The 114208-nt window shown below is 37.6% G+C and overlaps 4 protein-coding genes and 1 long non-coding RNA gene across 5 annotated transcripts; 3 read left to right on the plus strand and 2 right to left on the minus strand.

Moving 5' to 3' along the window:
• The first annotated feature begins 29493 nt into the window (after positions 1-29493).
• LOC113360286 lies at positions 29494-31060 on the plus strand. Its single transcript, XM_026603809.1, has 3 exons — positions 29494-29779; positions 29833-30272; positions 30485-31060. The coding sequence occupies exons 1-3, from the start codon at positions 29494-29496 to the stop codon at positions 31058-31060; spliced, it is 1302 nt and encodes a 433-aa protein (XP_026459594.1).
• Positions 31061-33333: 2273 nt separating this feature from the next.
• LOC113360287 lies at positions 33334-33987 on the plus strand. Its single transcript, XM_026603810.1, has one exon. The coding sequence runs from the start codon at positions 33334-33336 to the stop codon at positions 33985-33987; it is 654 nt and encodes a 217-aa protein (XP_026459595.1).
• A 17993-nt stretch (positions 33988-51980) lies between these two features.
• On the plus strand, positions 51981-52658 carry LOC113360288 (actin-depolymerizing factor 1-like). The gene is made up of 4 exons (XM_026603812.1): positions 51981-52130; positions 52215-52413; positions 52507-52526; positions 52572-52658. Exons 1-4 carry the CDS (start codon positions 51981-51983, stop codon positions 52656-52658), a joined length of 456 nt encoding a protein of 151 aa, XP_026459597.1.
• Positions 52659-75047: 22389 nt separating this feature from the next.
• On the minus strand, positions 75048-77083 carry LOC113361854 (tax1-binding protein 1 homolog A-like). Its single transcript, XM_026604948.1, has 3 exons — positions 76820-77083; positions 76528-76744; positions 75048-75855 (listed from the first exon to the last, which is right to left on the minus strand). The coding sequence occupies exons 1-3, from the start codon at positions 77069-77071 to the stop codon at positions 75206-75208; spliced, it is 1119 nt and encodes a 372-aa protein (XP_026460733.1). The 5' UTR covers positions 77072-77083; the 3' UTR covers positions 75048-75205.
• Positions 77084-101542: 24459 nt separating this feature from the next.
• LOC113361855 lies at positions 101543-102613 on the minus strand. The gene is made up of 2 exons (XR_003365381.1): positions 102321-102613; positions 101543-102195 (listed from the first exon to the last, which is right to left on the minus strand). It is a non-coding gene; the product is annotated as an uncharacterized LOC113361855 (long non-coding RNA).
• Between the last annotated feature and the right edge of the window lie 11595 nt (positions 102614-114208).

A 114208-nucleotide genomic window follows, 5' to 3' on the forward strand; every position in this document is an offset into this window, starting at 1 on the left:
AACCCTATTTCTTCATATTGTTTGCAAACAGGCTCCGAGATCGAAACCTGGCCGCGAGTTGACTACTCTAAGTCAGAACTTTGTAAGAACGACGAATCCATCCATATTTACATGTAAGCTTCCTTCGGAATATTCTACGAAACCTTAAACAAACCATATTTCTGCATATTGTATCCATACAAGGCTCCGAGATCGAAACCTGGCCGCGAGTGTACTACTATAAGTCAGAAAATTGGTTTGAACCATGAATCCATCCATTACAGGTTCTACGAACCTTAAACAAATCATATTTCTGCATATTGTATGCGTACCAGGCTCCGAGATCGAAACCTGGCCGCGAGTTGACTACTCTAAGTCAAACACTTGGTAAGAACGACAAATCCATCCATTTACAGGTAAGATTTCTTCGGAATATTCTACGAAACCTTAAACAAACCCTATTTATGCATATTGTACGCATACAAGGTTCTGAGATCGAAACCTGGCCGGGAGTGGACTACTCTCAGAAAATTTGTAAGAACGACGAATCTATCCATTTACATGTAAGATTCCTTCGGAATATTCTACGAAACCTTAAACAAACCATATTTCTGCATATTGTATCCATACCAGGCTCCGAGATCGAAACCTGGCCGCGAGTGGACTACTATAAGTCAGAAGCTTGGTTTGAACGATGAATCCATCCATTTACAGGTTCTACGAAACCTTAAACAAACGATATTTCTGCATATTGTATGCATACCAGGCTCCGAGATCGAAACCTGGCCGCGAGTTGACTACTCTCAGAAAATTTGTAAGAACGACGAATCTATCCATTTACATGTAAGCTTCCTTCGGAATATTCTACGAACCCTTAAACAAACCATATTTCTGCATATTGTATCCATACAAGGCTCCGAGATCGAAACCTGGCCGCGAGTGTACTACTATAAGTCAGAAAATTGGTTTGAACCATGAATCCATCCATTTACAGGTTCTACGAAACCTTAAACAAATCATATTTCTGCATATTGTATGCGTACCAGGCTCCGAGATCGAAACCTGGCCGCGAGTTGACTACTCTAAGTCAAACACTTGGTAAGAACGACAAATCCATCCATTTACAGGTAAGATTTCTTCGGAATATTCTACGAAACCTTAAACAAACCCTATTTATGCATATTGTATCCATACCAGGCTCCGAGATCGAAACCTGGCCGGGAGTGGACTACTCTCAGAAAATTTGTAAGAACGACGAATCTATCCATTTACATGTAAGATTCCTTCGGAATATTCTACGAAACCTTAAACAAACCATATTTCTGCATATTGTATCCATACCAGGCTCCGAGATCGAAACCTGGCCGCGAGTGGACTACTATAAGTCAGAAGCTTGGTTTGAACGATGAATCCATCCATTTACAGGTTCTACGAAACCTTAAACAACGATATTTCTGCATATTGTATGCATACCAGGCTCCGAGATCGAAACCTGGCCGCGAGTTGACTACTCTCAGAAAATTTGTAAGAACGACGAATCTATCCATTTACATGTAAGCTTCCTTCGGAATATTCTACGAACCCTTAAACAAACCATATTTCTGCATATTGTATCCATACAAGGCTCCGAGATCGAAACCTGGCCGCGAGTGTACTACTATAAGTCAGAAAATTGGTTTGAACCATGAATCCATCCATTTACAGGTTCTACGAAACCTTAAACAAATCATATTTCTGCATATTGTATGCGTACCGGGCTCCGAGATCGAAACCTGGCCGCGAGTTGACTACTCTAAGTCAAACACTTGGTAAGAACGACAAATCCATCCATTTACAGGTAAGATTTCTTCGGAATATTCTACGAAACCTTAAACAAACCCTATTTATGCATATTGTACGCATACAAGGTTCTGAGATCGAAACCTGGCCGGGAGTGGACTACTCTCAGAAAATTTGTAAGAACGACGAATCTATCCATTTACATGTAAGATTCCTTCGGAATATTCTACGAAACCTTAAACAAACCATATTTCTGCATATTGTATCCATACCAGGCTCCGAGATCGAAACCTGGCCGCGAGTGGACTACTATAAGTCAGAAGCTTGGTTTGAACGATGAATCCATCCATTTACAGGTTCTACGAAACCTTAAACAAACGATATTTCTGCATATTGTATGCATACCAGGCTCCGAGATCGAAACCTGGCCGCGAGTTGACTACTCTCAGAAAATTTGTAAGAACGACGAATCTATCCATTTACATGTAAGCTTCCTTCGGAATATTCTACGAACCTTAAACAAACCATATTTCTGCATATTGTATCCATACAAGGCTCCGAGATCGAAACCTGGCCGCGAGTGTACTACTATAAGTCAGAAAATTGGTTTGAACCATGAATCCATCCATTTACAGGTTCTACGAAACCTTAAACAAATCATATTTTGCATATTGTATGCGTACCAGGCTCCGAGATCGAAACCTGGCCGCGAGTTGACTACTCTAAGTCAACACTTGGTAAGAACGACAAATCCATCCATTTAAGGTAAGATTCTTCGGAATATTCTACGAAACCTTAAACAAACCCTATTTATGCATATGTACGCATACAAGGTTCTGAGATCGAAAACCTGGCGGGAGTGGACTACTCTCAGAAAATTGTAAGAACGACGAATCTATCCATTTACATGTAAGATTCCTTCGGAATATTCTACGCTTAAACAAACCATATTTTTCTGCATATTGTATCCATACCAGGCTCCGAGATCGAAACCTGGCCGCGATGGACTACTATAAGTCAGAAGCTTGGTTTGAACGATGAATCCATCCATTTACAGGTTCTACGAAACCTTAAACAAACGATATTCTGCATATTGTATCCATACCAGGCTCCGAGATCGAAACCTGGCCGCGAGTTGACTACTCTCAGAAATTTGTAAGAACGACGAATCTATCCATTTACATGTAAGATTCCTTCGGAATATCTTCTACGAAACCTTAAACAAACCATATTTCTGCATATTGTATCCATACCAGGCTCCGAGATCGAAACCTGGCGCGAGTGGACTATATAAGTCAGAAGCTTGGTTTGAACGATGAATCCATCCATTTACAGGTTCTACGAAACCTTAAACAAACGATATTTCTGCATATTGTATGCATACCAGGCTCCGAGATCGAAACTTGCTCACGAGTTGACTACTCTAAGTCAGAAACCTGGTAAGAACGACGAATCCATCCATTTACAGGTAATATTTCTTCGGAATATTCTACGAAACCTTAAACAAACCCTATTTATGCATATTGTATGCATACCAGGCTCCGAGATCGAAACATGGACGGGAGGGGACTACTCTAAGTCAGAAACTTAGAAATAACGACGAATCCATCCATTTACAGGTAAGATTCCTTAGGAATATTCTACGAAACCTTAAAGAAACCCTATTTCTTCATATTGTTTGCAAACCAGGCTCCGAGATCGAAACCTGGCCGCGAGTTGACTACTCTAAGTCAGAAACTTTGTAAGAACGACGAATCCATCCATTTACATGTAAGATTCCTTCGGAATATTCTACGAAACCTTAAACAAACCATATTTCTGCATATTGTATCCATACCAGGCTCCGAGATCGAAACCTGGCCGCGAGTGGACTACTATAAGTCAGAAGCTTGGTTTGAACAATGAATCCATCCATTTACAGGTTCTACGAAACCTTAAACAAATCATATTTCTGCATATTGTATGCATACCAGGCTCCGAGATCGAAACCTGTCCGCGAGTTGAATACTCTAAGTCAAACACTTGGTAAGAACGACAAATCCATCCATTTACAGGTAAGATTTCTTCGGAATATTCTACGAAACCTTAAACAAGCCCTATTTATGCATATTGTACGCATACAAGGTTCTGAGATCGAAACCTGACCGGTAGTGGACTACTCTAAGTCAAAAACTTGGTAAGAACGACGAATCCATCCATTTACAGGTAAGATTCCTTCGGAATATTTTACGAAACCTTAAACAAACCTTATTTCTTCATATTGTATGCATACAGGGCTCCGAGATCGAATCCTGGTCGCGAGTGGACTACTCTAAGTCAGAAACTTGGTAAGAACGACGAATCCATCCATTTACAGGTAAGATTCCTTCGGAATATTCTACGAAACCATAAACAAACCCTATTTATGCATATTGTATGGATACTAGGATCCGAGATCGAAACCTCGCCGGGAGTGGACTACTCTACGTCAGAAACTTAGTAAGAACGACGAATCCCTCAATTTACAGGTAAGATTCTTTCGGAATATTCTACGAAACCTTAAAGAAACCTTATTTCTTCATATTGCATGCAAACCACGCTCCGAGATGGAAACCTAGCCGCGAGTTGACTACTTCTAGTCAGAAACTTGGTAAGAACGACGAATCCATCCATTTACAAACAAAATTCCTTCGGAATATTCTGCGAAACCTTAAACAAACCATATTTCTGCATATTGTATGCATACCAGGCTCCGAGATCGAAACTTGGCCACGAGTTGACTACTCTAAGTCAGAAACCTGGTAAGAACGACAAATCCATCCATTTACAGGTAAGATTTCTTCGGAATATTCTACGAAACCTTAAACAAACCCTATTTATGCATATTGTATGCATACCAGGCTCCGAGATCGAAACCTGGCCGGGAGGGGACTACTCTAAGTCAGAAACTTAGAAAGAACGACGAATCCATCCATTTACAGGTAAGATTCCTTAGGAATATTCTACGAAACCTTAAAGAAACCCTATTTCTTCATATTGTTTGCAAACCAGGCTCCGAGATCGAAACCTGGCCGCGAGTTGACTACTCTCAGAAACTTTGTAAGAACGACGAATCTATCCATTTACATGTAAGATTCCTTCGGAATATTCTACGAAACCTTAAACAAACCATATTTCTGCATATTGTATCCATACCAGGCTCCGAGATCGAAACCTGGCCGCGAGTGGACTACTATAAGTCAGAAGCTTGGTTTGAACGATGAATCCATCCATTTACAGGTTCTACAAAACCTTAAACAAATCATATTTCTGCATATTGTATGCATAACAGGCTCCGAGATCGAAACCTGTCCGCGAGTTGACTACTCTAAGTCAAACACTTGGTAAGAACGACAAATCCATCCATTTACAGGTAAGATTTCTTCGGAATATTCTACGAAACCTTAAACAAACCCTATTTATGCATATTGTACGCATACAAGGTTCTGAGTTCGAAACCTGGCCGGGAGTGGACTACTCTAAGTCAGAAACTTAGTAAGAACGACGAATCCATCCATTTACAGGTAAGATTCCTTCGGAATATTTTACGAAACCTTAAACAAACCTTATTTCTTCATATTGTATGCATACAGGGCTCCGAAATCGAATCCTGGTCGTGAGTGGACTACTTCTAGTCAGAAACTTGGTAAGAACGACGAATCCATCCATTTACAAACAAAATTCCTTCGGAATATTCTGCGAAACCTTAAACAAACCATATTTCTGCATATTGTATCCATACCAGGCTCCGAGATCGAAACTTGGCCACGAGTTGACTACTCTAAGTCAGAAACCTGGTAAGAACGACGAATCCATCCATTTACAGGTAATATTTCTTCGGAATATTCTATGAAACCTTAAACAAACCCTATTTATGCATATTGTATGCATACCAGGCTCCGAGATCGAAACCTGGCCGGGAGGGGACTACTCTAAGTCAGACACTTAGAAAGAACGAAGAATCCATCCATTTACAGGTAAGATTCCTTAGGAATATTCTACGAAACCTTAAAGAAACCCTATTTCTTCATATTGTTTGCAAACCAGGCTCCGAGATCGAAACCTGGCCGCGAGTTGACTACTCTAAGTCAGAAACTTTGTAAGAACGACGAATCCATCCATTTACATGTAAGCTTCCTTCGGAATATTCTACGAACCCTTAAACAAACCATATTTATGCATATTGTATCCATACAAGGCTCCGAGATCGAAACCTGGCCGCGAGTGTACTACTATAAGTCAGAAAATTGGTTTGAACCATGAATCCATCCATTTACAGGTTCTACGAAACCTTAAACAAATCATATTTCTGCATATTGTATGCGTACCAGGCTCCGAGATCGAAACCTGGCCGCGAGTTGACTACTCTAAGTCAAACACTTGGTAAGAACGACAAATCCATCCATTTACAGGTAAGATTTCTTCGGAATATTCTACGAAACCTTAAACAAACCCTATTTATGCATATTGTACGCATACAAGGTTCTGAGATCGAAACCTGGCCGGGAGTGGACTACTCTAAGTCAAAAACTTGGTAAGAACGACGAATCCATCCATTTACAGGTAAGATTCCTTCGGAATATTCTACGAAACCTTAAACAAACCTTATTTCTTCATATTGTATGCATACAGGGCTCCGAGATCGAATCCTGGTCGCGAGTGGACTACTCTAAGTCAGAAACTTGGTAAGAACGACGAATCCACCCATTTACAGGTAAGATTCCTTAGGAATATTCTACGAAACCTTAAACAAACCCTAGTTTTGCATACTGTGTGCATATCAGGCTCCGAGATCGAAACCTGGTCGCGAGTGGACTACTCTAAGTCAGAAACTTGGTAAGAACGACGATCCGTCCATTTACAGGTAAGATTTATTCGGAATATTCTACGAAATCTTAAACAAACCCTATTTATGCATATTGTATGCATACCGGGCTCCGAGATCGAAACCTGGCCGTGAGTTGACTACTCTAAGTCAGAAACTTGGTAAGGACGATGAATCCATCCATTTACAGGTAAGATTCTTTCGGAACATTCTATGAAACCCTAAACAAACCCTATTTCTGCATATTGTATGCATACCAGGCTCCGAGATTGAAACCTAGCCGCGAGTTGACTACTCAAAGTCAGAAACTTGGTAAGAACGACGAATCCATCCATTTCATATACAATCGTCCATTCATTTTTTTCCCCTTAACATCATTCCTTCCATATCCATTCCTTCCTTATCCTTTTTTCCCCTTAACTTCATCGTCTTCAACAGAGCAGCGTCTTCATCTCTCCCTACATCGATCTTGGCTTCATCATATCAGGAGATTTCTTCACTAACTTCATCATCACCTACAAGTAATCATCCAAAAAGTTGAAGACTTACCACCTCCACCAATTTATCAAAGGTTTGTTACCCAAATCGATTTGTAACCCAGATCTATAATCTACTGAAGATATGTATTGGCTTTGGAACTTATTGTTTTGAAATTTGAGTTATGGTTTTGAAAGGGAAGTTACATATTTGAACTTAACCCTCTTTGGTGAAGTTGTTGTGACTGCAGAATACGCAAGATTTTGCCAAGCAATAGGAGAGCAGTTTGAGAAGTACTTGGCTTATGCGGTGCCAATTTTAGCCCATGCTTAAATCAACTAATAGATATAAAATGATATGCATTGTCATTGTAGAATGTATGTGATTGTTTACAGAAAAGAATTTATTTCATTGTTTATAGAGAAGGATTCGCGTTGTTTGTGGCTCAGTCACCTGAGCATTATTTTTGAACATTATATTTTTTTTTACAACTCATATAAAGGGTTGTCATAAAGTTAGTATACTAAAGAACCACAAACTAGAGAGAACTTGTGATAGTGTAGGTATGGTTAGTGGTGTAGACTTCCATGCAGGAGGCTGAGGATCAAATCCCGCAACCTCATTTTCCAACATTCTATATTTTTACTTCGACAACTCTTATAAGTGTTGTTATACGTTTTTACTAAAAAAAACACAAAAAACTAAAACTTGTGAACTGTAAGGATGGTTGATGAGCTAGACTTCCATGCAGTAGGTTCATGTTCGAATCTCCCCTTTAACCTCATATTTTTCCAACATTATATATTTTTACTTCAACTTATAAGTGTCGTTATACGTTTAAATAAAAATAACAAAAAAACTTGCGAACTGTAAGGATGGTTGATGAGCTAGACTTCCATGCAGTAGGTTCATGTTCGAATCTCCCGTCTAACCTCCTTTTTTCCAACATTATATGTTTTTACTTCAACAACACTTATAAGTGTTGTTATACATTTTAAAAAAAAAAAAAAAAACAAAACTTGTGAACTGTAAGGATGGTTGATGAGCTAGACTTCCATGCAGTAGGTTCATGTTCGAATCTCCCCTCTAACATATTTTTCATTATCATATTTTGGTATTCTTCAACAACTCTTGTGAGAATTGTGATGGGCTAAGTCACTACCTTTATGGAACAAAGTTGTTATTGCTAAATGTCGTCACAACTGTTTTGCTTAAGGAGTTGTCATTTGTTTTCTTAGCGCACCCCTTGTTCCTAAGGGTTGGTAGTGATGATATACGACAACTCTTCCTTTGAAACCAGTTGTAAAACATAGGACTTTCTACGATGTTTAGCAAAGAGTTATAAAACTCCAGTTATAGATGTATATTTTTCCCATAGTGTAATGATGATACAAAGAAAAGAAAAACAACTGGCCAGGGCTCAAAGACTTTATCTTTTACTCAAGAAGGCATTCTATGTGCAGATGAGATCATTCAGACTTCAAACAACTAATGATATGCTTCCAATCCATAGAACGTGGATTTTTTGATAACTAATGTTCATATGCAATGGGTTAGTTGTTGGTTATGATTTTGATTTTTTTTTTTTTGATGCTAAATCATAAAGATATGCAAATTTTTAGGGTTTAGGGTTGTCTAATTGATGTTTTTTTTTCTGGGTACGATACCAGAATGGTATGGAACATAAGGAGCAGAACTGGATGAAGAACCTCTACCATTGTTAGAGGTAGCTCCGCATCTCTTCTCTCTTGATTATGTTTTTTGCTTTTTTTTACCATATTGTTTCAACATTACTCGAAGGTTCAAAGAATAAAGAAGCTCTGTATAATGTTGTGAGGTAAGTTAGGGTTTTTTCATGTTCCTCGACTACTAAAAACCGGCTGCCATACTTTCCACCATCTATTGATATACCTCTCCCTGTTTAACTCTCATTTTTTCTTTCTCTCAATTTTGTATTCGAGTTAATACTTCATTAAGATTATTGATTTGTTTTGTTTTAATTTGCAGGGACGATTTTCACTGAAAAAGGTACCTTCAAGTAAAAAAAACCCTAACCATATTTTCCATTTCTCTATATTCTTTTATTCCATGTTAAAACTAAAAGAACACCTAAAAAGTGAACCTAAAACCGCTTCCAGCTCCGATTTCCTTTTATTCTCTTCTTATCTCAGTTCACTTTCATATATGTTTTTTCTTCTTAGCACTTTGGTCCTTGGTTTTATTTTGGGTTTCTAACTCTTTTAAAAACCTAAGCCATATGAGACCTCACGTCGCACGGTGGGAATACCTCCCTCCTCCTTCAATGGTGACCCTCACCCACTCATAGAATTGCTCTGTTTCACTTTTCCTCAAATGAGAGAAAAAAGGGAATTCCCTCACAAAATTTGGGATAATTTCGTGAAACATAAAAAAAAAAACGAAGAACAAAACCTAAGAACAAACCTAGATTTTACTCATGAGATAATGATGATACAAACAAAAGAAAAACAACTGGCCAGGGGTTAAAATCTTTATCTTTTACTCAAGAAGGCGTTCTATGTGCAGATGAGATTGTCCAGACTTCAAACAACTAATGATATGCTTCCAATCCAGAGAACGTGGATTTTTTGATAACTAATGTTCATATGCAATGGGTTAGTTGTTTGTCATGATTTTTTTTTTTTTTTGATGCTAGATCAGAAAGATGTGCAGATTTTTAGGGTTTAGGGTTGTCGAATTGATGCTTTTTTATGGGTAGGATACAAGAATGGTATGAAAAAAAAGGAGCAGAACTGGATGAAGAAACTCTACCATTGTTAGAGGTAGCTCCGCCTCTCTTCTCTCTTGATTCTGTTTTTTTGCTTTTTCTTACCATATCATTTCGACATTACTCAAAGGTTCAAAGAATAGAGATGCTTTGTATAATGCTGTGAGGTGAGTTAGGGTTTTTTCATGTTCCTCGACTACTAAAAACCGGCTGCCATACTTTCCACCATCTATTGATATACCTCTCCCTGTTTTACTCTCATTTTTTCTTTCCCTCAATTTCTTATTGAAGTTGATACTTCATTAAGATTATTGATTTGTTTTGTTTAAATTTGTAGGGACGATTTTCACTAAAGAAAGGAACCTTCATGTATAAAACCCTAACCATATTTTCCATTTCTCTAATTTCTTTTATTCCATGCTAAAACTAAAAGAACACCTAAAAAGTGAACCTAAAACCGCTTCCAGCTCCGATTTCCTTTTATTCTCTTCTTCTCTCAGTTCACTTTCATATATGTTTTTTCTTCTTAGCACTTTGGTCCTTGGTTTTATTTTGGGTTTGTAACTCTTTTAAAAACCTAAGCCATATGAAACCTCACGTCGCACGGTGGGAATACCTCCCTCCCCCTTCAATGGTGACCCTCACGCACTCATAGAATTGCTCCGTTTCACTTTTCCTCAAAGGAGGGAAAAAAAGGAATTCCCTCACAAAAAATAACCAATTTGGGATAATTTCGGGAAACATAAAAACAAAACAACGAAGAACAAACCCTAAGAACAAACCCTAAGAAAACAAAAACAACTGGCCAGGGCTCAAAGGCTTTATCTTTTACTCAAGAAGGCATTCTATGTGCAGATGAGATCTTCCATACTTCAAACAACTAATGATATGCTTCCAATCCAGAGAACGTGGATTTTTTGATAACTAATGTTCATATGCAATGGGTTAGTTGTTTGTTATGATTTTGATTTTTTTTTTGATGCTAGATCAGAAAGATGTGCAAATTTTTAGGGTTTAGGGTTGTCTAATTGATGCTTTTTTCTGGGTAGGATACCAGAATGGTATGAAACAGAAGGAGCAGAACTGGATGAAGAACCTCTACCATTTTTATAGGTAGCTCCGCCTCTCTTCTCTCTTGATTATGTTTTTTTGCTTTTTTTTTTTACCATATCGTTTCGACATTACTCGAAGGTTCAAAGAATAGAGAAGCTCTGTATAATGCTGTGAGGTAAGTTAGGGTTTTTTCATGTTCCTCGACTACTAAAAACCGGCTTCCATACTTTCCACCATCTATTGATATACCTCTCCCTGTTTTACTCTCATTTTTTCTTTCTCTCAATTTCTTATTCGAGTTAATACTTCATTAAGATTATTGATTTGTTTTGTTTTAATTTGCAGGGACGACTTTCACTAAAAAAGGTACCTTCAAGTAAAAAACCCTAACCATATTTTCCATTTCTTTATATTCTTTTATTCCATGCTAAAACTAAAAGAACACCTAAAAAGTGAACCTAGAACCGCTTCCAGCTCCGATTTCCTTTTATTCTCTTCTTCCCTCAGTTCACTTTCATATATGTTTTTTCTTCTTAACACTTTGGTCCTTGGTTTTATTTGGGTTTCTAACTCCTTTAAACACCTAAGCCATATGAGGCCTCACGTCGCACGGTGGGAATATCGCCCTCCTCCTTCATTGGTGACCCTCACCCACTCATAGAATTGCTCCATTTCACTTTTCCTCAAAGGAGAGAAAAAAAGGAATTCCCTCACAAAATTTGGGATAATTTCGCGAAGCATAACAACAAAACAACAAAGAACAAACCCTAAGAACAAACCTAGATTTTACTCATGAGATAATGATGATACAAAGAAAAGAAAAACAACTGGCCAGGGGTCAAAGTCTTTATCTTTTACTCAAGAAGGCGTTTTATGTGCAGATGAGATCTTCCAGACTTCAAACAACTAATGATATGCTTCCAATCCAGAGAACGTGGATTTTTTGATAACTAATGTTCATATGCAATGGGTTAGTTGTTTGTCATGATTTTTTTTTTTTTTTGATGCTAGAACAGAAAGATGTGCAGATTTTTAAGGTTTAGGGTTGTCGAATTGATGCTTTTTTCTGGGTAGGATTCAAGAATGGTATGAAACAAAAGGAGCAGAACTGGATGAAGAACCTATACAATTGTTAGAGGTAGCTCCGCTTCTCTTCTCTCTTGATTCTGTTTTTTTGCTTTTTTTTACCATAAAAACAAAAATACGAAGAACAAACCTAGATTTTACTCATGAGATAATGATGATACAAAGAAAAGAAAAACAACTGGCTAGGGGTCAAAGGCTTTATCTTTTACTCAAGAAGGCTTTCTAGGTGCAGATGAGATCTTCCAGACTTCAAACAACTAATGATAAGCTTGCAATCCAGAGAACGTGGATTTTTTTATAACTAATGTTCATATGCAGTGGGTTAGTTGTTTGTTATGATTTTGATTTTTTTTTTGATGCTAGATCAGAAAGATGTGCAGATTTTTAGGGTTTAGGGTTGTCGAATTGATGCCTATTTCTGGGTAGGATATACGAATGGTATGAAACAGAAGGAGCAGAACTGGATTAAGAACCTCTACCATTGTTAGAGGTAGCTCCGCCTCTCTTCTCTCTTGATTCTGTTTTTTTGCTTTTTGTTGCCATATCGTTTCGACATTACTCGAAGGTTCAGAGAATAGAGAAGCTCTATATAATGCTCTGAGGTAAGTTAGGGTTTTTTCATGTTCCTCGACTACTAAAACCGGTTGCCATACTTTCCACCATCTATTGATATACCTCTCCCTGTTTTACTCTAATTTTTCTTTCACTCAATTTCTTATTCCAGTTAATACTTCATTAAGATTATTGATTTATTTTGTTTTAATTTGCAGGGAAGATTTTTCACTGAAAAAGGTACCTTCAGGTATAAAACCCTAACCCTAACCCTATTTTCCATTTCTCTAATTTCTTTTATTCCATGCTAAAACTAAAACAACACCTAAAAAGTGAACCTAAAACCGCTTCCAGCTCCGATTTCCCTTTATTTTCTTCTTCTCTCAGTTCACTTACATATATGTTTTTTCCTCTTAGCACTTTCGTCCTTGGTTTTATTTTGGGTTTCTATATAATTAGTCCTGCAATTTTATTTTGGGTTTTGGCTTACAAGAGCTTTATTAAAACATTGATTCGAGGAGATCCCAAGTAATTGCTGTGGAGCTCACTATAAAAAACCCGAGCATTGGCAACAAGACTAGTTTAGTTGCATAAGACCAGTTTTGAGTTGCTAAACAGAAAGGCAACTAATGGTAGTTGCGGGGCTTTAGTTGCCGTATGGGTTGTTTCCAAATGCAAAGGCAACTACTTGGAATGTCTAGTTGCCATGCGAACTTTTGGCAACTTAACTCTTAGTAGCGAAATACAATATTTACTAAATGTGATTGATTAGGCCCACTAGTTTCTGCAGTAGTTAGTTAATTTCCAAATATTCTAACAATAGAATCTTTGTAGTTGTCAGGTTCCTGCCAAACAATATGGCAACTAAACTTATAACTTGTGAATTTATTTAGCAATTAATTTGGTTGTAGCCAAACATACTGATTTCATAGGTGCGATAAGATAGAACAACTAATTTGTAGTGGGCATCTTGTTGCCAAATCATTCAAAAACTTAGATTTGTAGTTGCCATACGGTTGCCGAATCATTTAACAAGTAAGATGAGCAACAGTATATTTGGGAGTTGCCATATCATTAGCTGCCAATAGTGATTTTTTTTTCTTTTTAAATATAATAATGTGGTCATTATTTCATTCATCGAATATATCCATTGGAGCAACAAATTAAGAAAATCTGAATTCGATTAGTAAAACCAAGAATTCTGAATTTTTAAAAACTCGTTGTATTACCAAAAGATCAAACAAAAAGTACAATTCAATTACATTCATAATTTTACAACCTACTTCCAACTTTGAATCTCAAATCAAAGGATCTACGAATCTCATTGGAAATCTTAAAAATTCTAGCAGATTGATACTACTGCAACCTGTTTAACAAAGTGAGAAATTACTGGAAACCTTAAAAATTCTAATACTACTGCAACCTGTTTAACAAAGTAAGAAATTACTGGAAACCTTAAAAATTCTAATACTACTGCAACCTGTTTAACAAAGTAAGAAATTACTGGTTAACATGATTGGAGCAAAGTGAGATAGCATCCTTCAAGAATGGATCATTTGGCGTTGCTTGATCTAGTTCGTCTATAACTTCAGAACAACTGCTAGCTTTCACCTTCTTGGATTCTCTTCACATATAGATTCCCTTTATGTAACAATAACAAATTTACACAATGAGCATCCTGTGACCAATATAGTTTCCCTTGCACTTGAACCTAAAGGCTTCTGTCACGGTAAAACTTTGTTTATCACCAAAAGAAACAATTGATAGCTCCTTTGGGTTCAAGAAAACATCACTACCACTATGCATTGCTACAGCTACAATGCGTCTCCAAAGTCCAATCCAACAATACTCATACCAAAATTCATATAACCCGTATCTTATCTCAATATCCAACAGTACCCTAAGACTTCATTTTGTCATCCAAAAAATCAAAAAATTACAGCCATAAAATGTTACTACCTCAGTATCACACACATGTACCATTTGATAACAACTACGATGAATACGAACAGGCGATATCTCTTTGGATTTCCCAATAATTTTATCAGTTTGATTCTGAATTTTTTTTCTGCACCACAGATTAAACTGCATCTTGAATCTTCACCTGTACCGAAGTTTACCCTTGCAGCTCATCCAAAACAACAAAATGAAAACAATATACTGAATCGCTGATTATGATACATACCAAATACGGTGAATCTCCTCCTCGGTATATGATGAAACTTATGCATACCCAGTTCGTCAATTTGGTATAGCCGTAAAACTAACAGCTTCCTATTAAGGATCCCTGCAAAACCAGAAAACCTAAGATATATCTGCTACTTCTGAAGAAGATTTTATAGGATTTGTTCGACTAAAGCAGAAATGGAGAGAGTGAGAATTGTCTCAAAGAGAGTTGGGAGGAGCGGCGCGGAAGAGGGACTTAGAGATATTATGGTAAGGTAAGTTTGATTATATTGTTAAGGCATGATATGCTATAGCGCAGGCTAGATGACTATACTAAAGCCGACGACTGGTATTTGGTAGAAGAAGATTTAATGGCTGTTACTACCACGTGTAACACCACTAAGATCGGTGGCACACTATTGGTTTATAGACGTGTTTTTGCCACGTCTCTCACCTTCTAGGGAAGATAAGACGGTGCAATTTTTATTTTTATTTTTTATGATATGCACCATATTCTCCACCATAAAAATAGATAATCAGAAAACATAGATGGTGCATTTTTGTATTTTCTATGATATGCCACTATTTTGCACTATATAAAACGAGTGAAAAGTATGCTTAGCTAAAAAAAAAAAAGTGATGAGTCAAATTCCATAATAATTCAATCAATGATATTATAAGAAGTATTAAATATACAAATGAAAAATCTATAGGACACATTGTTGACTTTGATCATAAATGCAATGTATACGAATAATGAATCTGAGAGAGCTGTACGGGAAATTATTGGATTTCTTTCCTACCAAAATTATCCAATGTCGGACTTTTTACATTTTTTTTTGCTTTTTTTCTTTCTTTGAGAATTGAATTGTCATCATAGCCGGCATGAGTGCGAAATTGTGCACACTCCTTGACGAGCGTATATTTCACATTTTAATTTCTATCCTTGATTTAATTTAGGGAGTTATGTAACGAGGGTCGTGATTCTTAACATGGAGGGTAATGGGGCCATCAGTTAAATAATCAACCAATCTGAAGAATATGTGAAATATACACTCGTTAGAGGAGTGTGAACAGATTTGGACTCTAGCCGGCATCGTAGGATCAAGGTAGTCAATCTCGGTTGGACATGCCGATATTACAGGTTTTTATCGGGTATCGGAAAATACTTATACGATATCAAAAATATCGGTGATACAAAGACGAAACGATATTATCGGTTGTATAGGATGGTACAGACCGATATATCGTTTTACTTGTATACCGATAATATCGGTTTCAATGAATAATTTTTCCATCAACATGCATCTAGTCTTTACAAACAAGTACAAAATCAATTGGAAAAGGTAAAAATCCCAAATATATTTATAATATAAAACCAATGACTATATGGTAGGATATAAGATGGAAATCATAATTCGATCGCAAGCCAGAAAAATATAAACGATAAAAGTGAAAGATAATAACAAAGATTTACTGGCATGATGGAACAACAATCGCAACGTTGGATAAACCACCTTAGATTTTGGAGATTTGAGATATGTGTATGATTCTTATTGTTTTTTATTATGGTTCTAGAAATATTTGAAATCCTAGTTCTAATGTGTATCTCCGATAAAAACTGATATAATCTTTTGTATAGGTGTATCGGACTCGTCTGATATGAGACCAATATGCGATATTGTGGAGATGTACATGTGAATTTATTTTGGGATCAAATTCAGTAAATCCCTAAACAAATCCAGTGAGATTTAAAGAATATCTTAAAGTTGGGCAAACTTTTCGAGTGAATTTGAGAGTCGATGATGTGTCTTAAAACTGAATTATATAAATTTTCAAAAAATCAATCAATAAGATTGTTTGAATTACAAAGATGGATGGATCTGCCTTTGACTTAGGTAGATGTTTAAGCATGTGTAATGAGATAAAACAAATTCAGAAATTGGATTAACTGACAGTACTTAAATATATATAATCTCGGTTTGCTATCTACACCAGATCCAACCAATAATACCCAATTTTACTTGAATATTTCTTCAATCGCATACAGAAAAAATGTCTAACTATTGTAAATAATCACATAAAATTTACATAAATTTGTTACTTAATAGACACATCAAAATTTACAATTCTTTGGTAACTTTATAAAATTGGTCAGGGACTCGGGAGTTGGAATTCAAGATCAGTCAAGATGATCATCAGTCAATTCACACACCAGAATCCCTATGTTATTTATTCTGCCAATAGAAAACATAGCCTATGTATCACATGGATCGCCATCTCGTCCGTTCATTATCACACGAACATCTCAACCATTTAACATAACCTTGGCGCTACAATTTTCTTTGGCGCCCTAAAGTTCGGGTGATTGAAATATGGCGGCAATATTCGCGGGCGAATTCAATTTTTCGCGCCCTAAATTGTGTGTCCCGCCCAAACAATTTGGGGCACAAACAAATATCGGTACCCATACCCAAAACTGAAACCTGAAATCTCTAAACACCTTTCTTTTTTCTTTGGTATAGTCTTGTCTGCTCTCTCTGTACTTTTACTTCACTTATGCGAACGACTTCAAATCTCTCTTCCTGCTGGAGAAACTTGAGAAAGTTGCAGTTAATGATATGTTTAGAAAAAGGTGTAGAATTTCCACTTGATGGGGACGAAACTAAACACGAGAAAGTTTGATGGAGAAGTTATCAGAGAATTTGCCTTCTCTACTAACAGCTGGGTTTGACCTCAAGTTAAGTTTCTTACATTTCATATGCTATTTATATATGCTTACGTGCTGTTTGAAAAAATTACTCTAAGAATTTTCTCTCAGATTTGGTTAAGATGATTTTTGATGAACTCGAGGTTGGATTTTTAATGAATTTGTTTGAAATAGGTTAGCTTCAAAAAAAAAATACAAGGTTAGAAACGAGATTGATTGCTTTTTTTCATGATTTGGGGGTTTTCAATTGATTGGGTGTTTTCAACTGATTTGAGATTTTCAACCAAAGGGAGTTGTTTGTCTAATTTATTTGTTACTTGATTGATGGAAGCTGATTTTTCATTGACCCATTTTTTCTAATTTCTATACGATTTTTTTATTATTTGGTGCAGGTATGTCTTTGGGTATAAGGGCGTTCATATCTATCCAATGGATTTTGGTAATCCCCATCTCAGTTGCATTTGCCGGACAAGGTATATGAATATATGACGATTGCTTGATCTTTATCACTTATTGATCTATGGTGTCATATTCTGCTTTAAGGGAATTGTTTATCCTCTTTTTAAGTGGTAAATCGAATGGTTGAATTTAAGATTCCATTTTTTAGGTTCAAATTTTACTTGATTTAGATGATTATGCAACAAATTTTGGCCGAACATTGACAGCTTAAGTGACAAATTTTACTAACTTATGTGAATTGAATTGAGACGTACATTGTGACGAAAAATAGATTTAATCATAGAAAAATGAACCTGGTATCAATTTTTCTGTAGAATCTACTTATTAAGTGATTATTTAAGTAGAGGTAGATTTTTTTTGTTGAAAAAAGCAAGGTTAGGTTGTTAAAGAGTGAACACTTCGTGTATTTGGTGCGACAAAGATAGTCCATTTCTGTGATTAGCTAAAGCAACAATCTACTCATTAAGCCATTACTAACTATAGTACATGGGTTTCCCTTTGTTTTTTTTATCTTGGAAAAGGTAAAGCAAGTGATAAGCTAATTGAAGGCAAAACCCAGCTGAGAAGCGATGTTTGCTGTAGTGAGGGATATATTGAAAGAAATGGATGTCAATACTGTGAGCAGTTCTTGCACTGGCTATTTTTTCTTCTGTCTTTTTGTTGGTACTTGTAGGTCTAAAATCTTTAAATTGTCAGATCTCTAAACATATGGAAGCATCAATGAGGACTATTCTGTGATCTGAATTATGCTGAGATGCTTTAGTGCAGTATCTTGTTGTTAGCCTTTCACTTATTTCATCTCCGTGAAATTTGTAAACAGATCATCAGTGTGGGTACTCGTAGTTCTTATGGTACAATTGAACTAAAAGATACATCATCCTTCGTAGCATAGATGGAAAACCTTTAATTTGCTGAAAAACTTCATTGAGCAGTTGAGCCTTTATTCCATTAGAATACACAAGTAGCCCATTCAGGTGACTTTTCTTTAAGTTTCTGTTTTATTTTTGATGTGCGATTACGTCGAGTGAAATTGTTGAAATATATCAACAAAGAATATAGTTTTGCTAAGATCGAGAGTTTTGTTGAAATTGTAGAGTTAGATTTAAAGTTCTCCCAGCAAATTAAGATTGAGTTATGTTTTTTTTTTTTTTTTTTTTTTTTTATGATTGGATATGTTTATTGTTTATCATGTTAATCTTAGGTTGACTTTCCAATATGCCAAAAAATACTCGTAGATATAAGTGATAGGATGATAGTCTAAAAGTCACGTATTTGATGATGAAGGTTAGTTGTACATTCAATTAATGACTTGTGTGACCTAGAACTTCGTTAGGTTACTTCGCATTGTGGTTTGCTTCATGAGTCTGAGTTGAGAATTTAAAGGAGTTGAAATTTGAAAGACGAAGCTATATTGCTTCATGAGTCTGAGCTAGATTTTCTTTCCATACTTGAGCGTATATATTTGCTTTCTACTTTGAATGGATTTTAAGATTTACGCAGAGATGGAGGTGGAGATTATATGGTTTTCCAACACATATATAATGTTTGAGAGTTTTATTGGATTCCTTGATACATCTTATTTTTTGTCCTAGATTTCATCTGGTTTAGTGAAATATCGAACAATTTGTTAATCTGTGGTTGCATATATTTGTTAAGATGTGGTTACTTACATAAATCTTGCATTTTGGTTGCAGATTGTAATAGCTGGTCGCGTCCTTGACTGTCTGTCAACTCCAACTAATCCAGAGTTATTCTCTGCATTTGTGGGGTTTCGCCAACAACTATGCCTTGCTCACCTTCTTTACTCTAAAACTAAAATTTTGTTGAGCCGATGAATTACTGCTCCAGCGCATATTGTGTTTCTTCAAATGCACCAGCACTCACACCTTCATCCACTCAATCCAATATCATGTGTTCCCATTGGTGTGTGGTGAAAGTTTGTACTTGAGGTTCCTTTTGGAGCAAAAGATAAGTGAATGAATTTCAGAGAGATTGGAAGAGGGATGTATGAAAGGCACCCGTATTTTTCACGGTTTAGGAGTGATCCATATGCTGGCCATCTTGGGTTACAGGTGGCTCATTCGGATGTACTGTGAACTGGGAAGAGGAAAGCTGTCGCTGGATTTTGCAGATGTAACAGGCTGGACAGCTCTTCACTGGGCTGCATTCTTCAACAGGTATTAAAGTTGCTAAATAAATGGTAATGATCACTTGGTTATGGTGGAATTGTTGATTGGGCGCATTGGTTTATAAGTGCTAAGCCCTAAACCCAGCTTAAGTTTTGGCCAAACTTCTATCTAAGAACATTTTGAGTTTAAGACTGTAAGCTAACATCATCCTTTAGCAGTCAACAGAGTACCTTTATCTTAATTATACATTGTCACATAATAAATTTTTGGCACATGAATCTATTGATGAGGTTGCTGAGATTTTACTTCATTGGGTTTGGTCAAAAGTGTTAGATTAAATTGTTAATTTACTTAGATTTAACATTTTATCGATCAGGAAACATAAAGTTCATACCTTTACGCTGTTCTATATTTCGATTTCTTGTGTATTTTCATTAGTTATTGTTTTGTTGATTTCAATTTTTTCTTAATTCCAGCTGAATTCGGAGAAAGTTGCTTCCAGCAGACATTTAGCTACTTGGGTATATATCTTTTATTTTTCCTAGTTCAGTGTTTATATTTTTTTTCTTTTGTTAGCATCCAGGGGAAAGGTTTCAGGGTTGAGTTGAAGATAAACATGACTAAGAACAGTCTAACTCTTCGTTTTATGTTGCAGGTTCAAGTTTTATCCTGTCATCAACTTGGGTAGATTGAAGTCGTTTCAATGATGAATAAAGATTAGGTTCTTTGGCCAAGGTTAATATATTGTTCCCCGTGGGTTTTACATTCTTCACTTAGGCTTGCTATCATGTTTAAATTTCACGAATTTCATAGATATGGTCAATGGGAAACTTGGAAATCCTGAAATCATAAGTTGTCCTTGTGTTGATGGTAAGAATCTTGCTGTGCGAATTTCTGAGAACCAAGGGATTCATTAAGAAAAGCATTTGATGAGCAAATTGTTGGATGTTAACTTTGTCTTAGGTCTGACATTTGTTAATTTGAAGTCCTGTTATTTGTAACACCCTTTTTACATCTGTACATAAACTCATTGTTAAGGTACTTTATATTATCAAGTTAGCACTAGTTGAGCTTCTTATCTATTTGATTTTAATTGTGCATTCGTGATAGCAATCTGCACAACTTCCATAATCCTTAAGTTAAGGTCAGTGGAAAAATTATCTGATAGTTAAAACGACTGCACAAAGCTTATAAATCTGGAACATTTTTGACTTGGATTTTCACCCACAATGCCGGAGTTCAAGTCCGCCACATAATCTACTTGGTTGTGTTTAGAAAAGAATAATGGGAACAGTAGTTGCGATTAAACTGTTGCTGAAGTATTTAGGAACTAGCAGTTCTGAAAGCATTAGGCTACAAGCCTATGTTATGTAGTTGGTCAACATTTGTTGCTAAAGATTTTGGAAACAAACGAAAATTGGAGTTTCCATGTACATGTTGCCGAAGTATACAGGAACTAGCAGTTGCCTTTGGCTAGTTCCGGAAGCGTTAGGCTACTAGGGTATCTCATGTTGTTGACATATGATTGTTGCTAAAGACTTCAGAAACTAATAAAAGCAGTAGTTGCGATCAACTTGTTGCCGAAAGTATATAGGAACTACTAGTTGCCCTTGACTAGTTCCGAAATCCTTTGGCAACTAATTTTTTGGGGCAGTTGCCAGATTTTAGTGGCATTCTCTCAGGTTTTTTGTAGTGGACCAAATCCTAGAGAACTAAAAGGTCTATCGGTAAGCTTAACATCAGAGGTAAAATTCTAATCATCAAATAATGAAATTCATATCTACATATCTGGCAATGCTTAGGATCATATGTCATCGAAAAATTTCCTCCTGTCCAGGAAGTTTGCGAGAACCAATTCAAGGGTGACTCAAAATTTGTCCATGAATCCTTTGAATTTTAATAGTTTGGGTTGGTCTAAAATTTTAATATTGTGGCTTAAATTCATTTACTATCTGATTTGTTCTGATAATTGAGAATGTCAGCCTCTTTTCGTCTCTCTATTCTCTTTTAATCTTTGTCTCTCACGATCATGTTTTTCTTATAAATTTTCCTTGAAATTTTTTCGATTGTTTTCCAGGTAGTTATTTTTACTGATTTGAGTTGATTCTCTCAAATTATTTCGAGACTGGATGGCCTTGATTGAGTGGTAAGTAAGCAACTTCTGCTTCTTACGCCATCGTTGCTGAACATAGAATATAGATGGTCGTCGAAATACATGCGATTAGTGAAATTTTCTCAACTCTTGATTAGTTTTGCAGGTACGAATTTTGATTTGTTGGATTCAGTAGCATGAGAGATAAATGGTGCAGGGAACTGATTTTTTATTAGATATTTTCAATATTGTTTGCCGCTATCCGGGGGGTCCTGGGGGGCGTAGCCCCTCCCGGCTGTGTTCGACCTGACAAGTCAGGTCGTGGGGGTCTAGGAATTATGGACTAATCTTGAGAACAAATACAAGATTTCTGAAGAAAGCAACAAGAGATTCTTGATTTCCAACTTCATGGACTTCAAAATGATTGACAGTAAGTAAATATTTTCCCAGGTCAGTGAATTTTTACTCATTGTTAATCATCTTATGGATGCTGGATTTGAACTTCTGCCTGCCTTTATTGTCGGAGTCATTATTGCTCGTCTTCCTCCATCTTGGAATAGTTATAAGAAGAAACTTATGCATGTCGAAATTGACTATGATTTAAAAGGTCTACAACGTCGTCTTCGTATTGAAGAAGACTCTCGTAGACGAGAAATTAAGGATAGTTAGCAAACTGAAAACCATTCTAAGGTTAATTCTGTAGACGCTTTGAAACCTAAGAATGATACTCAGTTTAAGAAGCAACATCCCAACAAGAAGAAGAAGCGCGATTGCTACTTCTGTAAGAAACTTTGCTCGTGACTGTCGTCTCAAAAAGAAACAACAAGGACAGAAAAATGAGGCAAATATAGTCGAAGAAAAACTTGTTATTGTAGTGCAAGCCGCCAATGCCGTTTCTAATAATGAGAGTTGATGGTGGTATGACAATGGTTCAACTGTCCACATCTGTAAAGATAGACATCTTTATAAGACATATGAACCAGTTACTGGTGAAGGAAACGAAGTTGTCTCAGCAAAAAACTTACACAGCAAAGTGATTGGCAAAGGCATTGTTGAACTCTCGTTTACTTCGGGAAAGACTATTAATCTTACTAATGTGTTACATGTCCCTGACATTGTGAAAAACCTTGTCTTTGGAGACCTTGTTATGAAGGCCGAATTCAAGACGACTTATAAGTCTAGTAAGTTTGTATTGTCCAAAAATGGTGTAGTTGTTGGCCAAGGATATGCTTGTAATGGGATGATTAAGCTTAATTTAATATATAATGGTTTTGCTTATACTGTTGACTCTGTTGATTTATGGCATGGTAGATTAGGACATCTGAATTATGGTTCTCTTAGAAACATGAAAAGATTAGGATTAATTTCTGATTGCAACTTTGATAATGTTTCTAAATATGAAATCTGTGTGCAAGCAAAGATACATAGAATATCTTTTAAATCTGTAGTTAGAAACTCTACCTTGCTTGAAGTAGTGCATACTGATGTTGGTGATTTTAAATCTCACATGACTCGTGGTGGAAACAAATACTATGTCACTTTCATTGATGATTATACTAGGTATTCTTATACTTACTTGATGAAATCTAAGGATGATGTCTTTAACATGTTTAAAATATACAAAGCAGAAGTAGAGACACAATTAGGACAGAAAATTAAGATTTTACGTTCTGATCGTGGCGGTGAGTATTTTCCTAACGAATTTAAATTCTTTTGTCAAGAGCATGGTTTAATTCATCAATTTACTGCACCATATGCACCTCAACAAAATGGTCTTGCTGAAAGGAAAAATAGAACTTTGGTAGAGATGGTTAATGCTATGCTTATTAGTTCTGATTTGCCTAATTTTTTGTGGGGTGAAGCAATGTTATCTGCATGTTATATTTTGAATAAAATTCCTTTGGAAAAGAATAATGTTTATCCTTATGAATTGTGGTTTAATAGGAAACCAAACTTGAGAAGACTTAGTTTGGGGTTGTTTAGCATATGTTAGGAAGCCTGATCCTAAAAGACCTACGTTAGGAAATATGGTGTATAAATGTGCTTTTGTGGGTTATTCACTTAACATTATTACTTACAGATTTTTAATCCTTGACACTTTTGAGATTATAGAATCTGTAAATGTTGAATTTTTTGAGAACTTGAATAGGAATAGTTCTCAAATGCAACCCATAGAAAACCTATTGTTACCTACTCTAGAATCTGTAAAGACTAATGACAATGATGAACATACTTCTCCTACTCGAAACATAGAAGATTCTTCTGAAATTGTAGAAGATGTCAAACCTAGAAGAAGTAAGAGAGCAAGAAAAGCAACAAGCTTTGGTCCAGAATGGGTACAATATCTTGTAGAAGGTAGTAAGAATGAAATTATTAGTGTTACTAAATATGTTATGCATGTTGATGATGACCCTAAAACCTATGCTGAGGCTATGAGTTCCAGATATGATAGTTTCTGGAAAGAGTCTATCAATGATGAAAAGAATTCACTTTTGACTAACGTTACTTGGATATATTGTGATTTACCTCCAGGCATAAATCCTATTGAATGTAAATGGATATTCAAAATAAAGATGATTGCCGTTGGTTCCATCGATAATTTTAAAGCCAAATTAGTTGCTAAGGGTTATAAGCAAAAACATGGAATTGATTACTTTGATACATATGCTCATGTTGCTCGCATCTCATCTATTTGTTGTTTAATTGCACTTGCTTCTATTCACAAGTTAATTATTCATCAAATGGATGTCAAAATTGCTTTTCTAAATGCTGATTTAGAAGAAGAGATATATATATGGAGCAACCTGAAGGTTTCATATTGGCAGGCCAAGAAAAGAAGGTTCGCAAGTTGGTCACATCTGTTTATGTCTTGAAACAAGCTCCCATGCAAAGGCATGAGAAGTTTGATAAAGTATCTTTGTCATACGGTTTTGTTGTGAATGATGCTGATAAATGTATCTATAATAAGCATGATAGTTCTTGATGTGTAATTCTCTGCTTGTATGTTGATGATATTCTTATTTTTGGATCTGACATATCTCGTATTGAAGAAACAAAAATGTTTCTTAGGTCTAACTTTGACATGAAGGATTTAGGATAGGCTGATGTGATCTTAGGAATTAAAATTCTAAGAAAGGGGAATGCATTGGTTTTAACCCAATCTCATTATATTAAGAAATTTCTCAAGAAGTATGGTCATTTTGATGACATCCCAGCCGTCACTCCTATGGATCCTAATGTAAAGTTAATGAAGAACATTGGACGTGCTCATAAACAACTTGAGTATTCCAGTGTTATTGGAAATCTTATGTATGTTATGCATTGCACAAGACCGGACATATTCCAAGCCGTGGGAGTGCTATGTCGTTTCTCAAGTAACCCAGGAATTGAACACTGGAGAGCAGTTTCAAGAGTGTTGGCTTACTTGAAGGGAACCATTGATTATGGTTTGCATTTTCAAGGCTATGCCTCTGTATTAGAAGGATACATTGATGCTAATTGGAATAATGTAGAATCCAAATCTAAGTCGACTAGTGGATTTATATTTACATTAGGAGGTGTTGCTGTGTCTTGGAGTTCCAAGAAGCAAACCTGTATTTCTGATTCAACAATGTTGTCAGAATTGATAACACTTACAGATGCATGTAAGGAGGCATAATGGCTTAGAAATTACTTAAGGAGATCCCATTTTGGAAGAAGCCAACTCCAGCAGTCTTGATTAATTATGATAATCAGGCTACGATTTTTAATGTCACTAACAAGACATATAATGGGAAGTCAAGACATGAAAGTCTTAGACATCAAATTGTGAGATAACTACTCAAGAGAGGAGTAGTTTCGGTTATCTTTATTGAATAAAAGAAGAACTTGGTAGACCCATTCACAAAGAGTCTACCAAATGCAATGTTTTCAATAAAATGTGAGGAGATGGGACTAAGGTCTGTGAAGGAAAGTTGATCACCTATAAAAGAAACCCAACCTATGTTTTGAAAAAGATAAACAAGGTTCAATGTGGTACCAACAAGTTATGGAAGTGGTCATGGTGCACTAATAATAAACTTCCCATTTCAAATTAGTGTTATGGTTATGCAAGAAAAAAGGATGGATGAAAATCCTTAATGAGTCTATAATTGTTTACAGGTGTATCGCAGAAGCACCTTAGAGACTTACCTATATGAGTATGGAAATCAGGCCGTTTCATAAGAGAAAAAGACCGCTCTCTGAGTTATTCATGAATTCAGGATAAGCACAAGGCCATTAATGTGCTGGATACATAACACACTACCATAAAAATCAGTATGTGTGGAGATTCTGATATTATCACATGGGGTACTTGGTTCAAGACTGGTTTCACCACTGAACCTCGATAAGGCTTTGAATTTCTTACACTAAGTGAAGGTTCAAATCCAAAAGATACATATCATTTATGTATTGATTTAGACGAAGATGCTTATTTGCCAACTAAGTGTGAACTACGTTGGCTTGATCCCACTCGGGTACTAGGCAGTCACTTTGGTGATGCAGCCACTCTGATTTAAAAGTTTTTATTTTGTTTTTGTGTTTTTTCAATTTTGAAAATAGGGGGAGAATGTTAGATATTTTCAATATTGTTTGCCGCTATCCGGGGGGGGGGGTATCCCCTCCCGGCTATGTTCAAGAGACACCATTAATGGATTTTTTTCGGTTAATGAATTTGAAAACCTATTCGGTTTTCCAGAAATTTCCACAAAACCTATCTGTTCCCATAGGGTTTCTTCAAGAGACACCATTAATGGATGACCGTTGAAAGCGTCTGTTCGTGATGGAAAGACATCATGAAAAGGAATGAATCCCTCTTTAAATAGTGAAGGCTTTCTCCTATTTCTATCATCAAAAACTCTTTCTCTCTAAGCATCTTCAGAAACAAATACAGTGTGTTTTTGGTTGGGTCAAGGAGTACAACCTTTGAATCCAACAACGTTGTTAGGGCTTTATTGTATCCTGACAACAATATTTCGCTGATCGATTGTACTCGCCAATTTCTTGGGAAGGGTCAAAATAATTGTTGAAAAGAATCGCAAGGCGTTGAAGCTCCAGCTATAAAACATTCTTTTCGTCATTTGTTTTCATCCTCTATTACCCTGAATTTTCTAACATTTTTATGGACGCAGAAGTGCTACAGATATTTAACACAAGTCACCCTACGGGTGGAAGTGCTCGCTGATTCTGAAGATCTAAGCGAGTATTCCTTCTGTTCATAAGGGTATTGGATTGGCTTGACTTCCAGCCACGATGGACAGAGAATATCGGGGATCCATGGAAGTTTATTGGTCTTCTATTACTCTTTGAACAGCATAGACATAGGTAGGTTTCTGTATTTCCCAGCTACTAATCTGTTGGTATCTTTTCTCATGATTTATTTAACTTCCCATGTATAGATTGAGCAGAGCTATCTTCCTTAATTTTAATTATTTTATCTTTCAATTATTATTAAATGATCAACAAAAAATTGGCAAAGAAACGGGACACCGAGGAATCGAAATCGAAAACGACGTCCCCCAAATCCATCATTACCATGACTTAGTACGCCAAAGGCGGTTCCCTTTGATGCAAATGGATGGGTGTGAATACCAAAAATTCTTCTTATACTGTTTTTTTCTTCTTATTTTTTCGGTCAGCCTATTTATACTGTTATTTGATTGTCTTACTTAGTCCCATGCTTTACATGAGACTGAATCTTTGACTTAGAAAAGAGAAACCTACAAGAAAATTTCTCTGAGGTATAAATGCAAACCTACAAGAAAATTTCCCATGCATGTAAACTTTGAGTTACTATAAATGCAAACTCTGGCTACACTAAATATTTGAAACTTTTGATATTAGTTCCAAGCCAGAAAACGTCAAGCACCGATGGAGCAGATGTCTCAAGTAGTTATTTCATATATTTTTTGTCAGTGTAAAAAATAAAATGTTGCACCGTATATTATAACATTTAGCGTTTGAAAACTTGCTAAAATTGCAAAAAAAAAAATTTAGCTTCTTGGGATGGTGCGTGTCATAGTCTCTTTTGTGCTCTAACTCTCTTAATGGCACCCTGTCTGTCCATATAACTCTTTTGTGTGCTGTAATAACTAGGATAGGGATAGGTTAGTGTGTGTCCGATCAGATAGTGACATGTGTATACTATCTGACCGTTAGAGTTAGGTTAATGATTTCCATTAAAAGTTGTAAGAACCTTCTCTTCTTCCTTAATGAAAGTTTATTGTTAGCTAAAATAGAAAAGGCTGTGTTCGTTAGGAACCGGAGTTACAATTCCTGGTAATTGGTGTCCGATTTGTACTGAGTACAGTACATTTGGTATCAGAGCCATCCTAAAATTCCACCATGGGAGCTTCCGATCCAAAAACAGTGAAAGATCTATTTGAAATCATTCAACGAGACCGTCAAATTATCGATGAAAAATTCAGTACCTTATCTACTGAATCTAAAGCAACAACGGAAACCTGCAAGGAGACAGCCGAATCTGTCAAAACTCTTACTACTCAGCTTGCAGTGTTACTCAGATCATCTCCACCACCATCTGGATCGGGTGTTCAAGATCCAATCAATCATGGCGGCGACTATTTTCACAAGAATAATCCAGTCTTTGGTACCTTCCTTCCTAACGCTTCAACCCAACACCTAAATCGAGCACCAAAGCTTGATTTCCCTAGATTTGACGGCGACAATCCGAGGGGTTGGATTCAAAAATGTGATCATTATTTTTTTCTGCACAACATCGAAGAACAACGTAAAGTGGATATTGCAGCCATACATCTTGACGGAAAGGCAGATAAGTGGTTCTTAAATTTCCAAATGGGTCATCATCGCATTCTCTGGTATGATTTTTCTCACAGTATTTGATATAGATTCGAAAATCCGGTTGATGAGAATTTTGTTGGGTCTTTTAATAAACTGATGTAATTGAATTCTGTGGAGGAATATTTTGACCAATTTGAAGCACTTAAGGCCTTAATGCTTGCCCATAATCCATCCTTGGATGAACGTTATTTAATTTGAGCTTTATCAGTGGCCTTAAGGAAGAGATTCACAACTCAGTTTTATATGTTTAACCCTCAATCTTTGAGTTAGGCTTTTTCATTAGCCGGAATGGAGGAACACAAACACCAATCACTCCCTTAATTCAACAAACCCACTTCTACGTCGTTTTCTTCACCAAATTTTCCTCCCAAACCCATCATCACTAATGCCAATTTGTCTAAATCGGCACACACCACCCCAAAATCTTACTCTCCTACTAACACAAAACCTTCTTCATCTTCACCAATCCTGCGAAGGTTAACACCAGAACAAATGCATTGGAGGAGAGACAAAGGTATGTGTTACAATTGCGATGAAGTTTACAAGTTTGGACACATTTGAAAAGGAAGACCACAACTATTTATGGTCCAAGCTGAACATTCTGATACTCAAGACACTGAGACGGATGAGGAAGTATTTGAGGAAGCCGTCGAATCTCCAATGGAATCTGATATGGAGATTTCACTCCATGCTCTTACTGGTAATACTAATGGTGATACTATACGTATTCCTGTTTTTCTTAAACGCCAATCTATATCTATCCTTGTCGATACGGGTAGCACTACTAGCTTTATTGATTGTGCCTTAGCTGCTAAGCTCAATTGTAAGGTGGAGCATACTGCACACATGTTGGTGACAGTTGCAAATGGTGAGAAAACAGTCAGCACAAGCACTTGTCCACAACTTTGTTGGACTATGCAGGGTCTCGTTTCACAGAAGACTTTAGACTGCTACCACTTGGAGGGTGTGATATGGTCTTAAGGGCTGACTGGTTGCGCAAGCTAGGTGATGTGGTATTTAATCTTTCTAAACTCAACATTTCTTTTCTTCATGATGGGAAACAGATCACCTTAACTGGTACTCCCTCCCCTCCCTCCTTATTATCAATGAGTAGTGCAGCTGTTAAGAATTTTTTCACCAAAACTGCACATGGGCTTATTGGTCAGCTGTTTTATGTATCTACTTCCACTCCTACACCTTCAGCCCCTCCACCTTTGTTACCACTTCTTAATGAATTTCAAGACATTTTTGCTGAACCCACCTCATTGCCTCCTCATAGAGCTTTGGATCATTATATTCCCTTGAAACCTGATTCTCAACCACCTAATCTCAGACCCTATAGGTGCCCTTATATCCAAAAGGTAGTAGTTGAGCAACTTGTCGAGTAAATGCTTTCTTTTGGCATTATTCAGCACAGTCATAGCCCTTTTGCTTCTCCCATTCTCCTAGTTAAAAAGAAAGATAACTCTTGGAGATTCCGTACTGATTACAGAAAGCTCAATAACATCACAATCAAAGACAAGTTCCCTATGAATTACTAGATGAATTAAAAGCGTTCATGTTCTTATCAAAGATTGATTTACGTGATGGCTATCATCAGATCTTGGTGCACCCTGCCGACATCCACAAAACTGCCTTTAGAACTCACCATGGACGCTATGAGTTCAAGGTCATGCCATTTGGTCTTACAAATGCACCAGCTACCTTCCAAACCCTTATGAATGATATTTTTGGTCCTTATTTGAGGAAGTTTGTCTTAGTCTTTTTTGATGACATTCTTATCTACAACACTTCCATGGAAGAACACTTGGAGCATTTAAGAATCGTCTTTTCTCTACTCAGACAGCACCAGCTTTTTCCAATGATGTCTAAGTGCAGTTTTGGTCAGTCCCAGCTGGAGTATTTGGGCCGTATTATCACCACTGAAGGAGTATGTGCTGACCCACAGAAAATTGCTGATATGTTGAGATGGCCAACACCTACTTCTATCAAGCAATTAAGAGGGTTTTTGGGGTTAACAGGCTATTATAGAAAATTTGTCAGAAATTATGGCACTCTCAGCAAGCCTCTCACTGATCTACCCAAAAAGAACTCCTTTCATGGAACTCAGATGCTACTTCTGCTTTTGAGCAACTTAAAGATGCAATGACATCTACACCAGTACTTTGTCTACCAGATTTCTCTAACACTAGTAAAAAAATGATGTTCAGTAACAGTTAAAAACTGTTACTGTATTATTTCTGTAACGGTTTTAGTTTTTTCTGCGGTGTTACTAAAGCCCTTGTTACGGAAAGTTTACAAAACCTGTTACGGAATGACTATGGAAAAATGACTCATAAATTCTAAAACTGTCACTGTTAGTAGTTTTTGGTAACCGTTTATTCAATATGTGTTACTGAATAATTGTTGCGGTAACTGTTTTTCATAAAACTGTTGCTATTGTTTGAGTAACTGTAACAGTTTTATGAAAATTGTCATAAAAAACAACATAAATGTAAAACTTTATAGTGAAACTACCACCACCTCCACCACTAGCGACGCCACCACCTCCAACACAAGCACCGCTGCAACCATCACCACCATGCCCGCCACCATCAGGCCACCATTCCACAACCATAAGTTGGGCTTCTTGAGATTGAAATATAAATTTTATAAAATTACTCTTCACAGGATTCGACCTTGAGACCTATTACACCTGTCTATAACTCTTGAACCACTATTCCATGCTTTATTTTTGGTTAATGTTATCCATATAAAATATTTATCCTCATTAAACAATAAACTATCGACCTCCACCACAACCTTCGTTACCACCACCTTCGTTGTCACCGCCCACCTACAACACATTATACTGTAGTATTTCTACATATCATACCACTTGTTTATTATTTTTATTAGATTTGAGTTTCTATTAAACCTAAGATAACCATCCATGATCTAGTGCACGAAATTGAATCAACAAGTAACTTGTGTCGGTCTAGAGGTAGGTAATCCTTTTGAAATGGATTCCAGATAACTAGTTATGTAGATAAATAGTAACAGTTGTTTTATAGAAATGTCATGATAAGGTCAACTATAGTGACATATCAAATCTGTTACAGTAACATTGGTATATGGTAACGGTTAGTATAAAAAAATGTTACGATGATTTCAACTACGGTGACATATTAAATGTGTTACAGTATCATGGGTATATAGTAACAGTTTGTCTAAATAAATGTCACGATAATGTCAACTACAGTAACATATTAAATCTGTTACAGTATCATGGGTATATAGTAACACTTATTATAAAAACTGTTACAATATACAACCTAGAAAACATTATGTAACAGTTCTTACAAAAACTGTTACCGTTATTTAACAACCTAATATTTAGTAACAGGTAATTTACGAACTGTTACCTTATGAAAGCTTGAACTGTTACTAAATGTCACTTTTCTACTAGTGTAAGCCATTTACAGTGGAGAGTGATGCTAGTGATGGTTTCCTTGGTGCTGTTTTGACTCAAGAAGGAAAGCCAATTTCATTTTTTAGCTTAACACTGTGACCCATAGCAAGGGCCGTATCCACTTATGAAAAGGAGTTTCTTGCAATTGTTAAAGCTGTTCCAAAGTGGAGGCATTATCACCAAGGGACCAAATTCATCATTCAGATTGATCACCAAAGTCTTAAATACTTTCTGGAGCAGAAGATTACAACAGTTTTACAACAAAGATGGTTAATGAAGCTGCTTGGCTTTGACTATGAGATTAGATACAAGAAAGGCCAGGAAAATATTGTTGCAGATTCCTTATCTAGAAGACCACTTGGGGGGGCATTCTGGCATGCAGGACACTTATGTCAGGGCTAAAAACCACTTATTTTGGCCCAAGATGAAGCAATACATACTCCTTTTTGTAGCTGAATGTGATGTGTGTCCGAGAAACAAAGGAGAGAGTTCTTTCCCAGCTGGTTTACTTCAACCTCTGCCTATTCCTGAACATGCTTGGCAGCATATCACTATGGATTTTATTGAGGGCCTTCCCTTAAGTGATAGGAAGAGTGTCATCTTGGTTGTGGTGGACAGAACTCACCAAATACAACCATTTTATTCCTGTCCAACACCCCTAGATAGCTGCATCTGTGGCCAAAGTTTTCATGAATCAGGTATTTAAGCTCCATGGCCTTCCCTCTTCAATTGTCTCTGATAGGGATAGAGTTTTCACTAGTCACTTTTGGCAAGATCTATTTAAGTCTTTGGGCACCAATTTAAATCTCAGTACAACCTATCACCCCCAAACTAATGGCCAATCAGAAAGGGTGAATTCTTGTCTAGAGTCCTATCTAAGGTGCATTACAGGTCACAAGCCAACTCAATGGTCTCACTGTCTCTCCTTATCTGAGTGGTGGTACAACACTAGTTTTCATACTAGCCTCAAGATGTCACCATTTCAAGCCATGTATGGTTGTCTCCCTCCCCACATGGCTTTTCCCTCAACTGCAACAACTACAATAGCTGTTGTAGAAACTTATATGAAAGAAAGAGATGCAATGCTAGATATCCTGAAGGAATCTCTTCATAAAGCTCAAGAGAGGATGAAATTTTATGCTGATAAATCCAGAGTTGACAGGGTATTTGCTGTGGGAGATATGGTTTACTTGAATCTCCAACCATATAGGAAGGCTTCAGTCTCCTTAAGAAATTTTTTTAAGCTGTCAGCCAAATTCTATGGTCCCTTCCCTGTGGTGCAGAAAATTGGGTCAGTGGCATATAAATTGCAGCTTCCCTTAGATGCCAGAATCCATCCTGTGTTCCATGTGTCTCAGCTGAAAATGCCCATTGGTAAGACGCATATTCCATCACCTTCTCTTCCCATTGTTGATCATGCTGGTGAAATTATCATGAGGCCTGAGAATATCCTTCAATCCAGAACCATGCCGGTTGGCAAACAACTTCATCGTCAAATCCTCATCCAATGGACCAATTCTTGCCCTGAAGATGCTACTTGGGAAGACCTCACTTCCATCAGATCACACTACCTAAATTTTATCCTTGAGGACAAGGATATTTTTCAGAAGAGGGCCATGACATAGTCTCTTGTGTGCTGTAACTCTCTTAATGGCACCCTGTCTGCCCATATAACTCTTTTGTGTGCTGTAATAACCAGGGTAGGGATTGGTTAGTGTGTGTCCGATCAGATAGTGACATGTGTATACTATCTGGCCGTTAGAGTTAGGTTAATGATTGCTATTAAAAGATGTAAGAACCTTCTCTTCTGCCTTAATGAAAGTTTATTGTTAGCTAAAATAGAAAAGGCTGTGTTCGTTAGGAACCAGAGTTACAATTCCTGGTAATTGGTGTCCAATTTGTACTAAGTATAGTACAATGTGCTCAGTTGGGTATTACACGAATGTTGACTATTCAAAAATATTAATGTTGAATTGCTTTGTATTTACACGAAATTTACATGCAAATTTTATCGGATAAAAACTGCAAAAAAGTTCTATTATTGAAAACCATATTTTTGATTTGGTATGATGTGGTGTCGCGTCTCTTCGTGCACTTTTGATTTGGTGTTACAAGTGTTCTTGAGGCTTCTGGACTCATAACCGACGGGGTGAGGAGAAGCTGAGCCACACCAAATCAATTGGGATAGGGCGAGGCGAAACCGAGCTTTACCAAATCAAATTGGGACGGGACAGGACGAGGGGAATCCGAAGCCGAGCTTTACCAAATCGGGATGGGACGAGGCGAGGCGAAGCCGAAGCCGAGCTTTACCAAATCATATCGAGAAGGGGCGAGGTGAAGCCGAGCTTTACCAAATCAAAAATATGGTTGAAAGAGAGAGGCAGTGATGCATTGTATTTGTAGTTGGTGCATAACTATGTTATTCTATTTGTAGTTGTAGATTGAATTGGTGAACCAAGTTGGCGAAGCCGCCCGGGCGTAGCACGGGCACAAAATCTAGTCATATTAAACAACAGATGATCATTAGCTCGAGAAGAAGATAGAAGTATTGCCTCTTTCAAAATGTCCTCTAAAACTATAGTGACAAGTTGTCGAGGAACTTGATTTCCAAACTCTTCAAAAAGAATTCTGCCATGGTAAGAAAACTAAGACGTGGGAGATACCCAATAGCTGCTGGAAGTTGTAAGTATTCACCTTAGTAGAAATGTATAAACAATTATGATTTTATAATTTCTTGGAAGCTATTAGTACAAATATTTAATTTATATTTATTAATGTTGTTTGGGTTTTTGATGATAGTAATATAATGGCAATGGAATTCTTACCTCCGATTAGAATAAGCCAAAGTGATTGATGACACCATTTCCATGAGTCTGACAGAGAGCATAGCTGCAAAAGGAAAGAAAAATAAGTACCGCAAGAAAAACTTCATTGTTCATCAAAATGTAAATGTAAATGGCTAATAGCTATCCTGGTAGTCTTAAAAGTGAAGTTTTCTGCGACGAAGAATATATATATATATATACAATCTACCTTGTACTGCCGCTAGCTGGTGATACAATTTAGTCCAGGGCATGGAGCTTCCAATTCACCCTCATCATCGAGGTAAGGAAAACCTAAATACTTGGTCGTTAAATACTGAAGATGCATACTGAGATGTGTGAGGTTGGGCTTCTTCTGGCTATTAAACTTACTAGTCTTTCATATCCCGTACATCCAATTTGCTCAGAGAAGCAATTGAACAATTTTTTGTTCTGAATCTTACACACTAACCCACAGAACGAATTTCAACTCTTACTATTTGAACACTAACCATCTCAATAATGCTACTACTGCTTTCTCCACTTGATAAAAATGGCACTGTGTTTCATATTCCGCTTTTTCAAGCATGTAGCATTTATCGATAGGTTGACACTGTACATATAAACTCAAGCTGCCAATTCACACTCATCATCGAGATTAGGATCACCTTGATACCATAGGCAGTACTTGGTAGTTAAATACTGAAGATGCATATTGAGATATGTGAGGTTGACTTCTTCCTGCTATTAAACTTACTAGTCTGTCATATCGTGTAAATCCAATCTGCTCGGAGAAGCAATTAAACATTTACTTGCTCCTAATCAGTACATATAAACTTAGAAATGATGTGATCAAGTGCACTAGGAAATCTCTCACTTTCAAAACCTCCAGTTATCTTGTTCAGTTCCCATCCCAATTGGAGTTTCTAAACCAAGGCGTGTGGTTCATAACATGCTTGGTGACTTGGGTGCAATCAAAAATCCATTGGGATGAGTTCAAGGGTATACTGGTAAATCCCAGAAATTCCTATAAATCAATCAAGCCCTAAAACTTCGGTAAATATTCAGTGAGGGTGGAGGCTAGCAGTGTTAGTGTGGCGGCGTTCAGGAAAAAAAACAGTCACCGAAATTCTGCTGCTGAGAACGCGCCGTTATCAGATTCAGATGGATCTGAGTTTTGATATTATGTGGGAATCTTTTCACATAGCTTCTAGATCAAAGGTATGATCTAGAAGGTCTGAGTTCTTGTCTCTGATTTCCATCTAAAAGATGGAATTGAATCTTTTCGCCGTTATCATACCGAACCACCAGTCTCTGAGTTCTTGTCTTGGTAAGATCTGTAAAATTAATGATGTTTGATATTTTGATTGTCTTAGCCCACAATATTGATATTCATGTTTTGGATTTTCTATGCAGGGAAGGTCTTATGTATATGTGAGACTGCTTCAGTGTTATGTTTCTGTTTGGGAGAATTGAGTACTGACCTTACGACCAATGTTGGGTACTCTCATTTGTTGGAATTTTGCGATCATTGACATGCCACAACTGTTGTAATCATTGAAATGGTAGTCATCTGCTGAATATTTATAAGATCTATGCTATAATCATTGACCTAGAGATGTTTTAAATGTTTTTCTTTTTGTAAGTTTAAATAAATAATTTAGACATTAGCTACTCGCTCAGAACCTCAAAAGCCAAATTTTTTCTAGTTAGCAATAAGATTAGGACAAAGGTAACATTTTAGGATGTATTAATATCTCTGATTCCGGACATAGAAAAATTGGTTAATTTGGAGCTTAAATTTCAATTGTTAGATAAATTTTTCATGGTGAACCTTATTGAAATACTAGTACCATTATCTAGCTTAGATTCAATTCATCTATAAATATTGTTAGTTTTTGGTGATAGTTGGTTATCTCTGATTCCGGACATAGAAAAATTGGTTAATTTGGAGCTTAAATTTCGATTGTTTGATAAATTTTTCATGGTGAACCTTATTTAAATACTAGTACCATTATCTAGCTTAGATTCAATTCATCTATATATATTGTTAGTTTTTGGTGATATTGGTTATTTTGGTGCTTGATAGAGTCTACATGTCAATGTTATTTACATTTGAATCGATATCTCCCTGCATTCTTTTTTCCCATGTCACTCCTATATGCTATAGGACTCGAACATTGTTTTTTTTTTTTTTTTTTGATCGACAAAGGTTAAAGATAGATTAAAGACCTACAAGGAGTAGGAACACAAGCTCAAGAGCTACAAACTTACAACCCCAAAGAAAAAGACCAACAAGCTCTCAACAAAACCCAAAACCCCAAAAAGACACGCGCAACAAATATTTTAATAACTAAAATAAGTATTCCAATTCGTGATGATTGAATCAAGACTAAGACCCTTCATAACCTCGTCATTGCGAGCCCAGCAGTAAACTTGAGTCTTCACCTGCTTGATGACCTCAGTCACATTAAAATTGATGTTTTCAAAGACTAAAGCATTCCTGGACTTCCACACTGTCCAACAAATGGCTGCTGGTATGAGAGGCCAGAGCTTCTTACCAACGGGATGTATTGCCTTCCATCTCCAACTTTTGATTATCGCGTCTATGCAGTTCAGAAAAACCCAAAGGAGACCAACTCCAGCAAGAAAATAATTCCAGACTCGGGAGGAGGTCTCACAGTGAAAAAGGAGATGCGAGACTGATTCTACGACAGAACAGCACAAGAAACAATCCTTAACAAGAATCTTACCTCTCTTATAAAGAGTATCCAAAGTTTTGTGAAATACCAACCAAAAAAAAACCCAATTTTGTGTGGCCATACACTTAAGTTTAATGTTGCACCATGGTTTTGTTTCTCCAATTCCAAATAACAGGATTTGACACTAAATTTACCTGACTTATCGATATCTATTAGGAAATAATATATGAGAGTCTATATTTAGGAGATATGCACATTAAGTTGTGAGAGTTTATGTTAGGAAAGTGTCTATGTTTAGAGTTTGATCTTAGTTAGGAAAGTGCCTTGAGTGGTCGTCAAGTTTGTGAACAATATAAATAGGCTGTTGAGACATGAAAGTTGAGATACCAAGATTATTATCAATGTAGTCTTTTACGCTTCCGCATTTATGCTCTCCTCTCTCTTGCTCGATCCTTAACATGGTATCAGAGCGAGGTGAGAGGAAGAGAGAGGAGATGAAGAAAGGTTTAAAAAAAAAAAAAAAAAAAAGTTAGAAGAGTTTTTCCGTTTAGGGTTTAAAAAAAAAAAAAAAAAAAAAAAAAAAAAAAAAAAAACGGCGCAAAGTTCTAAAACTGGTGTTTGGTTTTGCTTGAAATTAAGAAGACGTAAGGTATGTTGCTGCTCCAAAACCCGTGGCCTGTAAAGCCATGTTGCTGTTTTTCAAAGGAAGGAAGATGCTGTCATGAAAGCAAGGTTACTGTTCGTAACTTGTTGGATTGGAGAACAAGTTTTGGTCGCTGTTAGATCTGTCAAAAGCAGTGATTCAGTGAGGATGGATGCCGTAATAGGATATGCTGCCAGTTGTTTTTCTTGGACGATTGGTGGTTGATCGATGAATCTGATTTCCAGTTTGGTTAGAGTACGTAGCAAACAAAGAAGAATTGGTGGGTTCTGCTGGTTATCGAGAAAAGAAGGCTGCTACAAGAACCTTGAGATCAAGAAGAAAAAGGAAGAAAAGATGGAGAAGAAATTAATACCATGAAGATGAGTTGATGCCGACTGGATCAGAATAGGGAGTGATGGATTCAGTTGAGCTCGAGAAAGATCAATGGAAGAGAGGATACAGAGCTTTGCAGTGACGATGACTATAAAACGGTGGTTTGATGATAAGAACTCGAGTTGTTGCGAGCAATCGACGGAGTTGCAGAGAGAATGGTTGCTGCCAGCGATAGAAGGTCCTGCAGTCGTGTAAGGAGCAGTTGTTGTTAATGGTGACTTCTGGTACTGGTCATTGCATTGTGAGAACGAGAGAGAAGCTTGAACTACATAGAAGAAACCGAAGGGGATGGAAGAAGCTCAAGTTGTTGACTGCTGTAATAATTCCATGAAGAGAGAAGAGTATTGCCGATCGATAGTGATCATCAATGGCTCAAATAAGGAAGTTTGGGTACGACTTTTAGTTGGAATTTTTGGGTGAGATTTGATTAATCAAACCCGTGAAGAAGAACTGTTGCAGCCGTGTTATATAAAGAGGGTGAATGATTGATAAGGGAGTTGAGCAAGGTGATGTTGTCATTGTTGGCAGTGGCGATGATGATCTGCTGCTATTGTTAAAAGATGAAGATGGTCACAAGGTCCGTAAAAAAAAAAAAAAAAAAAAAAAATCAGTACGTGATGTTTAGGGTTTGTGAGGAAGTGTTATTGCAAGTCAGTAACAGTACGTGATGTGTTACAAAGAACAATCACAGTTACAGAATTGTTACAGATGAACAAGTAGTGACTAAAGGATGTCACAGTTAAGAAGAATCGTTACAGAAGCGTAACAGAAGCAAGTGTGACAGTTCTGTCAGAGGAGTTGGAAAGCTGTTAAAGAGTTTGAAGAAACATGGTGATTGAAGAGTTTGTGGCAGAAATTTGGAAATCCTACAAAGTGTGGCAGACTTTGTGTTAGTTATTGCTTGTGGCAGAAGCATAACAAGAGAAAGATTGTGAGAGAATCTTAAAAAAAAAAAAAAAAGTGTGAAGGTTTCGCAAAAATTCATGTTGTGAAGAAAGAGAAGAAGAGAAGAAGAAACAACATTCATGTTGTGAAGAAAGAAAAAAAAAAGAGAAAAGAAAACAATCACCAAGAGGTGATGAGAAAAAGAACAACGATAATAGGTTGAAATCCTATGAGTTTTCGAGAGAGTACAAAAGTATTCTATCGAAGAAACCAAGAAAACAAGAGTACAAGAAGTATTCTTCAGAAGATAGGACCGTAATGTCCTAAAACTACAAAGATGGGACCGTAACGTCCTTAAACTTCTGAAGAGGACCGAGATGTCCTAAAACTATGAAAATGGACCGTAATGTCCTTAAACTTCCGAAAATGGGACCGTAATGTCCTTAAACTATGAAGGGTACCTAAACGTCCTTAAACTACGATCTGAAGATTTTTTTTTCGCAAAAGCGTTGAAAAAAAGAAAGAAGAAAATCGAAGTTAAATTTCTTTTGTCCAAGATGGGCATTCGTGATCTACATGCTCCATATTGAGGGAGGGTATTAGGAAATAATATATGAGAGTCTATATTTAGGAGATATACACATTAAGTTGTGAGAGTTTATGTTAGGAAAGTGTCTATGTTTAGAGTTTGATCTTAGTTAGGAAAGTGCCTTGAGTGGTCGTCAAGTTTGTGAACAATATAAATAGGATGTTGAGCCATGAAAGTTGAGATACCAAGATTATTATCAATGTAGTCTTTTACGCTTCCGCGTTTATGCTCTCCTCTCTCTTGCTCGATCCTTAACAATATCCCATGTTATTGCATCATCTCCCACAACGTTGTAGCAATTTTGGATTAGAGAAGTGAGAGCGCAAACTTCCTTAATTTGGATCGAAGAAAGTCGTCTATCTAGACCTAAGTTCCAAGACCCACCATTGTTCACAGTTGCAGCACACTTACCAACCGTCCAATTCTTAGTAGAAGCAATACGATATAAATAAGGGAACTTGGTAGCCAAATGTTGGTCGCCCACCCAACGATCTTCCCAAAACAGAACTGACACCCCATCTCCTACTTTGAGAGAGGAGCTAGATTTGAAAACTTGAAGATGCTTGTAAATGTTTTTCCATACCCCACATCCATGCGCTTGTTTTGGAGGTTTATTTTCCCTGTCGAACCCCGAAGAGCCGTACTTGGAGACTATACCTCTTCTCCAAAGAGCTTTCTTTTCTGAGTTGAAACGCCACCACCATTACAAATCAAGGCTTTATTCATACTTCTCAAAGATTTGATTCCCAAACCTCCTTTAGAAAGAGGAGTGTGAACTTTTTTCCATTTCACCAAGCGGTAATTCTTTACTGATCCACTCTTATCCCAAAGGAAGTCCCTCATTACTTGTTCTAACTTATTTATGACTTTTACAGGGGCAGTAAATAAGGAGAACATGTATATTTGGATGCTTGATAAAACACTTTTCACCAAGGTAAGTTTCCCTGCGTAGTTAAGGACCGATCTTATCCATGAAGGGAGCCTTCCCTTAACTTTCTCTATGATATCATCCCACTTTCTCGGACCCAAAGCATTATCACCCAAAGGAATCCCCAGATAGTTAGTGGGAAGATAATCATGCCTACAACCCAGCATCCTAGCAAGAGAATCCAGATTAGTAGCTCTAGCCACATCGTACATACTTGTTTTGGCGAAGTTAATGCGAAGACCGGAGACAAGTTCAAAGAGAACCAGCATATACCTTAAGCAATCCACCTGCTCTCTAGATTCATCAAGGAATACTAAAGTGTAGTCTGCGAATTGCAAATGACCTATTTTCGAACCATTAGAACCAAGTTGAAAACTTCCCATCCTGCCCAAGTTCATGCTGGATTGAAACATAAGATGAAGAACTTCTGAAACAATTAATAAAAGAATGGGGGAGATTGGATCTCCCTGGCGAAGACCCCTAACTGAAGTGAATTGTTGGTGAGGCGAGCCATTGAGAAGGACATAAATTGGAATATTGGAGATGCACCCATGAATCCAAGATCTCCATTTGCAACCGAACCCCATCTTGGCTAAAACCTCATCAAGAAATCTCCAAGAAACATGATCGAAAGCCTTCTCGAAGTCGATTTTAACAATGATTCCTGGAACTCCACTTTTGATCCTTGAATCCATACACTCATTTGCTAATAAAGCGTAATCCAGAATCTGATGACCTTTGATGAAGGCAGATTGGTGACAAGAGATAATCTTGGGAAGCACTAACTTTAATCTACCCGCAAGAACTATGGAAATCATCTTGTAAATACTTCCCATAAGACTTATTGGGCGGAAATCCTTTATTTCTTCAACCACATCTTTCTTTGGAAGCAGAGAAAGAAAAGTAGTTTTAAGTTTCCAATTCATGGTGCCCCATCTGTTGAAATCATGTACAACTTTCATAATGTCTTGGCCCATAAAAGACCAACATTTTCTTATTATCATAACCTGAAAACCGTCGGGACCTGGAGCTCGGTCCTAACCCAAAGCCTTTAAAGCCGCGATGCACTCTTCTTCAATAATAGGAGCTTCTAGAGTTTGAGCTTCAAGATCAGAGATAATATTGAACTCCATATTAGCGATGCTAGGTCTTTGTCTTGAGTCTTCCTTGAACAAATTTTTGAAGAAAGAAGTGATGCCCTCCTTAATCTCAGCTTTGTCTTCAGAAAGATTGCCATTGATTTTCAGGCTAGAAATGTTATTTTTCCTTCTCCTCACTTTAGTGATTCTATGAAAAAACTTAGTGTTTCTATCCCCATCTCTGTCCCATTGAGTCCTAGATTTTTGGCCCCAGAAAATGTCTATCTTATCTGAAAGATGCTCAAAATCAGATTTTAAATTTACTCTAGCTGCTCTTTGCGGCGTCGAAAGATTCTGATTTGCAGCTATAATGTCCAGTGCTTGGATAGCACTCAAGTTTTCTTCAAGCTTCCTATAAACTCTTCCAAAAATCATCCGATTCCGCTCCTTTATTTTCAGTTTCAAAGCCTGCAACTTTTTGGGTACAACGAAACCAGCTGAACCTTGTAAAGAAAAGGAATTCCACCATTGATCCATAAGACCAAGAATATTAGGGTCTTCGAGAAACATGAATTCAAAACGAAATGGAGAAGGACCCCAATCTGTTAGTTCACAAACAAATTTGATGGGGGCATGATCAGACATAGGTTTTCCCAACACTGATGAACAAACCGATGGGAAGTGGAGATCAAAGTCCAAAGAGACGAGGAATCTATCAATCTTGCTGAATCTATCACTGTTTTCACCGTGCTGCCAAGTTAATCTAGCCCCTGACATTGGTAAGTCAACAAGCTCATGCAAATCCACAAATTGAGTAAATTGCCGCATATTTGATGTCGTTCTTTGAGTCCCTGATATTTCATGCATTTGGAGAACTTCATTAAAGTCACCTCCTATGCACCAAGGAATCTGCCAAGTTTCTCTAACCTGCCCCAATTCTTCCCAGAGAGATACTCTAAGTCTTTCGTCACAAGGAGCGTAGACTCCAGAGAGAACCCAATAGAAGTTATCTGGCACCATCTTGGATTTGATACTGATGGAGTGCCTTCCTTTCATAACATTTTCCACAACTAATGAGTTCAAATCCCATATAATTAAGAGACCCCCGGAGAAACCAACTGAATCAATTGCTTCCCAACCACATAACTTGTTGCCCAAAATTTGCTTAACTATGAAATCAATTACAAGATTCCAGCCTAGTTTCCTGTAAAATCACAATACTAGATTTTCAAATAGAAAGACACTGCCTGACCCGCAACCTTCTCTTACGTTTTCACAAACTATTAACATTCCATGAAATACAATTAAACATTGTTACTGTACATTCATAGTTTCTAGCTGGTTCATATTAGAAATAATATAGGGCTAGTGGTTTAACTGTTTATATCTTACTAGGAAAGTGTCATCTACACCAATAAATTCTTGAAAATACGCATAACCTAGATTGTTCTAGAGGACATGTCTTATCATTTCCAAGCTCTTTGAGGTCGTTCCAACTGCCACCGGTTGTGTCCATCCTTCGCATCATTCCTATATGTGTACTAGTAACCATGATACGTATGATCTCTGTACCTTGGTGACTATTATTATAGAGGCGGAATTCAGAATAATAATAGACGAAAACTAAGAAAACAGAACACAAAGAAGTAATTCGAAGAAATATATCTTCTCTAGATTATGAACAAGAAAACTATTACATTTCTCTCTTTGTTACGTTCACAATATCTCTAGGTAAATAACCTTAAACTATTTGCTAAGTTTGCTTTTATAATAATTAATTGCCTCACAAACTTCTCTGAAGGTGATTTGTCTCACAAACCTCCCTCTCTGATCTAGGTGTGTATGTATCACAAACCACACTCTAGATGTCTTAGCTATGAGCTAAACATCTCTATTTATAGCTTTAATGGTTTCCCAAAAAACTTCTAGGAATCTATTTTCTTAGCAAGGAGTAATTTATTTTCTAGGTATATTTCCTTTTCTAGGAATATTACTTTGTCTAGGAAATATTCCCTTTCTAGGTATATGACCTTATCTACGAATATTATCTTGTCTAGGAATATTCCTTATCTAAGAATACTGCCTAAAAACCGGTTTTCCTTCCTTAAATTACAATTCTATCCTCAATCCTTCTTGAGGATCACTAGTTCCCGGAGAGAGGAAGATACACATGTATCATGCGCCCCCACTCAAGAACTTGAACACATGTGAAAGTTAGCTTTGGAGGTTAGGGAACCCAAGAGTTCCTTTTTCCATGCTGAACCATCTCTCCTTGCTTGGAACTTGACTTCGACTTCCAATTAGAAAATCGTCCTTATCTTCTTGTCTTGACTTAGTTTCTCTTCGTTCCGTAATGCAATCGTCTTCGAGTGGTTCCTCTCTATAAAACCACAAGTATTTCACATGTAGCAAGATCATCTTGTCATCTCCATCATCATCTCGTAACGATAGATCAAACAACTTCAATTGTTTGGCATTAACAACCGAGAAAATTCCTAGATTAGGTGGTAAATCAAGACTAAAGACATTGTTACCGATCTTACCGAAAATACGAGACGATCCACGTCTCAATGGCTTCAACTTCTTACCTTCGTCATACGAACGTTCCTTATCTAAATTCAACCATACCATGGTCATCTTGTTCTTCTAACGTTTTTTAGCTTCTCGAGTAACTCACCAAGCTGTTTGTCGAGAGATCTAGTGAAGACCATAAACCACAAGAGTCTTCCCGAAAAGAAACGAACCTCGCTCTGATACCAACTTGATACGTATTGATTTCTGTACCTTGGTGACTATTATTATAGAAGCGGAATTCAGAATAATAATAGACGAAAACTAGAAAATGGAACACAAGTAGTAATTCGAAGAAATATATCTTCTCTAGATTATGAACAAGAAAACTATTACAATTCTCTCTTTGTTACGCTCACAATCTCTCTAAACAGTGGATAACCTTGAACTGTTTTACTAAGTTTGCTTTTACAATAATTAATTGCCTCACAAACTTCTCTCTAGGTAATTTGTCTCACAAACCTCCTTTCTTTGATCTAGGCGAGTTTGTATCACAAACCACACTCTAGATGTCTTAGCTATGAGCTAAACATCTCTATTTATAGCTTTAATGGATTCCCAAAAAACTTCTAGGAATTTATTTCATTATCAAGGAGTAATTCCTTTTCTAGGTATATTTCCTTTTCTAGGAATATTACCTTGTCTAGGAAATATTCCCTTTCTAGGTATATTTCCTTATTTAGGAATATTATCTTGTCTAGGAATATTCCTTATCTAAGAATACTGCTTAAAAACCGGTTTTCCTTCCTTAAATTACAATTCTATCCTCAATCCTTCTTGAGGATCACTAGTTCCTGGAGAGAGGAAGATACACATGTATCAAACCAGATACTGCAATTTATTTTGAATTCTATTTCTATTGTTCACTTTTAGTTGTAGTCCACAACCTACTTACGTTCATGGATTCTGTAAGCCAAGGTACCAATTGATGGCTTGGCAAGTTGGATGAAATTTACAACCAAATTGACCGATCACACCTTGGGAACTCTCGCAACATTTTTGTTGGTTTGATTAATGTCCATTTACCTAAGGTCATATAGAGAATCAGATCCGGTACTTGCGAAATGTGAGACTCGAAGAGATGTCATAACCTGAAGTTTGGGAAATAGTATCTGCAGAAATGTCAAAATCTTATACTTTGTTGAATTTCTGAACTTTGTCTACTGTTTTTTTATTGCATAATACTTTAGTGCTTGATAGAAACTCTGTCTAAAGTAATGGTAATGCTTGTCAATTTCCTATAAAGAAAACTTAAATTGGTGGAGATCAGTTTTGAATGTTATATGTTTGTATACATCTTAGAGTGTTTACAGAAGAGATATGCTTCGAAGGTTGTTTCTATTTACATGACTGTATAGAGATATTAGCATGACTAGGCGAGTGTTTTTAACTTAGGTTACATACACATATGTGCTTACGCTGTTGTGTTGGAGTGTTAGTGATGTCGAGATGCATCTGTCGAAGAGATTTAGTGTACACTGCAGCATATCCTCTCTAAGTATCCATGCTTCTTTCCCATGGTTTTTGGTCTTTGAACTCTTAATTCTTCGAATCCAAGGGTGTCTTTTGTTGGGTAAAGTTGTTAATGATATCCATATCTTTCCATGGGGAAATTGCAAAGGGAATTTTTCTAACTGCGGAGGTATTTTATATTTCAGTCAATAAAAGACCATAGGTATATTCAGGTTCATTAGTTGTATGTTTCCAGTTTGCTAACTGAATGACTGTAAACGATTGTGGTTATTGGTTAAGAGGTCGTAAACATGAATATCATTAAGCACGTATCTTAAGCAATGTCTTAAACTTTAAGAGAGCCATGCGAAAACAATTTGTTGCAGTGTCGGAAGCAATATATGCTATGCAACATTTTCGCAATCTGTCTAAACTGTAGTTGCAGGAAATCCTACACTACACCCCTCACAAGATTTCATTAACATTCAACTCATTTTAGATTAACTATCTCAATTTTATTGATGAATCTTTGAACAATCTTATAAGAAAAGATGAAGGAATCAAGAATAACCACTGCTCTAGATTTTCTCTCTCCTATTTACTTGCTTTTCAATCAGAAAAGATCTCTCTCTTTCCTTTACAACTGAGCGGCTATTTATAGGGAATTACATAGTGGATGACAGCTAATATGTCCTTTATTTTCGGATATGGCTTGCGACATTCTCGTGACCTTACAAATGTTAATCTCGCAAACTCTCTAATTTTCGCAGGACCGTCACATTTTTCTCATGATTTAGTTGACGTCGTTTATTATGTCATTTCTGAAATTATTCTGCGACGCTGTTGTGTTGTGTTGCTGATAATTTCGCTGTGGCATTATTGCTGCGAGATTCTGATCCTACATCTTGCCTCTTCTCATATCTTCTCTGCGAAGTAGAGAACGATGTGAGAAATACCGCAGCTGTCCATCTCTTCATATTCTGCATTTATCACACATATTCTTTCTTCCATATATTTCTTGACACGTCTTCTGTAACCGCTGCTTTTCAACCGCTCACGTCTTTTCGTATTAATGGTGTTTATTTATACGTGTGATAAAAAAAATCCTCTCTATATATTCTTCTTACTCTTCTTTCCATTTTCTTTTTACTTTCTCTTCTCTTTTTATTCTCTCATCTCTGCAACTCTATTGTTCTTCCATAAATTCTGTCATTGCAACTTTTTCTTCTTTCTTCTTCTTTTAATCTTTTTAATTTCTTCTTCATCTCCATACTGTTCCCTCTGTATATCTTCACTGTTCGTAACTTTCTTCCTTTTTAATTTTTACGAATTAATCTTCTTGCTGGTGTTTTCCATGGATTCATCGAGGTTAGTTTTCTTTTTTCTTTCTTATGGGTTTTGCTGAAATTGATCTTGCTTACTGCTTTATTTGATGATGCTGCTTATGTGATTCCCATACTGTTTTTATTTCAGCAAAAACGCCTCTAACGCCAAATTTACGGTTCAGAACCCTAATATTCCCAAATCGCAGCATAAGATTGTTATAAACAAAAGAAAGTCTGCGAAACAGAAGGTAGTAAGAAACATTATTCTTTTCTAATAACAATATTGTTGCCTCTGTTTCTTATCTGGATTGTGATTCGCAGGGTGATAAGGATGCCAACAAACCTCTCAAGAAATCTCGCCACCTTAAAACCGTTGAAACATCTGTTCCATTCCACTTACTTATCTCTTCTAAATCTCCTGCGACATCTTCGCAAGTTAAACCATTATCTCCAATTCGCGAAAAGGCTTCCTCAGATTTCATTTCTTCAACTGACCTTTCAATGATTGAAACCCCCCATATTAATCCTTCTGTGAATGAAACTTCTTCTCTTCCTATTGATAATGTTTCTCAACCTTCTATCATTGCCAGTTTTGTACCTGAGTCTCTTCCTTTTTCGAAAGAAACCGTGGAAGGAATAGATATTGCTTTCAAAGTTTTGTCTGAGGTCCTGGATGACGGAAATAAGTCTCCCATTGATCCTGTCAAGTCTGTTATTTACGAAATTCTGAGTAATTATTTTGGCTCTGACAGAGCTGCTTCGCAAAAAGCTTTGGAAAAAGAGTGTAATGCCCTTCGTCTCGAAAATCAAACACTACGGGAAAAATATACATCTACAACTGGAGATTTACAACTCTTCCCTAAACATCGTAGAAAGTCATATGTTTTACAACTGGTTTCAAAGGAAGAGTTGTCGTATATCATCACTGCCAACCCTTAGGAAACAAGGGGTTTCCTAAGAAAACAAACGACAACTCCTTAAGCAAAAACGTTGTGACGACATTTAGCTATAACAACTCTGTTCCATAAAGGTAGTGACTAAGCCTATCACAATTTTCACAAGAGTTGTTGAAGAACACCAAAATATGATGATGAAAAATAGTGTTAGAGGGGAGATTCGAACATGAACCTACTGCATGGAAGTCTGGCTCATCAACCATCCTTACAGTTCACAAGTTTTGTTTTTTTTTTCTTTTTTTTTAATAAAAACGTATAACAACACGTATAAGTATTGTTGAAGTAAAAATATAGAATGTTGGAAAAAATGAGATTAGAAGGGAGATTCGAACATGAATCTACTGCATGGAAGTCTAGCTCATCAACCATCCTTACCGTTCACAAGTTTTGGTTGTTTTTTTTTTCTTAATAAAAATGCATAACAACACTTATAAGTGTTGTTGAAGTAAAAATATAGAACGTTGGAATAAGAAAAAAAACAACACTTATAAGTGTTGTTATGCATAACATGCAAACCAGGCTCGGAGGCTGAGGAATATTACCTGTTGCATGCAATATTCATAAATAGGTTTTTTTTAAGGTTTCGTAGAATATTTCGAAAGAATATTACCTGTAAATGAATTGGTTGTTTGTAAAAAGTTTCTGACTTAGAGTAGTCCACTCCTGGCCAGGTTTCGATCTCGGAGCCTGGTATGCATACAATATGCAGAAATATGGTTTGTTTAAGGTTTCGTAGAATATTCCGAAGGAATATTATCTGTAAATGGATGAATTCGTCGTTCTTACCAAGTTTCTGACTTATAGTAGTCTACTCCCGGCCAGGTTTCGATCTCGGAGTCTGGTTTGCATAAAATATGCAGAAATACAGTTTGTTTAAGGTTTCGTAGAATATGTCGAATGAATCTTACCTGTAAATAGATGGATTCGTCGTTCTTACCAAGTTTCTGACTTATAGTAGTCAACTCACGGCCAGGTTTCGATCTCGGATCCTGGTATGCATACAATATGCAGAAATATGGTTTGTTTAAGGTTTCGTAGAATATTCCGATGGAATCTTACCTGTAGATCGATGGATTCGTCGTTCTTACCAAGTTTCTGACTTAGTAGTCCACTCGCGGCCAGGTTTCGATCTTGGAGCCTGGTTTGCATCCAATATGCATAAATAGGGTTTGTTTAAGGTTTCGTAGAATATTTCGAAGGAATCTTACCTGTAAATGGATGGATTCGTCGTTCTTACCAAGTTTCTGACTTATAGTAGTCCACTCCCGGCCAGATTTCGATCTCGGAGCCTGGTTTGCATACAATATGGAGAAATAGGGTTTTTTTAAGGTTTCGTAGAATACTCCCAAGGAATCTTACCTGTAAATGGATGGATTCGTCGTTCTTACCAAGTTTCTGACTTAGAGTAGCCCACTCACGGCCAGGTTTCGATCTCGGATCCTGGTTTGCATCGAATATGCATAAATAGGGTTTGTATAAGGTTTCGTAGAATATATCGAAGGAATCTTACCTGTAAGTGGATGGATTCGTCGTTCTTACCAAGTTTCTGACTTAGAGTAGTCAACTCACGGCCAGGTTTCGATCTCGAAGCCTTGTATGCATACAATATGTAGAAATAGGGTTTGTTTAAGGTTTGGTAGAATATTCCGAAGGAATCTTACCTGTAAATCGATGGATTCGTCGTTCTTACCAAGTTTCTGACTTAGAGTAGTCCACTCGCTGCCAGGTTTCGATCTCGGAGTCTGGTTTGCATCCAATGTGCAGAAATAGGGTTTGTTTAAGGTTTCGAAGAATATTCCGAAGGAATCTTACCTGTAAATGGATGGATTCATCGTTCTTACCAAGTTTTGTGTGTGTTTAAGGTTTTGTAGAATATTTCCATGGAATCTTACCAGTAAATGGTTGGATTCATAGTTTTTGTGGACTTTCAGACTTCTTGTTCATAGTTTGTAATTCGTTATACCGAACTTGAAGTTTGGATCGACACTGAGCTTCATATTCATCAATTTCGATGATGTATCATGCTAATTTTGAAGTCAGAACCCTCTCAGAGCTTCGTGGTTCATAGATTATAGGCCATTATACCAAGTTTGAAGTTCGAATCGACATTGAACTTCATATTTATCGATTTTGATGATGTATCATGCTAAGTTTGAAGTCATAACCCTCTCAGAGCTTCTTGGTTCATAGTTTGTATGTCGTTATACCACATTTGAAGTTTCAATCGACATTGAGCTTCATATTTATCGATTTCGATGATATATCATGCTATTAATGTGAACTAAAGCTACTTCATGACATGTATGACTAGTCAAAATTACTTCATGACCTATGTAACTAGTCGAAATTCAAACCGGAAGCACAAAGAGAAAGCACAAAAGCACAAAGAAACACACCAATTATCGGATTGATTTCTTATTTTTCAACTTTATTCTTATACATTTTTTGGATTTTTTTAAATCAAAATGTCGATAAGAATGTGCTACTTTTATTTATATTTTTTTTGGATTTTTTTCGTGTCGAAGGTTGATAGTCAAACCGAATACATGAGCTCGTATTAACACAAAATGAAACACATACTTCTCAATACGCATGAGCATCTTAAATACAATCTCAACCGTCAAGATCTTTTCTTAATCCGTATGAGCATCTCAAATAAAATCTCAACCGTCCATCATTTTCATTCGGATCCACTCTTTTCTTCTTTCTTTTTTTTCCGAAGCATAACCCTCCTTCAACCACTCGAACCCAATTCCTATCTGTTTTTCTCTCAATCACCACCACTGAAGAACACCTCTACTCCACAGATGACGGCGGCGCTCCATCACCACCGCTGCTCTTCTCTCGACCCCTCTTATTCATCATCTTCTCTCAATCTCTCTCTTTAACTCCCCCTTTCTCTCATCCGCAACAGTCAATAGTAGCATCTCATCAAATCCAGATCTGAACCAAATTCTAATCAACCCCATCACTGATTCAAGTTACACAAAACCAAATTTCTTCTCGGTAACAATCAACGGCGGCCCTAACTCAAGTTTCCTTCAAATCTTCATCACATAACTCAATTCTTCCATCTCTAGAAGTTCTCGATTCATCAAAATCTTCTTCTCAATCTAGAACCTCATCCCAATTCCCATAACCGAACCCTAGAAGTTATCGGTAGTTGATGTTGGCAGTGATGAAGATGGTAATGGTCGTTAATGGAAGAAATTGTATTAGGGTTTGCTGTGAATCTCAGAGGAGGATTTTAAGACAATTAAAGTAATCAGGGGTGATGGAGAAGAATGGGAGAGGATGAAACAACAAGCACATCAACCTGGTTCTTCTAAATATGAGCAGGAATGTGAATTTGAAATCAAAGAGGAGGAAGAGAAAGAGGAAGATATGGAGAAGAATGGGAGAGGAGGTTGGAATTTGTATTCGGTATTGATTCTTGTTGGTCCTGTATTTGGATTCGTATTGATTTTGGTATGTGGGTATAGTGGATTGGTATTGATTTTGAATTGTGGATTGAATTTTTTGTATTAGGCTAATGCAGCATCGGGGATTGTTGTGCACGATGATTGCAAACAAAGGTTTTTGGAATTGAAGGAAAAAAGGACTTTCCGTTTTGTTGTGTACAAAATTGAAGAGAAGGATAAGCAAAAGCAAATTATTCTGGAGAATCTTGGCGAGTCAGCTGAAAGCTATGAGAATTGCCAAAAGAGAAAGGTTTTCTTCATCTATTGATAACTTTTGCAACTTTTTTTTTGTTGTCTGATAGGAATTCTGGTCAGGGTTAGAACTGTGAGTAACCTTTGTCTCATTATTGTGTTTTGAAGGTCTCATGATACCACAAGGGTGAGGACCAAGATGATTTACGCGAGTTCATAGGAGAGGTTCAAGAGAGAGCTTGACGAAATTCAGGTAGAGTTGCAAGCAACTGATCCTACTGAGATGGATCTTGATGTCATTAGAAGCCGAGCTTTTTAAATAATATGATGATTTCTGAACCCTGGGCATTGGATTTTTGCCCTCCAATGCAGTTGCTTTTACTTAAAATGAAATGTCTGTATTCTATGGGACGGTTGATTTGGCTTAGATACGATGTATTGGCTTGTTTACCATTGCAATCTAATATGTAACAGTTTGTGTGGGCAAATGACACCCTTGATTTGTTCTTCCTCTTTCTTTCTAAATTTCAAGATGTTGACATCTTTTATACCTCTATCTGTTTCGCTTATTACAATGTAGGCAATCTCTTACACATTTCTGAATGATATCTAGGTGACTTGTTACTCTATTCAAGTAAAAAATTTCATAATCTTGATATTGCTATTCTCGTTGGCTGTTCATCTCAATTTTGGCTACTTGAGCATGGAATTAGTTACAGCTTATCTTTCTTGTATTTTTTCTTAGTTGAAATGAATATGGCTGAAACTGAGTCTTGAGATAAAAATGGGATTGCAGTTGGTGATGGAGATGCCGCAATACAATGAATGGCCTGCGAACCTAGTTGTATGTTAGGACATTTGGAAGCAAGATGAATGGAGTGATGTGAAATGGTAATGGGGAATGTTGGTATGATGGCTGTGAAGAAGGGAATGTATGTCTCATGAAACTGGTGGTGTTGAGCTGTTGCAGTAGCACATGAATGAACTGCAGTTAAAGCTCAGATGGATTCAGCTAATAGATTTGAGGAGAATGGCTTAGGATATTGGTGCTGTGACTGTGATGCTGCTGCCATGGCTAGGTTGTCAAGCTGCAGATGTTGATGCAATTAATGCTTTGAGGAGGATGTCTGGAATGGTGGTTGTGTAGTGCAGTGGACAACAGGGGATGACTTGATGGGAAAAATTTGTTCTTGTGTAGGATCAATTATGCTCTGTACGACGAGCTTGATTCGGAAAACATGGATCGAACTAGAGAAGTTTACAGATATATATCTTCATTATCTGCTAAAACCTCGTATATGCAGTTATATGCGAATCCTTTAGCTATTAATTAGTTATCCATCTCTTTATATACAGTAAAAATTGCATGATGATCAGGTCATGTTTACTACTGCCAAGATTGCATAATCTATGACTACGTTCTGCAGAATTTATATCCTGAACAGCCTATTCTCAATGGTTATCCATATATCGGATTAAGCTGAATTTTTAACATGTTGTTTCTGTATATGCAAGCAACTTACTGGGCTCCCATATTACTTCACAGAAGCACAGATTAGAGAGTTGCTTGAATCTTTTGGTCCCCTTCGTGGTTTCGATCTGGTGAAGGACAGGGAAACAAGGAACTCTAAAGGATACGCCTTCTGCGTTTACTAGGATCTCTCAGTTACAGATATTTCTTGTGCTGCTCTAAATGGGTGATAAAACTCTTACTGTTAGACGAGCGAACCTGGGCACCGCTCAGCTAAAACCTGAGCAGGAAACGTCTTAATACAGGCACAACTACAGGTCGCGTGGCAGGTTAGTGGAACACACTTTATATTTTTCTTAGTTTCCAGTATATACAATAATTATATAAATATTTGCTACTGATATATTTTCTTGTTTCTTTACTAATGAGTTTTCTTGTTTTCTTTGGCAGAGGCAATTGTTCCAAACCGGAGGTGGTTTAGGTGGTGGTAATGGAGGTGGCATTGCTACCAAGGTCGTATGCCTGACAGAGGTGGTTACTGCAGATGAGCTTAAAGATGATGAAGAGTATGAAGATATTTTGGAAGATATGAGGGTAGAAGGTGGAAAATTTGGTAAGTTAATGTCTTTGTTTCTTATATTCGAGCTTTTGTTTTTTTTGTGTTTCGCAGCCTTTGGAAATATTTGATTTCACGCCCCAATTAAACCACTAGTTTACACTTTTGGACCTTCAGAATAATTTGTTTCTAACTCGTACATTTTGCGATTGCAGGTACATTGATGAATATTGTCATCCCCCGTCCACAACCTAACGGTGAACCCTCTCCAGGACTTGGAAAGGTTAGTTTCAGTGTAAGATATTGTTAAATGACACTCTTAGGTTGACTGTTACTTTGTATTATAAAATTTTGACTGTTACTTTGTATTCCTAAATGACACTCTTCTCCTGTAGGCTTTCGTTGAGAACTACGACACTTCATGTCTAAGCCAGTGCCTCTACGGTATCATCTACCACTATGTTTCTCATAATCGGTGTTAGGTTTACCAAGAAGAGAGTGTGCAGCAAAAACGGATCATTTCCATTTAGCAACGTAACCCAGACTACCCTACTGGAACGTGTATGCTACTGTCATATTTGTAGGGAAGGCCAATATCTGTGTTTTACGATTTATATGATATTTTTAGTCATGTTCAAAGAATCTGTCATTTTATTTTCTTTCGTTGCGCAACACACTTTCATACAAGGTGATTTGAAGTTAGCTAGGTAATGCAATTGGAGTGGTAGGTTAACTTGAATGAATGTAAATGTGCTACGCTGGAATGTTAATGTGAAATACTTTCGGCAATTCATGCAATTCGGTTTCAGCTATAATTTTTTTTTTCAAAATAGTTTTATGCACACAACTTGTAATTGTATTCCATATTTCAACTACACATACCAAAGGTTGTGAAAAATGTCTTTACGACATAACCAGGTGTTGTCCAAGATAGTTCGACAATTCATACAAGTGTTGTGCAAATATTATTCATAATACTGGTAATTGTTGTTGTATATGTTTCTACGATATACTACTTATGTTGTCCACGATTGTTCTACAATACAAGCAAGAGTTGTGTTAGGTTATCAAAAAAAATCGAAAGAGAATCACAACATTGACAAACTATTGTCGAACCATGAATCACATCACCCTTTACAACACTTGTCATCCATTGTAGAAAAACTTGGACTTTCTACAATACCCCCATTCCACAATGCATGAAATGGAGTTGTCGTAGGGGTACTGCAACTCTTATCTTGTATCGTCAATGATGTTTTTTCCCGTAGTGAAAAGCTCCAGAATGTTTTGCTGGATCGCGACAATCTTCGCAAGAAGAATGACGAACTGAGAGGTATGATTTCCTTATCCGTGTCTTCAATTTTCCTTTCTAATGATTTTATCCTTTCCATATTTAATTATCCTTGAAATCCCTCTTTCGCATGTTAATCCTTAAACCAGAAACAAATAATGGAGAGATATCAATTTGAATCTGCTGTTGAAGAAGCCCGCGTTGATAAAGATATTTTGATGGATCAATATAACCAATTAGATAACCTCTATTCATACTCTGTTGATCATATAAATAACCTTACAAATGAAAATACCCAATTAGTTCGGAGGCAAGATTTATTAAGTAATGAAATATCTCGCCTCTCTTATTCTTTAACTAAAGCTAATCTAGGAATGGAATCTTTATCAGATGAGAATAAAACTCTATCTCAAGAGAAGCGAATTTGTTTAAATAAGATGGTGATATCTTCGCAACAACTTAGCATCCTTCAGAAAGTATGTGATGACCAAGAACAATCTCTTCGCTCTTTGAGAAATGAACTTAAAGAAGTAACAGAGTCATCTATCGCTGAAAGAGATACACTCATTCAAGTGTAAAGGCGAATCAACTTAAAGAACAATATTCCAAATTAGAAGAATCTTATTCTTCTCTTGCGAAGAAAAATGCCTTTCTTATTTCTAAAGAGAAAAATCTTCAGTCTCGACTTAAAGGTTTAGTTGGAGATAAATTTGATGATGCGATGGACCGTTGGGAGAATAGTTGTCTGACCTTGATTCAATACCTTATTTCGCAAAAGGAAGGTAGTCATAATAGTTTGACTGCCTTAACTATCTTTTCTTTGTCATATCTTTTTGAGTTCTTCATCTTACTGAAATTTTGTATTCTACTTTTCGCAGAGTCTGAGAAAAATATTCACTCCTCCATCTCTGTTTTGGAGGCTAAATATGCCAAAATTTGCAAAGAAAATGCACTACTCGTCTCTGTCCTTACTGGTTCTCGCGACCGAGAAGAAAGAAGACTTGATTATCTTGCTTACTTTAAGGATATTCAAGATAGGAATCATCAAAGAGCACTTCTTCGTCAAGTTCATCTCCAGGCTGAAGTCCTTGTAAATGATATTTTATTGTCCAAATCTCTTCCTCCTACATCAATCGAACCTTTGGAAGTAGATGATGATGAAATTCCTCGTCTTGCTGACAGTGATTATGACTATGAAAGTGGTGGAGAGAATAGTCTTCTGGAAGATGGAGAAGAGATCCCTTATAAGGAAGCAACTGTTGGTGCTAATCAAGATGAAAACGAAAAAGAAATCTCTTCTAAAGAAGTAATTGCTGGCGATAATCAAGGTGGCGGCGAAAAAGAAGTCCCTTTCAAAGGAATTATTGTTGGTGAAGATCAGAATCGAAATGAAGAAGAGGTTGGCGATAATGAGAACATTGGCGAAGAGCGTCCATTATCTCCTTCTACTGGAATTAATACTGAAGCATGAGCTTCTTATCTAGTTATATCTTCTTGAATTGTTTCATCTTTATTATTTCTTGCGAATAATATTCTTCAACCAACTTTGGAATTAATTTTCTCTTTTAGTATTTTGCTGGTGAGAAAGATAATGCCTCTTGTTTACTGATTCCCATACTTGCCTCTCATTATATTTCTTGCGAGAAATGATCTGTGATGAATACTTATAAATATTTTTTTTGTCATGTGGTCTTATTTTGCCTTCCTAATTAAAGGTCTTATTATGCCACCTCTTGTCATTGCGACAAAATCGCAGGACGTCCTTGCACTTTCATGCAAAAACCAATTGACTTTTTCTTTTGTATTATTGCCTCTTCAGGAATGTTGCGACAATATGATAGGCTTAAATATTCTTGCGAAAATAAAGCCCCATTACATTGCCGTCTTGCGACGAAATAGCAGGACTTCTTTGCACTTTCATGCGAAAACCCATTGATCTCGTCTTATCTTTTTAACTAGTATTATTGCCTCTTCAGGATTGTTGCACAAATATGACAAGCCATAATACCATTGCGAGTAAAAGCCTCATGACATTTGCGTCTTAAAACACTTATCAGCTCCCTAATGGAGGGTGCCGCCCTTATCTCCCCCCTGGTTTCCCCTTCAAGGAGGCGTACTTCTACCATACAAGGTTATCTCCTCCCATCCAGTCTTAACAACAACCAGTTGTTTTCGCAGCCTCTTATCCCTTTTACCTATTGGGTTTATGGTTACGAGACTACACCCTAAGTGGGGTTTTCTTCGGTCCGAGTGCAGTATAAGCCAAGACTTGTCAAGAATGGAAAGGTACGCTCCAGACGCCCCTGGCACTCTTGACTCAACCGTGTACCTCAACGCCTTGATCAGATTCTGCACTCCTTGGGAGAGTCCTTATTACCTTAGTCGCCCAACCTAAGTCATATGCTTAAGCTGAGAATCTAAGGTGCCTCTCCCGGATGGGATTTATTGACTCCAAATTTCCATGACTCAGGTTCCGGTGGCGGTGTAGCCTTTCCCTGAGCCATGCAACAGGTACCCCCTTATATGACGTACTTTAGGTCTTACATTTTCCTCTTGCGAAATTGTATTCGCGAACTAGGGTGTACGCCATAAAGGTTCGGCCCTTTCTCTTTTGTCATTGTTCTATGATTATATCTGCGAAAGTGTCGCACATCATGATCTTGTTTTGATATGAATAATCTCGCAACTATTCTTTCAGAATCCATAACTTCTCAAAGCTTCTTACGGATAATATCTTTTTAAGTACAATCTGTTCCATGGTATGTCAAGTCTATGACCAACATCTCTACCTTCTGGATCCATTAATTTATAAGCTCATGTTCCAACTATCTCCTTAATGATGTAAGGTCCATCCCATTTTTTCGCTAACTTTCCACCATTTTCTCGCTGATATATTGGTGTCTCTCGCAGAACTAAATCTCCTGGTTGGAATTCGCGTACTTTGACACGTTTATTATATTCTCGGGCTAATCTTCGCTGATAATTCTCCATATGTTGTAAAGCTCTTTCTCTTTTTTCTTCTAATTCATCAAGTTTGCTTAAGATCAAACCCGCACTAAGATTTTTCTCCCAAGCTTCTCTCTTTGTTGTCGGAATAACAACTTCTGTTGGTAACACCGCTTCAACTCCGTATGTTAAACAAAAAGGTGACATTCCAGTAGCTTCTCTTCTAGTTGTATTATAAGCCCATACTGCATTATGTACTTGTTCGCACCATGCTCTATGATGTCCTTCTAATTTCTTCTTTAATATATCTGCAATTGTTTTGTTTGTTGCTCTACCTGCCCATTAGCTTGTGGATACAAAGGAGTAGACTTTCCACATTTTATCTTAAATGCATTAAGTAACATTTCTATGTTCTGTCCTTCAAACTGTTTCCCATTATCAGATACCAACTGCGCAGGAATTCCGAGTCTGCAAATGATATTTTCGAATATGAATGTAAAGATATCTTTGTCACGAATATGCCGTATTGCCTTCACTTCTGTCCATTTTGTGAAATAATCTGTTGCGACTATTAAGTATCTTCTTTGTCCAGATCCTGGTAAAAGTGGCCCCACAATATCTAAGCCCCACTTTCCAAAAGGCCACACACTGGTTGAAGATGACAATGGTTCTCCAGGTGCATGTATTTTCTTTCCATGCCGCTGACAATCTTCGCAACGTCTTGATATTTGTTTTGCATCTTCGTGCATGTATGGCCAGTAATATCCTTGCATTTTTGCTCTATGTGCCAAAGATCTTCCCCCGCAATGATTGCCAACATCCCCACTATGTAACACTTTTAGCACCTTTTCTCCTTCTTCTCGTGTCAAACATATGAGTGATGGTCCATTAAAGGATTTTCAGTATAGCAGCCCATCTCTTAATTCATAATTTGTTGCGCGGCTTTTTCACTTGTGTGCTTCCGATCTATTTCTTGGTGTTTCTCCTTTCGCCAAATATGCGTGGAGTTCTGTTCTCCAATCTGCGATATTGTTCGTTTGTTCTTCTTCTCCACCGTCTATTATCATCATGTTCACTTCTTATTCTTCTTTATTGATTGATGGTGACAGAAGTGTCTGTATTTTTATGCATCTCACAGTTGGATCTGTCATCATGCTTGAGATGAAAGCAAAAGCGTCTGCGAGTCTGTTATCCTTCCTTGAAATGTGCCTCCATTTTATTTTTGGGATTTTCGCTGACAATTCTTCAACGAGCTTCTTGTATTTCTTCAAGGATGGTTCATTTGTAGTGTACTCTCCCTTTATTTGGCGAATAACTAGCTGCGAATCACTAGTGATCCTGGCATTTTCTAGTTTCATTTCTATTGCGAACTTTAAGGCATGTATCAAGCTTCATATTCGTTTCGTTATTAGTGGATGCGAATTCCAATCTGAATGAAAAAGCCATCTTCGCTCCTTCTGGCGAAATTAAAACAATTCCAACTCCATTGCCTTCTCCATTTGATGATCCATCTACCAATATCTCCCATCTATTTGGTTCTGTTAATAAGTCTTTTTTATCTCTGTTTTCTTCTTTATCAAAAAAAAAATCATCTACCGCTTCATCTTCTTCTAAAGGAAATTCCAAGAAATCTGCAACAACTTGTGATTTTGGTGAAGACAAAATTTCATATTTAATATCAAAGTGGCCTACTTGTGCATTCATCATCTCTCCACTCTTCCTGATCTTTTTAATTCTTCATCACTGATTCAATTGGTACTTTTGTTAATACCTTTATTTGTGCGCTTGAAAATATATGCGGAGCTTAAATGATGCATAAACTAATGCTAAGATTAGCTTCTCAATCTTTGAGTAATTCTTCTCGGCAGTATTAAAAGTTTTGCTAATGTAATAGATGGGTTTCTCCACTCCTGCGTCTATTCGCAATAACACGACACTTAATGCATGCGACGTCGTCGCAAGATAGATTAATAATCTTCTCCTGATTCTGCTTTTTGTAAAATAGATGTATTCATAAGATGTTCTTTGATCCCTTGAAAAGCTTTTTCGCATTCATCAGTCCATTTGAATTTCGCACCCTTCTTGAGTATATCGAAAAAATACTTATTTGTCTGATGATCGCGAAATGAATCTCCCTAGCGAAGCTAAAAGTCCATTCAACTTCTGTACATCTTTTATTGTTGCTGGTGTTGGCATGTCACGAATGCTTGCACTTTTTTGGATCAACCTGTATTTCCTTCCTTTGATACAATGTAGCCTAAAAATTTCCCGATGCAACTCCAATGTACACTTCTCAGGATTCAGTTTAATGTCATACTGCCGCATTTGTTCAAAAATCTCCCTCAGGTCCTGTACATGGTCTTTGGCTTCTTTACTCTTTACTAACATGTCGTCCACGTATACTTCTAATGTTTTGTGTATCCATTTCGCGAACACCTTCTCTACCATTCTTTGGTATGTTGCTCCCGCATTTCGCAAACCAAATGGCATTTTCGTGTAACAATATAAACCTCTAGGGGCGAAAAAAGCAGTATGCTCTTGATCTTCTTCAGCGAGAGGGATTGGTTATATCCTTTGTACCCATCTAAAGACGATACCCTATCATTTCCCGCTGCTGATTCCACCATTTGAGGAATATCTGGTAACGGAAAGCTATCTTTAGGGCAGGCTTTGTTTAAATCAGTGAAATCTATGCAAATCCTTATTCCTTTGTTTTTCTTTGGAACAATGACCATGTTCGCTATCCACTCTAGGTATTTAGCTTCTCTTATAATTCCTGCATCAAGCATTTTCTGTAGTTCTTCTTCTATTTGGGAATGGTAGGCTCTTGTGATTTTTCTTATTCTTTGTTTAAATGGTCTCACATTCTTGTTAATCTCCATCTTGTGACATGCAATTAATGGATCTATTCCCGGTATCTCGTCCATGCTCCATGCGAAAATGTCTTTATATTCTCGCAAAAGGTTAACAGTTCTTTCTTCTTCTTCTACATCCATCTTGGTTTCAATTCTCAATATTAGAGGTTCTTCTATAGTCCAAACGTTTACTTCTTTTGTTGGTTTTGCGGCAGTGCAACTGGACTTGGGTTCTTCCATTGGTGTTGGTTCTTTTATTGTTTTTACAGGTCCTTCTCCTTCTTCCGAAATTTCGCTGGGTATTCCCCTGCCTTCTTTTGCACTTATGGTGTACACTCTAAATTCTTCTTCTTTCTTTGCCTCCTTTGCCAACTTTCTGTGAAATTGTTTCTTTTTTGCTCGTCCTTCATAATGCTTTACTTCAATTTGATGACATAATTTCGCATTGTCAACATCTCCTCTGATTTCACCTATTCCATTTGGTGTGGGGAATTTAATACATTGATGCAACGTTGATACTACAACTTTTATCGCATGTATCCATGTTTTTCCTAGCAAAATATAATATGGCGATTCCATATCCACCACGCATAGTGTCACGTGTGTTTCGATCTCTCCTAGTGAAATTCGTACCACTATTTCTCCTTTAGGTTTTGTTTTGGATTTTCCAAAGCCATGAACAAGATATGTTGAACTGGACATTTCTTCATCTTTAAATCCCATTCCCCTGAACGCATGATAAAATATTATATCCACTGAACTTCCTGTATCGACTAAAGTTATGTTCAATGTCCATTCTTCCGTGGATTTTGTTGTTGTCCCCTTCTCTTTTCGCGTAATATGCACTGTAATAACCGATGGAGATGTGTGGTTCAAATTTTCTTTTGGTATCTCTGCCGCCATGAATGTGATTTTTTGCTTTTCCCAATCTTTCAAGGGTGATGTCTTTTCTACCGCCATAACCTTCCTTCCTTCAAAATATCGTTTATGTATCCTTCCTTTGATGTTTTCATGGAATTCATTAACCATTGTTTTTGTTATCATATTACACTCCAATATTTTGTCATCTTCATTGACTCTAATCATTTTTCTTTTAACTGGTTCACTGATTTGTTTAATCACTTTCTTGATTTGAACAATCTCAATAACAATCTTCAACTTTCAATCTTTAGCCTCCCTGTTTCTAGCGCCATTATGTAGTTGCAGGAAATCCTACACTACACCCTCACAAGATTTCATTAACATTCAACTCATTTTAGATTAACAATCTTAATTTTATTGATGAATCTTTGAACAATCTTACAAGAAAAGATAAAGGAATCAAGAATAACCACTGCTCTAGATTTTCTCTCTCCTGTTTACTTGCTTCTCAATAAGAAAAGATCTCTCTCTTTCCTTTACAACTAAGCGGCTATTTATAGGGAATTACATAGTGGATGACAGCTAATATGTCCTTTATTTTCGGATATGTCTTGCGACATTCTCGTGACCTTACAAATGTTAATCTCGCAAACTCTCTAATTTTTGCAGGACCGTCACATTTTTCTCATGATTTAGTTGGCGTCGTTTATTATGTCATTTCTGAAATTGTTCTGCGACGTGGTTGTGTTGTGTTGATGATAATTTCGCTGAGGCATTATTGCTGCGAGATTCTGATCCTACATAAACAATAATTCGGTCCAGCTAATTTGAGAAATTGTAAGATACTCTCATAAGTTATTTGTATATAGCTTAGTACTTTATACAGGACTTCTCGGTTCTGCTTACCCGAATTTTCATATACTCTTCGTGCAATGCGGATGATTGAAGATATTGTAGCTTCTTTTGATTATTGTTGTAGTTTATCGATGTTGTTATAATATCTTTTATTACAAATAAATTCAGATTTTAATTTAGTTGTGTGAAAAGGAAAAACTCGTTTTGGTGAAGTTGTTAATAACAGAATTGGGGTTTGCTCATGGTCTTTTGTGGAATGGTATGTTGAATTGAAGTTCATGTAATTGGGGGTGTTTGAGGCCTCACTAGGATTATGATTCCCAAAACTACATTTCAGAGAACAGGTAGGTATAATCGCTTTGACGAGTATTGCATTTTTTTTTGTATCGAGGTTTCTGTTAAGGTCTGTCCTCCTCTAGCTATCGAGCTAACCTCTTAACCTTCTGGCTTCTGGTCTTTGGTACACCGTCAGTCCAATGTGCTCATAGAAGAATGAAATTGTTTGTTGCTCTAAACATATCATAGTATGCCAGTGATGGAATTTCAACTGCTGCTATTCCTATACTGATCAAATGAGCTGAGGCTTCTATGCGGTTGTGTGCTCTAACATATAGGTATGCGTGAGGCTGCGCTGTTGCTATGGGGGTGCAATATTTATACAATTTAGAATGACAAAGTAATCTATCGGTGCAGTATTTATACAATTTAGAATGACAAAGTAGTCAATCAGTTATACCCTGTGCAGCGATTAACGTTCCAACTCTAGGAATTGTAATAACCGGGGTTGCACTTCAAGCTTTAGCAATAAAACTAGTTCAAGGGTATTTTAGTAAATCAGCCAATCTTTCCATTAATGGTGGATTTGTTTGCAGAATTCACCATTTCCAGGAATTTATAATCCCCTAGGATTATAAATTCTGGGATTTATGTAAATTCCTTATATGTTTGATAACTCAATTAAAATTCTTAGGATTTGTAAAGTTTTCTTGTATTAAAGTCTTTGTACCGTTTGGCATTACCCTCAAATATTAATAAAATTGCATATATATGGGATTTAGAGTTAAAAAAAAGTGTGTCCTTAAATTCTTTGATAAGTTTCCCCGGAAAACTGAATCCCGTAGGAAATGTGGTTCTAAGGATTCGGGAAACCAAACATACGGAGGGAAACATAATTCTAACAAATCCTCTGGACCCATAAATTCCACCTTTAAAAATTCTACATCCAAACCCACCATAAATTCAACTAAGCTCTAGGGTTCGGTAGAGGTTTTTTACAAAGTAAGAATAAAGGCTAGCATCAAGCAATGTGATTGTGTGAGTGATACAGGCGGTGTCGAGGAAAAGATTATTAACCGGAATTCTCCGCCAACTCTAAAGATATAATTGTAGGCCAGTGAAGGAATTTCAACTGCTGGTATTCGTATAATTATCATGTCCATAGTGTTGTACTGCTTTCTCCTACTTTGCTTGCTAAAACTTCAACCAAGAAGGTACATACGCGGCTTTGTGCACTAATATATAAGCATTATCTATACACTTTAAAATGACAAAGTAGTCATCAGATTTACCATGTGCTGCAATTCACATTCCAACTGGGCCTCCACATTCTGCGGATTAGCCATGGGTGTTTTAGTAAATCACCCAATTCTTCTTATAAATCCACAAAGCCTTAGGGTTTCGCAGAAGTTTTTCATACAGAATCACAGAGTAAGAGTGAGATAGGTGACGTTGTTCTCAGCCAATTAGAAGTTTCCGTTTCAAGATCAAATGATGGGTTATGATGAAAGTAGTTTTGGTATGGTGTGGGAACCTTTTCCACATAGCTTGGAGATCAAAGAGAGAAACAAATCTTTGAAAATTGTCATAATGACTTCTCCTCTCAGAATTAACTTGTGTCTCCTCCTGATCTCACAGGTGACCCTTCTTTGAATCTCCACCTTACTAATGGATTTGGTGGGGACATCCTTTTAACTGGATATTCAGCACCTCAAAGTGTATTAAGTTGATGGCCATTGAAATGCCACAACTGGAAATATGTGGAAATGGATAGATCTGTAGAAAAGAGTTAAGGTTTTTATATGTACATGTATCAATTTTTTGACAATATCTACTCTTAGTCTGTTGCAAATAATGTTTAGTTTAAGTTTGTAAATGTTGTTGGGTTTTCGATCATTTCTTTCTTGCACTTTTAGTCTAATATTTATTATACTGATGATTTTTCAATTACAATTATATCATCTGAGGTCTATAAAATGTGAAATTAACCATCATCTAAGGAAAAAAGAAATATACTCTCTCGTACATCGAAGCCCAAGTGTTGAATAGATTTTAGAGACCGTCTTTGTTAAGGTCATCAAAGTATGGATGCTCCATTGTTTTCTCTCCTAAAATCCTCTGCCAAAGGTCGTGTATTGCAACATTTTCAATTAACACATACAAAGCATACATGATTGGAATGGTGCCATGTGATGGTATTCATATTGGTTAAAACATTCAGAATTTGTGTTCAACTCATCAAGAGCAGATTTTTTTTTATTATTATTTTATTTAAGTTTTTTGATAAGACAGCTGGGGAGCAAGATCAGATCTTGACTAGCTTCAACAAGATTATTTGCGTCATCTAATTAGCTGCTGCATTTAAGACACTCGACTAAAGAGTACTTGATTTGACGACCATTTCAGCTACTATCCCTTCAGACATAAAAAAATAGAAGTTGCAGCGAGAAAGAGACTATGCCAGATCGAAATTTTTTATGGATTCATATGGTACATTGAAACCGGCTCACTCAGTATTTTATCTTAAATAGACGTCCAGTTATGTTAGAAGTTAAACCAAGATATGGTGTTTTGGTTCGTGGATCAACATATGATGTTGATCCAGTCCGAATGGATCAACTACTGCAGTTGACGCAGTCAAGTTGGATCAACATGAACAGTTGACACACTATGCGATATTTGGAAGTTTGAGTTAACTAGAAGAGCAAGTTGTGTCACTTCCTTGTTTTAGTGTTTTACTATATTTAGAGTTTCTTTGTGTTTCTAGAAGTGTGCTTTATTTAGAGTTTGTTTTTATTAGGAAACTACTTTGAGTGATTCTCAAGTTTGTGAAACTATAAGTAGGCTAGTAAGCCATGAGACAATGTACACCAAACTGATTATCAATGTAATCTTTTTATTTGCTTCCGCATGTGCTCTCCTCTCTCTTGCTCGATCCTACATATGGTATCATAGCAAGGTGAGAGGAAGAGAGAGGAGAAAGAGTAGAAGGAGAAAAAGTTGAAGAGATGTGTTTGCTTTCGGTGATAAAAAATTTCTGTTTGATTGTGTTTCTTGCTGCGTTGGTGTTTTTTAGGGTTTGAGAGTTCTTAAAAAAAAAAGAGAAAAGAAAGAAGAAAGTTGGTTGTTGCGATGTTCCAGGTTATGAAGTATAGGTGATTTTAAATAAGATGGTGATTGCAGTTGCGAATCGTGAAGAAAATATTAGAGTTTGAAGAGGTGATACAGCTGCGTGTCTGTTGTTACCGTGAAGAAACGGAACTGTGTGGTTGGATTTGGAAGTTGAGATAAACAAGGAAACTTTGATGCGACTTAGTCGGATTTTTTGGTCAGATTTGATCAAGCAAATTCGTGAAGAAAAATTGTTGTGGTGAAACGAAGTCTGTGAAGAGTTTATGGCCGTGATTTCAGCAAAGAAGTTAATGCTGTTAAAGGTTGTTGATGTCGAAGACAGTTCGAGTCTGAGATGCAGATGTTCATGGAGACATTGACATGTGGTTCTGGTAAGAAGATGTTGTTGCTAATGGAAGTGCTCACGTCGCTGTGATTATCATGGTGCAATAACGGAGTTTGGTTTCTACAATGCTCTTAATGAGTTCTAATCTGTTTTGTGAGAGGAATACAGTGAAGATACTCAGCGAATTGATGGTGAACCAGATTTCAGCAATTAGGTTTTTGTTGCTGCCATGAAAAGAGAAAGGAGTGAACTTCCGGTGATTGGTGATGGAGTTTGTAAAGATAACTATTGGTTCTCGGTGATTGAAAATGATCGCAATGATGATGGTGATAGGAAGACATCATACTAAGTGTCTTGAGAGCTGAACATGTTCATGGTGGTGTTGCTGATGAAGTTTCTAACCTTAGGTTGGTAAGTTTCGTTGGATTGTTACATGGTTTCTGGAGAAGCTCGGAGTAAAGAACAATCACATCTTCTTTTTAGAAATTGTTACAGAAGAATCTGTTACAGAAGAGTTACATAAGAATCTGTTACGGAAGAGTTGGTACAGAAAAAAATGTTACAGAAAGAGTCACAGTTTGTAAGCGTGACGAAAAGGTTTATAACAGTGTGGAAGTATGACAGTTTCTGTCAGAGATGTTGCAGAAAACAGTTTTTTGTTTGAGGTAAAGATGCTTAAAGATAGTTGTTGTTTAAAGGGTTAAGTCATGAATTCAAAATCAATGAGGATGGAGGATCAACTGATATTACAGTCAAGAAGGATTGGTACAGTTTGATGGTGGATCAAAGGTACTTCAGTAAAAAAGGACTGGTATGGTTTGATTAAGTTGACTCGAATTCAGAAGCTTAGAATGACAAGGAATGTTGGGTGGATATGTTTGAGCTTAAGGGAGGATGGCGTGTTAGAGTGTAAGCTCAAACATGTTGGAAACCGTGAAGAAAGGTTGAAGAGTTTGTGGCAGAAACTTGGAATACCTGACAAAGTGTGGCAGACTTTGTGTTAGTTATTGCTTGCGACAGAAGTGTAACAAGAGAAAGATTGTGAGAGAATCTTGTGAAATAAGTGTGAAAGTTTAGAATCTAACAAGCGTGACTGGAACAAAGAAGTAAAGAAGACAAGATAAGAAGAAATACAACAGTAAGTTTGTGAAGTAAGAGAAGTAATCACTAGGGGGTGATGTGTGAGAAGACAACAAAAGGAGGTTAAGCCTGCTAGTTGTGGAAGAGACTTCACATGGTTGTGAGCGTGAGACAAGATTGTAGGCGAGTAAAGTCTACAAGTTGAGTGAAGCAATCTCAGTGGGGATTTGACTAGAGTTGTGAAGAAATTCCAGTGTGGAATTTGAAGAGTTGAGTGGAAATCCTGCGAGTGAAGTAGGTAAACAAGTGTTGAGATGTTGAGCTACAATGCTCGGTGATGAGTTAAGAAATTGGTTTTGTGTTTGGTTAGCAAGTTGAATAGAGCACAATGAGGTGTTTCTAGCTTGTTAAGGATTTGTTATGAATGATATTCCGCTCCGATGAAGAAGAAAGTGAAAGAAACTTGTGCTGGTTGCGATGGTATGAAGATTGTTATTAAGCAAAATTATAAGATTGCTTCATTTTTAGTTGGTTTGCTGTTTGAGTTTCGTTTTTTAGTAAGTTTGATGCTTGTGCTTTATTTTTTATTTGAGTTTGATTGACGGAATTCCGGTGTGATCATGAAGTTGGGATGAGATATTATCGAGTATCAAGGAGTAAGGGTTTGTTCGTGGTATCTTTGAAGAAGAATGAGAAAAGACAAGAACGTGTTAACGTTTATCTATGGAAGAAGAGGAATGGTAAATGATAAAAGACAAGGACGTAGTAACGTCGATCAATGGAAGAAGATGAGGAGTAGAAGAGGGTTACGGAATTCTCGTTGAATGATATCTTGGTTTAAGGGAGGATGTTGGAAGTTAAACCAAGATATGGTGTTTTGGTTCGTGGATCAACATATGATGTTGAGCCAGTCCGAATGGATCAACTGCTGCAGTTGACGCAGTCAAATTGGATCAACAGGAACAGTTGACACACTATGCGATATTTGGAAGTTCGAGTTAACTAGAAGAGCAAGTTGTGTCAGTTCCTTGTTTTAGAGTTTTACTATATTTAGAGTTTCTTTGTGTTTCTAGAAGTGTGCTTTATTTAGAGTTTGTTTTTATTAGGAAACTACTTTGAGTGATTCTCAAGTTTGTGAGACTATAAGTAGGCTAGTAAGCCATGAGACAATGTACACCAAACTGATTATCAATGTAATTGTTTTATTTGCTTCCGCGTGTGCTCTCCTCTCTCTTGCTCGATCCTAAAAGTTAGATCTCATAGTGTTTTGAAACCGGCTCAAATTAATCCATAACTTGAATGAAAATAATTTGAAGCAACAAATCCTCAAATAAGACAAATTACTTCATAAAATTGATAAGCCATCAAACTCAACTGAATCTTCTTCCATGTCCTCTCTAAATAAAATCAACAAACATGCATTGAAGAGAGAAATCCATCGTCTTAAATCTGATAGAAACTTTAGGACTGGGCAGTCTATCAAACGGAGTCGCTGAAGAACCAATGCAGCCTCATTCTCACCATTTACTCGAAATCCTTGAAACTGATTGTGCTCTTTAATGTACATATGTGTTAGGTTGGGATTGCACTGGCTATTGAACTTACTAGTCTTTTGTTTCATGTAAATCCAATCTGTTCAGAGAAGCAATTAAACTTTTTTTTTCTCTGAAACTTACACTAGGCAAGCGAACGAATTTCAATATAATTGTTGCTATTTGAACAACGATCATCTCAATGTTGCCAAGGTAATTTTGTTAGTGAAGGAATTAACAAGAATTTCATACTGGGCCAGTGGAGGAATTTCAACTGCTGCTATTCGTATATTCAATAGGGAAATGGTAATAACCGAGCTGGGCTGCAGCACTGAATTTATCTCAAGGGTATTTTAGTAAATCACCGATTTCTTCTTATAAATCAACCGGGCATTGGGTCCTTAGGGTTTTGGTAGAAGTTGTTAAGAGAGTAAATAGTAAAGACCAGCAGCAGCGCGAGTGAGTGCGGCGGCGTTACGGAAAAACTATTCCTCGATGTTTTTGCCTGTTAGAAATGCAGTTTCAGGATCAGATGGGGTGTTATGATCATGAAAGTGGTTTTGGTATGATGTGGGAACCTTTTTACATAGCTTGGAGATCAAAGAGTAGAGATCTAGACACATAGATCCTTGAAGTTGTCGTAATGACTTCTCCTCTCAAACCTTTGTGGTTGTGGTGAGTTTAGGATCAATAATGAAAGACCAAATATCTATGTTATGGTTTTCAGGAATCTTGTTTTTAAGATGTGGATAGATCTGTAAATTTTTTTACAGCAGGTTAGGGCCATTGAAATGCTAAATCTGGAAATTTGTTGAAATTGGTAGTAGATTTGTAAATATATATGAATTTCTTGGCGATATCTACTCTTAGTTCAGATTTGTAGTTGTTTTTGGGTTTTTGATGTTAGTAATGTAATTTTTTCATAGAATGTCACTTATTCATAAAGAATACTTGCATTGTTGTTGCTGCAGATCAGTTTTGAATCATAATAAAATCATTTCTTGTATTTTGTTTAGTTATATTTTGATTATACTGATGATTTTTCAATTACATATTCATCCAATCTGCTTAGACAAGCAATTAAACATTTTGGTGCTCCGAACCTTACATGCTATCCCAGAGAACGAATTTCAACTGTTACTATTTTGAACACTAACCATCTAAATAATTTTTTATTTTTTTTTGAATAAATAACTCAACTTCATTGATAGCAAAGTTAGGTTACAAAGAGTTTCAACACATCAAAATACAAGAACCATGATGAAATACCATACAGTACTAGTACACCGGAAAAAGACTAGATAAATGTATGTATGGAGAGCCGATTGAATCGGGAGAGAAATGGTTTTCGGATCATAACTCCACCATTTTTGATGATTTTCTTCTTCTTGAGTAAGAAATGCTCCAAAGTTGGAGTGATTTGCTTTAGATATTGAATTTCCGATGCAGGTTCCGGCCGCCGGAGGTCGCCGCCGATGTGCTTGAAACTTAGTAATCCCAACATAAAACGACCATTGAAGCCGAGATAAGATGCTCTAGGAGCATATAAACATCCGCCGTGGAGACGTAGATAACTTGTCACCGGCAAGGATGGGTGAAACCCAAAACTAAACTTAAATAACATGAAAAAACACTAGCTAATCTAACTAAAACTAACTACAAACTGAAAATAAAGAAGAGTCCTGCTCAGATCCACTCCAAAAGGAGTAGATCCGAGCAGTTGGAGATCGCCGGAGTTGGAACTGGTTTGCCGGGAGTTACAGTGAGAGAGAGGAGAAGGAAGGAAAGGGGATGGGGATTGCACCAAAAATGATTGAATCCATTTTCCTAACCATCTAAATAATGCTACTACTGTTTACTCCACTTGATCCAAAAAGTGGCAGTGTGCTGCATATTCCACTTTACCAAGCATGTAGCATTTATCGATAGGATGATACAGTACATATCAATTTAGAAATGTTGTGATCAAGTGCACTAGGCGATCTCTGACTTTCTAAACCTCCAGCCACCTTGGCCAGTTCCCATCTCAATTGGAGTTTCTAACCCACGGCGTGTGGTTCATAACAGGCTTGCTGACTTCGGTGCAATCAAAAATGCATTGGTATTAGTTCAAGTGTATATTGGTAAATCACACAAATTCCTACAAATCAGTGAAGCGTGGAGACTAGTAGTGTGAGCGTGACGGAGTTGAGAAAAAATTAGTCATCCGTGTTCTTGCTGCTGCGAACATGCTGTTATCAGAATCAGATCGATTTTAGTTTTGGCATAATCTGGAAACCGTTTCACATATCTTGGAGATCAAAGTCAGAACAAGTGTTTTTAAAAACAGATTTGAGATGTGCTCTTTCAGAAAGCCAAAGTGTGTTAGTATGATGGTTTAAACATAGCATACTAAGCCAGTGAAGGAATTTCAACTGTTGTTGGTCCAATACTGATGTCAATAGTGATGTACACTTTTCTCCTGATTTGGTTGATCAACCAAGAAGGTGCATATTCGGTTTTGTGCTCTAATATACAGGTGTGCGTGAGGCTACGATATTGCTATGAGGAAGAAGTTGGCTACAGTATTGGGATTTGTCCAAGGGTATGTTAATTCTTCTTATAAAAACCAAGAACGCTTTCGGGTTTGGTAGAAGAAGTTGTTTACAGAGCAAGAGTAGAGGCTAGCGGCGGCGTTGATGGAAAATCCATTAAACAGAGTTTTCTTCCGATTAGAAGTTGCAGTTTCAGGATCAGATGTGGGTTATGATGAAAGTAGTTTTTCTATCAAGTGCGAATCTTTACACATAGCTTGGAGATCAAAGAGAAGAGAGACACAGATCTGAAATTTTCATAATGACTTATCCTCTAAAATCTAAGTTATCTCATATCCAGAACTCACAGATCAAACAGTGTGTCAGTTGCACTTCGGACATGGTGTAGCAGGTGGCTGAGGAACTTATTCGGGTCATAGCTAGCCAGTGCTTCTTATAACTGCACGCTCACACTTGTTGTTCTCAGAAAAATCTGGCTGCAAAGTTAATAAAGATGATGGATTTGGTGGAAACATTTTTTTTTTTTTACAGATATTCAGTGCCATTGAATGCCACTAACTGAAGAATATTTGTTGAAATGGGTGGATCTGTAAAATGTTTAGCCAATGATGATAATGCTTGTTGCTTATTCATAACAAAGACTTGTATTGCTGCTGCAGATCAGTTTTGAATCGTAATAACATTTTTACTTGTATTTTTCATTTTCATTATACTGTTGAGGTCTGAAATAGAGATGTGTATAACAAGACAGTAACCATCATCCAAGCAAAAAAAAATGAAATATAAAGTTGATTGATGAAAAACTGCAAATTAACTTTTGGATTTGTTATCTGAACCATCAAATACCAAGTGTGTTAAGTGTTAAAAACACTGCTGATTAGATTTTGGAGACATCTTTATTAAGTATCTTCCATTGCTTTCTCGTCTGAAGTCCTCTGCCACATTAACATATACAAAGAAGCATCACTGGGTACCCAAAATCCTATCAAAAAAAGATCTAATTAAGAATATATGGTGTAGAGAACCTGTTCAAACCCAAAGATGGTGATTAACTCAAAAATTGCGTCAAACAAATTTTGTAACTCGGTAACAAAGACAAAATAATGATAAGCATAAAGGCTAGTTTGGTATTGTTGTGAATATTAGAAAAGTGTTTTTTCTGTTGTGATGTGTTGTGCTATGTTACGAAAATAAAGAGGCATAACGTTTGGTAAACTAGAATTTAAAAAGCGCCGTGAAATTAACAAATTGTAAATTCTACGTGGTTCATTGGTATCTTAAAGTGCTGATGCAAAGTGCTGATGCTGTAGTGTTTGGTGCTAGTTGGTTATTTTGGTGCTTCATCACCAACTTTCTCTGACTAGAATCACCAAACCAACACATTCTAAGTACCAAAAAAAATGGCACAATTCCACCCACATTCTAGCCTATGATCAATCGGCAGTACCCTCATATAGGAGAGTTCCACTGGCCAAGTAATAAAGATAAGACAAGACTACATCCTTAATTAACAAATCCTATTAAACTAAGCATATTGAGACGTGGGAGGTTGGGATTCTTTCGGCTATTGAACTAACTAGTCTTTGGTATCCTGTAAATACAATTTGCTCTGACAAGCAATTAAACATTTTTTTCCTCTCAATCTTACACATTAACTTCGTAAAAGTGCCACTGTGTTGCATATTCCGATTAAATGGTGTGAAGCTTCTCACTCCTCATTTATCAATAGGATGACACAGTACATATGAACTTAGAAATGATGTGATCAAGTGCAGTAGGCAATCCGTGACTTTCAAAACCTCCAACTATCTTGTTCAGTTCCTATCTCAATTGGAGTCTTTAACCCACGCGTGTGGTTCATAACAGGGTTGTTGACTTGGGTGCAATAAAAAATCCATTCGGATAAGTTCAAGGGTATATCGGTAAATCACACAAATTCCTATAAATCAGTCAAGCCCTAAAATTTCCGTAAATATTGAGTGAGGGTGGAGGATAGCAGTGTGAGCATGACGGCGTTGAGGGAAAAAACAGTCACCGGACGTCTTACTGCTGAAAACGTGCCGTTTATCATTCAGATGGATCGGAGTGTTGGTATTATGTGGAAACCTTTACACATCGCATGGAGAACAAAGGTAGAGAAAACTGAAAGAGATTTGAGAAATTGTCATAATGATTTTTCCTCTCAAATCTATGCTTTTCCTTTTATCTTTATCTTGATAAAATGCCGCCCAATGTCTGAGTTCTAGTCTTGGTAAGATACGTAAAATAAATGGTGCTTGATATTTTGATTGTCTTTGCACACAATATTCAATACGACCAATGTTGGATATTATCATTTGTTGGAAGTTTGCGATCATTTTTTAGATCTATGTTATAATCATTGAATTAGAGATGTTTTAAAAAAAAATTGCAAGTTTAAATCCATAATTCATACATTAGCTTCTCACTCAGTACCTCAAAAGCCAAATTTTTTATGGTTAACTCGTTTAGTGCACATCAGGATTCATTTGATGCTGTCTAATAACTCGTTTAGTGCTCCATAAATAAACAGGGTTTGCTGCTGGGCTGCCCAAAAATCCATTATGATTAGTTCGAGGATATATTGGTAAATCAGACAAGTCTTTATATAAATTAGAGATATTTTGTAAAAGGGTCGTAACTTTATTGTCAAGTTACGCGAATAATCATGGAGCGTGAAGCCAATACATCCTTATCTAGCTAAGTATTAAATGAATTCAAAGAAAGTTTTAATATTTGTACACCAGCATAGGTATACGATATAATTGTTTATAGACATCGTGTTATAGTAAATTTTTAGTCATACCTTAGCTTGCAAACATGAAAACTTGCTACTTAAAGGCAGTATTCACAAAGTTATAATCCTCCTTCGAAGATGGAAAGCAGAGTCAAGTATGGGATGTTAAAATCATGTGCTTCCCATCTCCTCAGTCAGATATACAAAAACGAAAACATAGTCAAAAGAATAACATAAGATAATGAACAACACTAATGCATTTAGTTATATGTACATCTTCTGTTCTCAAGATGATGACACAGGAAAAGGAATACGGATTTAAAGTCATGCCCCCCAAGCTTGGGAGCGCCCAGAAAAAACCACATAACAAAAAGAGAATATTTGGAAGAAAACAAGATTAAAAAGCAGCCCAATCATGAAAAGGAGAAGACACTTGCGAAGAATCTCCTGCCCCAGGTTGCGAGACAATGGGAACATCATTAGGAGAAGAAGAAGGAGGACCCTGCTGATACAGGCCATCCCCAAGATCGCCGAGACCATCACCAGAAGCAGCTTTACCATCTCCCTCTTGCTCATCAGCATCTCTCTCTTCCTCATCAACATCGTCCTCGCCAGCTTCCTCCTCACTGCTACCTTCCTCTTCTTCGACAAACTCTCCCTCATCGCTGGATTCGAGTTCCATGAACTCGTTCTCGGGAACGAGAACATCAGGACGAGTGGGAATGTTGTTCTCAGTAGTAACACGATCGAAAATATCTCTAGAAACCCTATTACATACCCTTTGCGCTTCGTGACCAGCATTAGTAAGCTGGGCTTTCTTGCGACGCTTCAACAAAGCATACATGGCTTCCATGGTCCCCTTATACTGCTCGACCTCTGCCCTTACGCGAGTAAGCTCATCATTCGCCAAGGAGAGTTTTCCAGATAAATCAGCCTCCAACTGCGAAGAAGAACCATCACCACCGTTGAGCATACCCAACTCTTGTTGTGACTTCTCAAACTTCTCCGTCAAAGAATTCAACTCAGCTCGCAAGCTCTTCCCGGTTTCTGCAAAGAATAAAATACGTCAAAACATCTAAGAAAGAAGACGAACCACAAAAACCAAGATGAGAAACTAAGGACATCTTCCTTATGCATAATCATAGAATCTAATGTCTTCTGATGTTGATCTACCCAACTAATATATTTAGCTGCTGCCACCCTGTTCTCTTCAATTTCACTTAAGGCTCTATCAAAATCATCATTGGCCTTGATTCTAAGACGAGTCCGGATCTTCTCAAGGATCACACGAAGTTCATGATTCTCTCTCTGACAAACTCGAAGAGCCTCAACCCCCTCTGCGACAGCCTCATTCTTCTCATTAATCAAGGCAGCCTTTTCACCATTCAATTGCCTAATAACACCTCGAAAGCGTTGGGCACGAGACCTAGAAGATCCTATAACTGCGAATAACTTCCTAAATTCAATCTTGAGATGCTCATACTTGATCTTATAATCTTCAACATCATCTTCAATATCACCCTCCTCATCCTCCGCCAACATAAATTCTTGTCTAAGAGAATTAAAATGAACAAGAAGAGCATCCCTATCTTGTTCGCAGGAATAGCGAGATCAGACAGATCGAAGACCTCTGCAAGGAACCTCGCGACCCTCAACTAAAAAATTGATCCCTAAAAATTAACGAGAGGCGAGATAAAGAAGGAAGATATGAAAACATACCTGCAAATATATCATTCCTAACTTGAGCATCCTTCGCAGCATTCGTAGCCGAAGATAATTCATTATCAAGCCTATGGCGATCCTTCTTAAGTAGGGAAACTTCTCCTTGAAGATCTGCAACCTCATTTTTGAGGGAAGACATCTGAGAGGACTGAGCACGAACCACGTTCGCTACTTTACGATAATTCATGATCTGAGCAATAGCGCGCCTAGAATTCTGAAAGGCGGGACAGATCAAATCAATAGGGCGACTTAACCAATTAAGGAAAGAATCACCAAGCAGGGAACTCACCAAATAATCAAACGCGACATGCTGATCAAGGGAAAGCTTGGAGAAAAATTCCCATCCAGACTGAGAAGCATCGGCAGAAGGATGAGAAGCGAGGTTCAACGCCAATTCACGAACAGGGGAAAGGCTGGGATCAGACATGGAGAACTGGGAAATATAAGATATCTTGGAAACAAAATCCACCGAAATGCTATCGGAAGAAGACCTTTCAGGCGACATCGCACGAGAATAATGGACAAAACCGCTCGAGCCCATTCCCCTATCAAAATCCGCGATTAGGAACTTCTCAAGTGAAGATAGGGTGAAAGGATCATCAGTATTGGTAGACAAAGATGCGTTGGTAGATCCCAGGGTCAAAGGGTTAACTACATTGATAAGAGGTTTATTTTTCGACACACCCCTGAACTTATTCCTTCTCTGGATGGATTTGCTAGTTTTCGCCTTCTTAGGATTAGGCAAAATACGAGAATCCTCGCGAACAAACTCCTTACCATCGCCCTCAGCACCTTCTTCGCCCTCTCCCTCATCATCAGTCTCCTCACCATCATGAGCAGGCTAAATAAACATAAGAAAAGATTGGTGAAAGGTAAACGATAAGATGCATCCACAAAACAACGACCCCTCTACCTTTTTAGAACGCGAAAGCGTTTTTCCCGACTTCGCCACATCAAGCTCCTTACTCTTCTTATCAGCAGCAAGCTTCGCCTTTTTCTCAAGCGAGATAGACTCTTGCGACAACTACAAATTCAAAGGAAGCATATGAAAAACCATCAGACAGGACAAAACAAGGAACAGGGAAAAATGCATACGCAATCTTCCTGATCAGGCCAATTAAACTTCCAAGGACAGTACACAAGAGTGCCCTGACCCACAAGTGAAACATCTGGAGCCGCCTGAGGACTCCCATATGGAAAACAGCCCCATAAGATTGGACCCTCAATAATCAGTAAAAATTCATCCAGCTAGGGTCACTTGAATGACGAAGAAGGTTATTAGTGCTGCTATGCTGATCCACAACGTCCATAAGCTTCTTCATATTGGGCTTCAACTTCGCCCTTGTCAAACGAACACCCCAGCGCCATCCTTAAGAACCCAATTTACAACGTACTGTTGAAATAAATATTTAACAGTATAGTCCTAGGGATCATACGGTTCCTCTATCTCAGGACAGAGAAATTTCCCAACACCATTCGCACGAAGTGAAAACTAGCGGATAATACGAATTGCATCTCCACCTAACTGATAAGCAGCCCGATCCATCCTCGCGAGAATTTGGTAAAACAGAGGAACCTCAAGAACAAAAAGAGGGAGTGGGAGGCCAGCCTTAAGTTGCCCGAAAGTGACGGGAGTACGAGTCGTGCTCCATGGGCCCTCTAAGATCTTCTTCCCACTCATAGGAATAGTAGGCGATGAACCGGGTGGGACAATAACCTTGAAACCTTTATCCTCCTGAACGGCTCGATAACTTTCTAAAACATCAATCCATTTTTTAGCAGCCTTACATTTTGGGGCTGCATCAAAGTATGGGTATGTTAGAAATTCAAAAACATCTAAAAACAATAATGACATAAGAAAGAAAATCATGAACACTAAGTGATTAACTGAGGCAAAACTAACTTACCCAGAAGAGGACGGAACAACAGGAGCAGAAGCAGTCATGTATTGATCCGCCATGAAGACATAAATGAAGAACCGAAAAGACCAGTTTGAAAAGGGATGACAAACATAAAGAAAAGTAACAAAAATAAAAACTTTCATCTTTTACCTCTCTCCTAGATATTTATCCGAAGAAGAACAGTAAAGACATGCCGCTTAAAGAGGAAGAAACCGCTAACACGTATAAGCAGTTACGCGTAAATTACAGCAGCATGTCGGGTAAGGCAGAGGAGACGAAAAGACAGGCCTGACACGAGGAATCGACCAGAGATTCTCGCATTATTCAACTTACAGAAGAACTACGCGAGAAGAGGCAAAATGTAAGGGCGAAATATCGCACAGAGTTAATCCACAACCTTGCCTCTGCTAAGACATCCATTAGCATGAAGAGGAAAGAAACTCAGCGAAGAATAATCACGCGATAATAAAGAAGACATACGAAGAACAGCCATGTGATTGATACAAGGAGATTCCTACCCAAATGGGCGCGAGATGGTAACATGAGAAGACATTGAAATCTTCCCAGAGCATGGCGAATGAGATAAACTGATATAAGATCAGCATAGAGATTTTGCATGTGATCATCTGTTGTCTTCTACTGATATATTTGCCGATATAAGGATTCAAATAATGAATAGAGAGTCATGTTCCTAAGAGAGAATTAAGTCAAGTAAAAGAATCAAGAACAGTCATAAAAGAAAAGCCATTAGAGTTCATTCCAAGCTTTGTTTCTTCCATTGTTAGTTGTTCAATACCATTGTAATCCTTGTAAGAACTTCCTCAATCCAATACAAAGTGTTTGAGAAAGATCATACTAGTGTCAAGTGGTGTATAATCTCATTAATGTCAAAGTTGATTCTCATGACTTAGGGTTTTTGTTATTATCATCTCATCGGGTGTAGCTATCGGATTTTCGGTAGTTACATCACCACTACCACCACATCCAGATGAATAGTTGTAATATTAGTTTTAGTTTTGTTTGGGAAGCTTTTCATATAGCTTGGAGGGAGATATTGATCATGATCAATCCTTGATTGTCATTATGACTTTTCCTCTTAAATCTAACTTCTATTTTGTAGCTGATGAACCAAATAAATGATTAAATGTGCTATTAGGGGGTCGAGATCTACTATCTGGTGGTGCAGTTTACCATTAAATGGTGATTACATGTAGCATTAGATGTCTACAATGTTCTATTTAACAGTCCTCTCTGCAAACTTGTTAGTATTTATAATCCATGATTTCAGTAATATGAATCAATTAGAATCTAATTTGGAAATTTAGTGGCCTCTATTATGATTCTAGTATTTGAAAATTAGGTGAAGAGTGGGTATAAGAAGTTAATGAGTCAATCAATATCTCAAATGGAATGTGTAAATCTTTCCAGGGTTCTGGAACAAACTTTTGGAAAATTAGTCGATCTGAAAACATTTGCATAGGCAAACATTAGTTTTAGACCTGTATGGGCAACTACCCAGCATGAATAGTGTGGATCCAGTTGATTGGCTTATTTTTTGTGGTACCATGGAGGAAATCTAAGGGTTCACTAGGGGCGAAGATTCCTAATTTATTTAGATTGTTTTATCGATTTGCGATATGCTTTGGACATTTTTGAATCTATAAATGATGTTTGTTTTTGACATTGAATATCCTTTCTCAGGGGAAGCATTGCTACGTGTGTAACAACTAAGACAACTACAGTACTATTGAAGATGTCAGTTTCAGAGAGGAGTCTGGGGAAAGCTTACTCTAAGGCGTTTAAGAATAATAAGTTCGGTTTGAAGTTGGCGAAGCTACTTTATAGGTCTAAAAGATTCAGATAAAAAGCCTAATACTGCAATTATCGAGCAAATGACAGCACATAGTGATGGGAATTGACGGTTATGTGCCAGTACTTGTATCGCAAGGAGGATGTAGCAGATCTATATGGAGAGTGTGGGAACAGTATGATGCTAGGGAGTAGTTTTACAGTTTTCATCAAGAAAAAATATGAGTGTGTCTGATGCACGCTTGTATAACACATTTCGTTCCTTCAGTAAAAAAAATATCTTGCACGTACTACGGTTACTGTTGTACTAAGTGTTGCTGATCAAGAAGAGCAAGTACTAAATGGTGGATAACGTATAAGGATTTTGAGAAGCATAAACAAGTTGAAATTGACGTCTTCTGCTAAATAAGCAACAATTGTTGGGATATGTCATTGAGATGGAAGAGGAGAAAGCCGAGTATTCTTTTGAGGCAGTTGAGTTTATTGTAAGAAAAGAAAGGTCATGGTATAGAAGAATTGAAACAACTAAATCTGCTTGGAGGTAGGCTGGTTACTGATTCCACACTAGCAAATTTAATGGGAATATTATACACTTGGAGTTGCTCTGGGATTCACAATACTGTGTTGATTCTGGTTGAAACCTTCAACCTCACCAAAATAAAAAAAAAAAAGTTAGGAATTTCCATTTTTGGGTGTTCAAGGTTCCCTACATGGATGAGTACGTCCATACGTCTTCAGTATTTGGTATATATTACTGTAGATGGGTGTAATAAGTGCGAACACCTTCCTGCATTTGGGGGACTACAATCTCTTAGAAATCATTACATGGAAGGATTTGGAGGTACCAAAGAAATTGGTAATGAATTCTATCAAAGCTGATTGAAGAGTTGGTTGTTGTGCAAATGACTAAGAAGAACGCACCAATGTAGAAGAAGCTGTGCAAATGGTGCACTGAGTAGTTTTACTTACCAGAGAATTTCAGTTTCACGAGGATGTCTGTGACGGACCGGAAAATTACGCCCTTAGCGCGTTGCCCCGCAGGCCGTAATCTCCCCGGTGCGCCATGATGAAGCTACGGGCCGGGCCTTAAGTCTAGGCAAATGCTCGCCCATTTGCCCTTGCAAGCATGCTCGTAAAGCATGATTGTGGATGACTTAGCTTCCACACCGTTCCAAACTTACCCTTGTCCGCTAAAGGGTCTAGGGTCATAGGCCAAGGCCAATGCATTTTGCATATATTGCTGGCTCTGCCTCAACGTAGGAAGTTCATCACTGAATTTCCTATCTAGCTGACCAACCATCATACCGCCAAGTCTTGTCCAGGCGTAAGCCTTGGATTTTGGCATAGTCTACCCCATTCCCTTGTCATTCCCTACCGTATCTTGCTTACCAACTCTTCGCAAGTCTACGCAACTATAAATGAGCTTTAAGCATCATTTATACTCTTCCGGATAAGCTATGAAGCTTACTTGGTACATAGTCCGCATATGCACCTTCAACCAAGTACCCCTCCATATATATGTCTTAATGGAATTTCTACAAATATGTTTAGGGGAGGAGATTGACATGCATGCTTCACTGTTCATCGCAATGATTGCGTGCAATGATTTTGCATAATGATTTCGCAACATTCGTCCGGCCATCCCTTTCTGACACACTCTGCCGTATTGCACAATGATTGTGCAACACTGGTTCCCGTTGTCGCACTATGATCGTGCGACATTCTATTCGATGTATTGCATAATGATTATACAATAATCTCTCGTCCATCCCTCTCTAGTCTGATGCACAATGGTTGTGCGATATTGGCTCTAGGCCAATAACTTTCGTGATGCGGAATGATTACGCTGCAAACTCAAGGCCACCTACCCAACTGGCTTAATGAATCATGATGATGCGAGATTTTGTTCTTGGACAAATGCCACACATAATGCGTCATTTTGGCGCGGTATTGGCCTTAAGCCAATCTACCTCTTGCCAAACAACGGAAGCTTTGAATGAAGTTTCATCTCATGCCATGACGCATCTTTTAGCATGCGCCATGCTAAAAAACACGGGGTGTTACACTCTTCACCCCTTAAAAGAATTTCGTCCCCGAAATTCAAAACCAAAACTATTGTGGACAATCTCTTTGGTTTGGATTTCCTGAGCAAAATTCCCATACCAGATGCTCATAAATCACAGATTTCTTCAAGTTATCATGAACAACAATTTTGAGCTTCTGAGCACATGTTCCATACCACCTGCCCAGGAATCCAAAAGTGCTCACAACAATACCAAGAATCGCAATTGGCCAGTGCCAAGATGATATCTCGACCAGGTATTCTGAATCGTGTCTCATACCACCACCCAAGAATCCCTAAAGTTCACAAGGTTGAAGATGTCATCAAAATGACAAGGTTTTATCACAGTACTGTGTGGAACAGTTTTCCAGTTGCCCACCGTCCTTGACGGTCATCCAGGTTGCCACTCGTAAGTGGGATGCTAGTCGGGCCTGACATTGCACACCATTGGCCAGTTTCCAATGTGTGTGGATAATCAGTCCCACTGTCTACCCACCGTCCCAGACGGTCTTCAGGATATCCACTTGTAAGTGGTGGGCCACTTAGGCCAGGTAAACTCACAGTACTTAAACAAGCTCAACTCGATTCGCAAAGTAACTGGCGTAGCAGTTACAAATTCCTTTTCGCGCAAACGTTGGCATACTATCCAACTTAATTTTTCCATTAAGAAAAATACTCACCGATGAGTCCACTCCGCACAAGTCCCTAGTGTTTTCTCGGAACTTGCTCTGATACCAACTGTGACGGACCAGAAAATTACGCCCTTAGCGCGTTGCCCTTCAGGCCGTAATCTCCCCGGTGCGCCATGATGAAGCTACGGTCCGGGACTTAAGTCTAGGAAAATGCTCTCCCATTTTTCCTTGAAAGCATGCTCGTGAAGCATGATTGTGGATGACTTAGATTCCACAGCGTTACAAACTTACCCTTGTCCGCTAAAGGGTCTAGGATCATAGGCCAAGGCCAATGCATTTTGCATGTATTGCTGGCTATGCCTCTACGTAGGAAGTTCATCACTGAATTTGCTATCTAGATGACCAACAACCATCATACCGCCAAGTCTTGTCCAGGCGTAAGCCTTGGACTTTGGCATAGGCTACCCCATTCCCTTGCCATTCCCTACCATATCTTGCTTACCAACTCTTCGCAGCTTGATAGGAAGTATGAGTATCCCACTTGCTGGCATGCAACTAAGCCTCATCAAGCATGGCCGTAATCATCTCTTGCATCGATCTACCGAGCTTAGATGATATGAGGGGCCAACGTGCTGGACCAGCAATGCTGCAGCTCATTGCGGCTGCCTACGTACCTTTCTCTACTCTAAAGGGATCCAGCAAAGAACGTAGTTCATCCTCGAAGGGACAAAAACTTAACCAACTCGTTTGCAAGGCCGTAGCCTAGCAAAATATGGTAATGTCCTGGTCCGTAGGCCATTCCGTCAAAGATGCATAATGATTATGCATCATCGGGTCCACGACATGGCATAGTGAAGCCTATGCATCAAATGCCCTCTTCGCAAGGCTACGCAACTATAAATGATCTTTAGGCATCATTTATACTCTTCCGGATAAGCTATGAAGCTTACTTGGTACATAGTACGCATATGCACCTTCAACCAAGTACCCCTCCCTATATATGTCTTAATGGAATTTCTACAAATATGTTTAGGGGAGGAGATTGACATGCCTGCTTCACTGTTCATCGCAATGATTACGTGCAATGATTGTGCATAATGATTTCGCAACATTCGTCCGGCCATCCCTTTCTGGCACACTCTGCCGTATTGCACAATGATTGTGCAACATTGGTTCCCGTTGTCGCACAATGATCGTGCGACATTCTCTTCGATGTATTGCATATTGATTATGCAATAATCTGTCGTCCATCCCTCTCTAGTCTGATGCACAATGATTGTGCGATATTGGTTCTAGAACAATAACTTTCGTGATGCGCAATGATTACACTGCAAACTCAAGGACACCTACCCAACTGGCCTAATGCATCATGATGATGAGAGATTTTGTTCTTGGACAAATGCCACACATAATGCGCCATTTTGGCGCGGTATTGGCCTTAAGACAATCTACCTCTTGCCAAACAACAGAAGCTTTGAATGAAGCTTCATCTCAAGCCATGACGCATCTTTTAGCATGCGCCATGCTAAAAAACACGGGGTGTCACACTCTTCACCCCTTAAAATAATTTCGTCCCCGAAATTCAAAACCAAAACTATTGTGGACAATCTCTTTGGTTTGGATTTCCTGAGCCAAAATCCCATACCAGATGCTCAGAAATCACAGATTTCTTCAAGTTGTCATGAACAACAATTTTGACCTTCTGAGCACATGTCCCATACCACCGGCCCAGGAATCAAAAAGTGCTCACAACAATACCAAGAATCTCAATTGGACAGTGCCAAGAGGATATCTCGACCAGGTATTCTGAATCGTGTCTCATACCACCACCCAAGAATCCCTAAAGTTCACAAGGTTGAAGATGTCATCAAAATGACAAGGTTTTATCACAGTACTGTGTGGAACAGTTTTCCAGTTGCCCACCGTCCCTGACGGTCATCCAGGTTGCCACTCGTAAGTGGGATGCTAGCCGGGCCTGACATTGCACACCATTGGCCAGTTTCCAATGTGTGGGGATAATTAGTCCCACTGTCTACCCACCATCCCAGACGGTCTTCCGGATATCCACTTGTAAGCGGTGGGACGCTTAGGCCAAGAAAACTCACAGTACTTAAACAAGCTCAACTCGATTCGCAAAGTAACTGGCGTAGCAGTTACAAATTCCTTTCCGCGCAAAAGTTGGCATACTATCCAACTTAATGTTTCCCTTAAGGAAAATACTCACCGATGAGTCCACTACGCACAAGTCCCTAGTGTTTTCTCGGAACTTGCTCTGATACCAATTGTGACGGACCGAAAAATTACGCCCTTAGCGCGTAGCCCCGCAGGCCGTAATCTCCCCGGTGCGCCATGATGAAGCTACGAGCCGGGCCTTAAGTCTAGGCAAATGCTCTCCCATTTGCCCTTGCAAGCATGCTCGTGAAGCATGATTGTGGATGACTTAGCTTCCACAGCGTTCCAAACTTACCCTTGTCCGCTAAAGGGTATAGGGTCATAGGCCAATGCCAATGCATTTTGCATGTATTGCTGGCTCTGCCTCTACGTAGGAAGTTCATCACTGAATTTCCTATCTAGCTGACCAACCATCATACCGTCAAGTCTTGTCCAGGCGTAATCCTTGGACTTTGGCATAGGCTACCCCATGCCCTTGGTATTCCCTATCGTATCTTGCTTACCAACTCTTCGCAGCTTGATAGGAAGTATGAGCATCCCACTTGCTGGCATGCAACTAAGCCTCATCAAGCATGGCCGCAATCATCTCTTGCATCGAGCTACCGAGCTTAGATGATATGAGGGGCCAACGTGCTGGACCGGCAATGCTGAAGCTCATTGCGGATGCCTACGTACCTTTCCCTACTCTAAAGGGATCAAGCATAGACCGTAGTTCATCCTCGAAGAGACGGAAACTTAACCAACTTGTTTGCAAGGCTGTTTTGTGAGGTGAGTCTGAATAGTAAACATGGACTAGTCTGTATATAGAGTATGAAACTGCCTTTTCTTTTGAACTAAGATCTCACATTAGAGTACAACCAGTCCAAGTGACACTGATACTCATCGCACCATAACCTCCTCCTCCATCTTCAGTCTTAAGGTAAAATCGGACTTGGGCCGCATATAGGCCCGTTAATATATGTTCCAACCAATTTATCACTTGTCTTATTAAAAGAACGGTTTTTTTGGGACCTTTGTTTTATTTTGGGTAAGACATCAGAAGTAAATCTAGGTCACCCCTTATCTAAATATTTATATTAATACCAAAATTATCCATTTCAATTAAGTTAGTGTAATGATTAGTTGTATCATTAGGTTAACATAATTAGTGATTAGTACAAGATTAAATCAAAAAAAAAAATTAAACTAAACTAAATGATTAGTGCAAGATTAAATCAAGATTATATTAAAAAAACTGAACAAGGGTTCGGTTAAGAAATATTTTTTGCGACGTAACTGAACCTTAGTTCGGTTGGAAAATGTTTTTCGCGACGTAACCGAACTATGGTTCGGTTGGGAAATATTTTGCGAAATAACCGAACTAAGATTCAGTTGGGAAATATTTTTTGCAACTAACCTAACTATTATGTTCGGTTGGGAAATGTTTTTTGCTGCTAACCGAACGATTAGGGTTCGGTTGGGAAATATTTTTTGCGACTTTACCGAAATCTTAGTTCGGTTAGGAAATCTTTTTGGCAACGTAAACGGACTATTATTATGTTGGGAAATATCTTTGCGAAATAACCGAACTAAGGTTCGGTTGGGAAATGTTTTTGTAACAAACCGAAGTATTAGGGTTCGGTTGGAAAATGATTTTTGCTACTAACCGAACTATTAGGGTTCGGTTGGGAATTTTTTTTTGCGACCTTAGTTCGGTTGGGAATTTTTTTTTGTGAAATAGCCAAACTGTTCTTCATGTTCATCATTTCCATTAGGTTTGGTTAGTTCGACGAAGTTTTTCACATAATTCCTAGCCGAACTTCTCTCTGCAACTTCCATTTTCAACCCATTTGATGGTTAATACTCATTTTTCAATCGAACGAGGAACGTCAAGGATAGAGAGAAGAAGAAGAGAACAAATTTTTTTTTCAAAACTAAAAAATTTGGATTCCCCACTGTTTTTGATTTTGATTTTGGTTTTGGTTAATAGATTCATTTAGAATAGATATATATGATTAGATTCATATAGTTATTAGGTTAGTTTTAATTTAAATTAAAGTAAAGGGTAAATGTGTATTTACCTAATTTTAGGACACCCCTTATAAGTATAGGGAGGTTGGCCTAATAAAACCATGGTCCCTAAAAAATGGTTCTATTAAAAGATAATCCCACATGGGGAACTAAAATTTTAGGGTCTAGTATATATATAATCAATTGGTGATACTATCCTATCAACCAGCCGACTGCGGTGTGAGTTTGTCCGAGAAAGGTAATGAGTTTGCTCATATGAAGGGAAAGACGTCGGGTGTTTTGTGGAATGTGAGTTTGCTCATATGAAGGGAAAGACGCCGAGGGAAAGACGTCGGGTGTTTTCTGGAATGTGAGTTTGCTCATATGAAAGGGAAGACGCCGAGGAAAAAATTATTAGAAACCTGCACAAATAAGCATACTTTTCCTAGTCCTAGGCGCCTTAGAAAGCTACAGAAATAGGCATACTTTGGCAAGCTGCAGAAATAGGCATACTTTGGCGCCTAGGCGAGACGTCGGGTGTTTGGTGGAATGTGAGTTTGCTTATATGAAGGGAAAGACAAAGACGCCGAGGAAAAAATTATTAGAAACCTGCAGAAATAAGCGTACTTTTCCTAGTCCTAGGCGCCTTAGAAAGCTGCAGAAATAGGCGTACTTTGGGAAGCTGCAGAAATAGGCATACTTTGGCGCCTAGGCGAGCGCCCAGACCGCCTTTAACAAAATAGTTCTAGCTACTCGAGCTAAACTTGTACCAGCTGCATGTAGATATTCAGCGCCATTGAAATGCCCCAATTGAATAGTATTTGTTTGTTGAAATGGGTAGATCTGTAAAATGTTTATGATTTTTTGTGCTTGATTAGAATAAGACATTTCTGGTAATGCTTGTCGCTTATTCATAACAAAGACTTGTATTGCTGCTGCCGATCAGTATTTTTGAATCATAATAACATTCTTTCTTGTATTTTAATGGATTTAATGGACCCATGATGGATGGTGTGTCCATCATGATATTTATTTAAATTATCATCCGAGGTCTGAAAATAGACATTGTGTATAAAAAGATAGTAACCATCATCCAAGGAAAAAGGATGAAATATAAAGGAGATTGATGAAAAAATGCAAATTAACTCTTGGATTTTTTATCTCAACCATCAAAGCCCAAGTGTGTACTCAAGTGTTAAAAACAGTGTTGCATAGATTTTGGTAACATCTTTACTAAGGTCACCAAAAGTAAGTATCTTCCATTGCTTTCTCGGCTAAAATCCTCTGTCATATTACATTCAAAGAAGCATCACTTGGTACCCAAAATCCTAGCAAAAAAAGATCTAATATATATAGTGCAGAGAATCTGTTCAAACCCAAAGATGGTGATTAGCTGAGCCCCAACCGGAAGAGTACCTTGATTGGAGACAAAGATTATTTTTACAAGATATTTGCATGTACAATTCAAAATATATCAGAGGAAAGTAGATACAGCCGTGACTTCTTTTATATGTCCAATAGTATCTAGCAATGCAGATATGTTGTCACAGATTCAATGGCGTATAACTTTGAAATCTTTGCTCGTATTTAAATCTTCATAGAAGAGCCCCATTTCAATCACACGAATTGCCTTTAAAACCCTTGCTTTTTAGTCCCTGGAATTCTCTGGATTGACCTTTTCTTTAGGTTGGATTCAGTGAGTATTGGTATACGAGTATATTATTAGTCTTGATGGATAAAAGAATGATGTGGTTCTACACCACTTAAAATCATCACATTTGTTAACGTGGATTTTCAGTAAGGATTGTGAGAAGTTGCAATGGTCTTTTCCTCTGTAGTAGTTGCCAGTGTGATGGTAAGATATGTATCTATTTTGCATGCTGGTAATACAAGCCGAGTTAACTTTGCAATATTAGCTTACAAAGTGGTATTTTTTTGGATGTCAAAACAAGTGTTTTTAAAAACAGAATTGACGAGATTGGCTTTCTTAAAATGGGTAATATTAGCTTGCAGGGTGGTTTCATTTTTCCCATTCCTTCATTTGTTCTCGAGTTTCTTTTCTATACCAACCTTTCTCTGGCTAGATAGCCTTTGACGAGATTGGCTTTCTTAAAATGGGTAATAGTGTTCCAATGGTAAATTTTAAGGCATGCGAACTTTTGGCATCACTTTAAACGGTAATTTAAATGTGAATCAGAGGAAAAATGGTGTTATAGCAAAAATGTTTTCTAGATGTGGATTATTCTAGAAAAAAAAAAGTCAAGGCTATTGAAACTATTTTATTTGTTGAAATTGGTAGATCTATAAAAGAAAAAAATGATTTTATGCTAATGAATTTCTAGGCAATATATACTCTATTACCAGTGTTATAGTTTAGATTTATGAATGTTGTTTAGGTAAATGATAATGGAATTTTCACGTTCTGAAGCTTGTAAAGATATAGATTCTCGAGTAACTTTAAGCTTGCCAACTTTTCAAGTAGATCTATTATTAAAGATTCAATTAATGGCAACTGCAAGATGAAACTTAGCTTATATAAAGACAACTCTCTTTATTGATGTTTAGAAAATCTCTCAAAACTAAACACAAGCTCTAATCTTGCTCATATGATCAACCACAACTTTGGTGATCATATATATATATATATAGAACTATGAATTCCTTTTCCTAGTCCTATTAGCTTATTACATGTCTTTCCTTTTCTTAGAACTAGATGACTTCTAGTTCCCTTAGGATTACATCAATTACCTTTTCTTATCCTAACCAACTTGTTAGAGATTATCTTAAACTTAATGTTGAAGTTTAACCAACATCCTCCCCGTTAAGCTTCAACCTTACCCGTGACATATCTTGTACTCCAATCAGTTGTCTCATTTCTTCAAACTTGATCCGAGCTAATGCCTTTGTCAATATATCTGCTTTCTGCTCAATTCCTGGTATGTGTTCAACACTGTTGATCTCCTTCTCGATACATTCTCGTATGAAATGATACCTTTTGTGAATGTGTTTCGTCTTCCCATGAAACACTGGATTTTTTAGTGAGTGCAATTGCAGAATTATTATCAATCTTGATGAGAACTTTTTCAGGTTCTCTTCATTTGATTTCAACCAACAGTTTTTGAAGCCATATTGATTGTTTAGATGCTTCCGTTGCAGCCATAAACTCATCTTCACGGGATGAGAGGGCAACAGTGTCTTGCTTATGTGAACACCATGTAATAGGTGCTTCTCCTAGATAAAATATATGAGCAGTTATACCTTTTCCATCATCTTGGTCAATATTATGACTGCTGTCACTATACCCAACAATTCCTTTTGATCCTCCTCGACCATACTTCAATCCACAGCTGATTGTTCCTCTTAGATATCTCAATATCTGCTTTATTACATCACCGTGAGACTTGCGTGGACTCTGCATATGACGGCTTGCTACTCCCACAGAGAAATCCAAGTCTGGTCTTGTGTGTAACAAGTATCTAAGGCATCCAACATTTCTTCTATAACTCTTTGGATCAATCTCAGCTTCTTCTTGTGCCTTTGAAACTTTAAGTCCAAACTCCATTGGTATCTTAGTTGGATTACAAGTTTAAAGTCCTGCTTCTTTCAGAATTCTCCTTGCATAAGCTTCTTGTTTAATCTGAATCCCATCTACTCCTTGATGGACTTCTATGCCAAGGTAATAAGTGAGTTTTCCGAGGTCTGACATCTCAAACTTTGATGACATTTCTCTCTTGAACTCATTGATCACCTTAAGGGAGTTGCCAGTCAAAAATAGATCATCTACATAGACTGCAATCACAAGAAGCGTTCCCTTTTCTTCTCTTCTGTATACAGATGTTTCTTTAGAGCACTTAACAAATCTAATTTCTCTTAAGAGTTGATCTAACTTTGTATTCCAGGATCAAGGAGCTTGTCTTAGACCATATAGAGCTTTTGATAACTTATAAACCTTATTCTCTTGTCCTTTTACTTCAAAACCTTCTGGTTGTTCAACATACACATCTTCTTGCAATTCACCATGTAAGAATGTTGTCTTAACGTCTAAGTGGTGAATTTCCCATGAGTTTGATGATGCTTCTGCTATTAAGAGACGAATTGTCTCTAGTCTAGCAACTGGTGCGAAAACTTCATCAAAGTCTATGCCTGATTCTTGAACGTATCCCTTAGCTACAAGTCTTGCCTTATATTTGTTGACAGTACCATCAGCATTCCGTATTATTTTTAAGATCCACTTAAGACCAATCACTTTTACCCCACCTGGCTTATCAACTAGAAACCAAGTCTTGTTTCTGTTGATTGAGATAATTTCTTCTCTACATGCTTGTGTCCATTTAGTCGAGACCTTTGCTTCCTGAAAATTCCTTGGTTCATCATTAACAGAAAGTAGCATTATCTCACATTCTTCTGCAGCTTGAAGAACATAATCCTCCAGATACTGTGGATTTTTATCTGTCTTGTTGATTTTCGCAGTGGAATGGGTTGAGTTATTTCATCGATCTCTTCTTCTTCTTCTTTTTCTTCTTCTTCTTCTTCGTTATTCTCAGTGTTTTCATTATTCTCTTCTTCTTCTTGATTAACATCATTGTTTCCATTGGTATTGATGATTATGGGTCCTTCGCCTTCATCAATTACTTGACCCCATCTCATGTGAAACATTCCTGGATCCCTACTTGGTCCATCATTAGTTTCTTTCCAGTTCCAGTTTGCTTTTTCATCGAATACCACATCTCGACTCACTATCACTCTTTTCGTTGTTGGATTGAATAATCTGTAAGCTTTGGATCCAGGCTTAATTCCTAGATGCACAAGAGTCTGATATCGATCATCCAGTTTCTTAAGAGTTGCAGAATCAACTTTTGCATATGCTTTGCAACCAAACACTCTTAAATGATCTATGTTTGGTTTTCTCTTTCACAAACTTTCATATGGAATCATGTCTTTCAGAGCAGGTATCCTGTTTATTAGGTATGTGGAGTGTCGTAGAGCTTCTCCACATAGATAATTAGGTACCTGCATAGCCTTTAAAGAACTTCTTGTCATCTCCATTAGAGTCATGTTTCTCCTCTCCACCACTCCGTTTTGTTGTGGTATATATGGTGTAATAGGACCACTTACATCAGCATGAAGAAGCTCTAATGGCTTTGAGGCTCTGAATGTTGTTGCTTTTGGGAAACCTTGACGAGTTTGTTTCCCAACTAAACATGATTCATAGATTTTTGCTTCATCATTTATCTGTGGTAGTCCTCGAACCATCTTGTTCTGAGACATTGCCTTTAAAGTTCTAAATCTTATGTGTCCTAACCTTGCGTGTCACTTCCATGTCTGATCTTCTAGTCTCATATTCAGATATAATGGCCTTCCAATCATGAGACTTATCTTGTAGATTCTATTCTGTGAGCGTGAGACTCTAACTAAAAGTCTTCCACTTGGGTCATGAACTGTTAGATAATCTTGTCGCATTTTAACATCACATCCAACTTCTGTAGCTTGTCCTAAACTTAGAATGTTGCTTTGTAAGTTTGGGATGAAGTAGATGTTTGTGACAAGCTTCTGTTCTCCGGTCTTGCTCTGAAATAGAATTTATCCTTTCCCTTCAATTTCTACAGAAGATCCATCCCCAAACTTCACTTGTCCTTTGATTTTCTCATTGAGTTCAGATTAGTAGTGTCTCTTACCAGTCATGTGATTGCTGGCTCCATTATCTAAATACCATACTCCTTATTCACTATCCTTTGTTTCATAGTTCTTTGGTATTAATGTCTCTTCGTTTAAGAATACCACTTCGTGCATGAAAAGAGCAGTATCGGCTTCCCTTGTTTCATTCTTGTTTGCTTCTTCCATCTTTTGTATTCTTTCAGGGCATATAGAGGAGAAGTGTCCTGGTTTATCACATATGTAACAAATAATGTTTGATCCATCCTTCTTTTCTTTCCCTTGGTTTTGATCATTCTGACTTGTTGTTCTATCTTGTGAGTTAAACCTTCCTCCCCTTCCTCGGCCTCTTTTTCCTCTACCACCTCTTCCACGACCTTTTTCTCTTGTCGCGGAGTTTTATTGGTAAGAGTTTGTGTACAAGAGTTTTCCTTGAGTTTCTCCATTGTTTTCTTCATCAAGGATTCTTTCTTCATATGCTTTTAATCTTCCAATTATATCTTCATAGCTAGTCTTCTTTAAATCTAAGACTTGTTCGAGAGAAGCTATGATATGAATATACTTGGATCTTGGTAGACTGTTGAGAAACTTCTTTACCAGTTTATCTTCATCAATGGATTGTCCAAGTGACGCGGATTTTGAGGCTATCTCTGATAGCTTTCCTGCAAAGCTATCAATAGTATCATTGTCTTTCATCTTCACTCTTTCAAATTCAGACATTAAGGTTTGCAGACGGGCTTCTTTAACTCGATCAACTCCGAGATTACGTGCCTTTATTGCATCCCAAATTTTCTTTGAAGTTTCCTATTCACCAACTTGTAGAACAAGACATTCTGGTATTGCTTGAAAGAGTAATCCTATAGCGATGTTGTTCTTATCTGCATCATCTGTTCCTGGTTCAATTGTATCCCACACCTTGTAGATTTTCATCAGTACCTTCATTCTCATGGCCCATACTGTGTAGTTTGTGGCGTTGAGGATTGGAACTTGTATTGATGGTGGCGTGAACTGTTTTGCACCCACAATGGTGGTTTCGTTTTCCATGGCTCAGAAACAAGCTCTGATACCAATTAATGGCAACTGCAAGATGAAACTTAGCTTATATAAAGACAACTCTCTTTATTGATGTTTAGAAAATCTCTCAAAACTAAACACAAGCTCTAATCTTGCTCATATGATCAACCACAACTTTGGTGATCATATATATATATAGAACTATGAATTCCTTTTCCTAGTCATATTACCTTATTACATGTCTTTCCTTTTCTTAGAACTAGATGACTTCTAATTCCCTTAGGATTACATCAATTGCCTTTTCTTATCCTAACCAACTTGTTAGAGATTATCTTAGGCTTAATGTTGAAGTTTAACCAACATCAATTTCATCCGCCTTTGAAATCTTTGCTTGTATTCAAATCTGGATCAAAATCATGTCATCCTCTCATAGAAAAGCCCATTTCAATAACAAACATTGTCTTAAAAACCTTTGCTTTTTTGCACCTGTAATTCTTTGGATCAACCATTTTTTTAGGTCGGTGGGTGTCGGCGGGCACTGGTATACGAGTATATAAGTCTTGATGCAAATGAGAATTAATGGTGGTTCTGTACCACTTAAAACCATCACATTTGTTACCATACATATTTTTTAATCTCGCAATGGTCCTTTCTTTTTGTAGTAGTTGCCAATGTGATAGTAAAAAATGTATTTTTACTTATATGCCGGTAACGTTAACTTAGTTGGTCATCCACTCCGGTTATCATATTACAAACTAACGTGCTTATGGATGTTAAGACAAGTGTTTTAAATAACAAAATTTAGATTGACTCATATATATGATGTGAAAAACGCTTGGTGTTTTGTGGAATGTTTGTTGAATTGATTTTCCTGTAATCGGGGGCGTGTTGAAGCCTCATCTGATCGATACAATATAGTAGCTTTGACGAGTATGGGGGTCATTTGATTTGTTTAGACTTTTGAGGTTTGTATTAAGGTTTGGACTCTTCTAGCGATTGAACTGTCTTTGGTACATACCCCGTCAGTCCAATGTGCTCAGAGAAGAATGAAATTGTTCGTTGCTATAAACATTTCATACTAGGCCAGTGATCGAATTTCAACTGCTGCTTCTATTCCTATAATGATTATGCCAATAGTACTGCTACTGGTTTCTTCTTCTTTGCTTGATCAAATGAACTGAAACTACATATTCGGCTCTGTGCTCTAATATACAGGTAACTCGTGAGGCTACGATATTTCTATGAGGAAGCAGTATTTATGCATTTTAAAATGGCAAAGTAGTTCGCATTCCAACTGTAGAAATTGTATTAACAGGGTCTGGACATTGGGCTGCAACATTGGAACCAGTCCAAGGGTATTTTAGTAAGTCAATTCTTCTTATAAAAGTTTTTCAAGGGCTCAGTAGAAGTTGTTTACAAACAAAGAGTAGAGACCAGCAGTGTGAGTGAGTGAGTGCGGCGGCGTTGCGGAGTTCTATGCCGATTGGAAGTTGCTATATCAAGATCAGATGGGAAGTTATGATCATGAAAGTAGTTTTGGGTATGGTATGGGAAGCTTTACACACAGCTTGGAGATGAAACTCAGAGATGATAGATACAGATCTTTCAAAATTGTCATAATGACTTATCCTCTCTGATTTATGTTATCACATTTTCCAATCCATCATGTGACTTGAGCATCGATGGAACTCTACCACCAGAGCTAAGATGGATTTAGCGTAGAGCTGGCAAACGGGCGGGCCGGGGCTGGCTTGTTACGGGTTACACGGGTTCGGGTTAACACGGGTCAAAACCCGCGGGTTGATATTCTTCACGGGTGGTCATTTCATCAACCCGCACCCGTAACGGGTTAAACCTGCGGGTTCACGGGTTAACCCGTTTATGGTGAGTCAACTCGCCAGAAACCGATTTATGGTGAGTCAACCTGCGGGTTCACGGGTTACAACCACCAGCCACCTGTAGGAGCATCTCATGACTCAACAACATATCATCTTGCACATCAACAAACCACCAGTTCAGTTCATCCAACATTACCCATTCCTACTAGCAATTCAAAGTAACTCATCTTCCAGACAACTACCTCCTCCCTTAACACCACAAAGCTACCATCTTAAAGCAAAACCCCTATCAGTTCATACACCAACACCACCAGCCATATCATCACCTCAGTTATATTTACATTCATTTAAACTTCCAACTCAGGAACCTTAATTTATAATATGGGGAAGAACATGAGAGAAACCCTAATTCAGTGAATTCATAATTTTACAAATAACTCAAATTAAACCTCCATATAACCGATTCAACTTTAATTGAACAAATCCATATAAGATTCATCAATTCGTATTCAATTTTACTCAAGATAAATTCAAATTACAAGAACCCTAAATTACCTTTCTCACGAGAACAGCTTCACCTCATCGATTAAACAGCAACCCCCTATGAAATACTTGATTCCACCCTCAATTCATCATAAACTTCAACGAATTCGGAATCTCAAAAACCCTAAAGTAATCCTCAGATCAATACATCCCTAATTCGAACCCAAATCAAAAATAAAAATATTCAATTAAACAAACCCATCTCTAATTTATTCTTAATCATCATCTAATTCGATTTCCAATTAAATTTACAGAAAATCCCTAATTCTCGATTACCCTTCTTCTTCACTCTGAGTTGTATCGACAACTACCTCAGCTCCTTCATCATATGTAAAAACCCATTGTTGATTTTACTCAATCACTTCTCACTCTCATCTCGTAAGCCTCTCACAGACGAAGAACAGGAAGAAAAGAAGAAGAAAGAGATGAGAAGGAGAAATAAAAACGAAGAAGAAGAAGAAAGGATAAAGAATAAGAGAAATGACTCCTGCTCGACACGTTTTGGTGATAAGACCAAATTAAATTGGAAGTACGGGTTTACGGGTTAACCCGCGGTTTTGCGGTCCGGGACGGGTTAACCCGTTTCTCGACGGGTCACCATTTCTACAACCCGAACCCGGCTTGTTTAGAAACCAGCCGGTCCGGGTTCGGGCTTTCACGGTCCGGGCACGGGTTAACCCGCGGGTTTCGGCTTGTTTGCCAGCTCTAATTTAGCGGAACCTGTCTTTTTTTTCTTTTAGATATGGGATATAGATTTCAAATCTGTAAAACAAAATTATGATTTAATATAATATTTATGAGTCTCATGGATAGTATATTTAATTTAGATTTATTAATGTTTTTGCTGATGGTAATGTAACTGCAATGGGATTCTTGGATTAGAATAAGCTAAAGTGATGATTATGCTTGTCCCTATTATTGACAACGAAGTGCTGCAGATCATAATAACATCATTTCTTGTATTTTGTTTAGTTTCATTTTGATTTTTCAATTATCAGCCGAGGTTAGGCCATACGAAACTGCAAAATATTCTAGTATCATTTAAGCATGCACCGTAAACTTAAAGAAAAATTTAATGTTACTCTTTGAACACTGTAATTGCTGATACAAAAGCCATCAAAAATTTCGGATCTTAGAACATGGTAGAATGCATCTTTGCAGACTGCTTGGCCATATGAACACGACATTGTGGTTAGACGTTCGATTTGGATCTAAACCATCATAAGTCCCTCCTGAGTTCAACAGATACAAATGAAACCAAAGACTAACTAAAACTCATTCTAGGTTTTACTATAGCCGCATAGAAGAACAAATGGAACTACGAATTTGCAACCTAATTTGGTGAGGTATCTTCTTATGGGTTTGCTGAAAATAAGAAGTGTTTGAAAATGTAGTAAAGGTGTTCGATAAAATGGTTTGGTTAGGTGTTTAAGTTAAGGTATAATAATGTCATTTAACTATTTCACAAGGGTATTTTAGTAATAAATTAGACGGTCAAAATTAGTCTAGGACCCTTAACGCATTTCAGGACCCTTTTACAAAATGTCTCAATATTTTTCTAGGCCACGGGGTCGGCGGGTACTGGTACATGAGTATATAAGTCTGGATGGAAAGGAGAATTAATGGTGGTTGTGTACCACTTAAAACCATCACATTTGTTTGTGTGGATTTTTCGATAATTTTTTTTTTATTTCGCAATAGTCTTTTCCTTTATAGTGGTAGACTTATGCCGGTAATATTAACTTAGTTTGCGATCCACTCCAGATACATATTAAAAAGTGATATGTTTATGGGATGTCAAAACAAGTGTTTCTGCTAACAGAATTGAAATTTGCTCATATGAAGGGAAAGACGCCGGGTGTTGTGTGGAATGTTATGTAGAATTGAGTTGCCTATAATCGGGGTGTGTCCAGGCCTTACCAGGATTATGATTCTCAAAGATACATTTCAGAGTACAGGTATAGTTCGCTCTGACGAGTATGGTGGTCGGGCGTCTTCTAGCTAAGGCCTCTTTTTTTTATTTTTTTGTGCCCTAAACATATCATTGTATGCCGGTGATGGAATTTCAACTGCAGCAGCTATCCCTATATATACTGATTATGCCAATAGTACTGCTCTCTCCTTCTTTGCTTGATTAAATGAGCTGAAACTACATATCGGCTCTGTGATCTAATATACAGGTAATTCGTGAGGCTACGACATTGCTATGGTGAGGATGCAGTATATATGCACTTTAATAAAAGGGAATGGCAAAGTAGTTCACATTCATTTTGGAAATTTTATTAACCGGGCTTGCACATTGAGCTGCAACATTGGACCTAGTCCAAGGGTATTTTAGTAAGTCACCTAATTCTTTTTGCCGGCGCACTCACTTTAATAAAAGACTACTAGTATGAGTGAGTGCGCCGGCGTTGAATGAAAGACTACTAGCCGGAGATCTCTGCCGATTAGAAGTTGCTGTTTCCTAGATCTGATAGGAAGTTATGATGAAAGTAGTTTTGGTATGATGTGGGAAGCATTTCGCCTAGCCTGGAGATCAAAGAGTAGAGGGACAAGGTGCTTTGAAAATGTCATAACGACTTATTCTCTCAAATCTATGTTGTCAAATTTTGCGATCCAGCGGGTGAGTCGAGGATCCATGCAACTCCACCAGCAAATTAAAGATGGATTTGACGGAACGTTATTCTTTAGATATGGTATAGATTTCAGATCTGTAAAAAAATAAATATGATTTTATATTTATGAACCTCATGGACAGTGTCTACTGTTAGTCTTTTACATATGTAGTTAAGATTTGTTAATGTTGTTGGGTTTTGCTGATCATAATGTAATGGCAATGGAATTCATTGATTAGAATAAACCAAAGTGATTGATGACAGTGCTTGTCACTTCTTATTCATAACCAATGCTTGTATTGCTGCTGCATATCATAATAACATCATTTCTTGTATTTTGTTTAGTTTCATTTTGATTTTCCAATTATCATCCGAGGTCAAGATAGTACGTATCTGAGGAAAAAGGAAGCGAGGGATTGACCTCCGATTTTTTTTTTTTCTTTTTAAAAAATTTTGGTCTGAAGAAAAATTAATAAAGAATGTACTGGTGATAAGACGTTTGGCCAGAAGACATGCCAAAGTGCAAGGCTATATTGTTCTCAGTCCCAACTCCGGTAATTTAGGCTCAAATTCTGTACACTTAGCATCATTTCCTGATTTTTGGTTTCATTTTTTTCTTGTCACTTATTCATAACGAAAAGACTTGTATTGCAGCTGCATATAAGAAGACAATAGCACCATTTCCTGTATTTTTGGTTTCATTTTTGTTAAACAAAATGAAATAGAGATCAGTTTTGAATGAGACTTGTATTCCTTGTATTTCAATTATCATCCGAGGTCTGAAATAGAGATGTAACCATGTAAGGAAAAAGGATGAACTAAAAAGATATATAAAACATATGTGGTGCAGTGTGGTGGTCATGTCAAAGGAAAAACGAGCAGAATTGGTCAAAACTCAAAAGACAACAGATAGAGGAGTCCATGAAGCCAAGTGTGCTTGGTGTTTGTGAGATATGGGATTTTTAATGGTCTCAAATTCAAGTAAAAATGATTGTAATTTTTAACTAACGTTGCCAAGATCTTACAAGAAAATGAGAAGTTGATGTTATCTTTCTTGTAATTTCCTAGAAACTTTGAACTGCTCAGTTTTATGAAGTTTCCCAGTTGAGTCGGCTTATGCAACGCTCGCTCGCTGTTATCTATGTTACAATGTACCACGTCTCTTGAATCGGCACTTTATTTTACAGCACTGATTCCTTGGAGAATGATTTCTAAGAAACAACATTTGAGTAAAGTAAACAAATCACATACTGTATCTCTGTTTCTCAAGTAATTGTATGTTTTCCTTTGTTAATTAAAAAGAAAGATTAGCTAGCCTTCCAATTGCAGCAAAAGTGGAGGAACTAGGACATGAAAACTGAAAGCTAAGTTGTTGTGTTGGTAAGTAAGAGCTACGAAGATGGACGCATATGCAAGCAAAAAAAAACAATCAGAGGTAAGATTTGAACCCACAACCACAACCACAACCAACCTTGTTACAAGGTAGTCAATTTCGGATTGTCTCGGTCGACACCGAGATACTGGTACAACTTTGTCTCGGGGAAATTCCGTTTTAAAATATCGGTTTCATATTTTATATCCTCGTATCGATAATCACTTAAAAGAAACATAGTATTTGTAAATCTGGTTGTTCACCTTCCTCATCATCAACACCAAATAATAATTTTAGCTCAAGAAATTCAAACACAGCAACAAGCAATAATATTAGTGAGTGAATTAATCTTTTTAATTTTTGTACGTGAGATTAATCCACTCAATTTAAAAAGAAAAAAAAAATCCGGCCAAGACAAATCAATTCCGACCGAAAAACGCGTTTCCGGCCGAAATTTTCGCAAAGATTTCGTCCGACCGAAATTAACAAAATCGTGTCTTCTTGGACCGAAATCCGGAATTTCGCCGAAATTTCGGCCGAAATGACCGAAATCGACTACATAGCCTTGTTATAATTTAAAAGTCTAAAAGATAACGCACTAAAACTTGCAGTTTTGGACATCTACACTGATGGTGTTTTTTAAACACAAAATTGGTTAAAAAGACCAAAATCAACAATTCGTGGGTGAAAAAAACATTTAGATTTTGATACTGTTTAAATGGACAAAAATGTAAAAATAGCAAAGATGTAAACAGTTTCATCCTACCCATTTTCAAATATTTTTTTTTATTTTTAATTTACATCAGGATGCATCCAGTTTCATCCTTGCTATTTTTTAAGTTTAAGTCAGGATGAATCCAATTTCATCATTGTTATTTTTTTGGTGTCCATTTCACCCATACTAATTTTTACTCGTCCATTTCACCCATACAAATGACCCATTTTCCGTTTTTTAAAACCGAACGTCCAAAAACAGAAACTTTTGGAAACCCAACGAAAGAAGCATCTTCACATTTTCACTCACCTTCAATCCATCAAAATGGTGGATTTGAAATTTTCACCCACGTGCAGTCCATTACCAGTTGGATGTGATACCGGCAGATGAGTTGATGAGCGGATTGACATTGAGAAGAAGTGGTTTGCTTATGCCGGTAATATTGGCTTAGTTCACGATCCACTCTGCTCACCATATTAAAAAGTGATATGTTTATGGGATGTCAAAATAAGTGTTTTTAACAACAAAATTGAGATTTTCTCATATCATAGGAAAGACGCCTGGAGTTTCATGGAATGGTATGTTGAAAAGAGTTGCCGTCTGTAATTCGTCCATGGCTCACTAGGATTAAGATTCTCAAAGATACATTTTGCATATTCGGCTTTGTGCTCTAACATATGTACATGTATGCATGAGGCTATGAGGATGCAGTATTTATTTATGCACTTTAAAATGACAAAGTAGTCATCAAACTGTACACAACTGTAGAAATTGCAACAACCTGGCGACCGGGCCTGTGCATTGGGCTACAACATTTGAACTAGTTCAAGCGTATTTTAGTAAATCACTAAATTTCTTCTTATAAATCAACCTAGGGTGTCGGTAGAAGACCAGAAGTTGTTTACAGATTAAGAGTAGAGACCATGTATATGTTGGAAAATAGACACTAAAACAGGGTGAAGAAAAGAATGTTGTATTAGGATTCAAGGCTCTAATGAAAGATTCTTTTCGACAATTATTCGACCCTTTCCCAATTGAATCGGCGAGTACAAACAAGTCAATGAATATCGCCGTCAGGATACTTGAAGCCCCACAACAGTTGTTGGATTCAAAGCTTGTACGATCTTGATCCAACCAAGAACACACTGGTTTTGATACTGATGATGCTTGTAAGAAAGAAAACAGAGAAAGTTGAGAGATGTGTTTTGAATGAAAACAAGTCTCCTATTTAAAGAGGAAATCACACCCTTTGGAGATGACTCTTCATCTCTACAGGCATCTTTTCAGAGTGAACAGGGGCGTCTCTTCCTTCAATGCGTCCATTGGTGAAACGAGTTTTCTGTTCAGTTTTCTAATTGACAATAAGAACCTTAGAGAGCAGCCTAAATGCCTTCAATTCAAGGGTTTATTGAAAATATCCAACAATATAGATACGAAATAAATGTTGTAGAGCTAGTTAAACCGTTCATTACTTACTTTGAAAGTGGCATTGACAGCAATTAACTCTTGTAAGCATGCATATCTTAATCCAAGGCTCCACCATGTATCCAACTAATCTGAGAAACTATAAGTAACTATTGGAGTGCATAACGATCAGTTAGGTTGAAGAAACGTAATGGGTCTCTAAAATGACATAACACGCATTGCAGAGTACTCTTTTTTTCTTTTTTTCTCGGTAAATAGAAAATATATTAAGAAATAGGCAAATTACAATAGCAGCGACAAGGCTCGGCCACCGTACACAAAAAAGAAAACGGGGAAAAAATGAGGAAACCCAACAACCTACAAAACCTCACAAGAAGCTAAGGAGGTTCAAACAATAACGTTCTCCAATTAGCAATAACATGATGGAGAAAAAAGTTGACAGAAACTGAATTAGCGGAACCCCAATGGTAGGAGCTGACTTTTATTTCAGTGATGATAGCATCTACGGCTCTTTTCTTACCTTTGAAGCAGCGAGCATTGCGTTCTAGCAAAACATTCCAACAAATGCTCGCAGGGATACACTTCCAAACAACTTTGCATATGGTAGATCCATCAAAGCAGGGCCAGTCCTTGTGCAAATCTAGAAGGTTGGTGAAAGCTGGCAGCTGAATATTGGCTTGGGCACAAAAGTACATCCAAATTTGCTTGGTGTATATGCAATCCCAAAAGAGATGATTGCCTGTTTCATTTACCATGTCGCAAAGAGGACAAAAAGAAGATGGGGGATTACATGCAAAAGCAACAAGACTGCGGTTCCTCTTTTGAAGATTATCAATTGTTGGCAACTTATTTTGCACCAACTGCCAAAGAAAAAAACCCACTTTATAAGGCCAAAGCTTTGACCAGATTTTCTTGGGAGGAAAAACGATGCCTGAAGTAGAAGGATAGTCATTGAAATAAGCAGACTTCACAGAGAAAATCCATGTTTTGTCGCCTACCCAGACAAGCTCGTCGTCTTCTTCAGGGGAAAAAACCACATTACTCAAAATTTGCAACAACGAAGTGAGCTCGTTGATCTCTGCATCAGAAATTTAAATTCCAATGGAATCCAGAATCATCCGGAGCAAACAAAGATAACAAGGAATTGTTTTTGCTATTTGCAATCGCATAAAGTCTTGGAAATGTAGAGCTTAAAGGACCTTAAACACACCATTTATCCTCCCACAACCGAATTTTGTTACCTTTGCCAATTCTAAATTGCGTGTTCCTAAAGAAATCTTCTTCAACTTTAGCTATATTTTTCCAAACACTAACCCCATGAGAGGAAGTTGGCTTTTTAGTCTTCCACCCAAGATCAATCCAGCCATACTTCTCGAAGATAATCTTAGCCCACAAAGCATTTCTTTCCTTCCCTAGCCTCCACCACCATTTCTTCAACAGAGATTTGTTGATTTTACTTATGTGACGAATACCTAAACCACCACCACTAATAGGCAAGCCTGACTTGGACCAGCAAACCAAATGAATGTTTTTCTTCTCCACAGAATTGTGCCACAAGAAATCTCTAATGGTTTTTTCGATTTTTTGGATCACGGAAGAAGGAGCCATAAACAGAGAAAAGTAGTAGGTGGATAAGATTAACAACACACTTTTAATTAAAGTTAGCTTACCGGCCTTCGAAAGAGTGCTTCTTTTCCAATTGGCTAATCTTGACTTGCAAATCTCTACAACACGATCCCACTTAGATACGAAAGAGCATGCTCGCCCAAAGGAAGACCGAGGTATATAGAAGGAAAAGATTCAGAGTTGCAGCCGAAAACAGCAGCCATCGAATCAAGATTTCTCACTTCCCCAACAACAAACAGACTACATTTGCTAAAGTTTGTACTTAAACCTAAAACAAATTCAAAAGAAAGATGTACTTCAAATATCTGACCTGCTCCAAGTAGGCCTGTCAATGGATACCGATTTTCCGTTAGCCGATACCGATAATCCGTTAGCCGTTACTGCTACCATCCGACATAGCGGTAAACGGATATCCGATACCGATAAGCTAACGGATAATCCCTTCTTAACGTAACGGTAGTGGAACCGTGTATTTCCGTTAGGTTTAGTTCCGTTATCCGCTAACGTGCGTACTGCATAACTGGTTATGCACATTTTCTTTGTACTGCATAACTAGTTATGCACATTTTCTTTGCATCTGCAGTGATTTATGATAAGCATAACCTTTGATGCATCTGCATAACTAGTTATGCACATTGTTCTGTACTGCATAATGTCTTATGCATCTGCATAACTGGTTATGCACTTTTTTTTGTGCCAAATAACAAGTTATGCATCTGCATAACTGGTTATGCACATTTTCTTTGTACTGCATAACTAGTTATGCACATTTTTTTTGGGCCTGCGCCTAAGTTCCCCTTTTTATACGTTATGTATTGTTCGGTTTATCTCATCTCATTCAGTCATTCTTCTGTTCTTCACTTCGACACAACAGAGAAGTTCTCAGAGAGAAATGCATTTGCAGTTGTTGACTCAAATGGAGATGGAGATGTCTTTTTTTTGCAAAAAAAACATGAAGATTATGAACTTGTTTTCTTGTGTGGCAATGGCATGAACATTTGTATGTCTTTTTTTGGTGTGGCATGGATTTAGAACCTGTTTTGTTGGATTTTAAAGCTGTTATGTGTACTTGTTCTGTGTTTTTAGCCTGTTTTGTGGCTGTCCTATGACTTACCGGATGGCAGCGGAAAAATATCCGTTATCCGGTAAGTCCAACGTAACGGCAACGTTTTTGAATTTCTTATTTCCGCCGGAAATGAACGGTAACGGATATCCGCTAAATTTTAACGGAAACGGTAGCGGCAGAGCCTATTTCCGTTACGTTAGCATCCATTGACAGGCCTAGCTCCAAGTCTGCTTCAAGGAACACTAACGTGTCGTCAGCAAATTGCAGATTGCTTATCGTAGTGCCATCTTCTTTCACGTTGAACCCTCCCAGCTTTCCAGCAACCAAGGACTTAGATAGCATCACACTAAGCACCTCCGAAACAAGTAAGAAAAGAAAGGGAGAAAGAGGATCTCCTTGGCGCAAACCCTTCTCACTCAAGAATTTCCCGCAAGAGCTACCATTGACCAGCACGAAGAAAGGAATTTTCTGAATACACCCATAAATCCACATCCGCCAAGTAGAACCAAAACCCATCTGCTGAAGAACTTCATCGACGAAAGACCATTTAACATTGTCGAACACTTTTTCTAGATCGATCTTACAAATTATCCCAGGCTTTTTAGATTTAATCCTCGAGTCCAAGCATTCATTTGCGATCAATATACTATCTAGGATTTGCCTACCTTTTCTGAATGCAGACTGCGGGCTAGAAATGAGCTTTGGGAGCAACCCCTTCAATCTCTCGGCCAACACTTTAGATATACCTTTAAAAACTGTATTGGACAAGCTAATGGGACGAAAGTCTTTAATCTCTTCTACAACTAATTTCTTAGGCAGAAGCGATATGAAGGTAGACTTAAGTCTCCAATCTAGAAACCCAGATTCCTCGAACCTTTTTACCACCCTCATAATGTCGAACTTCATAAAACTCCAACATTTGACGATAACATTCACATGAAACCCATCTGTCCCTGGAGCCCCGTCTTGGCTAAGACACTTAAGAGCAGCAAAAAACTCATCTTCGTCAATAGGTTTTTCAATACCTTGATTCTCGGCAATAGAGATGGAATTAAGGCCTAAATTGTCCAGCGAGAATTTGGTGTCGTCCTCAAGCTTGAATCTGTTGTGAAAATGGTCCACAATACTGTTTTTGATAGAGGTTTTATCTTCCACCCAAGAGCCATCGATACGGATACGAGCATAAGTATTTCTCCTTCTTCTGGATTTAGCAATGCGATGATAAAACTTTGTATTCCTGTCACCGTGTAATTTCCACTGGACTCTAGATTTGGCTTTTAGGTGCAACTCTTGCATATCTGCGATGTCTTCAAAATTAAGCTTCAATTGGTTCCTTGAGACAGACTGCTCGTCAGTAATGGTACCTTCGTCTAAGAGCTGATTCAATAACTTAATTTGCTCCACAGTCCACTCAACTTTGCGGTTAATATTTTTAAAGACATCCCTATTCCAAATCCTTAATTTAGCTTTCAAAAGGTGAAGCTTTTTAGCTAACTGAAAACCCGGTGGACCTACAATCTCAAACGAATTCCACCAACCTGCCATTAGATCGAGAAGAGATTTTTCAAGTAACCACATACCCTCGAATCTCCAAGGAGGCGGACCCCAATCTTCAATGTTGCAGCTGAGAACGACATGCTTGTGATCTGACATAGCACGAGCCATGGCCTTAACAGAAATACAAGGAAAGTGATCATCCCAATCCCCACTAACCACAAACGGATCAAGCTTGCTTCTATAATGAATGGACGAACTACTGATCCAAGTATATTTAGCTCCATGAATAGGTAGATCAATAAGATCATGGTTATCAATGAATTCACCGAAGTCTTGCATTCCGCTTGAAATTCTACTGCAACCTTTTCTTTCCGCCATATATCTCACTTCATTGAAATCCCCGCAAACACACCAAGGCCAAGCCCAAATGTCTTTCATTAAGCTAAGTTCCTTCCACAATCTTCGTCTTTCCACCACACTGCAAGAACCATAAACTCCGGAAAGAAGCCACTTGAAGTTGTCGAAGCAATTTTTGAAACCAATATTAATAGAGAATATTCCCACTATATAATCAATCATCTCAATTTTATTAGGATTCCAAAGAACCAAGATACCACCTGACCTGCCGATAGAATCCAGAGCAATCCACTCAACTAGACTTGGCCCCCAAATTTGTCTAATAATAGAGTCACTGCACTTTGTAAGCAAAGTTTCTTGAAAAACAATAATATCAGGTTTATGGATAAGGCACCATCTTTTAACTCTTGCCCTCCTCTTGGCATCCCTAAGGCTTTTCACATTCCAAGTAATGATGTCTAACATTAAAACAATGAAAAAGAATGAGACCCAAAAGAGACATACCATTAAACAACAAGTACTGCCTCCCTGCACTCGAAGTTGAAGACCTCTGGCTTTTTAATAGCAAACCTAATCAACATTCGAATAATATCATCGATATCCCCTCCGACACCGGAAACATCATTTACTGCTTTGATCATCTCAATAGCAGGTAGGTACCTATCTTTCATATATTGAATAACAACGGCTTCTTTCTCTTTGTCTTCCAAGGCTTGGGAAAAATAATCTGCCGATGGAGTAGAGATAGGCGCATGATCCGGAGAACATTGAGAATGGTTTTGATTAGCCACTGAAATTTTTGACGAATCAAGGGAAACATTTTCTTCGTCATTTCCGCCAGGATAATTGCAAGTAGAGGAGAACTCGCTGATATCATCAAGAGATTCAGAAGAGTTAGCATTAAGATTTGTCTCCTCCACAATTGATTCAGAAAACCCAATTGAATTTGCTGCCTCTTCCGAGGACAATTCTGAAATTGTCCTCCCCTTTTCTTCATAAGAATCAGAAGATAAACCCCTATGCTCCTGAATAATAATATCATCACTCGAAAAATTATCTTCCCAAGCTCAGCTTTGTTAGGGTACCGACCCTAAACTCGTCATAAGCACATGGATTTCATCCGTATCCGTCAGCAAAATTGCGGGTGAAACCCAATCCGCAAGTTCTATGGGCCGGACACGGATGGGATTCTCAAATGCGCACTTTAAAATCCGCGAATTCATCCGCACCGTAGGGAAGTAAGATTTTATAATGAGCGGCTAACTCGTTATTGTTTGCAAATGTTACCTTGACAAATCTTGCCTAAGTTGTTAGAAACCAGTTAAGAAGTAGTGAATTCTTAGTGCTAATAAGGCCACTTACTATCTCACTGGTACTGCCAGCATACCTTCTAGTTGCATCTACTAGAGAAATAAATTAGAAGTGATGTGCGAGTTTGAATATCATTATCATTTCTTTTTCTAGAAGATGCACTAAAATATCACTTCCCTTCATATAGGATTCATTTTTTTGGTCCATAGTAAAGACGTAGTATAGGCTGTTTAGCTTTATCAAATAGACACGCACTTCCTGGCATGGTTGGAAAAGAAAAATTAATTTAGTTGGGGTCGTTCCTTGGTTTTACTTCATCTGGTAGATTAAGGAGAAGGAGAGGTGGTTGACATGGTTTAGGAGTAGTAAGGGATACCATTGCTGACTCAAGTTGAGGGAAATATACTTTGATGCCATTGATGGTTCAATTATTTTTTTTTTTTGAAGCATATGGTTCAATTTTTTGTACATGTAAGGGTCAAATTTCAAAGGTTCTGAGGGAAGAGTTTGTGTAGTTATTTTGAAACCAAACTGCAACTGGTAGACCATTGAGCTGTTTAAGGGAAATAGAGGTTAGATGAACTGTGCTTTGGTTTTACGGTAAATTTATACATGGTTCAAGACTTCTGTATGTTATCTGTTTAATAACAGTTGTCGTATTTTGTATTTTCAGTAATTGGAAGATTTCGCAACCGAGTGAAATTTCAACATTCCTATGTTTTTGAGGCATACATTCACTTAGACATCACCAGAAACTTACCATAATTCTCATGCAGTATAGTTTTTTTTTTAAGCTAAATCCGCGGTTAATCCGCATCCGGCCCGTATCATCCGCGGATCCGCGGACGTCAAATTCGTGGTTGATTGGGACGGACACGGTTGGATATTTCAAATCCGCAACTTTGACGGATTGGACGCGGGTGACCCCTTATCCGCATCCGTCCGTCCGTTGCACACCCCTACATCTAACCAATGTGGGACTAGGATCCCAACATCCCGCCACGCTTCCAAACCCAACGTCCTCGTTGGCCCACTCTATCGACACTGACCCGAAGGTAGCCCTTTCTCTTATGGCGGCTTCACTCCCCTATCAGTATTCAATGCGGGTGACAACTACGCCCATACATAGGTGTCCCAACACTTTAATCCAGCCTATAGGTCACCCTTCCGTGGAGCGGGCATGGGTCGTGGTGGTTGGCTCTGATACCAAATGTTAGGGTACCGACCCTAAACTCGTTATAATCCCATGGGTAGAACTCAACTCAAAAACCGGTTGACTAGATGAGGGAACCCATTGACGTATAAACTACCAATTAAGCCCCATCTGACCAATGTGAGACTAGGATCCCAACAAGCTGTGGTTGGAATTAGAACTGGGAGAAGATTGAGATGTTGAACTAGCATCAAAATAAATCTTAGAGCTGTGATTTTGCTTTTCAATGAACCCTGAAGGAAAAAACCCTGATTGTTTCAATTTGGAACAATCAAGAGATTTAGATGGGCTAGAGGGATTTTGATTGAACCCTGATTTTGGGCATACCAAAATCTTCTTAGGCATACAAAGAACTAGTCCTAACTTGGGTGACCTTATTAGGGGTACCCTATGGGGTGGTTCAATTACCTATATGCCCTTAAATCCTTTAAATTACTATTAATCTATCCCTAACCCTAATACAAAACCTATAATCATCTACACTTAAAATCAGTTTCATTCACCTTCTTCTTCTTCCTCTCCACATCCGAACTCATTCACCCTTTCTTTTTTTTTCATCGCGGAAATTTAATTGTCGATTCGTGAAACTTTAATCGACGATTAAACTCATCTATATAATGGGTCTTGGTAAGGCAGTATCTCGTTCAAATCGATCGATTGAACATCCTATTGATGAAGAAGAAGATTTAGAGAGTGAAGAACAAACTCAAAATCAACCACAAAATCAAACGGAAGAAGAGATTGAAGAAGAACCAACTCCGTAAATGAGAATAAGAAGGTTAGTTCTACAAACCCATCTCATATTTGATGTTTTTGATTGTTTTTGTCGATTTAATTCGTCAAAATCATGTGTTCTGCGGAGGTTACAGGGTATGGTTCGGCGTAAAACAAATGTTAGATGTGCGCCGAGCTGTTCTTGGAACTGAACCCTGAAAGTGCATATGAACGGATCGACGTAGATCTGAAATCCGTTTTGAGCCGAACTTAGTGACACAGAGACTTATATTTAGAATCGGCTTATTCGATGGTGTTAGTTTTGTGCCGAATATGTTTTGTGAATTTCAGAAATTTTGCATGTGCGTAGGATCGGCTTGTATGGTAGTATTAGTTTTGTGCCGAATAAATGTTGTTTGAATTTCAGAATTTTTGCATGTGCTCAGGATCGGCTTGTATGGTTGTATTAGTTTTGTGCCGAATAAATGTTGTTTGAATTTCAGAATTTTTGCATGTGCTTAGGATCGGATTGTATGGTTGTATTAGTTTTGCGCCGAATAAATGTTTCAATTCATAAGTGTAGATTCGGCTTATTCGATAGTATTAGGGTTGCGCCGAATATCATTGTTAAAATTTCATAAATTTTACAAGTGTATAGGATCGGCTTATTTATATGATATCATGTTGCGCCGAATACATGTTTGAGTTCATAATCATAGATTCGTCTTATTAGACGGTATCGGTTGTGAGCCGAATATATAGGATCGGCTTATAATTGTTTTGTGGTATGAGCCGATCCACTCTCTGTGTAAGCTAATAAAAATTTCAAGACATGGTTCATACTTGCGCCGAATTAGTCTTATAACTTTCATACTTGTGTCAGGATCAATGCCGCGGGTAGGGAGATGTTGAAAAATGAAGGCCAAACTTGGTTGCAAAACACCAATGACCGTGGAAGAACAAAAATACCTCATCAACAAGTGGGATGCAATCATAAACAAAGGACAAGGACCCTAGGAACCCGAACAAAGGCCTACCACTAAGAAGAGGGGTCGTGGTTAAATGCCCTTTTATGTTTCCAACTTCCTTTTAATGTTTTTCTTAAGTTTTAAGTACACTTTTATGGTGTTGCAAACACCTTTGCTTTTAGGTGCTCAACTTTGTTTTTAATGGTTATTAGAAATTAACCATTCGTCGGGTTTGAGTCGCGCTACTTTCGCATGTCCATGAAGGTCTTTGGGACGTGGGTGGTTATGACGACAATCCATATCTTTATTCATTATCCAATATTGATCTTCTTTGTTCATGGACTTATTCTTGAGGTTGAAAACGATCTTGAAAGGGCCATTTTTTTCTTCGTCTTCGTCCTATTCTTTCTCCCGGTCTTCCCAACGTATACAGTACCCTTTTTAACCTTGCTAGCGCCGGTTCCACTACGCTCACAAATCATTTCAAACCGATCCCATCGGCTTTGTTGTCCTTTAACTAGTACAAAATTTATCTTCATCGCGTGTTCCTCAAGCCAATCCAGAACTTCTGGTTTAGTTTTCCATATCTACGTTCATTCCAAAACAAGTAATTTGTAAGAAAAACTTTGGAATATTCCGACAACATTAAGGTAAACAAAAGGTTCTTACATACCAAATCATTTTGGAAGTGATCCTTGGTATCCTCGTGAATTATGTCTACTGGATCAGGTTGATTTTCCATGGGTCCAAGCACGATCTACAAAGAATATCAAAAGGTTAAACACTAGAAAGGGAATATAATAACAAGGTTCGGCGCATTCGATAATCACATTATGTGCCGAACTATAAACATTTACAGGTTTCGGCTTATACGATATCCTCAATATGTGCCGAACCACGAACAATATTTTAACCCAAAAATTAACAAATTCATGTTCGGCTCAGACGATAATCATATTATGTGCCGAACCTTGAACATAAGAGGTTTCGGCTGATACGATATTCTCCATATGTGCCGAACTAGTAACAATATTTCAACCCAGAAATTAAAAAATTATGTTCGGCACATACGATTTTGGATATATAAGCCGAATTAGTAATGATTCTATTCCAAGCTATTCAGGATGTTGTTCGGCTTACTATGAAATTTTCATATAAGCCGAACTAGTGTTTAGCAAAAGGGTTGGAATTGGAAATTATAGGTTCGGCGCATGCAGTAAACAGATTCAGTAAGCCGAACCGTTCATCAATTGGTAGATTCGGCTCATAGATGTGAGCCGAACCTCAACCTGTTTCGCCGAACCATGATTCAAAAAACCTAACTTTTGATAATTGAGAGCTATAGAAGTGAGATTAAGTATAGGATATAAGTGTACCTGTGTATTAGAAGCATTGGGTTCCTCATCAATGTCTTCATCATCAGGATTTGGCTCATAAAAATCATCATCTTGAGTTTGTGTTTGAGTTTGAGCTTGAGTTTGAGTGGGTGTAAAATCATTCTCATAATCTAAGAAATCAGCCATTTCTGGATCATTGTTGTAGTTGATATGTATTTTCCTAGGTTTTTTAGATGAATGATGACCCTCCTCATCCTCCATTGAATCAAGAATTAGAATTTTCTCACTTTCTCCTTCTCTTTCTCTCCTTCTTAACCAAACCAAAACTTTGATTTTTTTTCCTCAAATTTTTCATCTAAACAACTCTTATAATTCTGAAAATTATTTTAATCACTAAACAAAATATTTAGTCACTAATCAAGATTATTAACACTAATACGTAAAGGGCAGATTTGCCACTAAAAAAAATTTGGGTTAAGGGGTTATCTGATTTTGGTATTTCACAACCCTTTTTTGTCTTCATTCGGTATGCCTTGGAAGATTTTGATATGCCCAAAATTATAGTTCTTTTGATTTCTATCCGTTGGCCCAGACGAATTTCCGTTGGATATAGATTCAGAAATAAGCCCATTAAAAATAATTTCCGTTGGACGCATACTACGAGGAATATTAAGATGTGGAGGAGGACGAACCACGTCAGTAAAAGACCTAGTCTTCGCTGAGCTTTTGACTTGTGACACGCCTTTTTCAGAAGTACCAGCAACCGTGCTATTCTCCTCGACCGCTGCTGTTTACAGGTCCGTCATCTTCTTCACAGGCACGTAAAAAAGTTTACTTTTTGCTTTTTCTCTGTTCTGCCAGTAGACCAAAAAGTGAAACTTTAAACCCACCACCACATGTTCAATTTCCACCACCATTACCGACGCACCACCACCACTATCACCACGAGCTTCCATTAATAAAATATGATTAAGTTCAACCTTTTTTTTTCTTTTCATATTGTTCTAATTTTCTGTAAACAAGGTTTATGTTTTACTATGATTTGATTGCTAAAAGCACAGTTGTTTCTTCTGTTGATCATGGTCAGATCTGAACTCGAAATAATATGTATAAATAATCAGAAAAAAGAACTGTATTTAATTTCCACATGCAGTGTTCTTCACTATACTTTGATTTAATAATCATGTTTGAGCTTTCTCTCTTAATTGAGTTGTTAAGTTCTTGATTGATTGTTACTGTTAATTAAATAGTAAAAATGGCAGCAGTCTAGGAGATTGGTTTCTGTAGATTTGATTCTAGCTAGTGGTTAGTGATTATTAAACCTAAATTGTTGCTTTTTCATAGTTACAAACTTACATGTAATACAAATCCATAAAGTAGATAAGTTAGATTGGTGATATAGATTTGAACGGAAGATTTTGTGATGGAGGTGGCGGCAACAAGAGAGGAAGAAGCAGGAGGAGAAGAAGAAGAATATAGAAGACGGTGGCGTACGGTGGATGCTTTTCGGTCCTGTGTATATCATTTCCAAATTAATTTTGTTTATTTTGGGCCTGTGTACAGGCTGTACCTGTGTATCTAAGATTATGGCCCTGTTAATATCCAGGGTCTTCTCCAATACAAAGTTGACAACGTTAACACCTTTATCAGACTCAGAAACTGGATTCAGACCTTTGTCTGTACTCGATGAATCACCAGGACTGGTGCGCAACTGAGGCATGATGACGCGAACACGACTCATCGCCGATTCAACGACTTCAGATTGATTTTCGGACAGCGAGATTCTTGCTGAGAATGGCAAAGGTTTATAGTTCAATAGTTGATATCAACTATGAAAGATTTCTTCTCCA

The sequence above is a fragment of the Papaver somniferum genome, chromosome 3 (genome assembly GCF_003573695.1).
Source record: "Papaver somniferum cultivar HN1 chromosome 3, ASM357369v1, whole genome shotgun sequence".
Taxonomy (NCBI): Eukaryota; Viridiplantae; Streptophyta; class Magnoliopsida; order Ranunculales; family Papaveraceae; genus Papaver; species Papaver somniferum.

Coding starts and splice junctions, on each gene's coding strand:
- LOC113361854 (XM_026604948.1), bottom strand. CDS start 77,071: ATGGGCTCGAGCGGTTTTGTCCATTATTCTCGTGCGATGTCGCCTGAA. Junction 76,745..76,819: donor ATGTCGCGTTTGATTATTTG/GTGAGTTCCCTG, acceptor CCCGCCTTTCAG/AATTCTAGGCGCGCTATTGC. Junction 75,856..76,527: donor TAGGAATGATATATTTGCAG/GTATGTTTTCAT, acceptor TATTCTTTGCAG/AAACCGGGAAGAGCTTGCGA.
- LOC113360287 (XM_026603810.1), top strand. CDS start 33,334: ATGTCACCATTTCAAGCCATGTATGGTTGTCTCCCTCCCCACATGGCT.
- LOC113360286 (XM_026603809.1), top strand. CDS start 29,494: ATGGTCCAAGCTGAACATTCTGATACTCAAGACACTGAGACGGATGAG. Junction 29,780..29,832: donor GTTGGTGACAGTTGCAAATG/GTGAGAAAACAG, acceptor TGGACTATGCAG/GGTCTCGTTTCACAGAAGAC. Junction 30,273..30,484: donor GGTGCCCTTATATCCAAAAG/GTAGTAGTTGAG, acceptor TTCTTATCAAAG/ATTGATTTACGTGATGGCTA.
- LOC113360288 (XM_026603812.1), top strand. CDS start 51,981: ATGAAACAACAAGCACATCAACCTGGTTCTTCTAAATATGAGCAGGAA. Junction 52,131..52,214: donor TATTGATTCTTGTTGGTCCT/GTATTTGGATTC, acceptor TTTTTGTATTAG/GCTAATGCAGCATCGGGGAT. Junction 52,414..52,506: donor AAAGGTTTTCTTCATCTATT/GATAACTTTTGC, acceptor TTGTGTTTTGAA/GGTCTCATGATACCACAAGG.